The sequence below is a fragment of the Trichechus manatus genome, unplaced genomic scaffold (genome assembly GCF_000243295.1).
Source record: "Trichechus manatus latirostris isolate Lorelei unplaced genomic scaffold, TriManLat1.0 scaffold00039, whole genome shotgun sequence".
NCBI classification, from domain to species: Eukaryota; Metazoa; Chordata; class Mammalia; order Sirenia; family Trichechidae; genus Trichechus; species Trichechus manatus.
The window spans coordinates 12,880,281-13,024,459 of NW_004443975.1; the positions used below are offsets into that span (position 1 = coordinate 12,880,281).

The 144,179-nt window shown below is 39.6% G+C and overlaps 1 protein-coding gene across 3 annotated transcripts; it reads right to left on the bottom strand.

Annotated features, from left to right (window-relative positions):
* Window positions 1-18,107: 18,107 nt before the first annotated feature.
* Window positions 18,108-85,030, bottom strand: DISP1 (dispatched RND transporter family member 1). Of its 3 annotated transcripts, XM_023730950.1 has the most exons (9): window positions 84,798-85,030; window positions 77,131-77,290; window positions 75,274-75,799; window positions 44,711-44,740; window positions 36,202-36,325; window positions 35,265-35,392; window positions 34,821-34,918; window positions 31,361-31,458; window positions 18,108-22,843 (listed from the first exon to the last, which is right to left on the bottom strand). In XM_023730950.1, the coding sequence occupies exons 3-9, from the start codon at window positions 75,780-75,782 to the stop codon at window positions 19,229-19,231; spliced, it is 4,602 nt and encodes a 1,533-aa protein (XP_023586718.1). In that variant the 5' UTR covers window positions 75,783-75,799; window positions 77,131-77,290; window positions 84,798-85,030; the 3' UTR covers window positions 18,108-19,228. The 3 variants fall into 3 exon arrangements, with proteins under 3 accessions (XP_023586718.1, XP_004375964.1, XP_023586719.1); XM_004375907.2 differs by lacking the exon at window positions 77,131-77,290; XM_023730951.1 differs by lacking the exons at window positions 35,265-35,392; window positions 44,711-44,740; window positions 75,274-75,799; window positions 77,131-77,290; window positions 84,798-85,030 and having other exon boundaries at window positions 36,202-36,525.
* Window positions 85,031-144,179: the final 59,149 nt, after the last annotated feature.

Sequence of the window (144,179 nt, forward strand, 5' to 3'; positions counted from 1 at the left end):
TCAGAAATCAGAAAGGCACATCCTTCAGCTGAAACAGAAACCAGCTGAGGCCCTCGGAGCTTCCAAAGGAAGGCAGGCCCGGCTCAGATGGGAGCCAGGCCGGCCGGGAGCAGGAAGGTGAAGCCAAGGGAGGAAAGGGCAGGACCGAGGGCAGGCCCCGGGGGAGGAAAGTCTCTAATGACGGCCACATCTGATCTGCCTCTCCTTCCTGCTAATCCTAAATCACAACAGTGTGAAATCTGAGCGAGTGTGAACGCCTCGGGCTCCAGCTGTTTTTCCTATCAAGTCCCAATTCCAGCCTGTCACAGATGGAGCCCCTCCTCCCCCCAGGATGCAGAGGCAGTGTGGCTGTGGTCTCGTCCGTACAAGATGGCGGACAGACTCTCCCAGGCTCACAGTACCCGGCCCCTATAGCCCAGCTGCGCCCCTCTAGCCCCCTAGTTCTGCGTTTCTGCTCTTGTGCATCAAGGGCCTCTGGATGCAAACCAGGCGGGCGGGGAGTAGACAGGAGCAGCTACCTCCCTGGGAAGCGGGGCCTGGGGAGAAGAGCAGCCTGGCGGCCCAGCAGCTGTGAGCATCCCCAGCCAGGCCGGGCCGGGAGTCAGCTGAGAGCGGCTCTTTGGCTGGGGTTGGGTTAGCCAGAGGAGCTGACAAAGGCAGATTTAGGGGATTATCAGGCATGTTAGAGAGGCTGGGCCCGGAACCAGTGGAAATTCCTCTCCAGGAGGAAGGGCTTGGGGCTGGAGGCGTTTGGGGCAATGCCTGCTGGCACCTGATGCAGGCTGGCACTCCTGTTACCTTGAGGGGAATGAACTCCTTGAATAGGGGCCAGGGCGGGAGTAAGGGATCAACAGGCTGGGACAAGACACCTTCCTGCTTCACGAGAGGGGCTGAAACCACTACCCACTTCTTTGTTTTTTTCCTTCAAGTCCTGTCAAGGCCTAGCCCAGTGCGCTGACAGCTAGGCACTACCGTATATGGATTTTTCTCCACCACCTGCTGTCAGTCTGTCCTACTGTGGTGGCTTGTGTGTTGCTGTGATGCTGGAAGCTATGCCACCGGTATTTCAAATACCAGCAGGGTCACCCATGGTGGACAGGTTTCAGGGGAGCTTCCAGACTAAGAAAGACTAGGAAGAAAGGCCTGGTGATCTATGTATGAAAATTTGTCGGTGAAACCCCTATGGATCACAGCAGAGTATTGTCTGATACAGAGCCCCCACTCATCCATTCAATGAGGTTTATAGAGAAGAACGAAAATAAGATGATAGAAGAAAAGAGCGTAAAGAGATGACAGGATAAAGATCACGGAAGACAAAATAGGGACAATGCTAGGAGCCCTAGTACACAGCGTAAACAGAATACGAACCATAAGTAACAATGCACAACCACCAGAAGACAGACTAGATAACTGGGAGCTCCTAAAAATCAAATACCTATGCTCATCAAAAGACTTCACCAAAAGAGTCAAAAGACAACCTACTCAATGGGAAAAAATTTGGGGCTATGACAAATCTGATCAGCATCTAATCTCTAAAATCTACAAGATACTGCAAAACCTCAACAACAAAAAGACAAATAACTCAATTAAAATATGGGCAAAGGATATGAACAGGCACTTTGCCAAAGAAGACATTCAGGTGGCTAACAGACACATGAAGAAATGCTCATGATCATTAGTCATTAGAGAAATACAGATCAAAACTACAATGAGATACCATCTCACTCCAACAAGATTAGCATTAATCCAAAAAACACAAAATAATAAATGTTGGAGAGGTTGTGGAGAGACTGAAACATTTATACACTGTTGGTGGGAATGTAAAATGGTACAACCACTTTGGAAATCAATTTGGCACTTCCTTAAAAAGCTAGAAATAGAACTACCATACAATCAAGCAATCCTGCCCCCGGGAATATATCCTAGCGAAATAAGAACCATCACATGAATAGATATATGCACACCCATGTTCATTGCAGCACTGTTTACAATAGCAAAAAATGGAAACAACCTAGGTGCCCATCAACTGACAAATGGATAAACAAATTATGGTATATTCACACAATGGAATACTACTCAATGATAAAGAACAATGATGAATCCATGAAACATAACATGGAGGAATCTGGAAGGCATTATGCTGAATGAATTTAGTCAATCACAGAAGGACAAGTATTGTATAAGACCACTATTATAAGAACTCAAGAAAAGGTTTAAACACAGAAGAAAACATTCTTTGATGGTTACAAGGGTGGGGAGGGAGGGAGAGTGTTATTCACTAACGAGATAGTAGGCAAGAATTATCTTAGGTGAAAGGAAGGACAGCACGCATTACAGGGGAAGTCAACACAACTGGACTAAACCAAAGCTAAGAAGTTTCCTGAATACAACCAAACTCTTTGAGGGACAGAGTAGCAGGGGCAGAGGTCTGGGGACCATGGTTTCAGGGGACATCCAGGTCAATTGGCATAACAAAGTTTATTAAGAACATGCTCTGCATCCTACTTTGGTGAGTGGCATCTGTGGTTTTAAAAGCTAGTGAGCAGCCATCTAAGATGCATCAATTGGTCCCAACCCACCTAGAGTAAAGGAGAAAATGAAGAACACCAAAGTCACAAGGAAAGTATTAGCCCAAGTGACAGAAAGGGCCACATAGACCAGAGACTTCATCCTGAGACCAGAAGAACTAGATGGTGCCTGGCTACCACCAATGACCACCCTGACGGGGAACACAACAGAGAGTCCCTGATGGAGCAGGAGAAAAGTGGGGTGCAGAAGTCAAATTCTAGTAAAAAGACCAGCCTTAATGGTCTGACTGAGACTGCAGGAACCCCAGAAAGTATGGCCCCTGGACTCTCTGTCAACCCGGAACTAAAACCATTCCCGAGGCCAACTCTTCAGACAAAGACGTGACTGGACTGTGGGACATAAGATGATACTCGTGAAGAGTGTGCTTCTTAGCTCAAGTAGATGCATGAGGCTAAGTGGGCAGCTCCTGTCCGGAGGTGAGATGAGAAGGCAGAGAGGGTCAGGAGTTGGCTGAATGGACTTGGGAAATCATGAGTCCAAAGCAGAAATGTGCTGTCAGAGTTCAGGGAGAGCGATTAGGGTCACATAAAAATATATGTATAAATTTTTGTATGAGAGACTAACTTGAATTGTAAACTTTCACTTAAACTACAACAATTAAAAAAGAGAGAGAGATGGTGGGAGGCTGGGGAGAAAAATAGAAGAAAGGAGAACGGGACAGGGCTTAGATGCTTATTAAAACGCGATTCCAGGGCCTCTCCCCACCGGCTGAAACCGCATCCCTGAGGGTGGGGTCTGAGACTCTCCTCTTCAGCAGGCTCCCAGGTTAACCCCTGACTCATGAGAGTTGGGGAGCTGCCAAGCCTAGGCTGCACTGTACAATCCAGTAACCACATAAATGAATTAAAATTAAAAATTCAGTTCCTCAGTCACACAAGCTAAATTCAAGTGCTCAATAGCCACGTGGGGCCAGTGTGTATGGGATTGTTGTTGTTGTTAGCTGCTGCCAAGTGGATTCCAACACATGGTGGCTGTACGTGTAACGGGACGAAATGTTGCCTGGTCCTGCGCCATCCTCATGATCGTTGGGATGTTTGAGTTCACTGTTGCGGCCACTGTGGCAATCCATCCACGGACGGGTTCCCTCGTGCTTGCTGACCCTCTGCTTTACCAAACATGAAGTCCTTTTCTGGTTATCCGTCTTTCCTGATGATATTCCCAAGTAGGGGGCCCTGCTCTTCGCTTCTAAAGAGCATTCTGGTTGTATTTCTTCTAACACTGATTCGGTCACTCTTCTGGCAACCCATGGAATATTCAGTACTCTTTGCTAACACCACAATTCCAATGCATCTCTTCTGTCTTCCTTTTTCATTGGATAGTGGTGACTGAGGGTCAGGACCGGGCCCTCTGCCCATTGGAGATAATGCTTTCCAGGGCTGCCCTGTCGCCTAGACACAGGGAGAGATCATTGCTGTCATGGACTGAATTGTGTCCCCCCAAAAAACGGTGTATCAGTTCGGCTGGGCCATGATTCCCAGTATTGTGTGGTTGTCTTCCATTTTGTGATTGTAATTTTATGTTAAAGAGGATTAGGGTGGGATTGTAACACCACACTGACCCAGATCACCTCCCTGATCCAGTGTAAAGGGAGTTTCCCTGCGGTGTGGTCTGCACCAACTTTGTCCTACAAGAGATAAAAGGAAAGGGAAGCAAGCAGAGAGGGGGGACCTCTTACCACAAGAAAGAAGCACCGGGAGCAGGGAGCAGAGTGTGTCCTTTGGACTCAAGGTTCCTGCAGAGAGAAGTGCCTAGTCCGGGGGAAAACTGATGACAACGAGGATCTTCCTCCAGAGCCGACAGCGAAAGAAAGCCTTCCCCTGGAGCTGGCACCCTGAATTTGGTCTTCTAGCCTACTAGACTATGAGAAAATAAATTTCTCTTTGTTAAAGCCATCCACTTCTGGTATTTCTGTTAGAGCAGTACTAGATAACTAAGATTGTTGCTCTCTGTCCCAAGGGACTCCTGTGGGGCCCTGTGTCAGGCTCAGCTCTCCCTGCATCTTCAGGGGGTCCCTGCAGGCCTGGGTGGCTGCGGATTTGGCGGGAGTCTTACGTGTGTCTGAGTGGCCAGTGAGGTAGGTCAGACTCCCAGCTGGTGTTCCCAGATGCACCCAGGCTCCAACCCTGGCCCGTGGTCCCTGATCATCTCAGGGAAGGTGGGTCATCAAGCGGCCACTAGGTCTCCTCAGGCCCTGTCCTCCAGGTCTCTGCAGAAGAGGGGCCAGGGTCAAAAAGACACAGGTCACCTCCCCTCATCTTCCCACCCTCACAGCCTGGCCACAGCTTCTGGATGACCAGGGTACAACAGGCCTGTGCAGCCCAAGGAGACCGGCTTTACTGTCCCCGTTTACAGAAGAGACTCAGAAAGGTAAAGGAGGTGGCCTCGGTCACACTGGTAAGGGGGAAGTCTGGATTTGAATCCCGATTCAGCTGGCTCCTCCTTAATGGTGCCAACAGTTAACATGCTCAGCTGCTAACTGAAAGGCTGGCAGTTTAAGTTCACCCAGAGGCACCTTGGAAGAAAGGCCTGGCAAACTACTTCTGAAAAACCAGCCATTAAAAACCCTGCAGAGTACAGATCTACTCTGACACACACGGGGTCACCTCAGTAGCGACTGGTTATCTTGCCCCCGGGAGCCTGGGCAGGAGGGGGATTGGGCACCCGCTTGGGTCCTGAGAGAGTCCAGGCCATCCGTTCACAGGATAAAGGGCGTCCCAGCCCTTCCGCTTGTGGGTCTGGAAAGATTCCTAGCAGGGCCATCTCAGGATCAATGTCAGGATGTCCCTTCCTTCCAGTTAAAAAGAAATCTCTCACTCAGGAATTTCCAGTGCTGGGCAGCCTCCTGTTTGTGCCCCCACCCTGCGCCCACACCGCAGATAAGGAAGAGCAGACCCTCTCCCCTCACACTGCACGCGTTTCCTGCAGGGCTCCAGGCCGCTGCTTCCTCGTGGACTCTTTCCCAGGGGCTGGGGGTGGGCGCTCACAGGGCTTGTGAGAAAGGAGGGCAGAGGGAGCTCTGGAGAAATCCCAGCAGGCAGGAAGGTGGTAGAGGGGGCCCTGGGGAAATCCCAGCAGGCAGGAAGGTGGCAGAGGGGGCCCAGGCCTGCCTGCAAGGACACACAAGAGAGGCTGGACATCCCATGGGAGACAGCAGCTTCTCTCCCGCCATGGCCCCTGCACCTCTGCATTCGGTGGGAACTCTAGGGTCAGGTGGGACAAGAAGCTGAGCGCCCCACTGTCCACCCAGACAGCTGACATGGGTCAGGCTGGCTGGACAATGGGACCCAACCAAGAAGGCACCTCATGTATATGCAGAGGCAGGTGACTCCATGACCCTGGGACAGGCAATGAGGGGTCTGCCCAGGAATGGTGGCCTCCAGCCAGCCCAGGGCTTGTCCGCTTGGCAGGCCTCACGTCACCAGGCAAGCCTGAAACCACCAGCCAATCACAACACTCGGAGACTTTGCTTTCCTAACATAGCACCTAGATCAGTCAGATCTTTCAGCTTAAAAGCCTTACTCCATTTCTCTTCCCCAGCCTCAGCCCCCAGAGCCTAGACTCTGTGCTGGATCAAATTTCCTGCTTGATAGTAAAACGTTCCTACTAAGCATTCAGTCATTGGCCTCTTGGTTTTTATTTTTGCTTTAACAAAGCTTTGCTCATTACATAAGTAAAAATAATTCTGCCTTCAAATCCAAAGATGACAAATCTTGTTGCTAGTTGCCGTAGAGTCTGCTCCGACTCACGGCAACTCCAGGTACAACAGAACGAAAGGTTCACGATCGGTGATATGCTTGAGTCCACTGTGACCACTGTGTATTTTGAGTGTCTTCCAATCTAAGGGGCTCATCTTCCAGCACTAATGGACAATGTTCTGTTGTGATTCATAGAGTTTTCATTGGCTAATTTTCACAAGTAAATCACCAGGCCTTTCTTTCTAGTCTTAGTCTGCAAGCTCTACTGAAACCTGTCCACCATGGGTGACCCTGCTGGTATTTGAAATACTGGTGGCATAGCTTCCAGCATCATAGCAACAAGTCAGTCATCACAGTAAGACAGACAGGTAGTGGTGACGATATCTAGGGAAACATAAACCCACAAGAGTGGCCTCATGTGGCCTTGGTGGAGGTAATCCCCAGCCCACCCCAACCCTAACCTCCTAAATTGCCCTGGGCAGATGGGGATCCAGCTCAGGGTTTTCCCCTTGAGATACGACTCCCCTAGAGCACAGCAACCTGCACAACTAGAAGCTTTTTGTAGGTTAGGCCTCCAAATCCACCCCTACTGGCAATGTTAGTCAGCTTCCCTTTGCCTGGTTGCACCCTCGCTCAGTTGACCCGTGGCCCCCACATAACCCCACATCCACTCATGTGAAGCAAGGAGGGACCCACAATGACTTGCAACCCAGCAGTTCCATCTTGGGGCTGATTCCACAGAAACAGGGGTGGGTTTGGGAGAGGACGCTCAGCTTTGGGAAAGCATGGAGAGCATTGCTAAGCTTGGCCAGCTCCTAGGCAGACCCCTGGGCAGAAGAGATCTGCAGGGGCAGGGGGTGGTGGACAGGACCAGGAGCTGGTTTAAGGCCATCCTTTGGGAATCCTAAGATCAACCCACCCACCAACAAGCCCTTTAAAGTTCAAGGGGAGCTCTCTAAAGGATGATTTGGGCACTCAGTTGGCCTGATCCAGATTTGGGGCTGGTCTGGGGCTGGCCAGGAAATTCTTGGGCCTGTCCACTAAGGAGCCAGGAGGCCCATGGTAGGCTGGCCACTCTCTTTGGTCAGACTAACTCCAAGAGCCCTGGAATGGTTTGTCATGCTCTTCCCCACCCCCACCCCACCCATCGTCTTCCTAAAGTGACATCAAGGCACAGGTCTGTGTTGTTCCTATGTGGCCCTGGTTTCTTAAGCCCAAAGGTGTTTGCAGATATCTTGGTGGGGCAGGGGTGAAGGGGTGGGGTGGTTCACGATATAACAGCTCCAGGTACACAGCTGTGGCTTAATAAGCACCTGTTGCTTGGTTGCGTTTAGATAGTTCAATACCAGTGCCAGCTACCGCCCTACCCTTGGTGCCGCGTATTCAGAGAGAAGCTTGTCTCAAGTATTTCTCAGTCCTTTGGCACTTTGGTGATGAGAAACTTTAGATAACATTGTCTAGTGGACATGTTATCAGGAGGGATCAGTCCCTGAAGAAGGACATCTTGCTTGGTAAAGTAGAGGGTCAGCGAAAAAGAGGAAGACCCTCGATGAGATGGATTGACACAGTGGCTGCAACAATGGGCTCAAACATAACAAGGATTCTGAGGATGGCGCAGGACTGGGCAGCGTTTCGTTCTGTTGTACGTGAGGTCGCTATGAGTCAGAACCGACTCGATAGCACCTAACAACAAGTGACAATACTACAAAATGACTGGGGATAGAGAGGATGCTCAGGAGTCAGGAAAATGTGGTGAAGTATGAACTTGGGCAGCTCCCTTAACCTCTCTGTCTCAGCGTCTGCTTCTGTAAAATGAGACTAATGGTCATCGCTACCTCAATGGATGTATTGTGAGGGTTAAATGACTTGATATTTACAAAACACTTGGCCCAGTGCTTGGGTACCTAGTAAGTGATGGTCATGGATTGAATTGTGTCCCCGAAATATATGTCAACTTGGCTAGGCCATGATTCCCAGTATTGTGTGATTGTCCACCATTTTGTCATCTGATGTGATTTTCCCATGTGTTGTAACTCCTGCCCTAAGATGTAAATGAGGCAGGATTAGAGACAGTTATGTTAATGAGGCAGGACTCAAACTACAAGATTAGGTTTTGTTTTTGAGATATAAAACAGAAACAAGCAAAGAGACATGGGAACCTCATACCACAAAGACACAAGAGCCAGGAGAACAGTGCGTCCTTTGGACCCAGGGTCCCTGCGCTGAGAAGCTTCTCAACTGGCAAGATTGGTGACAAGGACCTTCCCCCAGAGTTGACAGAAAGCCTTCCCCTGGAGCTGGCATCCTGAATTCAGGCTTCTAGTCTCCTAGACTGTGAGAGAATAAATTTCTCTTTGTTAAAGCCATCCATCTGTGGTATTTCTGTTACAGCAGCCCTGGATAACTAAAGAGAGTGCTCAGTAGTTTGTAGCTGAGATTATTAATTATCAGTGTGGACAAAGAGCTAGCCCAGGTCAAGCCCAGCAGGCCATGTGAAATCCGACCGTACTTTTGTGTCAGAGATGTGCTTCACTGGCTTGCATTAACAGAGCATCTTTTCTTAAGAAAACCAAAATTCATCAACAAAGTCTTCTCCCCTCCCTTGGTTCACGTTCTTCTTTTTAGGATGGGCAGGTCTGGTAGGGGATTAGACATAGCCCCAGCCTATATAACAAAAATTAAGCCTGTTGGCGGAGCTGTTTCCACTGTTAGCTTTTGCTGGGAAGTAGTAATAATGACTGTAAGGTCATTATTACTAGCATATTTGGAATTCTTATTAATAGAAGATGCAATGGCTTTGGGGCAGAGTTGAAAACTCCAGGGAGAAGCCTGAACGTGGTTGGAGCTCACTGACCTTCGTGTTAGATGTTGGCAGAGGCCAGCACGCTTCCCTTCAGCTCATCTTTCTCCATTCCTCTGCTGGAGCAAGGAGAGCTGGATGGCAAGAGTCCTCCTGCGATATCCTTAGGGTCCCCATGTTACATCGGTCTCAGTTCTGAGTTGCAGATGGTTATCTATTCCAGCTGGTTTCAGCCGGAGAGGGTTTATTAGGGACATTAGAAATCTCACTGAATGGTTTTGCTTTTCAATTCCTGAGCATTGTGGGTTCCTCAAAATGAATATGAAACAAAGATTATGTAGAAGTGCACATATGTACAAATAGCAAGTAAAGAACCAGAGAAAAACACATATATGTATATAAAACCCCCAAACCCATCGCTGTTAAGTTGATTCTGATTCATAGTGTCCATACAGGACAAAGTAGAACTGTCCCATAGCGGGCAGATTGCCACATCTTTCTCCTGTGGAGAGGCTGGTGGGTTCAAATCATAGGCCTTTTGGCTAGCAGCTGAAAGCTTTAATCACTGTGCCACCAGGGCTCATATATATATAAAACCAAAAAAACTCCTTGCCATGGAGTCAATTCCAACGCCATAGGACAGAGCAGAACCGCCCCCATACGGTTTCCAAGGAGCAGCTGGTGGATTCGAACTGCCAGCCTTTTGGTTAGCAGCCTGAGCTCTTAACCCCTGCGCCATCAGGGCTCCATATATGTATACATGCACATGCTTTGAATAAGAACTAAATAAACAGAAATAGGCTAGTGAACAAAGACATCAAGAGGCTGGCCACCGGGACTGTTAACATGAAGCTAATGTCCAGGAATTATAAACCACATTTTAAACGATTTAATCACAGTTGGTTTGTATAATGGGCAAAACCCTAGACTCCTAGCTTGTCACTTGTCAGTTGAGTGATCAAGTTAAATTCCTTAACCTCAATTTCAACATCTGTAAAATGGGGGAAAATTTTCTGCCTGGACTACTTCAACCATTCTTCCATCCTTTCATCCATTTACTCATTCATTCATCCAAAACTTATTAGCAGAGTTTATACTGTGGGCTGATTGGATTTAAAGGCGACTTGTAAACTACACAAAACTGTTCTACAGCTATAAAGGGTAACGTTAAAAATATTTAGCTTATAAAGCTGGAGTAGAACGTATCTCTGGGATACCCAAGAATATGGTGGACATGGACACAACTGTTGAAATATATCTTATTGAAAACAGTGTTGGTCACAGTGAGGCAGACGGGAGTGTGATAAAATTTATATTATATTGAAGTATTTGCAGCAAATATGTACACTGCACATGTATATGTACACACACATTTATATACTATACAACATACACAATATTTGCAATATAAGCACATATATACATAGCACTTGCATGACACTGAATAAGAAAACAAAGGATGACCTGCTCCAGTTTTTGCAGGATGTGCTTTAACGAATAGGAAAACAATGACAGGGTTAGTGTAACCACCATTGGAATAGTAATATTTACAAAGTAGCCTTTTATAAAGCCCTGTAACAGGCCTATCTCCTTGACTCCTCGCACCCCTGTGAGGTAGTTATCATCTGCCTTAGTTGAGAGCTTAGGAAGTTGAGGTACTAGTATGTGGCAGGTCTTGTTTTTCCACCTAGGTTTTTGTTAAATTCCAACCCTTTTTTTTTTTTAAGGCCCTGCTGCTTCATACAGGGGTGATTCTAAAATGCTTGAGACTATTTGAATTCTAGTTCAATTTGTTCAATTCTACAACATTTTTCGTATCTACCATTACTCTTAAAAGAGCACTGTGTTCTTTTAAGATCTTTATATATGGGATCAAATTGACAACAGCAACTCGATAGGAAACTTAGGGGGCAGTGAGTTTATGTTCATGCGGAAGGAACAATCTGGAGAAGGAGGGTGAGAATGGTTGCCCAGCTGGAAGAATGTAATGAATGTCACTGAACTGCACATGCAGAAATTGTTGAACTGGTGTGTGTTCTGTTGTGTATATTCTCAACAACAAAATAAATTTTTAAAATAAATAAAAGTCTTGCTTACACAATTGCTTTCTTTGGGAGCCCTTTCTCCTGAGGGTGCATGGATTTTGCTTTTAAGGGCTGCAGCGCATGAAGGTGGGGCTCCATGTCACCAGAGGCCCTGCCTCAGTGCCCTGAACACAACGGGCTTCAGTGAAGTTTTGTTACTTAAACACAGTAAAGTGTGGCAAAAAAGTCCTCACTCTGGAGGAGTTAGTCTAGTGAGGGAGACGGATAAATCATCAGATAGTTATAATACAGGGTGACAGATGCTGTGGCAAGCCTTGATGTTGAGCAAAGGCACAGAGAGCTCGTCCACTCCCCACCCTAATGAGGTTGTGGAGTTTGAGCGAATGACGTTACCTATAGTCAGTCCCCCTCAGGTTAGCCCAGTCTGCTGAAAAAGGACAGACCAGCCCAATTCTCCCAAGACCCAAATCCGACATCAAAACACAGAGAATGTAAACCTTCCCTCCACCTCTGAAGGGCTCAAGATGAATCCTCCCAGTCATCAACCCCCAGAGGGGGCTGTTTGCAACAATCAACCCCCAGATAGGGAAAAATGACAGTTTTTGCTTCCAGAGCAGGATTTCTGCCTCAATTGGTTTTCTGAATCACAGTGATTTAGAGGAAAGATTGAGCTTTGTCTCAAAGCTAGCTTTTCTAACCTCTGTTTACTCTCTGATGGTAACGTGTAGATATTTACCAAAGTGCTGTGTAATTTGTCATGATTGGCTGAGAAGTCACTCACTACAGGAAATCTCCCCCACCTGCCAATCAGAGCCGAAGGTCTTTTTCAGGATTAAAAAAACTAGTTTCGTTGAGATGACTCCAACTCATGGCAACCCCATGTGTGTCAGAGTAGAACTATGCTCCACAGGGTTGTCAATAGCTAATTTTTTGGAAGTAGATGACCAGGCCTTTGTTCCAAGGCGGGTGTACTCAAACCTCCAACCTTTGGGTCAGCAGCCGAACACGTTAACTGTTTGCACCAACCAGGAACTTCTTTTTCAGGATATGACTGAAATTCAAGTTGGGACCTGTGCTGGAATTGTTCAGCAATTTTTATTCCTATCTGATATATACAACCAATAATACATACACTATTTAGGAGGCCAAAGGCAGAGACCAAGCTCTGGAAAAGAACCACTGTGGTGACCCTGGATCTGAGTGAGGATATTGTCAGAGATTCACTCGCTCCCCTAAAGCCTTACCTCTGCATGAAAAGAAATTTTGCTGGAGGGAGGCTAAAGTTTGTGGCTTTGCACGCTGCATCCTTTAAGGCTACATTGAGTCAAGCACTGGATTGCTGCCAGAATGCAGAGAAACAGGAGTCACCCTGCAGACCAGAGAGATTCCCAAGTGGGAGAATGGTGCTAGTGGGGGTTTGAAGTGCCAGAGAAAGACCACACTTAAGACTGTTTAAAAATAGACACTATTTTTTTTTATCATTTTCAAGTAGTACTTGACATATCTAGTAAAGTTTTGTCTAGAGATAATCCTACTGGACCTTTTTTCAATTAATGAGATTTGTAATGATCACATTATGTTGCAAAGGCAGTAACAAACTACAATAGTTTTTAAGCCCTAGAGGTTTGTTTTCTTAGGCAGGCTAAACAGGCTCTTTGTAATCTTACCTACATTATTGATTTACTTTGCAAACCCTTTCCCCTTTAAAGCTTGTAAAGCTGAAGTTCAGTCACTGATCAAGTGTCCAGTTAAAGCAGAGGTTAAGCAAGCTTTACTCCGATCATCACTTTGTCTCAAATTAAAACCAGCTCTTATGAGAACCTTACTGAGTTCCAAAGAGAAACATTTCTTGTTGAAAATCATCTGCCTTTCACTTTTGAGGAAGCTGTAGATTACATGACAGAACGCCATGAAAAAAAAAAAAAAAAAAACAAGATTAGAAAGGGTAAACGTCAAAGTTTAGCTCTGCTAGCTGATTTGAAAACACGAAGTCTGACTTCACTGTGATTTTCACAGGGCTGGGGATATCACAGGATCATTAAGAGAAGCACGAGAAAGTCAAGAAACAGCCTGTTCTAGGCATCAGGTGAGGACAGTGGAGGTGCTGACTGGGATGTCAAACATTGGCTCACATCCCGTAAGAAGAGGGCATGTGCAGTGGCGTCACGAGGGTTGCTGTCACCCCCCATGCTAATTACCACAGTATTGTAGCTAAAACACCAGAAAATTTTTGACAATATCATCGACTATAAAAACACCCACAGCCACAAAACAACAGTGTGTGGGTGTAGCACGTGCAGCCAAAACCAGTGATTTGAAGCGGCATTGTAATTGGGTAATAATGACTGCTATGACCTGAGCGCGTCCGCAGGTGCAAAAAGTAAGTTAGCATAGAGTTTTAGCCTGGTAGGTATATTGATACTTGGGAGCTGGGCTTACCAAAAATATTTTTGTTTTAAGTAACTACAGGGATATTTTTTATAAAAAAACAATAAATTTCTGTTGAAACACTAAAATTTTAAACATTTTGGTGTCACCCCCTCTGGTCTGCACCCCCCTAGTGACACCACTGGGCATGTGATTTAGAGCAACTCTTAACACATTGGGCCACTGACTTATCGTTTTACTCAAAAAGCATATGGTCCTCAAGGCTATTTAAAATGAAACCCTTGAAGAGCCTCCAGGCTAGGAAGAGCCCTCTCTTGGTCTATGACTTCTGAACACAGAACATCATCGCTTTGTTCCTTACCCCCTCCCTGAAGTGACTTATAACCAGCAATCACATCCCCAAATCTCAGGAAGTCGCACACGTGTACAACAAACGTCCATCGGGCTCCAGCGAGTTAGTAACCTGTGTCCTAGCTGGCACGGCTGTTGTTAACTTCATGCTTTAACTGACGGCTTAGGGAGCTGAGGGAAACTGTGTTGGTCCCGGTTAGTCAGTGAGTTGTTTGTGTGTGTGCTTTGATTTCCAAAGCTAAATGACATCTTTTTTCTCCCCACTAAAGATCCAAAATTAGGGCAATTAAACATTGTTAAGAACAAAAAGTCTAAGATTCTACTAATCTACCATGAATATTCATTACTTACATGTTTCCTCTATATATGTTATACAGAGATGTGAAAAAGTTAGTGTATAAAATAAAACATTAACAAAGGTGGCTGTTTTACAAAAAAAAAAGTATATATTAATATAATAACAAGTGGAGATAAATTACATGTCAGTAAAAAATTTGAGAAAGACCCACTACGGTATAAAGGGTATTTGAACATGATGTTCCTTCTGCATTTAAAAAAAACAAAAAAAAAATCCCTCACGATTACAATAAATTTCTGTTTTGTGGCTGCCTGAACGTTAAAGAAAAAAAAATTGAGTGTTCAGTTTTTTAGGTTTTTTTTTCTTCTAGAATGACTCTCCTCATTAAAGTGAAAAGATACAGCTGCTTTCAAAGTCATTGTTTCCTCATATTTCATTCAGAAACCATCCTAACTGCTGACAGAAAAATGGTTTACATGTGAGACACTGAGCCGGGAACATTTCCTAACGTTCCGAAAGGGCCACATTTGTCAAACTACTATTCCGACTGCACGTTGCGAAAGTTTTAAACTCTAGAACGATTGAGGCTGGGGCACAGTAGATGATTGTAATGAAATTTAATAGCAGCTTAGCATAACTTTCAAGAACATTGTTTTAGAAGGATGTGCATTCTACAGTAACAACACACAAGCTATGGAATACACACAGATGAAGCATTGTTTATTTCGAACAATACAGCTCGTCTCAGAAAAAAACATCTTGCTCTTGGCCTAAGTCCACTTTTTCAATCAAGCAGGCGTTTAAAAAGTGACCTTGCAGGGAAGAAGTCAGGAACAAATTTGGTAACATTGACTCAAACACCGAAGGAAAACCCATTTGGCTACAAGTAAACCCTCCACAAGGTTAAAATAAGACCCCATTCTAGCCATTCTCTGAAGACTGCCTGTTTATTCTACCATAGTAACAGGCAGTATGCAAATTCTTTCCATAATCAAATACCTTCCAAATTACAAATATCTCACAATGTGAGGTAAGGGCTCTTTTCCCTAAGTGTAACTTAACCTCTTCAGTATAATTTGCTTTACAAATTATCCAGGACAATGGATGAAATTTGTGAAACAGAACTGGAAAAAACAATCCTTTACTGCCCAATAATGAGGAATTAAAAAAAAAAAGAAAAAAAAAAGGCTTTCTACTCCCAGCAAATGAATTCTTAAAAAAAATCCCTGCATTAAGAAATGGAAATAGTAAATTCTAAGTTCCTAAATGAAATAAATGTGAAAAGGGGTCACTGCCACATTCAAGGTTCAAGGCAATTAAGCAGAACTGGGAAGAAAAACGCTCCTCTTGCCTCCTCCGGGAGCCCCTGGGTGGTACAAACGTTAATGCTCTCAGCTACTAACTGAATGGTTGGAGGTTCAAGTCTACCCAGAGGCATCTTGGAAGAAAGGGGATTTACTTCCAGAAAATCAGCCATGAAAACCCTATGGAGCACAGTGCTACTCTGAGACGCATGGTCGCCATGAGTCAGAATCAACTCAAGGGCAGCTGGTTTGGCCTTTGTTAGCCTCCGACAGCCGGAACAGGCCGAGTAGGTCAGCAACAGCAACAGCTTGACTGAGGCCCCAGGAAGACGACTTGGGACATTCCTCTCCTCCTACCAAGTCCCTTCCTTTCCAGTTTTTATTTTCTAAATCAAAGGACATTTAGCTCACATGAAAGTCTTCCAGGTTAGACTATTTGTAAAGAAGTTTGCGTCTCCCACCCTTACCCCATACCCTTTGCCGTCGAGTCTATTCCGACTCACAGTGACCCTAGAGAACAGAGTACAACTGCCCCACAGGGTTTCCAAGGACTGGCTGGTAGATTTGAACTGCCGACCTTTTGGTTAGCAGCCGTACCTCTTTAACCAGTGCACCACCAGGGCTCCTGGGTCTCCTATTGCTCTTAAATTCAATCTGCATTTGACCATTAAATTTTCACTAGCCAACTCTAAGGTTACAAATTTCAGAAGGGAAGAAAACAATCTAGTTTTGGGTATTGTGAGTCCTATTTTTAAGTGCTCCCTTCTCGTTTCCCCTCATTTATCTAACAGAATTAAGTGCAATGAGAATGAACATAAGGTTCTGAACTTCAGGGTAAAAAACTAACTGGTTTGAAGAGGTAGCTTAGCAGCAGTACACGTGACAGAACTGGTTGTTTTAGTCCCCTCTAAGCTGCATGAATCTGCTGCAAAAGACCTCTTTAAAGTGTTGAAAAGCAAAGATGTCACCTTGAAGACTAAGGTGTGCCTGACCCAAGCCTCAGTGTTTCCAATGGCCTCATATGCATGAGAAAGCTGGACAATGAATAAGGAAGATCGAAGAAGAACTGACGACTTTGAATTGTGGTGTTGGTGAAGAATACTGAATATCCCATGGACTGCCAAAAGAACCAACAAATCTGTCTTGGAAGAAGTACAGCCAGAACGCTCCTTCAAAGGAAGGATGGCGAGACTCCGTCTCACATGCTTTCGGCATGTGGTCAGGAGGGATCAGTCCCTGGAGAAGGCCATCATGCTTGGTAAAGTAGAGGGTCAGCGAAAAAGAGGAAGATCCTCAAAGAGATGCACTGACACAATGGCTCAACAATGGGCTCAAGCATAACAGTGACCGTGAGGATGGTGCAGGACCAAGCAGTGTTTTGTTCTGTTGGACACAGGGTTGCTATGGGTCCGAAACGACTTGACGGCACCTAACAACAACAAGCCGCATGAGGAGTCCTGGTGGAGCAGTGGTTAAGAGCTCGGCTGCTAACCAAAAAGGTTGAATCTACCAGCTGCTCCTTGGAAACCCTATGGGGCAGTTCTACTCTGTTGTATTGGTTTTTTTTTTTTTTTGGAAGCTGCACGAAGGTCCCTGGTGGCACAAACGATTTGCACTTGACTACTGACCTAAAGGTTGGCGGTTTGAACCCACCCAGCGGCGTCGTGGAAGAAAGGCCTGGTGATTTGCTTCCATAAAGATTACACCCAAAAAAACCCTTTGAAGCAGTTACTACTCCAAACACATGAGGTTGCCATGAGTGAGAATTGACTCAAGGGCAACTGGTTTGGCTTTCGTTAGCCTTCTCTGACAGCCAGAACAGGTACAGTAGGTCAACAACAGCAATAACTTCACTGAGGCCCCAGGAAGAAGTTATGACGTGTGTTACTACTCTGTATCACACAGGGTCACCGTGAGTCGGCATGGGCTCCACGGCAATGGGTTTGGTTTTTTGTTTTTTTGAAGCTGCACAAGAGTTGGCTGTAATTCTTTAGCCAAAGTTCATTCCTATTGCTAAGTGAATTCACAGGAGTGCCATCTATTCTCCTTGGGGTGAATCTGAGTGTTTTGGGGTACCACACCTGGAGAGGGAGTTCAACAAACAAATTCAGAGGAAATAGCAACTGCTCCATCCGGGTTTTAACTGCTTTTTAACTGGAAGAACAGTCTACTGAACTGGGGATATTAGTGCAAGGACATTACTGTGTTTTCCAAATATCTGAAGGGCTACCACGTGGAAGAAAGACCAGAGATGTTTGTTGACACTTCAGCAAACAGGCTGAGGGCCAAATGGTAGGAAAACTACAGGATGACAGATTTTCGTTCAACCAAGGTGGACATCCAGTGAGCTACGTGTCACAGAAGCATTGAAGCAGAAGCTGGAAACCCATTTTAACAGAAACGTGGTTTGGCGGAGGTGGACTGGATTCCATGACCCACACGATCCCTTCCAACTTTAGACAGCTTTGTTTAGGCCCTAGACTAATAAGAAGATCTGATTTGGAAAACAGTTAACGTAACACTCGTAAAGAACACTGCATTTAGGAATATTTCCACGAGTTTTCTTCAGAGGAGCAAATGCAAGGCAGAGTCACAAAAGGAAAGAGAAGGCAGTGGGGCTGTCCCTGCACTGGCTGTAATGCACTTAGTATCAGATGACATGCTGTTACAAGGACTGTTATCTGAAATATTACCCAGAAAGCGTGCTCCAACAGCTCGATTACTGCAGGCTGATCTAACACAAGATACACAAGTGTCATCTAAGATACTGCCTGAAGGCTCAGCATTTCCAGGTGTTAGCCGCACAATAAAATCATCCTTACGTGTCTGGAAACAGTGTTAGCTCACCAAAACAGGAGAAAGAAGCCGCCTGAACTTGTCCCCTTAGGGTTAGAGATGGAAGCAAAACTTGTCACAGAACCAGCTCCCTCCACTGAAAGCTTCCAGGGACTATGGATCCATCCGACCAGGATCCGTCTTCATCAACATGCAATTTGTCCTCAGTAGTGTAGCACTGTTTGGGGTAACAAATGTCTCTCCATCCACGCTTGTTCTTCTATGGCACTAACATAACTGTCGCCTGACACAAGACGACGCCCAGGATCCCTGGGTTAGTAGGTGAAATTACCGAACAAATGTGAATTTTGGCTAATTTGGAAAAAGACACCAATGTGGGTATCAATGCATCACTGGCTTCATGTAAAGTCTGCTCACGCAGACAGGTGGAATACACTATTACAATGCCTGGTAACTAGCGTTTAAATAAGTCCTCACCAAAAATATAAACTCTTAATGTTGTTTAGTTCTTGTAAGGCTGAATCTCAACTGAAGGGGCTCTATTAAAACTAGGGCAATTTTCTAGCAATTATGTTGAGCCATCAAAACTCCTGAATACTGCCAACCAAATGCACCAGAATGAGGATATTAGGTAAATATGAGTGACTGGGAGAACGGAAATGTCTAGGTAATTCAAACTTGAAATCTCTGATTCACTGCTTTGGGAGGGAAATGGGAATTATTTTTCAAACTGGCTACAAACATATAAAAGAACCATACTTAAAAAAAAAAATTCCATCATCAACCAACACTCCTCCTTAGATTTGTGAACTTGTTCATTCAAGTCTGCTCTATATTCTACAATTTTTAACAAAAATCATTTTGGGGGCCGTATTCGGGGGCTCACTTCCTAAAGTTCTGGATTTCACTTCCATTTCAAAAGACCGACTAAGGCACTGGTTCTGAGTTTAATGCTCTATTTATTAAAGTGTTTTGATTAACAAACTTTCACCAGAAAGTTCCGAGTGTGTTAATACAGCAGGCACATTGGCGTCTATGTTTGGCATTTGACAGTCCACAGAATTGCACTTCACTCTCACAATTCTGCCACAACTTTGTGGATTGTTTGGGCAGGACACATAACCAGCCTCCCCCACGAAATGGTTAAATATAAATTTTGGTTCACTCTGATTTCGATGTTCTGAGTTCACGATGGCATCAGTCTGTGACGAGCTCAGCTCCACCTTGCTTTCTGCCTTGTCGGTCTGATGCGCTGAACTAGAATCCGTCTTCTGGGTCCCTCCGCCGCCCTCCGTACTCCCCGTGTCTCTGTTTTCACAGAATCCCCTCTGGCTAGTCTCTGCATCACCACCAGCTTTCACTGAAGATCCAGTGCTCCTGCAGACAAGCGGCGATGGCTCGGCCATCTTTGGAAGATGCTCTTCTATGCTCTGAAGACCGTGTACACTGGTCTTCCCAATTTTTTCTGGGGTCTGAATGTGCTGCACTGGGTGAAGGAAAAAATCCCTCAGCAGAGAGTTCTGCAGCCCAGGCGGCTTCAGTCTTCCCTGCAGGCAGGGGCAGGCGTGGACGTGCGGGATGGGGTGCACGAAGCCATCGGGGGCCTGGTGTGCAGCCTTCAGCGGTGCCACGCCGTTCTGGATCTGGACAAAGCCGCTAGCGGAAGGGGCACACTGGTGGCACAAGCAGTCACCCAGCTGCTGGCAGGAGTGCGGGCCGTAGTTCAGATGTTTGTAGGCACTGGGGCAGCTACACCCCCGATTCAGAGAGAAGAACTGACACGCGGTGTGCTGTTCAAGAGGGGGCTGTAACAAGGCAGAGCTTGTTTCGTTTCTGGTGCTTTTGCTGAGCTCACTGCCGTAAGCTGCATGCATGGGCATCCTTAAATTCTTTGTGTGGCTGTTGAAGAGTTCGGAGCAGATGTGGGTCTCTTCATAAGTGGTCTTCTCAGAAGCAGTACAGCTGTGGGATGCCAGAGGTTCTAATTCATAAAACTCATGCTCCATTTCAGACTTTTGGCCCCTGGGATCTAAATGACATGTATTCACGGTATGTGTTTTGCTCTGTCCCTTGTCACCAGGACTCGCAGACAAGGCATGGGGAAAGGCACTGCACCGTAGTTTTTTAGGTAATGGAATCTGACCACAGGTCCCCTGCGGTCCAAGGCACCGGCACATACACTGGAAGAAGAAAGTGGCGAAAGCCCAGCTGACGCACATAATCAGCATCATGAAGGTGCCCAGCTGGGTGTAAGCCAGCACAGTGGACGGCATCATCATGGCCCCCGCCACGAAGGTGGTCACAGCAGCCATTGCAATCGCAGAGCCCATGCGACTCAGGGAGAAGACCACCTTCCCTTCACGGTCGGGATCCGGAGCCAAGCGGTAAGCAACCCCGTAGTGGACGGCAAAGTCTACGGACAAGCCAACTGCAACTGAAATGGTGACGGACTCCAACACGTTGAGCTCCCAGCCCAGCAGGACGAGAGAACCAACAGTCACAAAGATTGTTCCAGCTATAGAAATGATGGCATAAAGGCTTATTATGATGTTCCAAGTGGTAAGGAGCATCACACTGAATGCAACAGCAACTGAGAGCCCCATGGCAATGAGGGTGCCGTCGGACAGGCTATCCTGAAGGTCGTAGAACTCCAGATTGCTGACAAACCAACCATTGCTGAGGCCTTCGGGCGCGGAGCTCAGCTCTTTGGAAATCCATGAGTCCACCTCCTTATAAAACTGATGCATCTTTTCATAAGCCAGAGTGAAGAGGTAGGTACTTTGGAACTCTAGCACGACTGCCCTGATAGTGTCATTGATGTCGAACCGTGGCCCCGGGGTTTTGCTATCCAAATGGTAGCCGGTGCTCCTTTCCAGCTCCATGATGGCTCTCTTGATGCACAGTTCAAAAATCTCTTGCTTGTAGGGAAAGCTCCAGTGGCTGCAGCACGGGTACAGGGCAGGCTCGTCGCAGTCCTGGTTTTCCATCCACTGCTTGAACGTCTCAATGAAGCAGCTGGTGAAGTCTTGCTCATCAGTCTGGTAAAAGAAGGTCTGATTTCTCAGTTTCTGACAGAAGTGCAAAATCCAGGCCTGGGAAGCTGGGCTAGCAATGTTAAAGCTGCTGTCTAAAGTCAGCTTCCCTTTACTCTTGGGATTTAGTGGATTGCCATTGTCTTCGGGGGACACACCCCAGATTACTGTTATGGGCATGTGGAGGTCCTCTCCATGGTGAACACGTTCAAACATGAAAAGCTTTTTGTACTCGGCATCGTAACGTTCAAAAGGGTGAGACGACCTGAACACCTGGAACTCAGACAACTCCAACGAGGGGAGCTTCATCTTTGGGTTGATACACACAATGTAGGCCCCGCCTACAGTGAAGGCGAGGAACCAGACCAGCCAAAGGTAGCGAAACTTAATGACAATGCACGGCAACACTTTTTCAAAAAAAATTCGAGATGCTTCTGATATGGCAAAAACTACTTTATGGCATTTTTGGCAAGCCACTGTCCAGCAGCTCTTCTTATCATAGATCTGCTGCTGGGGCTTTTTGAAGCAACTGAACATATGAAGGAGGTATCGCTCATGTAGGACCACAACTGCTGGAAGCCAGGTGACCATCAAGACGTAATTCACCAAGATGGCTGTGCCCGCATAAACCCCGAAGCATCTGATTGCTGTGATGTTGCTGACATAGTTAGCATAAAAGGCCGCTGCAGTGGTGAAGCTGGTGACAAACATGGAGAGGGCGGCGTGTTGCAAGGTGATGCTCACTGTTTCCCAAGTTTCGGCATGAGGCTTGTCCAATTTGGTGTAGTTCCAAACATCACACAGGACAAAAGCATCATCTGCTCCAATTCCAACCAAAATAATGAGCGCAGTGAGGTTCATAAAAGGAAAAAACTCAAAGTTAAATACAACGCGATAGAGAAAATAGGAAACAATCAAGGAACTGATTATCGCAAACATTGTCATCAGAGTGATAAACATAGACTTGGTGTAGACGCACATGACTAACAGGACAATCAAAATGGCTATGGCAGGATACACAGTATCCATTAGAAGATAGTCTTGAAACAAGCTGTGTTTGATACCAAACTCAATCCCCGTAATGGTGGTTACGCCGTCAGAAGAGTTCCAGTTTTCGAAGTTGTCCAAGTAAACGTTCATCATACTCTCTCCTTTCTCTGTAGGAGAGAAAAGCATGCTGTACTTCAAAGCTGGCATGGGATAGTCAGTCGTCTTTGGGGCCATGAAGTCTTTGTCTACCAAGTAATGGAGGATCTGGTACACAGCATTGTACTTGGTACATTTTCGAGGCACACTGGTGCACTTGAGCTGATCCTTTCTTCTGGCCGCCATGTCCCAGCAGTCTGGCCCTAGAGTGCCATTTTGGTAGTGTTTGGCACAGGTCCGAAGCAGCTTCAAGGTATGAGAAACGTCCCGCTCGACAATTTTCTGGCAGGACGATCTGTTGTTCAGAATGGCGATGTAGTTCCCCAGCGTCCAGCTGGGGCAGCAGGACGCAGCAGTGGTCCTCTGGCAGAGATCGCCAAACTGGGGGTGGGATCTGATCTGCAGAGACAGAGACACCAGAAGGACTGCGGATGAAAATCGGTTCCCTGAAAGGTCTGACTTAGGTACAGGGAAAGTTACAAGAGTTAAATAATCATCCTCTTACACTAGGTCTCAGCTTGAATACAAGGTGAGATGTCCCCCTAGAACAAGCTCCTAATACAGGGTGCTCGCTCTCTGTTACAGGGTTCTACATTACAGGGTTATGCTCTCATATTACAGGGTTACTTTATTTTGAACAATAAGCTACTGTTTGGGGATGACATGGAAATGTGAAACAATCTCAACCAATGCTCCCTTCGTTTAAACAAAGAGACTAAATTAACACCTATTTAGTAGACAAGACTTTTAAAAAACACTTGAAAAAGCAATAAAGTGGACAGGTTGAGAAGCTCTTGTATCACCTATAGGATTAAGAACACTGTCCAACTGATACATGAGAAATTTGTGGCTTTGCCTAATGTTTCTGCTATTGGCATAAAAGTTTTGGTGACAAAAATATTGTATCTCAATCAACTTAGTTGGAAGCAAAAATGATATACCCTAGAAAACTGTCAGTAACTTAACAAGTAACTCTGGTAATATCAAAGGCACTGCTGTCAAAGGTGTGTGAAATACTTGGAATAACACTGTTTCCTGAAATGTAAGTGGAAGAGGGCAATATTTCTAAATGAAAATATTATTTATATGTGATTTTAAATAAATACATGCAATGAAGATAATACATTACTTAAGTAGAGACTTAGTTTTCTTTCATATTCTTAAAAGTGTACACAAGTTGATGAAAACTCTTTTTTGGGGAATCTTCTCCTTTGGTAAATGGAGGACTGCCGTATATTAGCAAATATGGTAATTCTGGGTTTAATGTGGGCAGTATTTCATTTAGAACACTATTCCTGGAGAAGACTTTTCTTCTTATGGCTATTTTTATTACAGAAGATTGCAAAATTGTGCCATTACTGGTATTACCAGATTATGGTGAAGCCTGTATAAATTTATCCCTGTAAAAATCTGTAAATTAGATAAATGGTCTCTCTTTCCTGAAAGTGAAAATAAGAAATATTCTCCTTCCTCTTGAGCCTATGCAGACAGTTCTCTTCATAAGTACCAGAGTTAAAGATGACTTTATCCCTCATCTCTACTGACTTTCCGTCGTCTCTACTTACCAAAGGCTGTTCCAGGGAAGAAACTACAAAGTTCAAGGAGGGTATGAACATTTGTTTCCTAGTAGGATTAAAGAACACCCTTTAACTTTATTAAACTAGGCTTTATCAATGGTGTGCTGGAGGAGAAGTCACCATAAATCATCTCTTTGGAATTTGGACTTATCCCAGAACCAACTGACTTATAATCCCTTGTTGCCGTTGTGTGCCGAGTCGATACTGATTCATAGCGATCCTGTAAGACACAGTAGAACTGCCCCATAGGGTTTCTTAGGCTGTAACCTTTAGGGGAGCACACTGCCAGGTTTTTTCTCCTGTGGAGTCACTGGTGGATTGGAACCACCAACCTTTCCGTTAGCAGCCAACTGCTTAACCACTGTGCCACCAGGGCTCCTCAACACCCTCAAGACTACTCCTGTGGGGCTGGCGAAGTAGATGAAACAAGATTGGCCACCTGCTGATAACTGTTGGAGTTGGGTGAGCTACACACGGAGATTCATTATACTATTCTCTCTACTTTGGCATATATTTGAAACTTTCCCCAGTAAAAAGTTCTGTTTCTTTTCTTTTTTTTAAAGATCATCTATTGGAGTTAAAGAAAAGTGAGCCAAAAGGATTATTATTCAAATGCACTAAAATAACATTTACTTTAACACAGGCTTAATTTTTAAGCTCCTTTCTGGAGAGCAACAATTACTTGGCATTCCAGAAAACAGGAGAATTCATATTTGATTGTTTCCAGGTAAAAACATTCACATATGCTAACTTGGGGAAGAGTGAGCCAACTAAGAAATAACAGGAAACCCTAGAATAGCATCTCTCTGGTTTCGTGGCAGATAACCAGTTTTACCCCACAAAGAAATAACATGTAAGCCCCTGGGGTCAGCCTGGTGAACTGAAAGAACGGTAACGCATCCCCAATGCCTGATAGTTTTCAGATGAAAGAAAATGAATTGTATCCATTATGAAACCCACTATCAGCTAGAAGGAATACAGTTGCTGAAATAACCAACTGCCAAAGATAAAGGAAATAGGGCTGCCGGCTAAAATTGGGAACGAAGGCATAGACTTCTGTCCTTGAATAACCTTTTCAAATAAGAGCAGAGTGTTTTAAATGGGTATAATCCAAAGATTAAAAAGCTGGACATGATAAACACAGACCAAATACTACTCTGATGGCTGCTATCACAAATAAACGCTAGTACTAAGTCACTGGGGAGCCAATCCTCAAATTCAAAGGTGGCGGCGGCTGATATACAAGCTTTAGAAAAAACAATTTTAAAGGACTCTGTGTTGCTGCTGTTGTTAGGTGCTACTGCGTCAATTTCTGACTCATAGCGACCCTGTGTGACAGAGTAAAACTGTCCCATAGCGGTTTCTAGGCTGTAATCTTTACAGGAGCAGACTGCCAGGTCCTTCTCCCACAGAGGTGCTGGGTAGGTTGGCTAGCAGCAAGTGCTTAACTGTTGCACCACCGGGTTCTTTAAAGGATTCTTACAGGGTAAGAAGTGAGCACAGAGAAATGCCATTGTGACTGGCCTCTTTAGCTAACCTGAGTTGGATACCAGCACCTGAAGCTAAAGGAATGGAACTCAAGGAATTGTCTAGGCTTTCAGGGAGGAAGGCCTGCGTTCCCATCCATCCATCCACCTGTCCATCCATTCATCTATCCAGAAGAAAAAAATATTTGTTGAGCACTTACACGAGATAAGGCACAGTGGTCCTTGCCCTCAAGGTGTTCAGTGTGGCAGGGAAATCAGACAATATAAATAATTATAACTCCGTAACTGAAGTATTGCTTTATGAGTAAAGGCCCATGTGAACCAAGGAGGGAGTGCCAACAACCGCAAGTGCAGTGGGAAAGTGGCGCCAAAGTCTTTCATGAGCAAGAAGCTAAATACAGAGGGAAATATCGTGGGGCTTAAAGAGACTGGCAAGCAGATATATCTTCATGTAGAAGGCAGCTATATATTTTTGCCATATTTTTGGAAAAGGGATTCAGGGGAATAATTTCAAAATCTTTGAAGTTTATAAAAATAAAATTTGGTTAGTGAGAGCAATTCCTTGTAATTCTCATGGGGAATACAGCCCTTCTGATTCTGGTTATTCACAGATTGCACGTTTAGGGGATCATTTTGCTCATGTGGTTATGTCTTTGCACCCACTTTCCTTGTTAGGCAGCAGCAAGGGTGGAGTTGACTTAAAACGGGGGTAAAGGAAGAGAAGAACGAATAAAAAAGAGAAACAAGCCAAGTTTTTAATGAAATCTTGACTTCTACAACTACTGGCTAAGTTGGAGAAACTTTAAAGGCCAAGAAAAGAACAAAGCCCCTAAAAATTAAGCTCTTGACACCAGGTTCACTTGATGCTGGACTCTCCCTTCTTTAACACTTAAGGGGAGCCTTGGGGGGAAAGAAAAAATGAGGGCTCTATGGCCCCCTTTAAAACCAGGATTCTGGGGTCCTGTAAGATTGGAGGGGATTCTATCTGTCCACAAAAGTTAAACCGCAGTCAACAGGGTCTCAGGCACCAAATTTCAAATTCATTTTACAAGCTGATTCCTGAAAACTCTAACTTCTACAATGTGCAAAAACTAAGAAATGGTAAACGGTCTCCAGCAGAGTCTAGTTAAGAAAACTCCACACTTCTGGTCACTGATGACTATCTGGCATCCTCAGGATGGCAAAAGGCAGGAAGAAGTAATCAAGATCAGGGGAATCAACTGCAGCTCCTTTTGAGAGAATCTAAGAAAATAGTACTTCTGTTAGGAGGTGGACAACATCATCAGAAACAGAAGCTACTCACTTTGGAAACCGATGCTTGTCTGAATTATAAGTGGCATGTAATTTAAATGGAATCTGGAGTTTGAACTAAATGTGCTGTAAACACAGGCAGGCGACAACTGAAACATCTGGTCTCACTGAGACATTACACTGATTACCAGACATTTTCTGGAGTCAACCCACCAGCAATTAAGTTCTTCTGCTCTATATCATTTTGAGTTGTCCCATTCAACTTGATAGTTGTTAACAATCAAGTGCTTAAGTACAATAACTAGGATTTGAAGGAGAAAATAAAGATTGCCAAATAGTCGAAGGACACAGTTTGCTCAAACCACCGTTAACAAATAAAAATCCTAAAAGGGTCTTGAGCTGAGAGACTTGAAAATGGTCCAGTGATCATTTGAAATCTGAACTGTCAACCATAGTTTTTACTTCAAGAGACCAGATGAATAAATTAACTCCATGAAAAAGTTTATTATCTGGGTTCATAGCAGAGTTTGAAATTAGAATACAAAGGTATTTGCAATTGGTAAAAAACAGTGCTCAATTTTCCGTGCTAAAATTATAACCATGCTCTCTTTGCGGAAGAACTCTGGGGTCTTGATTACCTTTTATTCGCTTGTCTATATCTGACTATTCTGACATATGTTTTGGTTGTTCTTCAAATTTTCACAAGAAGACCACAATTCTACCCCCTCTTCCCAATTACTAGCCAAAGCAAACAGTTATGCTCTCCATCGGTGACCTGGAAAATATGCTTGCCATGTGTCATGGACTGAATTGTGTCCCCCCAAAATATGTGTCAACTCAGGTAGACCATGATTCCCGGTATGGTGTGGTTGTCCTCCATTTTGTGATCTGATGTAATTTTCCTATGCTGTTAAATTCTAATCTCCGCCTGTGGTTAATGAGGCAAGATTAGGTTATGTTAAAGAGGATTGGGGTGGGATGCAACACCTTTACTCAGGTCACAGCCCTAATCTGATGGAAGGGGAGATTCCCTGGGGTAAGGCCTACATCACCTTTTATCTTACAGGAGATAAAAGGAGAAGAGAAGGAAGCAGAGAGATAAGGACCTCCTACCACCAAAAAGGAAATCCTCATGGTGTAGTGGTTAAGAGTTATGTCTGCTAACCACCAAGAAAGCAGAGCCAGGAGCAGAGCTTGTCCTTCGGGCCTGCGGTCTGTGTGTTGAGAAACTCCTAGACCAGGAGAAGACTGATGACAAAGACCTTCCCCCAGAGCTGACAGAGAGAGAAAGCCTTCCCCTGGAACTGATGTCCTGAATTTGGACTCTAACCTCCTAGACTGTGAGAGAATAAATTCCATTTTGTTAAAGCCATCCATTTGTGGTATTTCTATCACAGCAGCACTAGATAACTAAGACACCATGTTCTTGCCAGGTTTTACAAACTTGATCTCTTGACTGTCCAAACCTTATCATGAGCCCAGTAGGGGAAAATACTCAGGCAAGCAGGGTACATCTATTCCTTTAGATAGCCCAAATTTTACAAATGCATCAAGCCAAACCATTAGAAAGCCACATGCTTAGGTTTCACTGTTTAATCTCTTGTAGAAATGCTTTTGCTATAACACTGTCCTGCTATCAACCTACCTGAGATATGTTTTACAAATGAGCTGAGACTCAACACTGTACCTCTTGGAAGTGTGCTGCTAAGAACTTTGTAAACAGCATCACAGAGTACTCCTTTACGAAGGTTATGGGAAATGGTCCTGTTGCAGTATGAGGAAAAGCTGAATTTCTCCTAAAAACAGCTAATTTGTTGCCTTATTTCTATGACTTTTGTCACTGACTGTTAACTCTTTTTTCTTCTGGCTTCCAGAGAGGTTAGAGACAAGTTTGCAGCTCACCACCAGCAGATTACAGGACTGTGGGGTATGCATTTATGTATGCTAAGTATTACCCTTAGCTTTCTTATTTTCCTTTCATATAATTCATTCAACTTATTTATCTTTGGCATACGCCTTTTTGTAGGCTATCTCAATATGCTGACTTTTATAATCTGATACACACAGAGTGATGAAATAATACACTGCTTTTGTTTATAGAAGTTATAATGACACAGTACTGTTTATTGGCTCTTGAGTCTTTGAGTCCATTCAGAGTTTAACGTACTCAAAGAATAAATCGCTAGCTCTTTTAAAAAAACAAAAAAAGATACTTATTCCAGGCCATGATGGCTCTTAAGAGGTTTACTGAGTGGGAAATGGCGGGTATAGGAAAACACAACAAAACAAAACATGGCGGCAGTGGTGGTGGGCTCATCTTCTTCATTATGGAAGTGTAAAGCATGGTGGGTAAAAGCACAAACTTGAGTTAGACTGGGCTGGGTCCCAATTCTGGGCCTGCCACTTACCAACTGTGTGGACTTTTATCATCTATAAAATGGGCAAAATAGCAATATTTAACTCATAATACTGTCGTGAGGATTAAACAATTCATTAAGGTGTTTAGAACACTTTCTGGCATACAGTAATACTCAATAAACATCAGCTATTAATCATTTGCATGAATTCAGTCATGTCAGGGTTTTCAGGGGAGGGAAGGTCTGAAGATCAACTGCAAAGGTAGAATAATGAGGATTAACTAGCATAGGCGTCAATGAACTATTCTTATTCAAGCTGTGTTATAAAGTAATCAGACTGACTTATCGTCTCTAAACTTAAACTTCTCTAAGTTTAACTTCTCATTTGTTAAAAGGTGTTATAATTTCAAGGCCACAGGCTCATTATAAGAGATGTAAACCAAAAAAAACCAAACCAAACCCGTTGCTGTCAAGTCGATTCCGACTCATAGTGACCCTCCAGGACAGAGTAGAACTGCCCCATAGGGTTTTCAAGAAGCAGCTGGTGGATTCAAGCTGCTGACCTTTTGGTTAACAACTGTAGCTCTGAACCACTACGCCACCCGGGTTCTGAGAGAGATGTAAAGTACCTAGCATAAAGTCTTGCACATAGTACGTACTCTGCAGACATTTACTACTTTAGAGTTAATTTCTATACAAGAAGGGTTGAAACCCATGACAAGGAGAAATGCATTCTTAGCCTTGGAATAATGAACTGATAGCTGTAGAAGAAAATAAGGCAAACAAAAGTTAAGGAACTTCGGTATGTTTACAGATGGTTTGTGGCTTTGGTCTATTTGGAGTTGGACAGAGAAAAGATGACACTCACAGAAAGTCCTGATGTCCCAATCAATGGGAAAGCTATTTTCAAAATGTACAAAACAGTCTCTTGGAATGAAGAACGGAGTAAAGCCAGTGGATCTCGGACCAACTAACTAGGAGACCTGGGTAAGCCATTCAGTTCTCAGAAGTACTCGTGTATCAGCACAATGAGACTACTGGTAAGGTGACCTCTAACGGTCCTTTCTATCTACTATTCCACGAGACACCCTGTTGATAGACCAAAAGGAGCCCTGGTGGCACAGTGGTTAAGTGCTAGGCTGCTAACCGAAAGGCTAGTGGTTTGAACCCACCATCCGCTGCATGGGAGAAAGATGCGGTAGTCTGCTTCTGTAAAGATTACAGCCTTGGAAACCCTGTGGGGTAGTTCTACTCTGTCCTATAGGGTAGCTATGAGTCAGAATCAACTCGACGGCAGTGGGTGGGTTGATAGACCATGTGATTGTATCAGGTAGTCAGGACAGCTCTTAGCAGGGCTGGACTTTTAACTAAGCAGTGACTTTGCCTTTTAGAGTTGTGCTAGGAATACACTGACTTCCTTTTCTGCCTGGTTACTGTGCTTGGACAGGTCCATTAGTGACATTAGATAGCAGCTTCTACTTTGAGAAACTGCCCCTGGAGACATGAAATTGACAGCTCTTCCAAGCCCAGAGGTGAACTTCCTAATATCTGGTGCTGACATTCTTTGGGCTTTAGAGAAGACTCAGAGAGGAAGGGCCTGTCTCCTTGCATCCTACCGGCTTCTAAAGCAGCAAGGCATTTAGAGCTCAGGACAATCTGCGTTGGATTACTCCGGCCATTTACACAGATACTGTATTTGTGCCCTTTGATGTTCCCTTCCCCAGCCTGGGCCCTAAATTTTCCTTTGAGGTCACTGGCGCAAATGACCCACTGATTGCCAGAGAGGCCGGCTTAATTAAGATGCTAAGAACCACCTCAGGGGGAAATATAGGAACAATGCAGACTAGTTCTTCCTATTGGCTAAAGAGAAAGAGAGACAGAGAGACGGAAAGAAAGAAAGAAAATACAACAAAAGAATGAGAAAAAGCCTTAACCACCATCCTGAAAAGAAATATGATGTGAAATAAAAAAATAAAAAAGACCATTATGGAGAGAGAACACGACAGGGAAAGAAAGAGTTCTTTATTATAAGGAAGATGGTCTGTTTTAAGGGTGGGGAAGCACAGAGACACTTTGATCCTGGGATCTGAAAGAATGCAAAGTTGGCCTGCTGGTGTTGCCTCTTCAGTAGGTAAGCCACTTAAGTACTTTCATCTTCTGATAAGACAGCAGGGTCAGCAGTAAAGGAGTTTCAATAATAAACCCTTATTTGTGTTAAAGAGATTTCAGTTTTACTTTACATACCCTCGAATTATCTACATTGCACATTGATTTAATTGCAGGTAAATTCCATAGTGTCTCCCCTCCAGCTGAAGTAAATACCACTCTGGAATATCGATCACCTGGTGATATGAAAAGAGAAAAGAAAAAGATTTATAAATTATTCTTTTATTTTATAAGCCTCAGCATTCAGAAACAATTTGAACTGGAAAGCCATATGGACAATTCATTAGCAGCAGGGAATCCTTTCCTTCGATGAATTCCAGGAGAAAATGTTTAAAAATGTTAAAAAAAAAAAAAAAAAAAAAAAAGCAATGCTATAATATTACCTTCGCTCAAAGCCCTTCTCTACTTACTACATCTTAAAATTGCAGGAATTATATAACAAATCTATTTCTGATTCGTCTATAATTAGAAAGAATAATCCAGAAGAACTTTCAGCAGGAAACTAATTCAGTGCCTCACTCTCAATTTCAGAACACATTACCATAATGGTATATAAAATCAAAGGATGATGCACTAGGGAATATCAGGAACGGATTATAAAGATGTTCTCTTTGGCAGCTAACTAGAGAGGAAAGATGACAGGTGATGGATTTCAAAGCACCAAAAACATTCAACTGAGTACAGAATGCTGCCAGCATCATAGACACAATCCACATTTTGGTGGAGTACATGGTCCCTCTGGAACACTAGAAGTCTAGAAAACTTATTTCGGAAATCAGTTTAATACAAAACATGTTACTGAGTAAGGGAGTTATGTGACACACTGCAAAGAGCATGGTCTTTGGAGTCAAGCCTGGGTGCTAGCTGTGTGGCCCCAGGCACCTAAGAACTTCTTGGAGTCCTAGTTTCCTTCTTTGTAAAATAGAGACAGCAACATCTACTTGAGAATTAAATGACATAATGAAAAATAGGTGCTCAATAAATATTGTTCCTGTCTCCTCAGTCATTAAAAAAGACTTAATACTAACCAAGTAAAACAACACAGATTTATTTTACATTATCTAAAATGCCTAATTACAGTAACAAAGAAAATCCCATCTTCAAATTTATGATTCAAGTATTACATGAGGTTTTATTCATAACCAGGAAGTTTTCTTAAGTAAACTCTTGTGTCCCTCAGATGGCTATTATCTGATGTTCATTTATTTTGGAGAGCTACATGAGCCTTGTGAACACTGAGACATTTTCATTTACAAGGAGCCAGTAATGGCTTTAGTCAAGGCAGGACCTAGTACTTAGGCAACAAAAATTCAGTGTTGATGACTGAAATACAAACAAGACTTGATTTCATGAATTTGCTAATGTTCTTGCTGGTTAAGATATGAACTAACAGATGTTGGTTAAGCAATAACATATAGTAACACTTTGAGAGAAATCACTAGCCAGAACACGCAACTAACCAGAGTTCAAATTTTCTAACAGTAAAACCTGCGAAAGTCTGAACGTGAGCAAGGCAGATACTTATCAGAGAAGGAAAACTCAAAACACTTCCCACTACAGGTAGTCCCCGCCTTATGTTGTATTTGAGTTATGACGAACCACACTTATGACCGTCGCTGTTTTTTTGGTACATCTTATCGTTAGTAATATGTACTACATATGACGCTGCAGCGCACAATTTGCTCATGTTGTCATTCTCATGCCAGCCTCCAAAGGCAAATAAAGATCAGATTTACAAAGATACTGATAATAAAAAGCAATAATAATGAAAACTAAAAAAAAAAAAGTGAGGTATTTGACTTACATCAGAACTGACTTAAAACACAGTTGTTGGAAGGGAACCCCATGGTAAATCAGGGACTACCGGTAACAGAGTGATAGAAAAGCATTAAGACTGCACCCTGTCAATGGCAAACCCCTTCGAGAGCTGGAAGAACAAGGCATGCTTGTCAAGTTCTGGCTCTCACAGGTTTCACTGTATGCATTCTAAGAGAAGAGACAGAAAAAGAAACTTGTATTGCTTTCTGGGATCAGTGTGAGATTCTGGCCATCTTTTACTTTTTATCTATTGCTACAGTGACACAGTGTTCACAATGAAGACCTTGCGGCTTGGCAACATCTAGAAACACCAGAAGGTCCAATCAGGCCCTCTAGCAATCTAATAAAACACACATTCAAGAGGGATTTTCAGCAAAAGAGGGTGAAACAAAAAGAGCTTTAATGTTAATATTTGGATTATCAGAAATTATAATTATCCACAACTCCCGGCTCCTCATCACTAAGGCTAATCAATGACTGATATGTTGATATTGTTAGTTGCCAGAGAGTCCATTCCAACTCATGGAGACCCCATGTGTGCAGAGCAGAACTGCTCCACAGGGTTTTCAAAGCTGTGACCTTTTGGAAGACGATCACCAGGCATGACTTCCGAGGCACGCTGGGGCTAGTCCAGCACTTAACCATCGGCACTGCCCAGGGGCTCCTTATATACGCACGTACAGTGAAATCTGTTAGAGTCGGAACGCCACGGGACTGCCTTGTTTTTCCAGGTCTTGCAAGTTCTCCACCTTTGACAGGGTGCAGTCTCAGCACTTTTCTATCGCTCTCTATTAGTGGAAAATACTTGCGTTTTCCTTCTCTGACATGTTTCTGTCTCACACAGGTTCCAGCCTTCACAGGTTTTACTGTATTTCCTCTGGGCCATGAGCTCCTTCTTCCCTGGCAGCTGCAAAGTGCTCAGGCTGACTCTTCAAGCTACAACAAATTTTGTTTAGCCTGCACAGTGAATTTGTTGTCAACACTCAGAGGCCTGGGGAGTCCACGTTCAAATCTGGGTTCCTGGTCTCTGGGAATTTCCTGCAACACGGTGCCCTCATTTCTGCAAGACTACAGTCACCACCACTTCCTACTGTCTTATACCCAGCTAGCTTCATCATTCACGTTCTGTGCCAGGTCCCTAAGGCATTCAAGCTTTGGACCCCCGCACTTTATTTTCGTTCACCTCTTTATCTCTAATGCCTAGGGCTGAGGCAGGCACATAAAAAACCCATTGCCATCAAATCGATTCTGACTCATAGCAGCAGGCGCACAGAAGACTCTTAATACATACTTTTTGAATGAATCTAAACTTTAAAATAATATTTTTGATAATACAGATTACTTCAGGGTTCAGTAAAAAAAAAAATGGACTTATTACTTGATCTAGGATATCTTTTAAATAGTACAGGGAATTTTAAAAATAGTTTGAAATTTGGGGAAAGGTAAAGAATTTTATTAGATTTATATCTTCCTTAGAACTGAATATAACTCAAGTCATCTCTCTCTTATTGATTTTTATTACAAGTAAATAAATCCACATTAGTAGTTGACTGACTTCATGAAATAAAGAGTAATTAAGCTAAAATCCCTTAAAGCATGATAAAAACATGAAGCTGTGTGAATATCTGTCACATACTGCTATCAGACTAGATAATAACCATGTTCAATCTTGAAAGCTAAGCAACTGGAGAGGGATTTCTTCATCTACAATGCCACTCACTTGGAACGTCGCAGAAAAAGCTGTCTTTGTGGAAGTTCCAGTCAACTTCTCTTTTCTCTCTTTCATAATGATCATCTGACCATCTATCATCCCGATGACTGAAATGGAACAACAATTTGATCTTCAATAAAGCTCTAGCTATTTCAAGGCCAATAAGTATACTGGTAACAGTACATCCTCAAAGCCAGGACCTATTTAGCGCTTGATATTAAGCTGGAAGGATTATATATAAGCAACCAACACTAATTATCTCCCTTCCGAAAAAGAAAATCTCACCTTTTCATCCTCACACAACAAACTCTTAAAAGGCAATGCCAAGTTAAACGAATTCAGTGGCAAAAAATCTTGAGCCACACTTTTACATTTAACATTCTTGCTCAGGCAGTGCTTAAAAGTGGAATTCATTAAGCATTGCTTCGTCTAAAACTGCATGTAAAAAATTACCTTTTGGCTTGCTCATCTGCATATTTAAAAGGATAATTTGCTAATGTTGCTTTGTATCCCGTATTTTTCACCATGTTGTTCCACGTGACCAGTCTCTGGCCTATCGCGGTCCCTCTTGGTTCAAAACCCTAAGGCAAAATATTACAAATCCCCATTAGCATAATTCATTTCAGGCTAAGTGTAGTTGTAATAGCAGCTTGGGAAGGCAATGTCAAGGTGATGCATAGTTTTCAACAGAAAATACAGACGTTCCTCACAGCTACTCTGGAGGTGAGCTGCAGTAAAAAACAGGATGACATGATAATGATCACCTATTTACCGTGACGACAGTTTTGATTCTGTTACGGTACACGTCTCAGGAAAGAGGAGAAAGGTTTATCAAAGCTTATCTTTCTAATTTATACACCTAAACATTTAGTAAATACTTATTTTTATGTTATTAAAAAAATGGTCAAATTAAATTATGTTATGCATGTTAGAGAGTTTTACAAAGCGTATCATTATCCTTGATGCAAATACATTCTTTCCCTCATCATTCCACTTCAGGTGCTCGCAATTAGCTAAAAACGGATCCTGCTCTCTGCTAGGAATACTGAGTCTTTTAACTTTTTTGGGGGAAAAAAAGGTAGTCTTAAAGACTTTATGAAAATGTTGTTTATAGTACTCAGATTCTCCAACTTTTTAGCTTAAACATGGGGACCAACAAGCAAAATCTCCAGACTATGGATGGCAACCAAGTTCCTTCACTCGGACGAACCTGAGAATACAGGTAAAAGACGTGTCTTTAGTTTTCAGAAACAGTTATACGCTGACCGATGGCCGCGAGAGGCTTTAAAAGAAATGGGGTACATGCAACATGTATTGAAATACTTCATTTTTTGAGATGATTTTTGGACTAAAAGAGAGAAACAAACTCCTCTGGCTCAGTCCTCCTTACCAGCAATGGATCCGAGAAGTCAGGAAGCTCTGGCACTAACACTCCAACCAGGGCACAGACCACAGTGAACACGGTGCACGTGCCCAACACCACCACAGGCCAGTCGGCTATCAGGGCTGCGTAGCTACAGGAGCAGAGAGAATCACAAAGGCCTTTTAGAAGCAACACAAAGTGCTCTGATTCCTAAGACAGCAACTTTTTAAGTCATTATTTAGGACCTAGTACAGGTATTTGGAGTTCCTGGGTGGTGCAGAGGGCTACATGCTTGACTGCCAGCCAAAAGGTTGGTAGTTTGAGTCCACCCAGAGGCACCTCGGAAGAAAGCCCTGGTGATCCACTTACAAAAAATCAGCCATTGAAAATCCTATGGGGCACAGTTCAACTCTGACTCACATAGGGTCACCATGAGTCAGAAATGACTCGACAACTGGTTTTTGGGGGTTTTTTGGACAGGTATTTATCAATAAAAGATCTAATGTAATTTATGAGTATTTATATGTAACTGAGGTACAAACTTACAAGATCATTTTCCTCTCTCATTTTTGTGATAAAGTAGTAGTGGTCATATGCCACAGGCTACGTAAGAGTCAGAATAACTTCTATGTCTAACAAATAACATTTTATACCTCCATCTATACTGGGGAAAAGAATATGTAAAACTTCGTTAAGTGGAAAGAAAAGTGAACATACATTTTAACTGAGGACCAGCCTTCTTCCAATCTTTTCTAAAATTTTTGTTTTTTGAGTTATTCCTTTTCTTCACATTTTTGCTCTATCAGCTCTTGAAAAAGAACTCAGTCTATAAACAAGTTCACATAGTGTAAATCTTAAACAAACAAACAAAACAATCCAAACCAAAAACTTCCCATAAACCTATAACCTTCCTTCTAGTTACTGTCCTGCTGTCATTGCGTTCTCTGCTAAGATTCCTGCGGGAGGCATCTACTCCCTGCCTCCATTCCCTCACGTTCCATGTGCTCTTGGGAAAAAAAAAATCATATGTACATAGAAAATAACATAAAAACACAGAAACTACAAAAATATAATGGACATATCCATTAGACTGTGAGTTCCATGAGGGTAGAAATCTGTACGTTTTGTTTATTGCTGTATCAGTGCCTAGAAAAGTAATTTTTACAAAGTGTTCAATAAATATTTATTGAATAAAGGAACAAACACCCATGTACTTACCACTCTTTCACTCTCCAACCCACTACAGTTTTACTACTGGTAAAAACCAAGGGCCAATTAGTTGATTCTGACTCCTTGTGACCCCACGTGTGTCAGAGGAGAACTGTGCTCCATAGGCTGTTTGTTTGGAAGTAGACTGCCAGGTCTTTTTCCCGTGGTGCTTCTGACTGGACTCAAACTTTCAACCTTTAGGTTAACAGCGAGTGTGTTAACGATTTGCACCACCCAGGGACTCTAGTTATCTTCCTAAGCCTCTGAAGCTCGCCTCTGCATTTCTACATCCTACAGTCAAGACCTTTTCTTCCAGATGCCCTTCCACCCTCTCATTCACTACCTTCTACTGAACGATCTGTTTCTGTACCCCACTCCAGAAGGCCCTGGAGGGCCTGGACCATGTCGTATTATCTTGATACTTCCAGGTCTTGATATGAGCTGAGTAGCCAATAGAAATTGACTGAACTTTTTCTAAAATTCAAAATGTATTATGCCAACTTCAGGTTTCTTGAATCTTTATTAGAAGGGGGAGGAAAAAAACCATTTAATTTGTGGGCCATTACTCTCAAATTCACAACAACGTTAGCTGATTTGGCTGTTGTGATGTCAATTTCTGGCTCATCTGAAATTGGCTTCGTAATCATTTGTGCTATTTCTTCGAAATCATGCTCAAGGCTACAAATTAGGCTGGTGGCTCTGAATGTCATTCTGGAAAAAGTGAATATGTCTCTAGGAATAGACTGCTGATTTTTGTATTCTGGCCTCTTAACCTCACAGGTTTGGCTTTGTGGGGGAATTTACTTCAAATTACAACTGTAATCAGGAAATTTAAATACCACACGTTTATGCTTTAAAGGAGCACTTGCACAGACATTTTTTCCTTCTTGTTCCTTTAAAGTAATCTTACAAAAATAAATACATAATAATAGTTAACATTTACTGAAGGAGCCCTGGTGGTGCAGTGGTTAAAGCGCTTTGCTGCTAACTGAAAGGTCGGAGGTTTGAACCCACCAGTGCTCCTTGGGAAGAAGATGTGGCAGTCTGCTTCCGTAAAGTTTAGAGCCTTGGGAACCCTATGGAGCAGTCCTACTCTGTCCAGAAGGGTCGCTCGCTGAGTTGGAACTGACTCGAAGGCAGGAGTAGTGGGTAAACACTTAGGGAGTATACCAGTCGCTCCAGTGCTTTACACAGGTTATCCCCTCACTTAATTCTCACAACAACCTTATGAGATGAAACTGGGGCACAGACAGGTTAAGGAACGTGTTCAAAGTCACAAAGCTAGGAGCCCAGATATTCAGGTCTGGCGTCTTGGCCACTACGCTATCCATTCTCTCTTTAAACACAAGAGAGACTAAAGGCGTTCGGAATAACTAAACTTGCCTCAAATGCCTGCTTCCCCAGGTTCACGTTTAAAAATTAAATTCCTATGCCACACTAAGAGTTAATTTCTCTATGTAAAATTACATCAGTCCATAGGACTCCAAGTTTGAACGTTATTCACTAGGCTGCAAATTCTGGATTTAAAAACTCATTAAGGAAAAATTATGCTAGTTAAGATGGAATAACCTTTTAGGACTAATTTTAAATGCAATGAAAACACATAAATCATAGCATGCTGATTGTGGTTGTGCAAATGTAAACACCAGTGGTCAGAAGCTTCCACATTTCTAGCACACGCCCAGTGCAAAAAATATTCCCCACACATTACTTCCTCCTCCACCAAATGCAAACTAAGATGAAAGCCACCGGTTTTGAAGCAACAAGGTCCTTTGTCTCATTGCATGTTTTAGACTCTCTATTCATTGCTTCAGACTTAAAAAGAGTCCTTTACATTTTATAGCTTTAAAATATCAGCCCTCTGAAATGAAAATGCCCCAGGCTTACAAAATTACTCATTATACTTTATTTTACATGAATCGATGTTCTTTAAAATGAGCCAGAAGTTAGGCATTTTTTACCTATAAACACGTTATCAATAGAGAGCAGCGGGTTGCAAATTGCATGGTTTTCTTTCAGACTGTGGTTTAATTTCCCCACATAATGACTTTCTGTTTTGTGTTCCTGAAAAATCTGCACACATGTGCACTGTACAGCAACCTTACAAATTCATTCAGTAATTGCTTTTCTTCTCTTTGAAAACATTTGGTTTTGATTTTATAGTGCTGCTATACACCATCTATGTGCACTTATTACATATGGAAAGTTTATGGCATGAGAGATTTCAGCACATTTCTTCCAAACACTTTTAACCTGATTATATTACAATTCCACCTCCTCACCCAGCAGATGTTCTGCACGCTAACCTTTCCTAGGAACAACTGTTCACACGTAAGGAATGGGACTGCCATCCTGAGTCCATGAAGCACCATGGTGGGAAGCCCCAGCTATTCTGAGTACACTTTACTCATGTGTTTCTCCTAAATACCACACAACTGCTAAGGATATTTCTGCCCCTCCCGCCGACTCTGCTATCACGTAGCTGTGGGCACCACACAGGAAACAAAAGTTCATGTACAACAAGAGATCCAGACAATGGCTGTAATATCAAGATAAAATCTAATAAGGCAAGAAAACCAGAGAAGTAAAGGAAATTAAAAATGGCCTGTAAATCTCATGGCCATATCTCTTTTAAGCATGCTATTTCCACTCCTGGAGACTCTGGCTTCAAGGTATATATTCCACCTAAGTTTCAAAGAATCAAGTACTTGCACATTATTTGAAAAGTGACCCACACGTGCATTACAAGAATTTTTAAAAGACCATTTCCTTTCCTATAACATGCTCTTCCCGCTGCACTAATTTTGGGAATCTTTAGACACCACCACTACATCACTGTAATGCAGTCCCCCTGAGTCAACACCTGGGGTGCAGCAGGCAATCATCTGTCAGTGAATGACCAGGTGAGAGTTTTCCCCAAGGCCCTACTGCTGTCCCAGTTGCCTAGGGTAGGGCCTGCAGCTCTGTCCACTATAAATGTTCCCATCATCTCAAAAGGCAAAGTCTCCAGCAGTACACATATCTGGAGGGCTCATCCTCCTTTCTGACTGCGAGATGAAACAGAAGGAGCAGGGTGAATGAGTGTGTTCGTGGGTAAGCGGCAGCACTGAGCTAGCGTGCAGCCCTGAGCTAGTGTGCGGCCCGCCTGACGGCCTGGTCAGGTGTTACTGCCACGCTAGGGTTGTCATGCTTATACCATGGGAAGTCCCTCAAATATACTCATGGACTCTCAGTCACCTTACTATGGGTTTACTCTGGAATAGATCAGAAATAACTGTTAAAGAACCTCAAATTCCTAAACAAACAACTGCCTTGAGAAACTCTTCAAACCCTGAATTGACACTAACCCCTGAAGTCACCTTGTAGCTAAATAACAGATTGGCTCACAAAATAATGAATATCACCCATAAGTACTCGCTCCTTAAAAAAATCAACTATATGAGCCCAAACGGTCAACAGCTACTTTAAAACAAAAATGAGAATGTAAGAGGGCAGGGAAACTAGATTAAGGGAAACAGAACGATCAGAATGGAAATAATTGAGAATGCTCACATATTCTGAAGAATGCAACCAATGTCACTGAACAATCTGTGTAGAAATTGTTGAATGGGAACCTAAACTTCTATGTAAACCTTCACCAAAAACACAATAAAATATTAAAAAACAGAGAGAGAAATAACTGTTAAAGCAAGTACACCAAGTGTCTTACTGACCCAATTTATGTTAAATTGACATTAAATGGGGGCCTTGTTCTAAAAGGGCCATTTGTATTACAGTACCTTCTACTCCTCAATATATTTTTCAAATAGTGATACCATTCCTATATCTTTCTTAGTTCTGGCTGTTATGGTGCTTTCACTGTAAAAATTACCTTTTACTTTTTATTACTTCTGAATTTCTCAAATGTGAAATGTTGTTGCTGTTATGGGCCACCAAGTCGATTCCAACTCATACTGACCTCATGTGACACAGTAGATACTGCCACACAGGGTTTTCCAGGATGTAATCTTTGCAGGAGCAGATCACCAGGTCTTTTCTTCCACAGAGCCTTTGGGTGGGTTTGAACCGCCAACCTTTCAGTTAGCAGCCGAGTGCTTAACCGTTATGCCACTAGGGCTCCTTCAAATTTAGAATAGCCTTGTTACTGTTGTTGACGTCAGGTGCTGTCGAGTCAATTCTGACTCATAGCGACCCTATGTACAACAGAATGAAACACTGCCCAGTCCTACACCATCCTCACAATCATTGCTATGTTTGAGTCCATTGTTGCAGCCACTGTGTCAATCCACCTTGTTGAGCGCCTTCCTCTTTTTCGCTGACCCTCTGCCTTACCAAGCATGATGTCCTTCTCCAGGACTGGTCCTTCCTGATAACATGTCCAAAGAACGTGAGATGAAGTCTTGCCATCCTTGCCTCCAACGAGCATTCTGGCTGTACTTCTTCCAAGACAGATTTGTTTGTTCTTCTCGCAGTCCATGGTATATTCAATATTCTTCGCCAACACCATAATTCAAAGGCGTCAATTCTTCTTCAGTCTTCCTTATTCACTGTCCAGTAGCCTAGCCTCTTTAATTCTTCACGTTAGGATCTAGACCTAACATGAACACTGCACTTGGTCAGCATGAAATAAAAAACGTGTACATTTCCTTTTCTCTGTGGATTCATACAGAGGACGCCAAGATAACTTCTCGAAAAACTTTGCTTTAATAAGTACACTTAAGTTCAATCTACCTTAGAATATTATTTGATTAAGGAATACCCTGATTTCAAAAATGTGTTCTCTGGTTTGGAGTCTCAAAGAAGAGTCAGGTTTTCATGAAATCTATTTCTAGATCAGTCTCTGACTCATTCCCTAGTCAGCCCATCCCACCTCCCTGAGCATCAGCATTCCCACCTAACCATGGAAATCTGTGTGTAAGCCATGCTTCAGAGAACGCTTTAAGCCTCTTTTATCAGATCCTTAAAAGCTGGGTAATCTAGTACTTCCTACTGCTTAAAACTCCACATTCATAACTTGACTGATTTATACCTCGGTTTTACCAAATCTGTAACACTGGCCAAATAATCCCAGTCATCAGTATCTTAAATGACTATGAGAGTCAAAGATAAACTGATATGAATGCTGGGATTTAAAAATCAAGGTTTTCTTCATAAATTTCAAAGATCTTCTCCTGAAATTTAGTTTCTGTACCACACTTAGGAAGTTTCCTGTTTTTATTTATTTTAGTCTTTATGTATTTCTCATTCTCTCTTTCTGTACTAGTCTCTGGAGAAGCAGCTCCTCTACTGTGCTCTTGACTCTTCTCTGGGGTGCCGCTCATCCATTCATTCACTTCTCTACCATTTACCGAGTGCCCACTTTCTAGCTCTAGTTTTTTCACTTTCTTTTCTGATGGTTCCTTCCTTTGGTCTACAGGCTCTTGGACACCAAGGTCTCAGCTTACAAAGTTTTTTTTTTCCCTTGCCCTTTGCTGCCTTTCTCAAACCATCCTTCCCTTCTGAGCCCAAAGCCATGCTTCTGAGAGCATAAGGTGCTCGAGACTTGCTGCCTCCCATTTCCAGACCAACCACTCAATTCTCAACCCTCTGTAGCCTGGCTTCTGCTCTCATGATTCTTCTGAAACCGTCAAAATCAACTAAGTATTCTTGGTTTGGAGCCCTTGTAGTGCAGTGGTTAAGAGTCTGGCTGCTAACCAAAAGTCTGGCAGCTGGAATCCACCAGCTGCTCCTTGGAAACCCTATGGGGCAGATCTACTCTGTCCTACAGGGTCGCTGTGAGTCGGAATTGACTTGATGACAAGGGTTTGGGTTGAGTTTTTCATTCTTGGTTCCCATCTTCCCTGACCTGAGCTCTATATAACACTATTAACTACTCCTTTCTTTCTAAAAATCTCTTCTCCCTCAGTTTCTTCCTTTCTGTTTTCTTAATGACTGTTCCTTACTCCTCTTGCCCCTGAAGAGCAGGCATTTCAAAATGTTACTAATCACGACTCTTCCAGTGGCATCAACTCTTGACTTAGTAGAGAGGAACAACTGAAGCTTGAAAATTTTCACAAAAGAAAACAAAAATGGCAGACATGGATCTTGCCCCATAGCTTAATAAGGAAAACCAGACAGGTATATAAATACCTACAAAACTAGGTAAAAAGAGATACGTGTCCAATTCACCAAAAAAATGTTCTGTGAATTCAATGCATAGATTACCTAAAGCTGGGGTGGGAAGAAGCCGTATTTCTATGTGTATATATTAAAAAGAAGTGATTTTAACACTTTTTTAGAAATACCAGTCTAATAGAGAAAAAAATATATGAATCTTCTCAAAATGCAAAATTTTCAGTGATTTGAGAAGGCCCTATTATTTCTAAAAAAAATGGAAATTCATTTTCTTAATATGTCATATTTACTTGCATAACCTCTTCTCCATATATCTCTCTCTCATATATATATATATATATGAGAGAGAGAGAGCGCACAGTGATTAAGCCCTTGGCTGTTAACCAACTGGTTAATGGTTTGAATCCACCAGCTGCTCCGTGGGAGAAAGATATGGCAGTCTGCTTCTGTAAAGATTACAGCCTAAGAAATCCTATGGGGCAGTTCTACTTTATAGGGTCACTATGAGTCAGAATTGATTCAATGGCAATGAGTATGTATATAAATATGAATACGTGTGTGTTTGTGTGTGTGTGTATTTGTAAAATGACAGGGGAGTTTATTAATTAAGACTTATGTAGTAACTTTACTTCAAAAAGATGCTTCAGAGTTAAGAGCATCTGAGTTTCCTTGGCAACTGAATTTCTGTAATGATAGTATATCTGGAACCACTAAGTAAAAGGACATCTGATGAGACTGTATTTTTTCTGAAACTCTTATCCATTTAAAACTTGCTTCTCTACTGAAAAGACAAAAATATTTTCACATAAAAGAATATCTCCAGTCTTAACACAGTATCAAAATATGAAAAAGAAACACAGATAAACCACTGAAAATAAACTGACATGAATTCAAATCATGGCAGTTGGCAGAACAGTACCTCTAAGACACTGAGAAGTCAATCTACTACAAGAAGGAATGTAAACTAATTAGCCACATATAAATGATTAAACACAAATAAAATTTAAAAGCTAAAAATCTACCTTGAGATTAAAACCACTTTTAGAGACACAGCATTCCTTAAGCAGCCAACTCCAAGGAACTTTTTTTTTTCCTTCACAAAAAATAAGAATGGGGAAGCTGGAAACAGTAGCAAAACGTGGGGAAAACACTAGAAGGGGAAAAAGCATGCAGGTAAGTTTATTAGTTAATAAGATGACCCAGATCACTTTACCTTTTTGGTAACTTGAAAGGTCTGGATGGTCTGGAAAAAAAAAGGAAAAACGATAAAAAATAAAGCACTATAACATAAACACAGGCTTTATATATGTATTTGACATTTTTTATTATCTTACCTTATGAAAGAATCCTGGAAGGTTAAAAAAAAAAGAAAACTAATGGAGAGATTTTAAATACACACGGATTTAACAGTGTATGTTGGCCATCTTGTAGACCAGGTAGATGAATCAGGAAGCAGCATCTCCCCAGACTCCATATCATACTGTCCTAACGGAATCATAATCTTACTGGGCAACATCCTCTGAGACCTATAGCTACCAGATTCACTCATCAATCTCACAACAGTAATCCACGCCCCTAAGCCTCTCATCTCAGCTGCTTCTTCACTTATCAAGGATTTCCCTATATACATACGTATATGTTTTAAATAGGACATCAATACCTTCTTGTATAAGAAATATTCCATTTCCTCTTCAAGATACCAGTTGCTCTTCCACCTTTCAGTTTTTTAACATCTAATTTCACAATCCATTTGAACAACTATTGGCTCATACATCCAATCACCTCTTCCCCATACCTTGTGCATTCTAGAATGCATTTTATATTAATGTGAAAGATGTAATATGTGCTACATCTCACACTTTATTCACATGTCCTCATTAGGAAATTAAGTCCATTAAAAATGTTAAAATCAAGGAGATGGAACACCCTTACAGACTGCAAGGACTGGAAAGAACCCAGAAGAATGTATTCCACTCCAGCCCCAATTTTAGATGGGCCTCAGCCTGCCTTTGGGCAAGTGGGGTCTTAGCAGCAGAGCTGTCATGAGAACTCAAGTCTCTGGATGCCTAATCTGCTGCTCCCTGCCTTGTGTATGTGTCTATCTGTAAAACCAAGGGGGACAAAAATAGGCACAATCCTCAAGTATCAATCTCTCATACAAGAAAAGCTGTATCTTTTCTTTGTGGAGCTGTGGAATATAAAGTCAGAGTTTCCAGTAAGAACACCATAAGAGAATTCCTTGATTTAAGAAGAAGCATGAGGTCGAACATTCATAGTATTACTAAAGAATACCAAATAATATGCATTTTTAAAAAGATATATGTACAGTAAAGATAATTCATTTTTAAAAGCTAAAAAAAAAGACATTAAAGGCATAACACAGGATCTATCTCTCTTTTTTTATGTCTTCATATTCCCATAGCTCAGCACAAGGTATGGTTCTCTGTGAATGTCCGATTAGCATTTGTTGGATTAATGAATGAGCATCTTTTATTTCTCTTCTCAGGCTCAACAGCTTTGAAGTCAGTAGTCAATGAATAAAAGAGAGAACTGATGATCTGCTCCCCAAAAGATCTAGAAAACCCTACTCTGTCAGAGGGGGTCGGTATGAATGGAAATTGACTTGACGGCACCCAACAACAACAACAACAACAACCTCTATTACAGAGAAACAGTCTTTTTCCAGGATTTATTCACCTTTTAATACCATATGGTCAAGGCACATGCGCCTCCCTGCCTTGCTTAAAAAAAAATAACAAAAACCTTAGGTGGGGACTTTGGCCTGCGTTTTAGTTAAAGTTTTGACCTTTTTCTCTGCTGAGAAAAAACCCCACGAGGCCAATGACATGTGCAGGCTCCACACACTCCCACAGCTCTGTGGATAAGCTTGGATGTACAATTCCACGACTAGCTGGGCTGTTACTCTTTCTCTCCCACTCAGGAAAGCATTTCTGCATCCAAGTGGGTGACAGGACATTATTACACAGCTAAGCTCAAGTCTACTTTAAAAAAATAGCGAGCTTACAACCTGGGTACTCATAATTAGTAATAAATCACCCTGACACTTCACTCCAGAAGTGCACTGGCAGATGAGAACCTTGGCTCCAGCGAACTGTGTATGTGTGCTCATATAGGTCAAGGAACAACTAAGAAGACTGGAGTTCTCAGGAGGGAGGGTAAGAGGGACTGAGTGCGGTAGTCAACACAGTGGGGGTTGTAGTAGATACAGACACAGGGAAAATTTTAAAAATAGAAAAAAAAAAAAAGAAGAGGAGGAGGGAAAAAATTTACAAGAAACAGAAAAAAATGTAGAAAAGCTACAAATGGTCTCCACGTGTGTTTGCCTCTGTTTCTCTCATCTTTTCTCTCTCCTTTAATAATTTTTGGGGAGAGAGATGGAGATTGTAGGGCGAGGGAAATGGGAATACTAAAACATGAAAACTTCCCATAGGTCTAGAGAACTCTATTCTGCACATAGCTGCAGGATTAATATCACTGTTTGCAAAGGGACAGTACTGGATTTCACAAATTTCTACTGTATTTTTATGCAAATAACAAGCATCTTCTATGTTTATTTGCCAACTGCTCCCTCTCCCCAGAGATAGTTTTGTAAGCGCCACTATGCCAATTTTCTTTACATGTTGCTGTAAAAACAATTAGCAGAGTGTGCTCACAAAAATACATCGAGGGGGCAGTCGGCAAACAAACGCAGAAGGTGCATGTATCTGCATAAAAATACAATAATAGCTCTTTCTTTTATTCAAGAAAATCGATGCAATGAAAAAAAAGTGTTGTATATTTCTGAACAATTAAAGTGCTATAAAGGAGATATACTTTGTTTTACAGGTAGTAGACAAACTTAAGCAAGAAAGTGCTTAAAGCAGCACACTGTAGCCTCAATGGTCGCACTGAATTGGGCCCTATTACCTTTTGGTAAAAGGGTATTCTGTAAGTAATAACTTCAGTTCAGTGCTTGTATGTAAGGAAGAAAGCATCTGAAAGTAAAGAATCCACACTTTGATGAGCATTCTTTCAAAGATTTCCAACAAAAACAAAGCCATTCTTCATCATTAAATATTCCCATGAATCATCACTGGCACTCTTGGGTTCTGTCGCGAAGATGAAACAGATAGCCTGTGGACAAGCTAAGCTTGGCCTCTAATCCATCTTTCATGCACCAGAGCTGAATGTTTATGGTCTGTGTCAAGTGATTTGAAGGGTAGCAATAACCACAACTACTTATGTAACACATTTCCTGAACCTCAAGAGATATCGACTCAAAAGCGTTGGTCATCTTGATGTCTAGGATTGATATAACTCAACAGAGCCACAACTACCACCCTTTAAGATGACACAAAATGTAAAATAAACTAGGAGGGAGGAAAAGGTTAGCAGTGGGAAACTAACATTTAAAGAGCACCTAATAAATACTAATCACTGTATAAACGGAAGAAATTTAGTGTATATTAAATGAGTATTTTGAAGATGAGGATATTTTATCTTTAAGAGAATAGTGAATTTAGCACTCAAAAGATGTGAGGCACAGTCTGGGCTCTAAAACTCATCAGTTGAATGATCTTGACAAAATCTTTTAATTTCTAAGGATTTGTGAGACAAGGATAATAATACTTAAAAACGAGCTAGTATTGGTGACAGTTCTCTGTAAACTGTCAAGCACTGTCCAAAAGAAAAAGGGTATTATTCTTATTACTGTTATTGTTACTACTACTACTATTACTACTACAACATCTGGACATGGCATTCATACATCAGTTAAGAAAGCAGAAGACTCATGCAGAGTAAAGTATAATGCCCTTTATTCATAAAATCACTGTGTACATTTATGATTTGCTTTACAAGATTCAAAGGGTACTTGCTACTAGCTAAATATTACACAAAAATTATTGGCATCACAAGCCTAATTAGATTAAGAGATTACTCGAACTGTAAGGAATCCTAAAAGCTATCCCATCTAACTTCTTCACATAGCAAAGGGGAAAAAGGTCCAACATAACAGAGCAACTCAACAGCTGAGCTGGGTCAAGAATCCAGACTTCTGACTTCATTCTGTGATTTTCTGGCCACACCAAAGTGAAAACAAAAAAGAGAAGATGTACACAGACTATCCAATATTGTCTGTGAACCTGAACTGGAAAGGAGAGCAAAGCAGAACAGCTCCTTATTTAAGAACAACTGGCACACAGGCACAAGGGGGCACGTGCAAGGACGTTCACTCAGTGGTCGTCTACAATAAGGAAAAAAAAGAGAGAGCAACCTAAATGTCCATCTATTAATAGTAGGATACTTAAATAAACGGTGGCACATGTGTACTACAGGACTCTATGCAGAATGAATATGCATGCACACACACGCACACACACACATATACCTACACACACACACACACACACACACACCCCCCAAGATAAATAAGGTGGAAAGTTTCGAAACAATTTATACTGTATTTATATGAAAAAAGAAAATTAAATTAAAAATATGTAAATGCATTTAAGAAGTTCAGAAGAGGAAAACAGCAAATCGACAGCTATGTTTACCTCTGGGTTGGGGGGGGTGGAGAATCGGGGAAGGAATTAAGAGTGAGTTTTACCTTGTATTGCTGAAATTTTTCATGAAAACTTGTTCACAAATTAGTTGTATAATTAAAAAAGAAGTGAAAAAGAATTTTTTTAACGAGAAAATGTATATGAATTCCTTTACGTACAAATGAATGATGTATTTTATCTGAAAACTTCTCTCACTGATACAGAATTCTGCTTGACTACTAACCTGAAGATTGGTAAACCCACCCAGTGGCGCCATGAAAGAGAGGCCTGGGGAACTGCTTCTGTAAAGATTACAGCCAAGAAAACTCTATGAAGCAGTTCTATTCTGAGACACACGGGGTCACCAAGAACTGGACTTGACACAAGGGGTTTGGGTTTTTTTTAAATACAGAATTTGGGGAGAACTGAACATCCTGACTAACTATAAGCTGGATTAAAAAAAAAAAAGTGTACACAGATCACAAATTTACAAGAAACCTAAAACAAAATGCACTTAACACAAATCTATAGTTAATTCTGTTTAATTCAAATATTTATTGCAATTTGATCATCACTGGAATCACCTGGGTAACTTACTAAAAATGAAGATTTCTCAGCCCCTCTCCAGGGATCTGGTTCAAAAGGTCTTGGAGTAGTCTACACAGTCAGAGCTGGAACCACTGCCTTTGACAATTTTGTCAGGGAAATAGGACCGCGGGACAAGAAACAATTACAGAACAATACAATAAAGCAATTAGAACTTGAAAGTGTAGTACTAACATGATGTGAATGGGGAAAAGGGAGATCATATTAGATGGGAGTAGTCTAAACAGCAGATCACAGAAACTTGACAGAAGGAGAATCTGAGCTTGGTCTGGAAGAACAGGTAGGTTTCAGACAGACCATCAGGAGGCAGAGGGAAAGGAGGCAAGCGCTGTGCCAACACCTATGCCAGACATCTTCACGTGGCAGCATGAGCAACGTCAGTAAGGACTTAACATGAGGCAATAGTTAAAGCAGCTTACTGGAGTAGGGTTGTCTGTTGGGAAGCCAGAGAGCCATTAAAAGTGGCTAACAAACAGGAAGTTGCTGAAGTTTCTTGATCAAGAACTGATATTGATCAAAGCACTATTTTGGGAAGATTGATTTGGTGGCAATGTGCAGAATGAACTAGAAAGGGGAAACACTAACGGTAAGACAACCAGAGTGGAGGTTACTGCAGTGAGCTAGGGATAGAATATGGTGAGACAAAAAAAAGTGGAAAAAACTTTACTCCTCCTTTAAGGATTCAGAAAGCCTCTAATAATCTTATAAACATGCTGAATCAAAATTATGAGCATCTATGTGGTGCAGTGGTTAAGAGTTCAGCTGCTAACAGAAAGGTTGGCGGCAGTTTGAATCCACCAGCCCCTCCTTGGAAACCCTATGGGGCAGTGCTACTTTGTCCTTTAGGGTCACTATGGGGTCGCTAAGAGTCGGAATCAACTCGACAGCAACAGGTTTGCTATTGTCTAAATACATATGGTATTATAAGAAAAACTCCAAAGGATAAACAGAAGTTTATATGTCCTATGCACTTTATAACATATATTCCCATGCTCACTGTTGTTTAATATATCTACGTGATGATATTATGCTTTAAGTACCATTAGAAAGAAATTACCCGCTGCTGTCAAGTCAATTCCAACTCATAGCGACCCTACAGGACAGAGCAGAACTGCCCCATAGGGCTTCCAAAGAGTGGCTGGTGGATTCCAACTGCCGACCTTTTGGTTAGCAGCCAAGGTCTTAACTACTGTGCCACCAGGGCTCCAGAAAAACATTAGGTGTGCCTAAAACTGTGTTTAACTCATCAAGGCTCTATATAAAAAATTTTAAATAGCAGCAGTGCCTACTGGGTGAAGTTAGTGATAATTTAGATTATAACACAAAGATGCTGTACAAAAAATTAGTCTGGAAGTTGAAAGCACAGCTTTATAAGTACTTTGTAAGCACTTTGGGGGCTTACATTAAGTCTAATTCAACAAGTATATTTCATTGCTTATTTAACATAAGAAAGACATACAAGCATTTCTCACTTTCAAAATTTTATGGATCTTGTCCATAAAAAAGTAAAAATGTTTTGCATTTTTTATTATAAACTCTTGCTTTGGGAGCCTTACATATTCTAATAGAAACAATATATATTAAAAAGAAAAAGACCATGAGTTATGCTTATGTTTCTCTTCCTGATACGAGCTAATTATACAAATATGAATTTGTGGGCTAATTATAACATCAGTGAATGTATATTTGCATTCTGAAAGTAAAATTTCTATTTTACATCTGAGACCCAATATCAAAATTACTTATTAACAGGAAAAGACCTTAACCAATTAGAGATCCAAAGTACAAACAAAATTGCTGTTGTTAGGTGCTGTGGAGTCAGTTCCGACTCATAGTGACCCTGTGTACAACAGAACAAAACACTGCCCAGTCCTGCGCCATCCTCACAATTCATTGCCATGCCTGAGCCCACTGTTGCAGCCACTGTATCAATCCATCTCATTGAGAATCTTCCTCTTTTTTGCTGACCCTCTACTTCACCAAGCATGATGTCCTTCTCCAGGGACTGATCCCTCCTGATAACATGTCCAAAGTATGTGAGACAAAGTCTTGCCATCCTTGCTTCTAAGGATGCTTCTGTACAGCCACAGGGCTCCAAACAAAATTATAACGCAAAAACTTATCAATGTCTTCACTTTTGACGTTTTTAGTATAATGTGTCTAGATTTTGTTCAATGTAACAAGTATATTCGTGCCCCCAATTACAAGACAGATTCCTCAATCTTCTTAAATTCATTTCCCATACATTCTGGATTATTTTGTCCCTACAAAATTACTCAGTATTGTACAAGTTTGAGTTTGGAAGGTTAAAAGTCACACCTGCTATCACCAAAAAAAAAAGAAAAAAAAAAAAAAAAAAAAAAATTGAGACAAGGGAAGTTAAAAAAAAAAAACTCAATAAAAATCCACTGTATCAAAATGAATTCCAACAGCGTAACCAATACCTTGCAGCTGTTGTGATATCTTCATTTTTCTGGCCAGGATAGGCTATTCCCTTAAACTTCTACAAAAATTCTTTAGTTATGCTTTTAAGAACAAAAATACTTAGTGAAATTGATTTCTCTTCCCTGAACTTTCTCATGACTACCTTTAGCTTAAAAACTATAGTTTATGTAATTCAACTGTCAAAAACTTTAATAAAGGTCAAAGCAAAATCCTAACCCGCTCAGTGTCTGTAAAAATAATACTGATTATGAAAAAGGATTTTCTTCTCAGTTAAATGTCTGATTAAAGTAAAATCAACTAAGCTTCAAAGAATTAGACTGAGGACAAGAGAATTTTCTGAAGAAAAATGAGGAAAACCTCCTGTGCGAGGAGCTGCAGTGATGTCTTTGTTAGGTTCCAGCACTGTGGCAGCTAGGCTAAAGCTTTAATTTTACTATATTCAGTTTACAATGCTGTAGATTCTGTTTGCAACTCCAAAACCTATCCTATATGCCAATGATATCCAAATACTGAGTGAAAAAGTTTGAGGACTTTATCCTAAGCATAATGTATTTAAAAGCCCACAAGAAAAATTCAGAAGATCTATTACTAACTGGGTGTTAACCTTGGTTTTTAACCTTCCTAGCCTCAATTTCCTCATGTGTGAAATAAAGAGAGTTGGATTAAATTATTTCTTGCTGTGAAATTATCTGTGGAACTTCAGATAATTCAAACCACCACACAGTTTAGTCTCTTGGGAAGTATTTCAACACTCTGCCATGGCAAAAGTTGGTAAACCAGGCTCCTTTAATCAAAATTCTATGTTCAAATACTTCATGTGAATAGTCAATAAAAATGATACCTTCATAAGTTAGGTAAGAACTAGTGTTTTTCAATAGTTTTTAAAATAATGCTGGACCTTTACTTGAATAGCTCATAGGCTTTTAAAATGGCTAACATTTTTTTCGCAAATAACGCACCCACGTAAATAATGCACCCACACACGTAACGTGTGGAAATGATGTAATCAAGTAAAACATTTCTGGCATAGTGCACAGATGCATATACCACACGTCTCGTGACATTTCCAGAAGTGAATTTTGGCCTCATTCACCTGTCCTCCCATATTACAGGTAAATCACAGTGTTCTGTTTAATTTCTTTAATCTCCTGCTTATGTGTATAAAAATAGTCCAAAAGTGTTACTTTTGATCATAACTAACTATACAATAAAGGTATAAGCCATGGTCAAGAAGTCATAGATCGAGTTAGGTAGTCCCCTGGTAAATGGAAAATAACCACCTATGAATCATCACCTTTGTGGCAAATATTTTTTCCCATTTGTGGTATGTTTTTTAACATGATTTTTTTGGGGGGAACATGATTTTAAGGTTTTCAATAGTTGCAATTTCCCTCTGTAACTTCTATTACTACTTATACAGATTACAGATCAAAAGTCATCCTTGATCCATGTATCAGTTAAATATATATATGTATATATAAAGCTTATCTAAGTTTTATTTTCATATTTAGTATTTTAATCCATTAGAATTTATTTTGCTGTTTGGTACGAGGAGAGGATTGATCTTAGTTTTTTTTTCTCTAACCGTTAGGCCACTTTCTCCGATAACACTCACTGAATAATCTAGGCCTGCCCTATTACTCTGCGATGTTTCAATCATTATCTTCTATAAAGCCCTGCTTTAAGGGGAAAAGTGAAGTCCAAACTCACTTGCATAAAATATATGGCACCCTGATATTGTGCTGATCATGGTGTACCTGTGCAGCTAGGGCCTGGCTTTGAAGGGTCCAGGTGAACCATCCAAATGAGTTCTGGCACAGGATGTGTGGTTTGGCGCTCTCTACTAACAGTTTTTCACTGGGGCTTAACTCTCAATGGGGATGAAGGATGCAGATTCTGAGACTGACTTGTCCTGGCAGGATTACGACAGTGCTAACGGAAGCTCCCAGTTAATTGGTGCCCATTTTATTAGCCAGATTTGGGGAAAATGGGCTGGGAGAATATAGGTGTTCCCATTATGACGTATTCAAGTTACAACGAACCGTACTTACGACCATCCTTTTTTTTTTGGTACACCTTATCATTAGTACATCTTCTCGGGAGGAAGTTATGAGAAAATGCATGTAAGGGATATGGAAAAAACTTTTGAGTGATGTGAACACGCTCTAAGCATTTGATCAGGATAATATGATGGAAGACTTCAGTGGAAAAATTGTCCACATGGCAAAAATGCTGATTTTAGAACCTGATATCACCGATGTGGAACAGCTCATAGATCATGAAGAAAGGGAACTGACAGATCAGGACTTAATAAATTTTGAAGAGGAAAGAAATGCTGAAGAAGAAATAATGAGGGAAAGGAAAGAAAGAAGTTATCAAAAAATTTTACAGTGAAAGGATTAGCTGGAGTTTTTTTCTAAACTAAATCAGGGGCATCAGTTGCTTGAAAACATGGACCTAAATGCTAATCACTTTGCTAAAGTTGACAGACAAATTCGGGAGGCAGTGAGATGTTACCACGGAATATATGAAGAAAAAAAGAAAAGGGCCATACAGACAACTCTCACTAATTTTCTGACTAGAAACGCCATCCCCATTCCCAGGGATAATCCAGATGATCCAGAACCTTCCATAAGTGGAGTTATTACTGTAACTGACAAAATGCCAACATCATCCAACTTCTCTTCACCTTCAGAGTAAATTTTTATGATTTGTGTATTTTTTATGTATGTATGCATGTATTAAAATGTATCTTTAAGTTTATATGTAATGTTTCCAACATCCAAAGACAAATAAAGATTGGATTTATAAAGATACTGATAATAAAAGGCAATAATAACGAAAACAAAACAACAAAAAAAGAATGAGGTATTCTACTTCCATCAGAACCTACTTACAACAGACTCGTCAGAACGGAACCCCACTGAAAGTCTGGGACTACCTATAATGGGAAGACGGGGATCCACTTTCCATCTACCTAGTTTCTGAAAGGGGGTTGCCTATAATTCCCTGGCTTGTGAGAAGAATTTTAGTCTGTCCCTATTTGAAAACAGGAGCTAGGTGGAAGTAAGAGGCCCAATGAGCTACATCAGGCAGCCTTATTAAGGTGTGTACTTCATTAAGGTTTTATACATACTAGGGTCAGTTTCATCTGTGATAATGTAGCCAATGATCTGTCTACCACTTCTTTTCACAGAATCACTTGGCTTCAAAATAGGCAAGTCCCAGGATGGGCGTATACTTAGGAAATCTTAAATCCCTTCAGAGAACTAACGGATTTACGGTGTAGTTCTAACTTACATCTGTAACTTGAAAACAATTCTAGCTAGGGGAAGACCGGAAAAGATTATTAAACGGGCCCCGATCCAAACATGAGGACTTTAATTCTTTGTTGGCATGCAATGGTAAATTATACTCTAGAACAAAGGTCCTAAAGGAACTTTCAAGTCTTTTAACTCATTCAGAACAATGTCATAACAGACAACTGCATGAACCCCAAGGGCATATTACAGCAAGACTCCAATATGCTTTCCTTGCGGATAGATGTTTCTTACAAAGTAAATCCACATTCAATTCCAAGTCAACTGAAAACAGTTAAGTTTTCCTAGAACCTGACTTACATCATAGGTTAAGGAAGTATTTCGGAGGAAAGAAGCTTACACATGTAGAATCCAAGTGCTCTCCCTCTTGTCATAAATGTTCAAAACACCCTTTCTAACCCTTCTTTCTGGCCTTAAATCTGGCTCTTCCATATGGAAAACTTAAATCTTTCTAGAATCTTGGCTTACTTCTATCATATCATCTTTGGCAGTGAGAAGGAAAAGATGTGTTACTACCTTCCCTATTGGCAGTCATTTATTTTCTCAGCATTATTAAATCATTCCTTTTGTCATCTCTTCCCCAGAGTCCCTAAAAATTCCAACTCACCAAGTACTCGTTGAGCAGTAAAAGTAAGAGAGAGAGTTCCTACTCTCAAGTACAAAGACAGGAAGATGAGAGACTGACAGAAGATGCAGTGGGAAAGCAAATAAGGCAAATATGTATAAGAATGCGATCATGTCCCCAAACACTCTATTTCTTAGATTCTGAAATCAAAACACAACTTTGCTGTTTATTAACAGTAATAGTATTTGGCACTGTCTTCAAATCAAGGAAAAACCATATACACATGAACAGCAAGGTGGCAGCTCAGAATGGAATTGTGCTTATTAAGAAACCCCTAGGAGGAGGTGACTATTGAGCCAGCCCTTCATGGAAACCTTTCTTCCCTCTCATTCCACACCAGGAATATAAAAATTAATAGAATATTGTCCCTGCCTTCCAACTGAAGATGGACTGGTCAAGAAGGTGAAAGAAAGTTTCAGGATTTTTGAAGGGTTCTTAAATCCCTATGTCATTCTTCTCTTAAACCATTCCTATCTCACCCAACTCTTCAGCGACAGGCACCAAGTTGAAGGGTAGAGCGTGAAAACGTTTTACATGTGTATACATTCACGTATCCACCACTCAGATCAAGACAGAGAACATTTTCCAACACCCCTAAAAGGCCTCCTCATCCCTCTTCCCAATCAATGATCATATCCCACCCCCAGAGGTACAGTCATTTAGGCTTTTATCACCATTGATTAGTTCTACCTAAAGGATCAAAGATAAAAGTTTAAGTAGAACCTTAGATAAAATTTAGGTTAACACAGGTTTTGGAAAATACATAAGAATGAAGTCCCAGTAGCACTTTGGATGGGTGACTCCTAGATACTCAGTCAGTCTTGGGACTTAATTGAACTTTTCTCTTGAAGTTTTGGAAGTATCTATACTAACGACTTACAGGGTGGAGATCTTAGATTACCTATAAAAGACCTTTGATGAGCAACAGAACTTCACTGATACATGGCAAAACTACTCTTGGTACTGTCTCTGTCATTATGTTGCTTTTAGATTATTTTAAAAACCCTCACTGTTCAGCTTCCCTACCTTTTAGCTTCTTCCAAAGTTCAAGATCTTGCCTGAGTCCACAGTATCTAGTTACAGTAAATGGCTATGCTTAACTTACTATGTAATTAACAAAGATGTGCTTCAGTTTAAGGATTACAAAATGCTTAATTCTGATACCTTGCTTGGCAGGATATTTTAAATGAAGGTGTTCTACAGGCTACTGGGAATGTAGAGATATCCAGAATAGAGAAAAACAGAGACAAGAAATGGTAATCTGAAATTTCTAAAGTTGAGGGGGCTTTAAAGAAAACTGAGCAAGGTATTATAGAAATGAGTCATGTAAAAGGGTCAAAGAGGCTCTATCAATAGCAAGAGAGGGCAGAAATGATCACAGTGTGTAGGGTAAGAATAAGGAAGAGCACAGGGTCATGGTGGCGCAGTGGTTAAGAGCTTGGTTGTTAACCAAAAAGTCGGTAGTTTGAATCCACCAATTGCTCCTTGGAAACCCTATGGGGCAGCTCTACTCTGTCCTATAGGGCTGCTATGAGTTGGAAATGACTCAAGGACAATGGGATTGGGTTTTTTTTTCTTTTTTTTTAAATAGTGTCATGGAATGCAATAAAGAAAACAATCTGAGAAGGCAGTGGTAAATAGGGAGTATATATAGAACTAAGAAGGAGAAGAAATGAGGTGGGTTTGTCAAAGAGGTCTGCAGTGTGATGGATCGCTTTTCTGTGGCCTTTCCTGTCATGGTCTTGTAATTCCATCCAGGTGATTTGGCAGGACTGTGCAGACATGGTAACTGTGACCCACCAAAGGGACTGGTCAGTTTTATCATTCTGCTGGGCTTGAAACGAGCCACCCGAGAGGTGGGAGAAGAGAGAATCCCACTACCACCAAGGAAGGAGAGACTGGCAGGACAGACGTACAGGAGACGGCACAGGAGGCTTCCCAGCCCACGGAGCAAGAAAGCTGAGTGCCTCTGGACAGAGACTGGGGGCCAGGGAGAGTCTGTCCTGATGGAAGAACTATATCCTTGATTGTTCTTGAGCCTGAATTGTAACCTGTTACTTCCCTAATAAACTCCATAATTGTGAGCATTGTCTGTGAGTTGTGTGTGGCCACTGCAATGAATTATTGAACCCAGCAGAGAAGCAGAGAGTGCCGTGGGAGGGATGGTTGGTGTCAGAAGTGGTGAAGATGGTGGAGAGAGGAGGCATGTGTGATTCCTGCCTCATAGGAATCAGCCTTGGGCTACTGATCTGGAGTCTTATTCCCTCTTATGAAGTTAGAGGAGGTCAGATACTGCCCCCAAGTCATTTTTACAAGGTCCTGACTTAGGCATTGCCAAGAAAGTAGTGATACTAGGCTGCAGGGCATTAAAAAAGAAGATCATACAAAGTGAAGGCACTAAGTATAATAACATATTAAAAGTAATCTTATTCAACATTTACCAAACTCTATGTGCCAAGCATCCTGATGATCATGAAGATGGCGCCAGACCAGGCAACGTTTTGTTCTGTTGTACGTAAGGTGGCTGTGAGTCAGAGCTAACTCAGCGGCCACTGACGCCAACATGTGCCCAACACTGTCCTAAGCACTTCATATTAAAATATTTTTAAATTCTTAAAACAACCCTATAAGGTTAGTAGATTTTATAGATGAGGAACCGAGGACAGCGAGATTACACAAGTTGCCCAAACTCGCAGAGCTAATAAGTATGGAGACAGGATTCAAACCCAGGTAGTCTACTCCAGAGTCCACACTCTTAACTGCTATGCTATACTCTAGCGAACCGTCTCAGTTGTTCATGTAAAGTAGTAGGTGATGCTGACCATGTACTGAGAGGTTTGAGAAAACTAAAGATAGAGAAGCAGGTTAAAAAGCTACTGCAGGAAATGTGCTTGGGAGTCAGGCTCCATGAAATCATAACGGGTAAGGTTTGCAGTTTTCCGTTTTCTTATAGCAAGCAGTGTTTGGCAGTTTGGGAGGTGGAGCAAAGACATCAAAGATCCTGGAGATGACAGCACGAAGTGTAACATTTAAACTGGAGACTTCAGGGTAGACAACATCTCCAAAAAGATACGTTACGCTTAAAATGTGGAAAACCGATTTATTACTACTAGCATTTCTAAGAGTCCACTGTGTGTACATGCACCATGGGAGGTGTCCAACATGGAAATGATACAAACAGGCTGGAGGAATCAGGCGGGATTTGTCCTCCGGGACCAGGAGCAGTGGTGGCACTGTGAACACACTGTTTCCATTACCCAGAAATGACCAGGGAAACCTAAGGCAAATCATCATTACCCAGCTCTGTGATCTCATTATCAGTTTGCCCAGTGTCTGCTACATAGTAAGCACTCAATAAATGTTTTCTGAATTACTGCTGAAATAAAAAAAAAGAATCATTATATTTGAGCAGCACAGAGACGCAATTAAGAGCAAGGCTTCAAAATTTGACAAACCTGGACTCAATTTCAGGCTCTACCACTTACAATAACTATTTAAATAATCTTCCAAAAACAATTTAATTTTTCAAACGTTAGTTTTCTTCACCTATTAAAAGGAGATGATAATAATAGCTCTGAATTGCTTGGGTTGCTTTCAGGATTAAATCAGCGTGCTTGTAAAATGTAGCACAACGCCTGGCATATAGTAAGGGTTCAATAAAATTGTTAGTGCTGTTATAAAATTTAATTGAAATTTTACGCCATTAAAGTTCATTTTCTTCACCAAGGACACAAGCATAGTACATGACCAAGTTTAATGTCATAATTTTTACATTTCTTTACATTCAGAGACTATTATTCATAATTTTGGAACACTTTAGAATATTTGTACTAATGATAAAAACTTACTTAGAAGTCACAAATTACATAAAGCAGATATTCATGTAATACCAGAAAAAGAAATAAGTTAAAAATTATGCAATCTAAATTATAATATTGATGAAAAATGGAATACTCTTAATTGCTCATATGGCCAGCTTCTTAACATAAAAGTCATGTATAGCTGATAGTTTCATGTAAACCCTACACGCATAGATGAGAGGAGAGGAAATATACTTCGAAATGTTCTTCATTTCTTTCCATTTTGAAACCTTGATGGGAAACATAACATTCCACTTAAGCATATTCTATAATTTAAATTTTACAGACTTAATTCACAACTACGAAGAGTTGTTTTTCTTTTAAATCACGTTTTTTAAAATTTATTTTTGTCACTTAAGTGATGCAAGATTTAAGTGGTACAAAAGGGAATATAGTAAAAATTTCTGCCCACAGACACCCAGCTCTCCCTAGAGGAAAGATGGAACCAAAGCCTATGCATCTTTTCGAGTCTATGTATTAACAAGCATCTATGTGTGGATATTCATTACATTTTTTTAAAAAAAATTTTTTTTCATTGTGCTTTAGGTGAAAGTTTACAGAGCAAATTAATTTCTCATTAGACAGTTAATACACAAACTGTTTCGTGACATCGGTTGCTAACCCCGTGACGTGTAAACACTTTCCTCTTCTCTGCCCCGGGTTCCCTGTTTCCATTTGTCCAGTCGTCCTGTCCCTTCCTGCCTTCTCATCTTTGCTTTTGGGCTGGTGTGCCTGTTAGTCTCCTATGCATGAATTGAACTATGAAGCACATTCCTCACATGTGTTATTTTTGGCCCTATTAAGCCAAAAAAACCAAACCTATTACCATAGAGTTAATTCTGACTCATCATAGCGACCCTATATAGACCTGTCTAACCTCAGGAGTGACTTCAGTACTGAGTTAAAAGCCTGTCCGGGGGCTATACTCTCAGGGTTTCTCCAGCCTCTGACAGAAGAAGCCTGGTATTCTTTTTTTGCGTGCATGTGTGAATCTGAATTTTGTTCTACATTTTTCTCCAGCTGTCTGGGGCTCCTCTATTGTGATCCCTGCCAGAGCAGTCCGTGGTGATAACCAGGCACCATCTAGTTGTTCTGGGCTCAGTCTGATGGAGGTTATGGTAGTTGAGGTCCATTAGTCTTTTGGACTAATCCTTCCCTTGTGTCTTTGGTCTTTTTCATTCGCATTTGTTCTAGCCAGGATGGGACCAGTAGATAGATGTATCTTAGATGGCTGCTCGCAGGCTTTTAAGACCCCAGACGCTACTCACCACAGTCACACGTAGAACGATTTCTTTACAGACTATGTCATGTCAATTGAACTAGATGTCCCCGAGACAATGGTCCCCCTCTCAGCCCAGTAGCTAAATCATGATCTTTAAACGGAATCTTAGTTTAGTTTATTTTCACTAAGGAAAAGAAAAATTTTAATTGCTGTTATGTGATACTAAAATCATATTAAAACTCATGATGAAATCTACCTCTCTTATGATATATCTAGACCCCTGATTATGACCATTTCTACCTTCAGTAATGAATTTCTACACTTTACACATACAAATTTATGTTCTCTTTATGACTGACAGGGATATGCTAGTCCAATAATTCTTTTTTAAAAAATTTTTCAAACAAAAATTTATACACATTTTGTTATGTGACACTAGTTGCAATCCCTAAAATGTGACAGCACACTCCCCCTTTCCACCCCAGGTTTCCCATGTCCATCCAACCAGCTCCTGTCCCCTTCTGCCCTCTCAGCCTGCCTCCAGACAGGAGCCACCCACTTAACCTGGTGTATCTGCTTAAACTAAGAAGCACACTCTTCACAAGTATTATTTTATGTTTTATAGTCCAGTCTAATCTTTGTCTGAAGAGTTGGCTTTGGGAATGGTTTTAGCCCTGGGTTAACAGAGAGTCCGGGGGCCATGTCTTTGAGGGTTCCTCTAGTCTCAGTCAGACCATTAAGTCTGGTCTTTTCATGTGGATTTGAGTTCTGCACCACACTTTTCTCCTGCTCTGTCAGAGACTCTCTGTTGTGTTCCCTGTCAGGACAGTCATTGGTGGTAGCTGGGCACCATCTAGTTCTTCAGGTCTCAGGCTGATGGCCAGTCAAATAATTCTTAAGGGGAGAAAATAAAGCATTTGTTTCAAAGTGACTAAAGCAACTGCTGACATGTCTGTGGATCGTGGGCAGCCGTACCACTGAATTTCCTTGCTGTCTCTCACGTCTGTCTACTTTAAAGCCCACTGGAGCATTCAGTGTCTACTGAGTAGCTGAGAAAAACTCATCTGCAATTTAGCTGTTAAATAATTATGCAATTTCTCCCCAGAGACATGAAGAATACCAAAGAGAAGATGAGATAGAAGGCTGCAGCGAACGATGATAGACACGTGCAGTTTGCACATAATTATCAATCCCCATGCCAACTCAACCCAAAATTGCTGGCAAAAGAAAAATACCTGACACTGAAGGACGTCTACCATGGAAATGCCGAAGACCAAAACTGTATACTCGTGGCATCTGCTTAATTATCTTGACCAGCAGCCAAGCCTTGGAACCCACGCGAGTACTTTCATGTGATGCTCCCAGAAACACCCCTGTGCAAAATACACAAGACCTCTGCCTGTCACCCACAGATTCAAAACCCCGTAAAGTCAGAACAAACTGGACTCTCATATATCAGATTCAGTTCTCATTTAGGTTAAAGGAGAAATTTCTCTCTTATTAGTAGAGCCTGCTCCTAAGAAGAAAGCAAGGAACGATGCTATTCTCCCAGTAATTACAATAAACAAGAAGGAATTGTGTTCTACAAAATGGGGTGGCAAGGTGGGGAGCGGGGTCACTTTCTCTCATCTTATTAATTATTTATTCGCAAGTCTACAGAGTTCCGAGGCCTAGCTGACCACCAGTTAAAGGGCAGCTAGTCTGCCGTTCACTGAAAGGTGAGGGAAGCCGGGCATGGAAAATTCATTTTCAAATGCATTTTGTCTCTGCCACTTAGGAGGGGGAGGTGGGGGGTACTAAAGGTCACAACACCACACGGCTCTGGACCTGTGCAGTCACACCCCAAAGCTTGAATCTAAGAACGCCCTTTTTTTTTTTTTTTTTTTTGCAACAGTAAAGGAAACTATTTAAAGTGAAAAGGACCACTGGTTAATCAGAAATATTTTCAAAATTGTTGAAAAGTAGTGTTGGTTAAAAGAACACATTCTTTCTCAGCACATGTAGTGAAATTTGCACAGTGAAGCTGGAGGTTATAGAGGTGATGGTCCCATGTGTTACATTTTAAAGTTACACCAAATTATAAAGCCCTTACCCTTAAACTCAAGCCTTTCCATGCCAGACTGCTGCTGTGAGCCCCATACAAAACTCATGCAATGAAAGTATAGTCTAGAGTTGTCTTAATAAGATGTGAATAATAATCACTAATAAGAGATCCAAGAAAAGCTCATAAGAAAGCCAGAAAAATCTTATTAAACTTAACTAACTTAAGAGCATGGAATGCTGGACTGAAACCCAAAATCCTCAAGCCAAAACACTCACCAGACACTAATGATGTTCACTTAGAATCTGAAGCTTGGGGACCAGGAGGTTAGGGGCAAGGAGGTAAAAAAATAAGTAAATAAAAAATAATCAATACAACGTGGAGTTCAATGTAGGATTTAACTCTACGTGTTAGAGGGTGAAACTTTAACAATCAAATAATAAATTTAAATGAATTTTCCCTAGGGATTGCTTTCCAATGAAGTCGTTTTTTTTCTGGTAGCCTATATGGCAGGCCACAGCTGACAACTAAAAAACAAAGTCCCAGACTATTATTTTAAAAACCCAGAATATTTAGTGTTGGCTGGAACCAAAAACAATTATCTGACTCTAGCTCCACATTATAAACCAAACCAAACCCACTACTGTTGAGTTGATTCCAACTCATAGTGACCCCATAGGGTTTCTGGGGCTGCAAATCTCTACAGAAGCAGCCTGCCACATCTGTCTCCCGCGGAGCCGCTGGGAGATGACATTTTGGTTAGCAGTTGATGGCTTTAACCACTGCGCCACAAGGGCTCCTTGCTCCCCATTATAGATAAGTGGAAACAAAGACCTAGAGTCATCAACCAGGTTTCTGTTTAAACTCCTAAAGTGCTGAGGAAAAATCTGCTCCAGTAGTCTTATTCACTGAGCTCAGTCGCCCTGTTCCAGTCCAGGTCTCTGAACTCTCCCTCCCCTCCACACAGAGCACACTCCTTTCCTTAAAGGGACTTCCAGTGCCAGCTCAGGGAGTCTGGGGAGACCGTGGAAGATTTCTGTGCAGAGGAGTGACATAATGAAAGTAGTGTTTTTAGAAGGGGGAGGTGGGCAGGCCCAAGTGACCACAGACGCAAACAGGGTCGGAAGGAATGAATGTGCCAACTGTCCATTCTTGCTTCTTGCTAGACACAACAAAACAGTGCTTAGAAACAGTCAATCGCTGACATTCCTGCAGAAAGCATCACGCTTGAATCTCAAACTATTTGGTAGCTATCAGAGCCTTATAAATTCAAACGGGGGGAAAGAAACTGACTTAAGCAACTTAACTCAGCAAATTCGCAGAGAATACGGCATCAGATCTGGTCTTGGTACCTTCCTGCTTTATTCTGCTTTCTAAGTTCATAAAATACATATGAGCAAAGAAAAGCCCAGACTCTTACTCAGGAATTTATGGTGCATCCACAAGTTTCCTAATCTACTGAATGCTTATAAAAATCACTTAAACTAGATTTGTATATATCCTGGAGGTGGCCAGGGCTGCTCAGAAAGAAAGGCTATCCCCAGGTTGCCTCCCCCATCCCCAGCCTCCTGGCCCCTCCCTGTCTTTCTCAAAGGAGTTGTGGAAATCAGATATAAAAGCAGCTCAGGACTCAGGAACTGTGGCAGTGGGCTGGCCCTCTTTTTCTTCCCTTCTTCACCAATGAGGTTATAATTTTTTTAAAAGTCTGAAATGAATGCATCTGGGGCAATGAAATTTAAAGGACAGGAGCAGGTATCCCCAAAGATAGACTCAAAGAACAATAATAAAACAGCACTTTAAAAGAAACAACCCCTTTTAAACCTTCTCCCCGTTTGGGAAATATCCTACTACATTAGGCCAGTGGTGCCTGATTTTCGTTATCAAATTATGACTCTATCACAAAATAGAATTCTGCATGCAAAGGACTTGACTGGTGTCCAACCATTTATTCAATTCATTTAACAATTAACTTCTGAGTGTCTACTAAATGCTAGGCACCTTACTAGGCACTGGAGAGACACAGCAAGACAAAAAATGGTCTAAAAGTCTCGGGAAATGTCAATGAATCAATATGTTAGAACTATGTAATTACTGCGTATAAAGTAGTTAGACACAATACATTCTTTATGATGACTACACAACATTAAGAATCCAGTGCTTCAGGGGAGAAACCTTCTCTAACTAACCACAGCTTACTGTTCTTCAAAGATCTAATGAGATGAACCCAAGAGACCCAATGCCCTGCGACCCCTCCACTGGTCCCTTCTCCAGACAAAGGAGACTACTCAGCATGCCCTCCTCACACCTGATGCCACTTCCTGTCTCCTGTCCCCGAAGTCAGATATGTGGACTCCTGGTCATTTTCTAAGGACCCTTCTCATCTCCACACCGCTTGCCCTAAGCTCTTTTCTGGCTGTGGCTCTCTCTTTGGGACTTACGCAACCCTCTGAACGCTGACAGTGGTACTCTGAAGTGTGGTGACTTTTGCCCCGATCATCCCTCTCCTACTAGACACTATTTGATGGCTGTGACCAATCTAATGTCATGAAGATTTAAAAACGTTCCTGCTTTGCGAATGTTTCGCAAAAGAAGATGTGTCCTGAGAATTATTTTTTGTAATCATTCATTCATTCAACAAATATTTATCAAGCTCTGAATACGCCCCAGTCACTAGGCTATATTTCAAACTACAAAATACTAAGCATTCAGCATTCAGTTGAATATCTGGTTTGTGTTTAAAAAAAAAAAAAAAAAAGACATAATTTTGTAGCGTCAATTGGTTGAAACACACACACACACACATAAGGTATGGCAATTACAATTCTCCTATAAATGTTAAGTTCTACAAATTCTTTTAAATTACACCTAACGGTCCACTTTAAAAAGTTTGGAAAGAAGACGAACTAGATAATAATAGCCTTTTTCCTGGAATAAGAGAAGCAACTGATCCATAACAATGTTTTTTAACCAAAAAGAAAGGAGAAAATTGAATCATTTCTTTTTTATTTTTTCACTCTCAAGTATCTGTTAAACGACTAGCAACAATATGGAAAAGAGGTAATTATAGAATATACTTGCTTCATTCCAAAAATGTTATATTAATTAATTTTATAAAATAAAGAAGGTATTGTTTGCTGACATTTATTTCTAAGGTAGAAGATGACCGAAGGTCATATTCTCAAATGTATCATAGGCTGTGCAGTGCAGCATACCATGAGGCCCAGCACACTCTAAAATCTGGTCATTTATAATATAAAGGTGAGGTCTCTAAGAAAAGTACTACTAATAAAATAAGGCTTCATCAATCTGACTGCCAAACTGACTTACTTGGCAAGCAAGCTTGGAACATTGTAAATTTTACAAACATTATCCCTTTTAAAAAGCTAATTTTGACTACTTTAAGGAATGTAAAAACAAACTTTGGCTCCAGTGAAATCAAGATTAAACCTTACCAGGCTTCTTCTAAAATTAACTATCATAATCAGATTATCTAATTAGTATAAAGTATAAAGTTTCTAAGGCTTTAGAGAGGCCCACTTATTCTTAACAACCTTTTTTTCTCTTCCAGAAGACAAATTAGTGACTGTCTTTTCTACCTGTTCTTGCTACAGGTCAGTGGGGTGAAGTATGGCAACTTATAAACAATGAAAAGCAATGTACTACGTATTTATTTAAACCAGGACTCAGTAATAACTTCATTTGTGAAACAACACCAAGATCAAGCACAAGTAACAAAGACAAAAAAAAAAAAAAGAATTTACGAGAAGAAAATGAAAGAAACAAAAATAGAAAGAGAAGAGAGGGGAGACTAATATTTGATGCCAGGCACTGTGATAGATGAAAGGCAGCTATTATTACTCCCATTTTTACACAGAAGGAAACTAAGGCTGAGAGAGATTAAATAATTTACCAAAGATCATGAAGCTAGAAAATGGCAGAAAACCAAAAAACCCATCACTGTTGATTCGATTCTGACTCACAGGGACTAAAAGACAGAGTAGAACTGCCCCACAGGGTTTCCAATGCTGTAAATCTTAACTGAAGCAGACTGCCACATCTTTCTCCTGTGGAGTGGCTGGTGGATTTGAACTACTGACCTTTCGGTTAGCAGCTGAGTGCTTAATCACTGTGCCACCTGAACCCAAAAAACCAAACTCGTTGTCCTCGAATTGATTCTGACTCATTGTGACCCCACAGGTTCTTTAAATGGCAGAACCAGGATTCAGATACAGTGTATCTCTCCCAAAGTCCTGTTCTTACTATTTAATGTTGCGCAGTGGGAAAGAAGAGGGGATTGAGAAAAGAAAAATGAAAGTTGTAACATAGCACATTGCTGCTACAGGTTAGCTTCTAGAGGCTCCTGTACTTACCACCCTTGATTGAGGCCATTCACCTCAACATAAAGAAAACAAAAATCCTCACACCTAAGCAACATCATGACAAATGGAGAAAACACTGAAGTTGTCACGGATTTCATTGTACTTGGATCAATAATCAGTGCCCATGAAAGTAGCAGTCAAGAAATCAAAGGACATATCACATTGGGCAAATCTGCTGCAGAAGACCTCTTTAAGGTGTTAAAAAGCAAAGATGTCACTTTGAGGACTAAGATGCACCTGACCCAAGCCACGGTCTATCCATCGCCTCATGTCACGTGAAAGCTGAACAATGAAAAAGGAACATCTAAAGAGAATCGACACGTTTTGATTATGGTGTTGGTGAAGAATATTGAGTATAAACAGACTACCAGAAGACCAAACAAACCTGTCTTGGAACAAGTACAGTCAGAATGCTCCTCAGAAGTGAGGATGGCGAGACTTCGTCTAGCTTCCTTTGGACATGTTATCAGGAGGGACCAATCCCTGGAGAAGGACATCAAGCTTGGTAAAGTAGAGGGTCAACGAAAAACAGGAAGACTCTCCATGAACTGACACAGTAGCTGCAACAATGGACTCAAACATATCTACTATTTATTGTGAGGATGGCGCAGGACCAGGCAATGTCTCATTTTGTCGTACACAGGGTCACTATGAGTTGGAGCCAACTATATGGCACCTAACAACATTTTTTTTTTTACATCTATATGTTAGATCTACTTACGAAAAGCTGAGGCCACTACAAATTACATAAGCTGATACTTTTGCCTCCAGATTGATTTAAATAATGATGTAGCAGTGGCCTTTTGGGGGATGTGATTGTGGCTTCTAGAAGATGCTGGAGAGTACTGACTACCTGCTACACAATTTTTTCTAATATGAGGCTTTAGACCTTCAGATTTTTGAAGAAAAATAATTCATCTCTCATCATTTCTTTGTTATATATTAAACAAAATGCAAGCAATCAAACTCCAATTAACTAGAATTATGTTGTCAAAAATAGGTATTCACTGTCAAATATTACTGTTCTTCTATATAAGTTCCATTTGCTGCCATGGAGGGTGAAAGGGATCTTAGGTGCTTTAACAGAGCCAAGAAAAGAAAAAACAGAGCCCTGCCCAATACAACTTTGGGCCATGATGGAAATGCTGTGTATCTATGCTGTCCAAAATGGTAGCCACTAGCCATATGCGGCAATTAAGCACTTGAAATGTGGCTAGTGTGACTGAAGAACTGAATTTTTAATTGTAATGAACTTTCCTGAACAACGCAGGACTAAAGAATGTAGTTTAATCTTTGCTTCTTGCAAAAAACACCTAATCAGCATTTCTAGACAGGTAATGATTTACATCAAGAAATAAAGATGACTGATTACTTAGGTATTAGACACTTTTCAATAATAAGAGAGGAAAATTGGGGGAAATGAACTTGCAAAACTGCATGGTCTGGTTCCTTTCTGTATTAATGTATAAACCTGGCATATGCCTCGGCCAGAGCACTGGCATTTAACTTCCGTGAGCCTGAGAACATTGCAGTTGTTTAGTAAATATCTATCGATTAAAGAAGACAATCTACTTGTGGTCAGTCCCTGAGTCCACCTTACTTCCACATCTTTGAAATCAGGGACCATGCTTGCAGTGTTCACCTCAATCTCCAGCACCTAACACTTAGTAAGTACTCATTAAATAAGTGAATAACTAATCTTGACTTTCTCCATCCATTGCTCTACCATCTTAGGAAAGCACTGGGGTTGAGTCTGTTGATTTGAGCAAACCAGAGACTCTGGGATCTGTGCCAATGCCCAGCTTCATGCCATGATGCTGATGAAGTGCTCAGAGTGATTTTTGGTATGAATCTCTTGGCTGAATAAAGTAATACAACTGCCAAGTCTAAGCAAAGGTGAAAGGGTGGCTCATCGTTGGCCAGGTGCAGCAAAGCAAGGCACTTTGGGAAATGATGCTGAAAACTACAATTTTACTGCTGGATGTTATGATTCAACATTTGCACAAGAACAAGACTTCAAATTCTTTTAACATAAGACAAGAATTCTAATTTCTAACTTTTTAAGAAAGAAAGGCCTCTTCACAGAAAATAACTAATGTCCTAAGGGGAAACAAAAAGAAAACCTCTGAGAAAAGTGAGTCAGAAATTGGAAAACTAATAAAGAACTAATAAAGAAGGAGAAAGGAAATACGGGTTACAAAAATTATACAGTCACCATGTATGGGGAAGGCACGGGCCATGTTTGGTTAACCTTTAAGGGGCTGAGCTAATGCTGGGGTTCTATGGTCCTCTCTGTGCCAACCCTTCTTAACTCTGTATAGCTCTGATTTCTCCAGTGTGCCACAGGAAACATTCAAAGTGACCATCTCTCTATGAAATCACCTTCAGAGAAATAAAAATGCATTTGGCAGGTACCCAACAATATCACGGGTTCTCTGCCACGATAATGAGCGTATGGCACTGACAAGTATCGTTTACGGTGCTCTCTGGTACAATCGAGAATACTGCTTTGCAACACCAAATTAAAAGGCAAGTAGAGTTTGGATTAGAAATCTTGCATGCTATTTTTGGATTCAGAACTCCTTATTAATTCTGCAATAATACCATTACGCTTTCACTTTAATAGGCAATAAGAAGATCCCAAATGAATTCAAAACTTGCTTCAACCAGCACACACGGAACATGACTGCCTCCTGAGAGGACAGGGCAGATGACTGTCATGCAGGCTTTTAGACAACTGGACTGGGTTTAGGATGGAGAATTAGGAAAAGCTATCTGTTATGACCACCCTAAAGGAACCCCTCCACCCCTGCAATCCTGTTCTCTTTAACCTTTCCTTAAACATGCTTTTATTTTTGCATACCTTCCCCTTATGACCCTCCCCGCTCTCATCACCTTCCATGTTCTGCCTCCTCCAGCTCCTTTATTAATTCCTAGACATCCTTCAAGGGCCTCTCAAGCTCTATATTTTCTCAGTCAGACTATTCCTAACCGTGTAAACCTAGAGGGATTCTTTCTGCCTCTGAACTCCTGGAGTTCTCAACTGTTTCTGAACTTCCAGTATGGAATCTAGTCAAAAAATAAAAATTTTAAATACATTATAAAGATTTATAAACACACACACACACACGTACATCGCATTTTTTTTTAACTCCCCAGGTGATTCTGATGGTCAGCTAGGTTTAGAACTCACCTGTATAGGCCTTGTCTCATAGTAGGGAGAGACTACTTCCTGCTTTTTTTGAATTCCTTCATGTTCTTAATTAATCATGTTAATTTATGGCTCAACACTGGGTATGAGGATAGGAATCTACAAATGAAAAAGCCTGAGGCTTTAAAATAAAATCTACTTAAGCTACTTAATATTTGGTGATAAGTGGAATTAAAACAGGGTGTATTAAATGTGATCCTTGCAATGATCTTAATTTTATCAATCAGGAGATTAAAATGAAAGCTTTAAAAATATAACAAAATACCAACCGTCTGTGGTAGAGGTGCAAACAGCAATAACAACTGGAAACACTTAGGGTCTTCCATCTGTACACAATTTTACTGTAAGGTCGTCAACCTTTAAAATATCCTTTAAAGCAATGTGAACATCACACACCTGTGCCAAATTATGAACACATCTTAAACATTAACTGAATAATAATTAAGTACTTGAGGTTATCAGTAAAAAAACTCCAAAAAAAAAAAAAAGCAGCATATTATAAATCACAAAAAACCCATTGCCATCGAGTCAATTCCGACTCATAGCGACCCTACAGGACAGAGTAGAACTGCCCCATAGGGTTTCCAACCAGTGGCTGGTGGATTCAAATTGCCGACCTTTTGGTTAGCAGCTGTAGCTCTTAACCACTGTTCCACCAGGGCTCCATAAATCACAAAAGGAAACTAAAAGGTTTAGAGAGTTAACCTTCCTGGTAGAGATCAGCCTCTAGAACCTTTGTTACAATAAGTTTCTTCAAAGAGTTGGGTAGAGTTAACTACTGCCTTTTGGCAGTAAAGCACATATAACATCCTCATTTTCAGTTTCTTAATGAGGACATGCTGCCTAGCCTATCCCACACTGCCCTATTTTTCCTTACACTGTAGCTATGGCTAAGTCCACAGTTGCTTCTGTGGACATCTTATTGGTGGGGAGAGGTACAGTACCTGGTTGTGTACCTTGCCCATTGCGTAATTCTGCATATAAATACAGGCTGGGCTGAATATAAATGGTTCAGTATTCATTCTATGATAACACCTGCCGGTATTACTGTTCTCAAAGCAATTGTCACGTATTACTCAGCATCCTCATTCTTTCAAGAAAGCTCAAGGGACTTCACTGCTGCTCCCGGGAAGCTCAGTGGGCTCACCTCTGTCTACTTAGTGCCCCTTCCTGTCTTCCCTGTCTTAGTGAATGGCACCACCCTCTACCCACCCAGAAGCTCAAGCCAGGAAACTGAAAATCAGTCATGATTTTTCCTCCCTTTCCCCCACATCCAATTATTAGCCAAATCCAAAAGATTCTACCTCCTAAATCTCTCTAGAATGAAATTATTTCTAAATCCTGGCTCAAGTCACCATCATCTCTCATCTGAGTTGAGCACTAAGCCTTCTAACGGTCTTCCTATCTGCAACAGTCCTGACCAGTTCAATCTATTCTCCACAATGCAGATGACAGATCTTTCTAAGATACAAGTCTGATTGTGTTTCTTCTCTGCTTAAAAATCTACCATGGCTCCCCACTGCCCTAGAGATCTCTGGTTTATAATGCCCCTCAGGATCTGGTACCTCTCCTCTGCTACTATTCTCTCCTCCTGGGTCTAGTCATCTAAACTATGCTGGGACTGGGCTCACACTACCTTCTAAGCCCTTGCACAAATTGTTCCCATTATCTGCAAGATAGCCCCTCCTCCAGTCTCTCTCCATTTGTACCTTCGATTCATCATCAGCCCTGCCTGTTCCTTCCTGGTACCACTACCACGACATCATAGCTGCCCGCTGGCTTTCAGAGCTCCCTTCCTGTTAGCTTACATGAAGACACGGAAAGGCGCTTATCTTGCTTAGAATTAAATCTTCAGTGCCTGGCACGTACAGGTATTCAGTAGATACTGTTGATTAAATAAATAAATGTAGAAAATTGGAAAGTAATTCTTGAGATGCACATTTCATAATAAAGTATGTAGTATACACAACTGACCACATTCCATTCCTTAGGAGGCATTTCTGAAAGATATTATTCTTGAGATAAGATTCCACAATATGAAAAATTTCTCTTAACAGTGTTTCACTTTTTTCTACAATTTTTCTTTATGGACAAATACAGCATTTGTATTAGTTTGTCTTTTACTGCCATTCTATTTAAAGTCATACATAGGGCTCATTCCTTTAAACGGAAGTCATTGAGAAATGCCAAGTCAAAGCCCTGAGAAATTTTACACAACCTGCCATGTTGACAGAACTGGTTCCACGTCCACAGTTTTAATATTTTGTGAAGTTTTTTTAAAGGAGATACTAGTTTCAAAACGTGAAAACTAACCATTTGTCTCCACTCTGCAATCACATAATTTATGATTCGAAAATATCTATCTTTATGATCATTTAATCTTAAAATCAACCTTCTAATTCAAAATGGAAAGAGTCTAAAGCTGACCAAACTGCTAAGAAATGGTTTTGGTGAAGGTTCTTATCGTAATTCTGTAACTAAAAGCCTCTCAAATCCTACGTGGAAAATGCATTCAAACACTGTAGAAATATGCTGCAGAGCAGTTCATATTCTCTCTCTCTCTCTGAAAGAATAAACCAGATCATCTCAATCTCAACAACATCTAAAACCTGATAAAGGTGAAAACTATTTATCAATTACTTTCTGGATCTGACTCTTTGATTAAAAGTGAATTTGCTAACTTGTACACCAATGTACACTGTAGCATTTTTCACAATAGCCAAAAGATGGGAACAACCAAAATGTCCACCAACAGAAAAATGGATAAACAAAATGTGGTATATCCATACAATGAAATATTACTCAGCCATAAAGAGAAATGTAGTCCTGATACCCACTACAACATGGATGAATCTTGAAAACATTATGCTGAGTGAAATAAGTTGGTCACAAAAGGACAAATATTGTATAATCCCACTCACACAAAATAAGTATACCAAAAAAAAAAAAAACCCCAAACTCACTGCTGTCAAGTCAATTCTGACTCATAGCGACCCTAAAGGACAGAGTTGAACTGCCCCGTAGGGTTTCCAAGGAGCGGCTGGTGGATTTGAACTGCCGACCTTTTGGTTAGCACCACTGAGCCACCAGGGCTCCAAATGACCACTAGAGACCAAAATTTATTAATGGTTACCAAAGGTGGATGGGAGGGGGAAAGGAGGAGCCATTGCTTAGGGTGTACTGGGTTTCTGTTAAGGGTAGTGGACTAATTTGGAAACAGATAATGGTGAGAGTTGCACATGATGGACATAACCCAGGTCAGTGAATTGTCAATGTAAACAATGCTGAATTGTGAAATGTTTTGTTACAGATACTTTTACCACAATAATACAATTTTTAAAAAAGTTAATCTACTACATGCATACAATGGAATACTACTCAGCAACAAAAAGGAAAATACAACAATTAGATGAATCTCAGAAACGTTACACTGGGTAAGAACTGTCAGATGCAGAGTACATACTGTCTCATGTATATGACGTTCCAGAGCAGACGAAACAAATCTATGATGACGGCACTCAGAACACGACTGCTTCTGGAGGAGCGAGGGAATAACTGAGAAGGGGCATGAAAGAACTTCCTGGGGTGAAGACAGGGGTATGGATTACACCAGTATATGCATTTGTCAAAACTGATCAAACTGTACACTTAAGATCTGTGCATTTCCCTGTATGTAAATCATACCCAATTTAAAAAAGAGAACGTGTTCTTCCAGCTCATTTAAAAAATTTTATTACCTAAAAAAGTGAAATAATACTTGGTCTCTACAAATTACTTAGTATTTTGTAAAATATATTATCACTGCTTATCTGTGGTGCGTGCCACTTAACTTACCCAGGGGAAAAATACCTGAATATCACATAGAGGCACTAGGGGCTCAAGTAGGAGTGAGGATTGACAATGATGTGGATTTCTTTCTAGTAGTTTTCCATCTACCACATCTGAAAATGTTTTACAAAAAAAAAATTTTAAGTCCTTTGCTACCGATTTACAGGTTTCATCAGTTATGAAAGGAATAGTTGCTTATGTTTGATCTCAACATATGACACAGTCAGCCAAACCACGTGAATAGAAATTGTGAGAAAAGCATAAGGAAGCATAAAGAAGCGACTGATTTTCTATTTCTTTGTCCTAAAGGCTGATCCCCAGGAATAGCAAATAAAGGACTCCTGTTTAGCAGCCTCATCACAAATATATCTCCCATGAAAGATAACATAAATTGCTAACAACAAAACCTTTTAATGAATTTTACAACTCAAGTTCTAGGAGGGACCCCTAACCAGCTTGTAGACAGGGAAAGGAAAATTACGGACATAACTGACTAAGAAGTCAGTGGATAAAACAGATAAAATATTATTTCATGTGCATTTTAACTGGCTTCTCACAATTGCTCAAGTTATGCATCTGCATTAGTTTTCTTTCCCTGGCACACTGTTCTCTCCTCCTCTTGGGGAAATGAACACAGTCACGTTCATGTGGCATGAGCTGAATCCCAAAGGCCAGAGAAACCTGCAGACCACTCACCTTCTGTTGCCTATGTGCTGTTGCACAGGCTGATGCTGAAAATGGTCAGGCCACGGATGATGCAGGCAGAAGGATGGAGAGGGCTGAAGACAGCACGCAGTCTGATAAACGGGGGAATGGTGTGGACAAAGAGATGCAGAGTACTCTGAGTGTGGCTGCATGCAACACGAGGCCAAAGCAGAGGGTGCTGTGGGGCCAGCCTCGGGATGGCACTCTTGGTGACTGTTATGGCTGGTCAGAGGGTGATGGTATGGGCAAGGATGGCAGCACTGGGGTAACATCTGAGCTGTTCTTTGGTTGTCTAGAGGCAGAAAGGATGATTTAACTGTGCCATTAATTTGCAGGCATCCATTTGGACTCACTTTTGTTCTCGGTGCTTCTTTGGGTGTGAGCTGCTGGGCTGCAAGGTCTCCATCACAGGAGGTGAGGGGACTAGGGTTGGTAGCACTGGTTGCAATGTTGCCATTGCTCAGAACCACAAAATCCTTGTTTCCACTGCTCACAGCCATGCTCCAGTGGTTTGGCCCTAAGAAAGGAAATGATGCAAAATCATCTGGTTATGGTCAGGCAGGCAAATATGTAGAAAACACAGGTAAGATATTTTAAAACAACTCTTGGAGGGTTCTTGGAGGGGCTGTGAGAGAGTGGTGGAAACCCAGCAGTATCTGCAACAAGCAGCCAACACACAAACTCTCCTGCTGTTTACTCTCAGGCCCCCTGAGGGCCCTCTCTTGTCCCCATTGATCACTTCTCCCTCCTCCACCTCTGCCTTCAGGGCCTCTCTTCTCTCCCTATCCTAGATGCGCACGTGTTGTGGTTGGGTGCCACTGAGCTGAGCTGACTCATAGCGACTCCACATCACAGAGTCAAACTGCCCCCTAGGATTTTCTTGGTCGTAATCTTTATGAAAGCAGCTCACCAGGTCTTTCTCCTGTGAAGCCACTGGGTGGGTTCAAACCGCCAACCTTTTGGTTAGCAGTTGAGCACTTAACTGATGCACGCCACCAGGGCTCCTTAGATGTGCAAGTATCAGTTACAAATTAGAACATTTTGGAATGGGGGGATAGAGGAAGAGAGAGGATACTAATACTATTGTTCGACTTTTCAAAATCATCAGGCTTGGGTTGTCGCGATTTAGGAGTAAAGGGCAAAATGAAGACTCACTCTGAGGGCAATCAGGCGTATGAATTAAAATAATTTGAATAATCTTAATAATGTCTTGTGTCTTAGAAAAGCCATGTTCTGTTGGAGCCTCAGCTCCTACTCTCAGGTGGCAACACCACAAGGGAAGGTGGGTGAGCACTATCTCAAGAAAATATGATTCTCCTCTAAGTCACTCAAGTCCTAGAATAAGAATAACCAAAAGAAAATAAAAACTAATCAGTTAAGCTAAGAATCCTGGCGACTAAAATATCAGATGTAAACCAATGACTATGATGCTAAGGAAAATGATGAATAAACACACCACCTATGTTGACCACGAACTTAGTGTTTTCCATGTTATGTACCACAGGTAGCATTTCTTGTACATGAAGAAAAAAATACTAAGGGTGGGATTTGCTTCAAATGAGAATTTTTTTCTTAAGTTTTTTTTTCCTTTCACCCAAGAGTCCAAGCCTTCAATGTAAAGGAAAACCCTTACATGCTCAAATGACCAGTGGCATGTTCTGTCCAGCCAGACAAAAGCAAAAACAGGCCATCTCCTTCTTCTTCCCTCACCCACCACCCTCTGGGGAACCTACACACAAAATCCAGTAATTTACAATAAGAAAAACAGCCCATCAAATGCCACCGGTCTATTTAACCTATACATGAATTCCAACAAGAAAAAATAAAACCATAATTTGGCTCACTAACCCTTCTAGCACGGCATTCTGGAGATAGCTTCTGGAGAATCTCTCGCTAGTCTCTGCCCACCTCTGGGAGAGGCGCAAGGAGCCAGAAGAAGTCATCTCCTTTCAATCTGGGTACACGGTAATCCAACGTGATAAATCTGGATCGCCCATGAGGAAGAGACCTGTGCACATTTTCACCCTATATATGAATTACTCAACAGGGGCACTTCTGAGCACAACACGCCAGTACAGTGCATAAAGTTTCAATCTAAATACTCGCACCCAGAAGATACTCACTGTATTAGGTGTAAAATTTAGCATTATTAATTTATTTACCTTACAGATAAAATTCCTCACACACATACACAAATTCAGTTATACAGACATCAACACTATAAAAAATGGAGGAATTAATGTGGACATTAAAATTTCTTTACAAATGATTTAAGAGGAAAGACAAAGCATTCAAAAGCATAAAACATAAATAAAATCAAGTACACATGTTGCTTTTTTCATCAATCTTAGCACGGCTTTTGAAAGTGGCCCACCAATCCCAATCTTCTTTTTATAATGACCGTGGAGAAGGCTTTTGAATCGTTGTAATAAATACAGTTGTTCTCTCCTTCATTAAATCACTCCTGGATATAAACACCCAGTACAAAGCATTCAGATAATATACCCAACACAAAGCAATAGTAGTTACGTGTATTATCTAACTAGAGGGAAGGCAGGGCAGGTATGATGGAAAGAGCCCTAATCTGACCCAGAAGGCACAAACTCTAATCCTTCTTCCACCGCTTTCTTACTGTACCATGTCAACAAGATCTCACTTAAGCCTCTGTTTACTGAAGAATATATTCTCCCTTTTGTTGTAATCAAAAGAGAAATTTGTATGCAAATGCTTTATGTATACACATATACATATATGTGTGTATATTATGTATTTGTGTGTATTATAGATATGTGTGTTTATTTATTAAAGGACACTTAAAGAAACCCTAAACTTTTTTAAAGTTAACTGAAATTTGAGATGCTTATTTGTAGGCTTAAGGGCAAGACAGTCTAGATAATGTAGGAAGAAATCACCAGATGAGATAAAGGCAGTCATTTTCCAGAATTAGAAACTCTCCTTGTACAAATACTCCATACACACAAGTCACTGGGTGCTCACGCTTTCTCCAGCCTCTGTCTGCAACCCATGCTCCCACCCCTTCTCTCCAGACCCCAGCTAGGCAATCCCAGCTGATGGGATCTGTTGGGCTGAATGGGAAAATCAACATCTGCCCCTGACCCCCTCCTCCCTTTCCATCAGGAGGATGGAAGTAAGGAATACTTCTTCTGTTTTGTTGGCTTGTTTTTACCATTCCAGGCTGGTTAACATCATCTAAAATAATTTATTTTCTGTAACTATTTAATCCAATCAATCCTACCGGCTCTAATCACAGCTGTAGAGGGAGTTATGCTAGTGAGAAGTACCTGACAACAACAACAAAATCCTCCAAGTTTTAAAGTGAAAGCGAACTTCAAACAGCTTTCAGTCTCTAACATCCTTGAAAATGCCCTGAAATCCCCCCTTAGACTCGCCACAATTTTCACTTTCCCTGTCTTCTGATTAAATCTGCTTTTCCTCAGGAGAAATAATTTTTCTTTTTTCTTCTTTGTAACCAGAATAACAACTATCATTGCATTTTATTTTTGATGCAAGTGCATTTCTTAGTTACATAAGAGTTAAATAGGAGGGGCCTAATCACCCTTTATAACATTTTTTTTTTAAATTATTTCCACTGTGGTAAAATGCAGTTCAAGTGCCAAATAACTGACTTACAAATGAATTTTTGGAACACATCTGTTTGTAACTTAGGGACTTCTTGTAATGAAGTAGAAACTAGAGGACAGTAAAGAATAATCTGAACTCTGACTTTCACATGAGATTTCTATAATTTGGTTTCTTTTATCATAAAATGGGAACAATCAAATGGACTTGATAAGCAAGTAAAATTTACAAAAAGCAAATACGGAAAACTTGTTTTAAGAAATGTTTACAGATATTGTTCAGTGGATGTATTTCTGTAGGGGTTCAGGTGATTAGGAGAATAGCAAAATTCTGATCCGAAGTAAAGAGCTGATCCTAGCACCCATACAGAGAAAGATCTTATTTCTTCAGAACTGAGGTAAAAGAGAAAAAAACTCAGTCTGAGCCTAGGTTGAGGAGAACTAACAGGAAAAAGGGAAGCGACAGAGGAAGAACTGACACACTCAAGCGGAATAAGGAGCTTCTGAAAGAAAATATTAATAGCATTCAGTAGTGCCAAGCTGTTGTGATAAATAGAATGCTGTGCAATTAGAAATACAATGATGACAGTATTTATGGTAGAAGTTTAAAATAAGTTTTGGGTCAAATAAAATGAGTAGCTTTAAAAGACAGTGATGTTGAACTCACCTGATTTCTCCGGGGCCATAACACACAGGGGCTGACAAAAGAAAACTATTCTTGAGGTGCTGGCTTGAGGTGACAGGGCCCCATTCCAACTATTTTAGTGTATTTCGTGCTGTTCATCAATATACTATGCCCATATCAACCCATGTATGAATCAGGATAATAACTACTTCGCATCTCATGATTACCATGAGAACGTAAGCATGTTCTGAAAGCCAGAAAGGGCTATATATCTGTAATGCGAAGAATTACCATTAGTGCTTGGTTGAATGATAAGCATATAGACAAGATATGGAATGATATTTCTTTGTTTTAAAGCTAAAATTATGCTTTAAAATGGCAGCTGAGACATCTGTAGGTTAGACAAAATGGCAGTGGGTGAGTTTGGGAGCTGACTCTACCAAGTCACTTATACTCTTCCTCTAAGCCTTGGTTTCCTCTTAGAGTTAATTTTGTTTAAATGCAAATTGGAGCAAGCTTCCAAGACAGGAACACGGCATTACTTAACAGAATTTAAGAAGCCTTTATCCTTCGACCCACAATTCTACTTCTAGAAATTCACCCTTTAGATATCCTTGAAAAATATGTGAAGATATACGCGTATGCATAAGAATGTTGACCGCAGCACTGGTTGTAACAGTGCCAAGAAGAACCAATCTCAATTATTATCAATAAGAGACTTAAATTCTGTCTTATCGATACATTGGGTATTCTGCTCAATAAAAAAGGCTGAGTTAGATCTGGATGTACTGCTATGGAAAGAGCTAGTACCTCGATACGTGCAAACAAAACCTAGCTGCACAACAGCTTATATGAAATGAATATTTGATTTAAAAGGGGGGCGGGGGGCAGGTATCCACACATGGTTAGGTAGATATCCAGATAACTTCTAGAAGGATATAAGAAAATGCTAACATTGCTTCCTGCTGGAGAGTTGGGCCATCTGGGAGGGTGGAGAAGAATACTTTCATATTTTATTTTCTGTTACTGCTTGTAACTTTTACTATAAATGTGTCTTTTTATAGTAATAAAAATATTAATAAAATAACAAAGTCCCTGGCACAGTGACTAACAATGAACAATGGAATGGTTATTAAAATGCAAAAACAGAAACAAAATTATTCTACCTTAAAGGGTAACTAGGCTTTCACTGGATACATTTCAAATTGTTAATCTTTTAATATATAACTAGTCTCTTAAAATGGCACCCTACATAATCATATTAAATATTGGATGAAGCAGGAAATGAAAACAGAGCTAAGCAAAAAGAATGGATGAATACACTCTATTCAGACAAAGTGTTTCCTTGTGGCTTATCTCAGAGCTTTCAAAATTTTTAGAAACATAAATGATTTATTTGTTACCACAGCTAACTGAACCAAAAGCGCCATGACTAGTTCCATAATCAGTAAGACAGATGCTACAGGGAAGAAATGCACAGATATTTCAATCATGTTGAAATGCAGAGTGAAAGAAGTAATCAGCATTCATGTGATTAGAAGGCGCAAAAACAATTACACACTACTCTGGTTTGGGACTCAAGAACTTAAATCTATAAAATATAAGGAAAATATCCATGCTTCAAAGACCAAAAAATAGTATCTCACTAAAAATGCTATCATACAATCATAACAGGGACTATCTGAATTATGGAAACTTTATTCATCAACATATTATACACAAAAATTTAATGGCACACAATTTTCCAAAGGACTCAACCAAACTATTTAGGTGGCTCCCAGGGTACAAATATACGCATGGAGCATTAGGAAAACTTCATGGCAGCTATCTCGGAATTAGGAGCCATGGTGGCACAGTGGTTGGGTGCTCAGCTGCTAACCAAAAGGTCAGCCGTTCAAAGGCACCAGCAGCTCCAAGGAAGGAAGATGTGGCAGTCTGTTTCCATAACGATTACAGCCTTAGAAACCCTATGGGGCAGTTCTACTCTGTCCTATAGCGTCGCCATGAGTTGGAATCAACTTGATGGCAATGGGTTTTTGTTTTTTTTAATCTTGGAACTGGAACCTAGACTGCTAGAGCTAGCCAGAAAATTGTCAAGTAAAAATCTGAATGTAAATGTTGAAAAGGATACACAGACTTGTTCCAATTACCACAGTAACCACTTAGCAAAGCCATCACTATCCTTAACAAACACAGGGGCCTGTATAGCCTGAGGGAACATCATCATCATCCCCACAAACAGCTGCAATAGTACACCTCCTTGGTATTTCCAAACCATTTCCAAACACATGATCTCAGCTGAACGGATCCTCCTAATAGCTCTCAGAAAAAAAGATGTGGCAAGTATTACCGCCCCATCTGGCAAAAGAAAACTTGAGACCCAGGGTAAGTAACTTACCCAAAGTCACATACTGGTGACAAACGGTGAGGCTAGGAAGTCTGATCCCAAGGTTTGGGGGGCTTTCTGCTCAATTGTATTTTCTAAATCCAGATGTTGTATGCTAGAACAACCCTTTGCTTTACCAGACTCTTAACACCAAACTTAACAATAAACAATAAATGACAAGACTGGATCACTAAAAAAATGCAATGTTGCAGCCAATCATCTTTTTAGGAGGAGTGATGATGCTCCCTGTAGCAGAGTTTACCAAATAAAATACAAACCACTTTAAACCAGTGCTGATCAAACATAAAGACCATGTAGGATTCTTGTTAAGATGCGGATTCTGATACAGTCAGTCTGGTTAGGGCACAAGCTCCCAACAACACGTCTATGCTGCTGGAGCCTGGAACGCATTTTGCTTAGCAAGGCAAAATCACAAATCGAGGTGGACAGGCTACAAAAGAATTAGGCTGAAGTAATGGCAAAATGATACACGACTGAAGCAGAAATAGGTAAAACAGTAGAGAAATGATATAAGAGTTGACAAAGGCAAGAAGTCTTTTTTCTGATTTGGGCAGAGAAAAGTAACATATTTTAACAACAGAGGTTCTTCTCACTGAAAACCAAGCTTAATTATTGCTTATCTCATGACTCCCAAATCTTTTTATGCATGGAAGTAACAGCTGATTGGGTTTTAATCTTTTCCAGCAAAGTCACAAATACAGAATGAAGCACCCTGCCCAGTTAACTGGTGAGGCACTTTGTTTCTCCCAAGTGGTATTAGATAGAGGAGCCCTGGTGGCACAGTGGTTAAGCGCTTGGCTACTAACCAAAAGGTCGACGGTTCGAACCCACCAGCCGCTCTGTTGAAGAAAGATTTGGCAGTCTGCTTCTGTAAAGATCTTGAGCCTTGGAAACTCTATGGGGGTGGTTCTACTCTCTGTACAGGGCCGATATGAGTCAGAATTGACACGATGGTAGTAGGTTTTTTGGATATTAGATATTAAGAAATGGGTGCGTAAAGATACCTGAAGGGTTTCTTTTCCCCCCACACCAAGTGTAAAGGTAGTCAGTCTCGGGAGCACTTGTATCCGTTATTTACAAAACCTGTTTTAATATGAAATGGTTCCCCTAAAATTTTGTAATGCTTATCCTAAAATGATGGTTCATTTCTGATCACCGATACCAGCCGGCTTATTAATATTCAGTGCTAAGGTCACAGAAACAGCTTCTCTGAATGCACAAGTGGAGCCTTGCTGACACAGAGGTTAAAAGCTCAGGCTACTAACTAAAAGGTTGGCAGTTTGAATCCCCCAGCCACTCCCTGGAACCCAGTTCTACCCTGTCCTGTAGGCTCGCTCTGAGTCGGAATTGACTCGACGGCACAGAACAACAACAACAACAAAATGCAGAGGAGTAACTGATGAAGAATTGCTCTGTAGGCATCTTCTGTAGCAGGGCTACTGAAGTTAGAGGTGGAAGGAGATCCGCCAGGTTTGTCTCTAGGAATATTTTTCCCCTCGAAGGCTGATTAAAAATGCATTCAGCAATATCACTGTGTCAAGCACTTTCCTCACAATACCCCACGAAGACATTATTAAACCTATTATAGAGAAAACTGAGGGTCAAAAATCCAGATCACATGATTGGGATTTAATTCCATACCTGTATGACTCAAGATTCCTCTAGGGCAATGCCAAGTTCAACTAGCTTTTATAGCATCATGAGGGGCTGCTGATATAAAATTCTGTCTGAAGGCCCACATAAAAAATAGCTTCTGAATTCAGTATTTCCCAAGAAAGTTTTAAAAAGTACAGCTCAGCATTCAAGGAAGTCAATATTTCACTGAATTAAAGAGAGGTGTTATCCATCCATGTATCATATTATGCAAACTTGAAGAAGCAAGGCAGTAGATTTACCTCTGGTGTCATGTATTATTTGGACTATTTCAAAATAATATAATTGTGACCTGAAAGCAAAATATGTATCTTACATCAAAGAACCCGGCACCTTTAAGGAAATGAAAAAGATAGTCTTAAATAAAGAAATATAATCTCCTCCCCCTCTGAGACAAATTAAACTTTCTTATTTTTCTTTGAGTTCATGAACTTTCTAACAATAAACTCTCCTTCGATAAGAACACTTATAAATTATCTTCACCTAGTCACCTATAAAGTACCCCTGGTGATGCAGTGGTTAAGCGCTCGGCTGCTAACAGAAAGATCGGTGGTTTGAACTCACCAGCTGCTCCATGGGAGAAAGATGAGGCAGTCGGCTTCCCTAAAGATTACAGTCTTGGAAACCTAATGGGGCAGTTCTACTCTGTCCTATAGGGTCGCTATGAGTTAGAACTCATAGATACTATTCTCCTTAAGCATAACCTACAATAAGATGGAAGCCATTCTCCCAAAGAAACAATGTTATAAATCTGAAAGTCTATTCAACTGAACGTACATTTCATAAGAGCCCACGAGGTATTAGGATACTGGCCACCACACCATGAAAATGCAAACTGGGTTTTAGGAAATCTGAAAGTGAAGTATTAGTATTCTTTTACAATAAAGCTTATTGTTTTCCTATTACATTTACATTACTAAGTAGGTAGTTTCAACTTACGATAATAAATACCATATCTGAAAATGAAATATACCTAAAATTTTTATATCGCCTCTTTTAATATGATTATATACACAGGCACCGATAAGCAAGGATAAACTGTGTACTTCACTTAAAAATTTTTCATGGTTTACAAATAGCTTAATGATACAGAAGAAAAATAAAATTTGCCAGATAAAAGTTTTTTCCGCATAGTTACAAGAAAAAAAATTAAGTGAAACAATCTTGAAGGATGTTACAGTGCATGCACCATAGCATATCTGAAAGCCCTGAGTCTGGAAAGCAGTCTTACCCTTGGAGATGAAATAGGTGGTCAGTGCAGAGATTTATACATGGACGGGTGAGTGGCAGGAATTTCAGAGCTGCAGAAATACCAATCTCATTTTCTTCATTTTATTTTGTGTCCAATGCCCTTTGGTAGCAGGTCTGAGTGGAAAGGGAAACATGGGTGTAAAATGAGGTTTCCCTTTTACAATCTGGGATAAATGACAGTCAACAACATACTCTTATTAGCATAAACACTATCTTCCTATATATATATTTCAAGAGCACTATGAGTCAGAAATTGACTTGATGGCAATGGGTAATGGGTATCATCGTAAAGGGGAGCCCTGGTGGCACAGTCGTTAAGCACTCAGCTGCTAACCAAAAGGTTGGCGGTTTGAACCTACCAGTCGCTCAGCAGGAGAAAGATGTGGCAGTCTGCTTCTGTAGAGATTACAGCCTTGGAAACCCTATGGGGCAGCTCTACTCTGTCTGTCCTACAGGGTCGCTATGAGTCAGAATCGACTCGACAGCAGTGGGTTTGTTTTTTTTTTTTAATCATTGTATGGCAATCATTAAGGCAGTTTTCAGAGATTTCTTTTCCAAATTCATTCACAAAAATTATCTCTCCACACAATATTCACAACTTCTCCCCCCGATCACATTCAAGTTGGAAGGGTGGGGGAAAGGGTGCAGTGAGGAGAAAGCCTTAACAAGACATTAGCTCAAGAGAGACAACAGTGCAGACTTCCTGGGACCAATGCTGTGGAAATGAGAAGGAAGCTGTCACAGAGCCTCCTCAATTATTTACAGATCTTTTGAAGAAAGTTCAGGAAATAGCTGATTTGAGGATTAAGTTTACTTAATCCACATGAAAAAGTATATTCCCAACCTTTGGTCAGCCTTCAAAAGGAAGTCCCAAGCCCCTTTAATAAAAGAGCGTGTTCCCTAAAATTTCATGCCGGGGAGGAGGGGAAAGATTTCGGATTGCATGTTAAGCATCTTACACTTGGTAACTGTAGGGTCAGACAGCCTCCAGACACCAGACTTGCGCATATGCCCATGCTCACATCTCCTCACATCCCCGCCAAAGACAAATTACTAGACGCTCTGGGAATAAACAAGACTCTAGAGAAGTGACAGCTTTATCTTTAGGCCATAAGAGTTCATCTGAAACTATTTTGCCTCAACTAAAATTGCAAAATGGGCAACTCTGCAATTGAGCAATCTATCTGTATCATTTACAGCTATTCCCCAGGAGAAACAGTATCATATTACTGAGCTTAACTAATATTATTGCTGAACAGATCACAAGCATGACCAAAGACACCATGGATGTTTAATACTTCACACATTTCAAAAGCTCAACAATTAGCAGCTCAAAGGGGAAAAAAAACTCACCGAGGATAAATCAAACTAAGAAAATTCTACTCCCACATTTGTGAGGCAATAAAAAGAATGTGAGAAAATTTTTTCAATGTCTTCCATAAGGCCCAAAACTGAGATCAATCACTGTAAAGTACTTAAAAGTTGCTTGATTTAAATGGTAGTGTGTTGTTTTTTAATACCACACTTAGAATTATCTAAGCTTTTCCCACAAATGCTAAGCATCTGATACCAGGCCCCACTCCCTGCTGCTCTGTGAACTTTGAGAAGTAGCAAATCAAGCTTCCTCGAGCAGCTCCTCAAATGGGTTCTTCCCTGCAGAGCTCAGCAAATAATGTCTCAAGGGTATCCTTTCCTTCAGTCTATTGAGGAACCTGGGAAATACCTCTCAAGGTATTTGTATGAAATATAACAAAAGACATCCTTTTATTGAAAGGACTCTGAGGTTTACTTTAAGCTTAGAAAAACATCAAATTTATAAAGACTTTTTTCTTACTTGAATTGTACATTAACTGTTAATAGAGCCTGGTTACAAATGTCATAAATCTGTCTTTGTCTTACTCATATTATCACTATAAATGCTTGTGAATTGTGCTATTTGTTTTCTTATAGGCATTAGATGAACTGAACTTTAACTGTTGATGTGGAATTGTTGTTCGCTCACAAAGGTAATTAAATCATGTTTTTCAGTTAAATGGGTGAATGCCCTCATTCAGCAAGCATATAATAAGCCCCTACTGTGTTCTCTGTGGAAGGAGCCCTGATGGCACAGTGGTTAGAGCGCTCGAAGTCTGGCAGTTGGAACCCACCAGCTGCTCCACAGGAGAAAGGTGTGGTAGTCTGCTTCTGTAAAAATCATAGCCTTGGAACACTATGGGCAGTTCTACTCTGTCCTATAGGGTCAATAGGAGTCGGAATCGACTCCACGGCAATGGGCTTGGTTTGGTGTTCCCTGTGAACAGTTTTCTGGGAATATAAATATGTGGGCTGGTTTAACAGTAATTAAAATAATAAAGGAATAGAAACTAAGATGGGCAGAACCAAGGAGCACTCTCTTCCCAAGCTGCCCTCTCTAATTTACTTGAGTTGTTTTGTTTTATATTTTCCCAAAATACTGACAGGCTAACCAGTGGATTTGCCTTGATCCTGAACACTTCGGTTCTGCTTCCTGCGTTAGAATGTGATCAGGAATAGACCAGCAATTTTTCAAAATAAGAAATGTCAGCACTATCTGTATGTTAAGCTGTCTGTCATCCACACTGAGTTATGAGAACCACGCAGTGAAAGGGCTCTGAGTGGGACCCAGTGCAATCCCAGGACTCGGCAGTCAGAAGGAAGGTAAAGAATTGGTGAAGAGCAAACACTGAAAAACAAATTTCCCAACAGCTGCCAAAAAAGGTTAACTGGTTCCATACAAACTACGAAGGCAACTGGGATTAGATTACAGAACTGGATGAATCAATTTTATACTACATATCATTCCCCACTGTGAGGCAAGGTTAGCATGCATTTTCTAAATGATTTGTAGGTCAATCATTTCAGACACTTATATATTACTCTTTTTTTCCCCCATAATCAATGTAAATAGCTCATGCTCACAATTCTAAAATCCAGGTCTAAAATGTAAGCTATATCAAGCACAGAACATACATAAAAAAGACTCTGCCTTATTTTTCTGTCCTAAAACAGTTACATATCAAAGAGTATAATCCAATACAATATCCTAATAGGCAAGATTTGGGCAATGAAAGCATCCTAAGATAGTCCACTGCAAGGCTAAAAAATAAATTACATGACGCAAAAAGGCTATTTTAACATTTTAAAAAGCAGAAATGCCTCAGCAGATATTAAAACCATGGGAAGCAGTAAACCTACTGCCTAAAAGTGAGACACTCATTAGCTTAGCACTTATTTACATAGTTTAGTGACTTCCCCCCCATCAAAGCGCACCAGAGTTTTCTCAATTATAAATACTATGATCTAAAATAACCCTCTTGTGGTAAAAAGGGCATACTTTATTCTTTTTATTTCAATAGGTATACCTGCTTGTTAAATTTTCAGTGAATTGTAAAATGTGATCTATATTTCTTACATTTATGGTCCGTCAATGATTTTTATGAAATATTTCAGTTTTTACTAAATTTTGATGTTTCATTTTTTAAAAAAATTCACATTTTACTACCAGACATAAAAATATTCCACAAATTAAAATAGTCTTCATTTTTCTACCGACTGTGTATAGATTATCCACTCTCATTTTAAACAAAAGTAAACAGGGCAAATATATTCTGACTTCTACTTTAAGTTGTAAATCTAATCATAATGTAGTACTATCGCTACACTTAAAATGCATAAAATGTTTTATCAGTTTTACAATGCATAAAACGTTGTATCAATTCAACAACAACTTGAGGACATGCACAAGGCTGTGTATTTGAAAAGAACTCTGGTATGAATTAAACTTGCTGTTGAAACTTATTTTTCAAGTGGGTAACTTCACCAAACTTCTGTCTTTATAGGTGGGGATATGCTTATAATCTACTACTTTTCTTACAATATTTAGTTTACAAAAGTGATTAAAGTGACTCCTATGACGCCACATCTATTTCTCTACCAACTGGTAATGACAGAACCACATATTTTTAAAATTCTCTGATTTAGATAGTGGTCAGACAACAATCTCAAAGTATGAAACAACAAACTATCAGGTTTAAAGTACAACAAACTAGAGTACTTTAAATCTTGTTTCCTTCTAAATAAAGCACCATTGAATAAACCTAAGAATTAGCTTACCTTACTTTTACTATGCTAGACTGCAATTCAAATAAACTTCTTGAGATTTTAATGCATTAAAATGTCATTCAAAGTTTGTACTGAAAAAATTATAAGCTGGAATTTTAAACACAATCCTAGAAGCACAATTTCTAAATAATTCTACCAAAACAATCGGTTCGCACATACAAAAGTGAGAGTGAACGCATTACCTTTCTTCTGGAAGAAGAAACTTCCCTGGCTCAGCTAGATCTGCAAATGATTGCAGTAGCAAGCCCCGTAAGCTGTAACACAGCACAACAGAAAGCAACAAGTTGGCAGGAGCAGCTCCACAGAGCAGCGGGCCAGGCTGAATGACAAGCACATGCAGATTGCTTTGAATTAGGCATGTTAGGGGCTGGAACTTCAGTGTTTGCTCTCCTATAGGACAGGAGAGTTTTTCTCCTACTTAACCCCTAGGGGCAAGGTCTTAATAATGGTAACAGCTGGCATACAGAGGGGCTTGATCTGAGCACAAGGTCAGCAAGCCAGGATATGAAGGTGACATGTAATTTCTAGTCTTTTCCTGCTTCTACAGTGAAATTGCACGAAGGACTGTTTTTAGTTATAACTTCCTTTGATCTTTTGGATTTAAAGTTACTTAGTAGATTAAAGCCATGTTAGCTGATATTATTTGCTTGCTTAGACTAACTAAAGCGTTACAGATCCAGTTTTCTGACACATAGGGCTACTACTTTTAAACTAACACAAATAAACACCAGTCCGTGTTTATCTCCAAGTTCCGGGGATTCTTGTGTTCCTTCACAAATGCCTCTTGAGACCCTGCTTTTAGAGCAGAAAGTTCATAGTTTTTAAAAGAGACAGAGTCGTCTCTTTTAAAGAGGAAAATATTATTCACAGCAGTTATACGTGTTTTATTTTCAATTTTCCTAAAGAAAAACAGTTTGTTAAATTATTTTAACACTGCTTTTTAAAAATTTATGGCCCTGATGATGCCAGTATTTAAATTCCACAACCACAATATAAAAATCTTGTAAATACCTGCAAACAAATGCTTTGAATTTACAAATGACATCCCTTAGCAAATAAGCGATAATTTACTGAAACCATGAAATCTAACTCTTCGTGACTTCTGTAATAAAAATGTGTAAACAACTCTTTTAGCTGGCTGAATTGATTAATTACAGGAAGATGGTACCTTCAAAAAATAAAGAAGGTAACAACAAAAGCACAAGTAATCAAAGAAAAAACAGACAAACTGAACTTCATCAAAATCAAACTTTTGTACATCAAGGGACATTATCAAGTAAATGAGAAGCCAACTCACAGAATGAAAGAAAATATTTCTGAATCTTACATCTAAGGGTCTAATATCCAGAATATATACATATGCATATATATATTCTTACAACTGAACAATAAAAAGACAAACAACCCAATTAAAAAATGAGCAGTTTTTGAATAGGCATTTCTCTCAAGAAGCTATACAAATTGTCAATACATGCATGAAAAGATGCTCAGCATCATTAGTCATTAAACACACTACCGTCGAGTTGATTCCGACTCATAGCAACCCTATAGGGCAGAGTAGAACTGCCTCATAGTGTTTCCAAGGCTATAATCTTTACGGAAGCAGACTGCCACATCCTTCTCCTGTGGAGTGGCTGGTGGGTTCGAACCGCTGACCTTTTGGTTAGCAGCTGAGCACTTAACCACTGCGCCACCAGAGCACCTCATTAGCCATTAAAACCAAAAAAACTCGTCACCACTGAGTTGATTCCGACCCATAGCGACCCTACAGGATAGAGCAGAACTGCCCCGTAGAGTTTCCAAGGAGTGCCTGGTGGATTCGAATTGCCGACCTTTTGGTTAGCAGCCGTAGCACTTAACCACTACGCCACCAGGATTTCCTCTCATAGTCGTTAGGGAAATGCAAATCAAAACCACAATGAGATACCACTTCACTCCCACTACCAGTACTAGTTGCCATTGAGTTGATTCTGACTCTTGGGGACCCCATGTTTTTCAGAGAATTGCGCTCCACAGGCTTTTCAATGGCTGATTTTTCAGAAGTATATTGCCAGGCCTTTCTTCCGAGGCACCTCTGGGTAGATCAGAACTGCCACCATTTCGGGTTACGAGCCAAGCACTTACCATCTGGGCTACCCAGGGCTCCTTACCTCCATTAGGATGGCTATAAAAAATGGAAAATAACAAAAGTTGGCAAAAGCTTGGAAAAAAATGGAACCTTCGTACACTGCTGGTTGGAATGTGAAATGGTGCAGCTGCTGTGGAAAACAATTTGGCAGTTCCTTAAGTTAACCACAGAATTACCACGTGACCCTTAGCAATACCATTCCTAGGTATACACCCAAGAGAACTGAAAACATATGTTCATACCAAAACTTGTACATGAATGCTAACAGCACCATTATTCACAGGAGCCAAAAAAGTGGAAACAACCCTAATGGCCATCAACATATGAATGGATCAATAAAATGGAATACTATTCAGCCATAAAAAGTAATGACGTACTGACACATGCTACAGTGTAAATGAATGCTTTGAAAACATCCTGCTAAATAAAAGAAGCCAGTCACAAAATACTACATATTATATGGTTTCATTTATACGAAATGTCCAGAAAACGCAAATCCACAGAAACAAAATGTTCATTAGTTGTTACCAGGAGATGAAGAAAAAGGGAACTGGGAGTGACTGCTATTAGGTATGGATTTCTTTTTGGAGTGATGAAAATGTTCTAGAATTGGATAATGAGGCAGGCACATTATCCAACACAACCTTGTGAATATACTAAAAACCACTGAATTGCACACTTTAAAATGGTGAATTTTATGGTATGTGTATTATATAAAATAAATAAAGAAGGTATAAAGTTCTAGCCCTTAGTCCAGTGGTTCTCAAACTTGAGCGTGCGTCGGAGTTCCCTGGAAGGCCTGTTAAAACACAGATTGCTGGCCCCCATCCCTGAAGGTTCTGATTCTGCAGGTCTAGGGCAGGGCCTGAGAATGTGCTTTTCTAACAAGTCCCCACGTGATACTGCCGCTGCTGTCTCAGACTCACATTTTGAGAATCACCGTACTGAAGACTACGTATGAGCTCCTAGAAGGCAGGAAAGGTACCTTCATCTCTGTATTTCCTACATTCACCTAAACAGAGCCAATCTTGGGGAAGAAAGAGACAGGAGAAGGAGAGCGGGAAAAGAAGTATTTCCTCAAGTAAATATAGTAAGTGACCCTCGGACTCTGTGTCAGCCCAAAACTAAAACCATTCCCAAGGCCAATTCTTCAGACAAAGATACTTGTAAAGAGTGTGCTTCTTAGCTCAAGCAGATACATCAGACTAAATGGGCAGCTTCTGTCCAGAGGCAAAATGAGAAGGAAGAGAGGGTCAGGAGTTGGTTGAATGGACACGGGAAATCCAGGGTGGAGGGGAGGAGTATGCTGTCACAGTACAGGGAGAGCAACTAAGGTCACATAACAATATATGTATAAATTTTTGTATGAGACTAATTTGAATTGTAAACTTTCACTTAAACTATAAAAATAATATATATATATATATTAAATGATACAACCTTTGGAATCTTAGGGTACGCTGTTTTTATGTCATACCTATGCCAAGTGCTATTATTCCTAAAAATCCTCATGATAAAAAAGAATTAAAGAATTAAAATGAAAATGAAGGTATTGTAACATGCTTTGATCATTTTCACAGTGCTTCAGTTTAGTTTATTAAAGCAGCTAATCCCGTTTCATTGTGGTTATTGCTGCAAGAAATGCAAAGGTTCTGGAGTGTTGATCCCATAAATTACTTCAAGAAGCCCCTTAAATTAGTTAAGTGTCACAGAAACCAAAGACCTGAACTCTCCAACTCATAAACATGTAAATTCTATTTTACAATTTTAGCAAAGTTACTGATTTGTAGGGCCAAATAAACACTTTAAAAATTTGGGATTCATGTAAAATGAGAACATTTAAAGTATGCTTCTGGTATTGTCGGAGTCCTGGTGGCGCAGTGGTTAAGAGCTTGGCTGCTAACCAAAAGGTCGGCAGTTCGAATTCACCAGCTGCTCCCTGGAAACCCTACGGGGCAGTTCTACTCTGTCCTGCAGAGTTGCACTGAGTCGGAATTGACTCGACAGCAATGGGTTTGGTTTGGTATTGACACATTGAACACATTTTATAACTAATAAACAGGATTATATCCAATCACTCCAGTATGTTTCTCAGTATTTTACTTAGAGTGAAAAGGAAAGTGCTAGCGACCTTACGGAGTTCTCTGAACAGCGTCCTTTCTCTTTCTCAGATTATGCTATGTAAGTATCTTTTCTTCTTCGATATTAGGAAGACAGAAGGGTACGGAGGAGGGACACACAGACGGGATGAGAGGAGACGTATTATATTTGGTATTTCTTAAAAGTGAAAAAAAACAGCTGCTGATTAACAAATTCTTTGACAGCTGAACACAGTCCAAACTGTAATTCCAGATTTTGTTACATTTATTAACATTTACAAACCCCATCTATTAATCTTGTGTGTGTGTGAATGAATGAGTTTCAAACGAGTAAACTGTGGTGTGTGTAAATGAATGAATTATGAATGAATAAACCGTGGTCTAAAGTAGATGGCAGGATACTGCTTTAGCAGGATTTTTCTTTCAGTATGGTCAAGTCAATAGTTTATTAATTTGGAAGTAAAAGTTCAGAAAAGTAATCACAGGCAAGTTCTGCAGATATCATTCCATATTGTATTTTAACGTTTTGGAGTACACACTGAAGACCTCAGCCCAGAACATTATGCTGCTCAAGTGATAGCCCAGAACTGGGAATCCGTGGAGACTTGAAGTTCAGTCTCGGCTCCACCTCTCACTAGCTATGTAACCTCTAACTAGTCACTAAATCCAGAGGCTGTAGTCTCCTATCTACAAAATCCAAACATTAGATGAGATGATCTCACAGGCCCCTCCTGGCTCTGTATTCAGTTTTTATGAATTTGGATATGACTGTGAATAGATAAAACAAATCCTAGTTTTACTATTCAAATTTGGATTACTTAAGATTATACATTCAATGTTGAGTTAGAGTTTGGAACAAAGACAATATTAAAATAATTATGGAATGTAGAAATTTCTTTCCATAAATGTAGAAATATGTGCTCCAGTCTTACATATTCCCTGTACCTGCCAACTTAGAAACATTTCTTCATCTTAAGGTTTCTTTCTTATCCCATTTCCTGTTGAAAACTCTACCTCCAAAATCTACAGTCCTTATAAATCAACATTTTATGATCTTCCTTATCTTCCTTCCACAGCCTGATATCTAAGGAATCTGCTCTTTACCCTCATCAGGGTCTCTACACTTGGGTTCCTTATCTTACAGTCCACATCCTTTCCTACTTTCACTTGCTTTGTATTTAATGCAGATTTCGTGGTCAGCATTTATTTACCTCACTAGCATCCCACTGTGGCACAGTGGTTAAGAACTCGGCTGCTAACCAAAGAGTAGGCAGTTCGAATCCAACAGCCGCTCTTTGGAAACCCTACGGGGCAGTTCTACTCTGTTTTGTAGGGCTGCTATAAGTCGGAATCGACTAGACGGCAACAAGTTTGGTTTTTATCGGGTAGCACCCGATTGTGCCTGCCTTCGGCTTCCCCTAAACTTGCTCTCCCCTCCTGCGCTTCGTTTGTTGGTTGGTTTGTTCCTGTGGGTTTATTTTTATTTTTTTGCTCCCAGGTTCAGGAATGCTATGAAGAAAGTCACCAGACAAGGAAGCACAGGCCTAAAGCAAATGCACACACACCTTAGGAGGGCTCTCTATGTTGTCAAGATTCCTCTACTCTATCGTGGATTACATTGGAAATCCCCACAGGGATTGCTCAGCATCTTTCCCATGCTCCATACCTTAATCCTCTCAGCAAACAATGCTGCTTACTTTATGAAAAAGAATGAGACTATTTGGCCATGAGTTCCTTTAAATACTATCGTTTCTACCTCAAACTTTTTATGGAGCTCATTCCTTATCTTTCACAATGTCACTCTCTCTTCCCTAAATTAACACTCAATAAGGAAGTCACCTGTACATAGATCAAGAGGCAATCGTTCAAACAGAACAAGGGGATACTGTGTGGTTTGAAGTCAGGAAAGGTGTGCATCAGGGCTGTATCCTTTCACCATACTTATTCCATCTGTATGCTGAGCAAATAATCTGAGAAGCTGGACTAGATGAAGAAAACAGGGCATCAAGATATGAAGAAGACTCATTAACAGCCTGCAAAATACAGATGATATAACCTTGCTTGCTGAAAGTGAAGAAGACTTTAAGTACTTACGGATGAAGATCAAAGACTACAGCCTTCAGTATGGATTACACCTCAACATAAAGAAAACAAAAATCCTCACATCTGGACCGATACGCAACATCATGATAAACCGAGAAAAGACTGAAGTTATCAAGGATTTCATTTTACTGGGATCCACAACCAACACCCATGGAAGCAGCAGTCAAGAAATCAAATGACATATTGCACTGGGCAAATCTGCTGCAAAAGACCTCTTTAAAGTGTTGAAAAGCAAAGATGTCACATTGAGAACTAAGGTGCGCCTGGCCCAAGCCATGATGTTTTCAATCACCTCATATACGTGGGAAAGCTGGACAATGAATAAGAAAGACCAAAGAAGAATTGATGCCTTTGAACTACGGTGTTGGTGAGGATACTGAATATATCATGGACTGCAAGAAGAATGAAGAAATCTGCCTTGGAAGAAGTACAGCCAGAATGCTCCTTATAAGCAAGGATGGTGAGACTTCGTCTCACATACTTTGGACATGTTCTCAGGAGGGACTAGTCCCTGGAGAAAGACATTATGTTTGATAAAGTAGAGGGTCAGTGTAAAAGAGGAAGACCCTCAACGAGATGGATTGACACAGTGACTGCAACAATGGGCTCAGATATAGCAACAATTGTGAGGATGGTGCAAGACCGGACAGTGTTTCATTCTATTGTACATGAGGTCACTACGCTTCAGAACCGACTTGATGGCACCTAACCACAACAACAAGGTAGTCACTAGCCACATGTGGCTATTTAAGTTTAATTAAAATTAAATAAAATAAAAATTTAGTGCCCCAGTCACACTAGCCACATTTCAGTTGCTCAACAGCCACATGTGGCTAGTGGCTACTGAATGGGACAATGCAGATGAAGACCATTTCCACCATCACAGAAAATGTTATTGGACAGTGCTACTCTAGATCTTTACTACCACATTTCTTTACTCTGTCTTGCTCTTTCCTCCTACCTCCCTTTCTCTCTCCCCTCCAGGGCCATCTTCATCTTTCCCTCTTTGCCAGCTCCTTCTCTATTTACTTACAAAAAATATTTATTGTTTCCCCAGCCTAAAAAAAAAAAATCCTTCTCTTGTCCTGCAAATCTGCAGGCTACTAGTCTACCTATCCCTTTCCTTTCACTACCAGACAACACACAAGCCTTACCCCATCTCATTCCTTAGCTTTTTATAATCCTACCCATCATCTAATGAAACTGTTCCTTCAAAATCAAATTCAACAGTCCTTTCTCCATACTCATTTTCTTTACATTTCTTCTTTTCCAACTCTGCTGGCAATACTCTTCTCTTCGTACTCTGTCTCCATTATTACTCTAACATTCTCTACCTCTCTAAACTTTATTCCATGTTCTTGGCAGATCCTCTTAATTCTCATTATTCTATGTCTTGGGCAATATCCAAGACTCTGTTCTTTGTCCTTTCTGTTCTGTTTCCTGCCTATATCGTCACATTCAACTTCTTTCCTAAGTTCCATTTCTGCAGCTTCTGCTGTCTATGGACATTTCAATCTATATGTCCTGCCAGCAGCTCAAACTCAATCATCTAAAATATAAATTATCTTATCATCTACAGCTTCTTGATTTTTTCTATTTCTATCACTCTCTCGGTCATTTAAGCTCAAAATTTTCACTGAAATATTTACTTACTGAACACCTGCTCTGTGTGGCATGCGCCTGAGCTAGGATGAGGAATCATCTTCCAGCTTTACACCGTCCACCCTTGTTCGTTCATTACCAAGTCCTACTCACTGTCACATATACTTGTCCTTTCTTTTCCCTCTGCCGCTTTCTTAAACTACTTATTACTTTTCCCCTGGACTACTGCCACAACCTAATAGTAGCCCTACCTATTGCTTCCCACCTCTCCAATCTAAGCAACACAGAACTTACAGATTCATCATCGTAAGTGATAGATTTGATCAAGCTGCTCCTCAGTCCAGAAAATGCTAATGGCACCTCTATACCTACCGTGAAAAGTTTAAACACCTCAGCTGATATGCAAGACCCTCGATTATTTGGGCACTTTCCCTTCCTACTCAGTGTCCTTATCAAATAGAAATTTGCTTTTCTCCAAACAAGCTTGTACACAGTACTTATGCTATTCCTTCTATCTGTAATAGCCTTTGCTCTCATCTCCAGCTGCCACAATCCCACCCATTCTTTACAACACACTTCACGTGTCCTCCATGAAGCCCTTCCCTGATTATCTAAGCCAGAAATTCTCTCATTCTACTATAAGTTATATTACCCCCCTCAGATCTCTCCTATCACACTTAGCACAAATTGATTTTTCTTTACCACGGTCATTTGAATACCTCTTTACTCTCTGAATCTATACTAAAGGCACAGGCACTATTATTATCGTCTTTATATCCCTTAGGAAGGCCTAGTCCATGGTAGGCACTTGACAGCTATTCACTGACTAAAGAACGTTTTTCAGTGTGTTACTATTACATGTATCCTTTATTAATAGAATAAATGTAGTATTGAAATGTAGTCTACAAAATAAAATTCTGCGTACAAAATCATATTTTCCACCGCTTTTATATGGGTCCCAAGAACCACTTCCACTGTGGTCCTGGGAAAGAAACAACAGACAAGAATCAACATATTTAAGTATGACTGCAGTACGTTGCATTATTCTCTGCTTTTAAATTCTGAATACTAAACTGCTGCTGAACAATAGGGCGTGTTAGTAATTGGCTTTACACCCTTTCTTCAAACCAGCAGTGGTCACTGAAGAAAGTCTATACGCAAGCTTTGTTTTGGTGGGGGGGGGGGGGTTAAAATTTTGATTTTGTTTGTTTCTAAGATCAGATTTTCCTTGGCATTAACAGAAATATGTTTAAGCAATGAAAATGAACAAAGAGGAGTTCTTCCCCACAGTGAGCATTAAATGCAGTAGTCTATGAACTTTCTGCTTAATTGCCAATTAATATCATTGCAGCAAATATGAATTCGGGGACAAAATAAAGTATCTTGGAAACACACGAATCTAGAAAATCTCAGTTTCTATTCATTACATCCTTTGATTGATTTAATTACAAACTAGGAACCCATATAGATGTTATTAACAACCCAGAAAGCGTTTTGGTCATCCACCGTGAAATGTACTTGATATCAGTCTATGTACTATCGAAAATTTTACTAAGCTTCAGAAACGGGGCGTATATTTTAAAGAAAAAAATAATGGGGATTTATTTCAGAGAAAATAAAAGGTAGTCTTTTATTTTCCTGTGAAGGAAAAAAAAAACCTGACTATGCAATGCTAAAAAATAGACAAATTCCGGAGTCCTTCTTAACCTAACCCAAAAATTACCGTTAAAAAAAAAAATAAAACCTTTTTAAATGTAAAAACTGACTCAAACAGGTTAGTTTCTGACAGATTTAACGTGGGAATCCTGGTGAGCTCTCTGTCTTCACGCGAGCAGCACACGCAGCAGCCTCCCACAGAAAGCACAAAGAATGTGTTATGTTTTAGAGGCGGGGAGGAGATAGTTTTATATCAAAAACAAGCAGAATCACTTCAGCCATAACAAAAAAACTAGACTGTAGCCCATCTAAGAATATAATCTTGTGATGCCTGATGGTTTAAAAGTAAAGCATACTGCACCCGTGGGCTCTGGAGAGTTTCCAAAATATTTCTGGTTTGCAACATAGGATTTCAAAATATATTTTACTTTCACCATAGAAGCTCCTGGCACAGGAAATACTCCTAGAATGAAGACCACTAAGCCTTGACTCTCCTGTAATTAGAACACTATTTTAACAGTGTCAGTTGCATTTTGTCGCCGCACCCAGGGAATCTGAACGAATATGGTACATATGTATTAAGAGAGGTGATGACTAATTAATTTAAACTTCCTGTAAGTCACATATAAATATTTATGGGAAAAATTACACTTACTTTCCTATGTCAGAAAATAAAGATACATTGCAAGTTCATTTTCCAAAAGTGAGACTTTAATAGGAAAATAAGCACATCATTTCAAACACCCTCCTGTCATCAACACTAAAGGCTTAGATTAAGCAACACTGGGCCACATCACATTCTCTGATATAAAATGAAGTTGTACAGAAGAAAGTAAATGATTCTAATCCCATTTTATTTATTTATACTTTTTTATAACGTGTAGTAATATTATTTTTGGCAAGGAAAGAACTTCAAACTACCCAAACTTTCTTTAAGATAGAAGACACTAGGGTTAGGTATTTCACAAATGCAGCAGGAGTTGTTTTATATGTTGATAACACACTCATTTTAGTTACTCAGAAATTCCAAACAGTCCAAAATTATGAAACTCATGTTATGTCTGGCTTCGGAATTTATTTATACAAAATAAAATTCTGTGAGATGGCTGTAAAAAAAGTAAGAAATAAAGGTAATAACAATGGGAAAGGAGTACTTATATCACAGTTTATGAATGTGAGAAATATGCTAGAATACGTAGGTCTCTTAAAGACCCTTTAAAATACCCTAGCATAGCAGTGTTGTAGGCTCGAAATGTAGGCCTGGCTGAAAGAGTGTATTTATAAATTGGATATGTTAGAAACTAGGATTAGGTCATGAAGGTAAAAGGCTATCTTAACATATTTAAAGGCAGCATGTCACTAAGCTCAGCAAAAGCTACTTCAAAAACACTGAAACAAAGTCATCACAATGACTGGTGTGCTCCATGATCAGGCTCCTCCAAAACAGGGCACCTCTGGCACATTCATCACAAACCCCAATGCTGGCAAACTCAAGTTGACCGTTACCAACTCTGAATGGTAGAATTTTGGGGCTGTCAGCCAGAATGGACCTGGGGGAGTGCGTCTGCCTTCTGGAAAGATAAATGATCCAGCTCCAGTGTTGTGAAATGTGGATGTGACAAGGCCCCTACACCATGTGTGTGCCGTGATGTATGCTAGTCTCTTTTGGTATTCCCAAAAGACTCAGAATGTTATGTCTGGGGCTAGATAAAACTTGTAACGGTCGTTCAAGGCATCCTTAGCCATAACCATCACTAGGCGAAGAAAAATCCACAGGTTTTTTGTTAACTTGGTCCAAAATGACCACTGAGCACAAAACCTGTGACAAAACGTAGGGGGAAATATTTAACATAAGTTTAAATATTCCCATTTCTCTGTAACAAAACTCACAATCTAATCCTATAATGAAAATTACCCTGCCAGATAAGTAGCAAATATTGGTTCAAACACTGAATTTCCACAGAAGATGGGCATTCGGTTACTTTGATTACAAACAGCAGTAACGATAAAACAAGCTCACACAATTATTGGCAATAGCCAAGTACTGTATTTATTATGAAGGTCACTGTATCAGAGTCCCAACTTACATTAATAACAGGATAATACCAAGATGACCTCTGCTTTAAAAAGAAACAGAAGATAGGTATTTTTCAAAATACCATGAGCAATATCCAGTATTTAGACTTTGCAACTGTCTGTTACTGAAACTACTTTATCTTACAAAACAAAGAAAGAAGGGAAAAAATTGAGGTGCTGGAGAAAGGAAACTAGTAAGGTCTTTGTGTTGTTCCTAAATTAAGGTGTCTGTTTTGTTTAGTCATCCAACCATCTTTGCTTTCCTGGACATCCTCAGTCAATGCCCAAGAATTCCGAAGTATGTACTCTATTTAATATCCTCAAGTCACATTCCTTAGCCATCACACAGTCAGGACGAGCCCTCATCCACAGCAAAAGAACATTATGCACTCCCCCTTCCCATCCCTACGGGATATTAGGCAATGCCTTCCCATCCCTACGGGATATTAGGCAATGCAGTGTTCATTCCTTCCTCGGCCAAGTGCAATGCCTTAGTAATACACGTCCCCACCCTGTTGGCTTTGCAAGGAGTCAAATCCAGCATTAAGGATCAGGCTCAGGTCCCCTCTACAGAAACAAGCGGGACTGTCATAAATCTCTGAAATAATCCCTAATCTTGTATAAAGCTAAAATGTACCTTTACCTAGATCAAAGGAACATAACTTTTGGAAACTACTGCTTTTCCCAATCTCTGAGCGTGTGCAACCATGTTTACTGTTGATGCTGAAACACTGATGTCGGCACTCAAAGACAGTGCCCAGGACAAGGAAAACGTAGCAGCTGTGAATCAAGAACAACTACAGATGAGCTCAGATTTTAGAAAGCCAGGAGCGTATGACAGATGCTTAGGCTTTGCTACCATGACCTCAACTTCCTTACGTCACCTGACACTCCCAAAGACTACACATTACAAGACCTCTTGCCAAATCTCTTAAGGGGAACAGCTTGCTACTTATGATTAACATTATTTGCAAAACTTATTCCTACGCTGATAAATGACTCTGTATCCTTTTCAAGAGGGCAAGTGAAAAATAAAGGGGGTGGGGGGGCAGGCTTGTGAGAAGATTGGAAAAGGAGGTAAGGTCCTGGTGCTCATGTCATCTTGTCTCTGCAGGCAAAGTCCCGTGAACTGATCCAGGGAAAACTTGCAATCTAAATTAATAATGTATAGACCTCACCAAATTGCAAGGAAAAAAATTTTTTTTTGGTTCCCAACTTCAAAGCATAAAACCAATATCATTTTGGTGTAGTATATTTTGGATGGCAATTTAATTTGTATAAAGTAATATACATTTATTTCTGGATTCCAGTGCTATATTTGAAAAGGTCAACTGTGCAACTGTACAAGTCTTTCTAGAAGGGGTTTTATTTTTTTATAAAAAGTTCCTTTTAAAACTTACATCCCAACCCCTTTGATCTAAACCGACTTCAAATAGAGGAGCAAGAAATTTTGTAACAACCCAAAGATTTTAATGATTTCCTTTGGATCTGCTGGCATCAAAATAAGCCTATACCAGCTTGGGTAAGAGAAACATATAATGGGTTTAGTTATACATGCTGACCTCATACATTTTTTTTTGTTTTGTTTAGAATGTGTTTGAAAAAAAATAAACTATTCCCACTTTTAAGTACAAATTTGGGGATAAAACAAGTTATCCCCACTTGGATCTGGAGTATGCCACTTATACAGAAACAAAGTGTGTTTGAATATAAAATTTTATAAAAGTTATCCCAAAGATGGATGCTAATTAGAGATTCTTATTTTTCATTTATTCTTTTACTAAATGTTTAATGCTAATATCTTGTGACTTTTTTTTTTAGACAAAAGGTTAAGTAGTAAAAGTAAAGACAGGAAAAGGAAGTCCATCAAGGTTAAAATCTTAGTGCTAAGCAAATAATAATTTAAAGAGATATATGGTTTGAGTCACTTTAATATTTTATGAACTAACTTCTTTTCAAATAAACTCCTTAACTTGCAAGTTCAGATTTTGGATAATTTGGGGCTAACAGTAATAGCTCTACTCTATATTGATATATACAAGCTAATTTGATATCTTACATATAAAAACTAATTACCTTAATCATCTATAAAAAATAATTCATTAATTTGCTTAACTTTTTCTGATTTTATAAAATAATTCAGTCCTGATTTATACTCATTTCTCACTATTTCATAGGTAAACCTTTGAAGAGAACACAGACGATTACCTAGTACCAAGAAGGTGGTGTGTGTTGGGGTGGGGGGGGAAGCCACACTTCTCACATCAGGATAAATCTTTTTAACGTACTAAGTTGAAATCACTATTTTTTACTATATTACAAAACTTTAAAGTACCATTAGAAGTTTTTTAAGCACAGTTTTTTGTTTGTTTGGTTGGTTGTTTGGTTTGTTTGGTTTTTGCACTCAAAATCTAGCCACGCAGGTTGAGAGTCACGTAAATTGTCTCATATTCTAAGAGCACATCACTGCACATGGCAGCTCTGCTCCCTGTCTTCATTCTGGTGCCCATTACATCATATGTCAGTACTCAAACATGAAAGCACCTCCCTATCACTCTGCTATGTTTTAGCGCACATTCTTTAGCGAAACCTCCAATAACCAAATAACTTCAAATAATTGCCATTAGAAGACCCTAAGTTCAAAAAAAGTTTACTGGCACTTGAGGATATACCATACTGTGTTTGGCAGTATTTTTTTTTTTGGTTGTTTGTTTTTTTTCTAATAAGCTCTGAGAATAAAATAAAGTTAAAAGGAGCAGTTTGATGAATCCATGAATCAAACCCCCATTATTAAACCAGTCCCCTTTAAGCAAAAGAGTTCAACATATGAGGAAACTAAGGCAAACAGAACAGAGAAGGAAAGAATAATGAGAAAAGGAAGTTGCAGGAGGCAAATGCTAAAGGCCGTATGGGAAAGCAGTCGTAAGTACCCAGGAGGATATATTTAAGAGGGCATAAAACAAAAAAACCAAACCCACTGCCGTCAAGTCGATTCTGGCTCATAGCGACCCTACAGGACACAGTAGAACTGCCCATAGGGTTTCCAAGGCTGTAAATCTCTACAGAAGCTGACTGCCACATCTTTCTCCCGTGGAGCCACTTGTGGTTTCGAATTGCCGACCTTTCAGTTAGCAGTCAAGTGCTTTAACCACTGTGCCAGCAGGGCTCCTTTAAGAGGGCATACACAGCAAATAATGGGGAAGAAAAAAAGCAAGGCAGAAACCAAGGCAATTTGAGAGAAAAGTAGGAAATTGAAGGGAGAGGACAAAAGACAACTCTGAGCGTATATAGGGCAGACGACAAATTAGGTAAGTAATCTGGCTTCCAAAACAATTTACTGGGAGAAAAAAACCAAAAAGGAGAAAACTGCAGGCCTTCAAGCACCTACAGAGATACTGCAAAAGGTATGACTAAGCACTCCTGCAAACTAAGGTTCCTGAAGGTCCAACTTATTTTCATTCTTATAGAGAGATATCCCAGTGCCTACCGGAAGGGTTTCAAAAGTATCTACAGAAACTGCCCAATCATTCTCATACCTAAACCCTCAAGCCTGGCCAAACTACTCTCAAAATGAGCCTTGAGCTTCATTACCTACATGCAATGTGCTCACATTTCTCCTTTCCACTGTTCAGTCTCCTACTAGGCTGGCAAAGCTGAATCCGACCTCTTTCTTCGAGGTACAGCTAAATTTCCTTTTCTCTTTTTAGACTACTTTGGCTCACAGAGACCACTCTCTTCTGAATACATAACAGCTAGTTTCTATACTATCTATTGGATAATTTCAGTGTCTTAAGAGCTTATATTTTTGTATTTGGAGTAATCAAATTAATGCTATTGTTTAACCTATCATGTTCACACATTCTCAAAAACAAGAAAAGACTCCTGTAACTCTCTGACATACTTAATAAACTTTCTTTATTATTTGCTAATTTTGTCCACATCTTCCCTCTACAATAACTTTTCTTCTTCTTGAAGTACATCTTACAGTATTTCTTTTGGGTAAGTTAAAACCGAATTGCAAATGAGCTTAGATTTTACATGCTTGAAAATATCTTAATTTGGCTCTCATCCTTGAATAATAGTAGTTCAACAGCATACAAAATTCTAGACAGACTGTTATTTTTCCTTAGCACTTTGAAGATATTACTCCACCGTCTTCTGGCATCTATGTTGCCAATGAGAAGCCTATTATAAGTCTGTTATTACTTTACATAAAGTCATTTCCCATGACGTTTTCATAGTTTATCTTTGATGTAGTTCTATTACAGTGTTTCTAGGTGTAGATTTATTTACCCTGATTAGTGCCTGGAGTGTGCACTTTGATTTGAGGATTCATGTCTTACATCAATTATGGAAAATTCTTGAGTATTACCTCTTCTGCTCTTTCAGTATCCTAAACAACCTTATTTTACAATTCCGGTCAGAGAGTTGCACATGATTAATTTTCTGTTTAGTGAACGCATGCTCCAATTATTTATTTCTGTTGTTGTTGCTGTCCTTTTTAACATGTGCTTTGGAATTGAGGTTTATAGATTCATTTTTAAGGAGCCCTTGTGGTGCAAAGGTTAAGCACTTGGCTGCTAATCAAAAGGTTGGCGGTTTGAACTCACCCAGCTGCTCTGTGGGAGAAAGACCTGATGATCTGCTCTTGTAAAGATTACAGCCTAGAAAACCCTATGGGGCAGTTCTACTCTGTCACACGGGGTTGCTATGTGTTGAAAATGGACTCAACAGAACATAACAACAAGGCTCACTTTTAGTGGGGAGGATTTTTTGTTTTGACTTTGCTTTTCTTTCTTCCCCTCTCCTGACAATTGTTTTTGTGGTTGCCTACACTTGCTCCCTCTGCCAGTCTGATTTTTTACATCTGTTAGCTCTCTACCAGCCCAGAACCAGTTCTTGTAATAGCATTATAAAACTTTAAAACCTATGGTGATATTAAAGATATTACAGAGCCAGCAGAGGACAAGACTCAGTTTATAGTCACAAAGCTGCATTTTTATCTTACTTTCTCCCCTTGGTTCACAGCTTCCAATAACACTATGGCCCCAGAAAGAGCTGGTAACTAACTTTCTAGCCTTCTTTCATAAGGCTGATAGTCAGGCTCAGGCAAGTATTCTCTTTACTTCCACTCCTTGCTTGAAACAATGAGCCTGACTCCATCCAGTATCTACTGTGAAGTAGCTGAGCAACTTTCTTTTTCTGGCCAGGAGCTTGGCAGGCTCTCACTTACCACTTTCTATTTCTGATCATTTTCTGGACATTTGAGATGTTTATCCTGATTTTGAGGTTGGCTATGTCATTTTAGCTTTCTCTTTTATCCTCTTTCATTGCTATGTGGATGGTGTTGAAACAAGACCTTATGCAGCCATCTTGACTAGAGCTCTCCTATACCTCTTTGTCTGTACCTCAGTACCCAGCATGGTGCCTAATACAGAATGGGCTCTTGATAAATAACTTTTACATGATGTGGTTATTGGTGTGTGTCATTGAGTTGATTCTCACAGCGACCCTATATGAGAGTAGCACTGCCCCACAGGGTTTCCAAGGAGTGGCTGGTGGATTTGAACTGCCAACCTTTTGGTTAGCAGCCTGAGCTCTTAACCACTATGCCACCAGGGCTCCTGATAAGTGTAAGTAAATGTGCATACATGAAAACTGATGCATGTTAACACAACCCTAAATAACAACTGTGGAAGAGAAGTGACATATGAATGAACTAGTCCAGTATTCTTTTATCTAGTTTTACGTTCTTTGATTAAGAACAATCACACTAAGGAAACCACATGAATGTGATAATTTCCTGCGTTACTCATACTGAGACTGAAGCAGTAATAATTTTAAGAAAACTGGTGAGCTAATAGGTCTATAAGACATTAAACACAGCACCTGGCTCATCTCTCTTCCTGACTTCCTTTGTTCTTTGTATACAATGCATTATTGGTGAAATAATTCTATAAAGGGCTTATCTTGAATCAAAACTAATACAAATCAACTCAAAATAGATGGGTTTAACCCACCTGTTGTTGTCGTTGTTAGTTGCAGCTGAGTCGATTCCAATTCATGGCGACCCCATGTGTACAGAGTAAAGCTGTTCCATAGGGTTTTCAAGACTGTGCCTTTCTGGAGCAGATCATCAGGCCTGTCTTCTGAGGCACCTCTGAGTGGACTGGAAACACCAATCTTCTGAGAGCTTAAATGCCTGTGCCACCCAGGAACTGTTTAACCCATCTAGCCCATCATTCTCAGAAGTAACCCATCCCACAAGAATTTTTTTGTTGGAGAATGGAATGTTTCCCAGATCACACCAGGAAGCCACCAAGACAAAGAAATCTTCAAAGTGTAGTATATTAATATCACAAAGAGAAGATTAATAATCCTCAGAAATCTTTAAAAAAATCAAAGAATAAAAATGCATTAGGGTATCTTTAGCATTCACTGGGAAAAAATGGCTTCTGATTTTAGAAAAGGCTTCCATTTATTTAACACTGAATATTCATGGTATGGAGAGAGTAAATTCATTAGGTTATTGATTTCAACAGAAATACTGCTTAAGAATATCCAACTGTCTGATTTAACTCTATGCTCATCACACCACCTCTTTGATTTATAATTTTATTTTCTATGAGAATCAACACACCAAATGGAGGTGCATTTTTCTGGTTTGAGCTAGTTTTGTTCCCATTATAACATAATAAATTGACATTCTACTTCACAATTAAGTCTCCAGTCACTTCTCATAAACTGATAAACCTGAGTCCTTCCACCTGCAAAGCTGAAAGCGTGACATAACTTCACCAAAGTACAAACATCTCTGTTTCTTTTAAAACTCTGTACACCAATGATTAACAATTCCCGCACAGTTGTACTACATCATCAGATCTTTAAATAATTCACTTTATAGTTGGAAATGACCTTAGTGGTCATCTCCAACCTTACTGCTGGATTACCTCTTGATTTTCCTTCCTCTAGGAAGTGTTTCTCAAGCATGACCTTGCTGACATCAGAATTACCTAGAGGATTTATTAAAACATAGGTTTCTGGGTCGCACCACCAGGAGATTTGGGTTGGGGCCCTGGAACTTGCTTTTCTGCCAAGCTCCTAGATGATGCTGAAGCTGCTAATCAGGGGACCACACTCTGAGAATCTCTGCTCTAGCATCTTTCCCCTTTTAGTGCATTCTGTAGAGTTAATCAAACTAATTCTCCTCCGACTAGATATTCATGTAATAATCTAGTACTCTCATTCTAAGCTAAAACCACACAGTTTAATATGTAAGCCCCTCTGCTAACTAGATTACTTATTTATTCTGAACGCATCTCTTGTCACTGTTCAGCGCAGCTGTATGTAACTTTTACCCCAGCCTCGCAAATTCTTCCGCAATTCTTGGCTCCATGACAATTCCATTTCGGTTCTCTCTCTGCTAGAAGGTTCGCCTCCCTTATCTGCCAATCAATTGTCACTGTTGCCTTTATCAATCCTTATTTATTCATTTATTAATTCAATAAAATTTTTAAGAACCTGCTATGTGTTAGTCGGAGCCCTGGTGGTGCAGTGGTTGAGAGCTCAGGCTGCTAACCAAAAAGTTAGCAGTTCGAAACCACCAGCCACTCCTTGGAAACCCTATGGGGCAGTTCTGCTCTGTCCTATAGGGTCACTATGAGTCAGAATCGACTCAATGGCAATGTTTTTTTATGTGTTAGTCACTGTGCTAAGTGCTGTGAAAAAGACTGAAGTCAAAATCTTCCATAATTAATCTTAAATCAACTGCAAACACCTCATGACTCTATGTCCATCTTAGAAGGTAAATTGTTTAAGCAAGCAAAAACTATTGACCCCAAAGCACTTGAAATTGTTTTATTCCAGGAATGGGAATGGATATATAGTGAATTTATTATATTCTCTTTCCTGCCCCGTTTATAACCTAGCACCCACTTTAGAGAGTCTAAAAAGAATTAAGGGAAAGATACCACTATTTACATGTTGACTAGATTTGCAATAATTTCCTCTTATGTGGTAGTTTTTTTTAAAAAAGTAATTGCTGGCAATTACAAATTGATACTTGGCATTCTCTCCAGGTAGAAAGAAACTAAAATATTTGAGGACAGGAAATAAGCCTTCCATCTTGATATTTTTAGAGCCTAAAAAGGTGCCTTGTACATAACAGGTGCTCAAAAGTTAGGCAAAAGGATGAAACCACCCACTGCCTATCAAATTTTTCAGATAAAACATTTTTACAGATAACACTACAGCAATACATATTTAATGGTAACATTTTACTCACTCTTCTAAATCAAATGTTTTTAAACTTCAAAGTTCTATGACTGTATTTTAAGATTTGCTTTTACTTATGTTTAGTTAATTTTTAAATAATATTTATTCATATTCTAGAACAAGTCTGAATGAAGTCATGTAACTTATCCAAAACTAATAACCTCATGGAATAAGTGGAATTTATTAATGATAAAGGAAGCTTTCACATAGACCCAATTAAGTTCAATTTTATAATTTTATTAAAGCATGACAGAAGATTCCATGTAAACCCAATAAAGTTTAATGGAAACTCAGTCCAGTGCTAAAAGAGTAGACATTATATGCAGTGAAAGCATAAATTATAAATAGGAAATAGTCTTACAAAAAGACTGTATCACCTCAGAAATAAGCCAACACATACTTATGATCAAATTTATGCATTTAGAGTTAAGTGGGTATCTACAGTGATGTTATAATATTGTTTATACAGTCTGTATTTCAAAAATGAGGTTATTCTTTAATTAGCCATTTCTAAGCCAAAGTTAATGGCTGTTTGAAATTGAGGCTCATTACATGATTCTATAAATGTACTCTGTAATAAGAAACATTACCACACAGCTGTATAAACATATTTACCACGCACATATTCTTTTACCGCAGGTGTATACTTTCCATTCTAAGCATTACTAATATGCATCTCAAGTTAGCCTGATTTAGAATTAATATTTAAGGGAAGAAGGAGTTCTTACATTATTTAGGTATTCCTAATATTAAATGTTAGCCCAACACAACATTTAGTATGTCACATTCTATCTTATATTTGTGTTTCTATGCTCTAACTTGTTCCTAAAAGGATTTATGGTGGCTACTTACTTCCTTTTTTAATTTTAGATGTATTAATAATAGAATCCTCATCTAAAAAGGCAATAAGATCAGTCTTGAAATAAATTATCTAATTTGCATTTACCAGCAAACATCACTTCCAGCATGAGTAGATCTTGTTTTTTTAGTAAACATAGTAAAATACAGTTAAAAAAAAAAGTAGAATATTCCAATATTATAATGGAATGACTAGAAATCACTTTGCTAACCCCTACTCCCTAAATAAGCTAAAGATTAGTTACCGTTTCTAAATTTAATATAAAGTATTAAGAGTAAAGGCTTCAGAAATTAACATTTAGCCTATTTTGAATATCATGAATGCTAATGTGTTAGCAAGCAAACACTTAACTACTGGGCCACTTAGGGCTCCAATGTGTCAAATGGTATTAAAAAGGGCTACAGATATGTTAGTACATGAATAATATCTTTGGTATAGTTCAGAAAAAAAAAAAGCTTCGTAATGGCTTACCATGATGTAATAGACTGAATGCTGAATGATCATAAAAGTAAAGGCTTAGGAAGCTCACACAAACATATTTTCTGTCTACCAAATAATGCAGACTTCAACTTTGGAGATTACTTTTTAGTTTATGAAAAACACCTCACATTAGCAGTTACTCGAAAACCTATTTTTTGTGGAATTTCTAAAGGTGTCCAAGTCTTCACGTAAGGGCCATGAGAATATTTTCAGCTTGTGTCCAATGCCTATAGCTTTGATTAGGGAAATGAATAAGCAGACTACTGTTGTTTTCCACGAAGGAGATCTGAACGGTAGGAGTACAAAGACCATATGCAAAGTGTTACTTGATTTGACCACAGCTGACATGCAAACATTGAAGCAGACAAGGAAAATAAAAATGTATTTAAGCACAAATTTAATGTGTATTCACTCTCCTGTTTCCTTTTGAGGCACTGCCCAAACACAAGTCTCCTAACGCACAGGAGTAGATCTCTTCCCCAGCCCCTGAGCAAACATCTCAGAGCCTGGGAATGTCTTTGGTATCTGATAAATCAAGGATTGAGAGTCCTAATCTTTAGTATACTTGGAAGGCAATGTCAAATATCTCTGGTACCTTCTACTTTCACACAGTACAGATTAAGGTCACACTGCACCTCAAGTTTGGAAACAGTGATCACAAAGGCAGCTTAAACAATAGGGACTCTTTAAAATCAGCTTGCAGAGTTCTTTTTGTTTTCTCACTCATCCCAAAGTGGGGGAGGGAACCCCCAATAACTTAAGCAATTTGTTGTATTAGAACGTATGTTCCAAATTCTTCACATGATTACTTTGATGGATATATTTAAATATATAACTTTAAATCTTAACGTTTCCTTTTTACAATTACTACTTATTTAGAGTCACCAAAATATTTTACCCTTTTCTTTGCTCACATTGATTCTTACATCTCCCACTCTCCATCTGGGTTCGATTTTCTTTCTGTTGAAGTATATGCTTTTGTAGCTCTTTCAGCAAAAGTCTACGAGTACTACACATCTTCTGTTTCTGCAGTTCCTGAAAATGTCTTTGTTTCACTCTCGTGCTTAACTCATTTCCCTCGGCACTTTGCAGGTATATTCCACAGCCTTCCAGCATTTATTAGGAGTCTGCTGTCAGTCAGAATTTTCCTTCTTGATAAGAAACCTGTTTTTGTCTCTGGTGGCCGTTAGAATTTTCTTTTCCTTTCAGACGACTATTTCATACCTTTTCCTGGCTCCTCCAACCCCTGACAAATCCGTCTCCATCTTCAGCTGATGATCTAGGTTTCTATCTCACTGACAATATGCAAGCAACCAGGCGAGAACATCCACAACTTGGCACCACCAGAGCCACTCACCCACCAGCACCTGTACACAGACTCTGCTCTCTCTCCCGTTCCTAAGCTGTCCTCACTTCTAAGGCTGACTCCACCAGCCGCCCCCAACTTGCGCACTAGACTCTGTTCCCTCTCACCTTTTCAAGACCATGGTCACACGCTTCTCATTTTTCTCACGTCTCTAATAAATGTTTCCCTCTCTAATAGATCATTCCCATCAGCTTACGAATATGCTATTTCTCCCATTTAAAAAATAACAACGAAACAAACAAAAAACCTCTCATGCTCAACACAATGAATGTAATCAATGTTACTGAATTGTGTATGTAAAAAATGTTGAAATGGTATATGTTTTGGTGTATATATGTATATGGAGCCCTGGTGGCACAGTGGTTAAGAGCTCAGCTGCTAACCAAAAGGTTGGCAGTTCAAATCCACCAGCTGCTCCTTGGAAACCATATGGGGCCGTTCTACTCTGTCCTATAGGGTCGCTATGAGTTGGAATCGACTTGATGGCAACAGGTTATATATGTGTAATATAGATGTACGTGTATTTTTTTCTTTTAACCACAATAAAACAAAACAATAGGAGTATTTTGTACACAGCAGCAAGACATTCTGGTATAAACGATGGTAAAGTTACTTTGAAAGATGGAATATAATATCCTCCATGATAGAATGTGGAATTAAGTGTGGAAATACTTAGTTTCTGACTCTGTAAACAAAGAAACAAAAAGAATGTCTCTTGGTCCTACAACTCCCTTGAGCTACTGCTCAGATATCCAGACAAAGCACCCAACTTCAGCTCCTACTCATTACTCTGTTTATATAATGTTAGTTGAGATCATAGTAACAGGGGGATCATAGTTAACTTAATTGGGATCACACTGAGATCATAGTCAACTTCACTACTTTCATCTTGATCTCCTACCTCTAATTTTTCAGACAAGTTCTTACCGTGCCTTTAAAATATATTCTGGGTTATTTTGGTTGTTGCTGTTTTAATTTAAAGCACAATTACAGCCAAGTTTCAGTCTTTCAGATTGTCCAGGTATATATCATACAGTTTTATTTGTTGAGGGTCACTACATTTCCATATTATGATTAACTCACTACTCAGTAGGATCGCCAACAGAAACACTGAAAATCAACAAATCAAGCATGCAGCGAAGTCAAAGCCACTCACCAACTAGGTTTTGGTTTTCATGTAGCTCATTTACTGACAAAGAGACGATCCAAATCAACTACGTCATGTGAGTATGTATGTATGACAAACGTGACTCATATATATTATCTCACTTAATCCTTGTTAGCACCTGAAGAGGAGTTCCTGGATGGTGCAAAGGGTGAAGCACTGGACTACTGGCTGAAAGGTTTACGGTTCAAACCCACCCTGAGATGCCTCAGAAGACAGGCCTGGCGATCTGTTTCTAAAAGGGCAAAGCCTTGAAAACCCTACAGAGTCGTTCTACTCTGCACCCATGGGGTTGCCATGAGTCAGAATTGATTGAAAGGCAACTAACAATAACAAAGTACCTGTCTTAGGTATCTAGTGCTCTATAACAGAAATGTCATAAGTGGGTGGCTTTAACAAACAGAAATTTATTTTCTCACAGTTTAGAAGGCTAGAAGTCCAAATTCAGGGTGCCCGCTCTAGGGGAAGGCTTTCTCTCTCTGTCAGCTCTGGAGGAAGATCTTTGTCTCTTTGAGCTCCTGCTCCTGGGCGATCTTCATGTGGCCTGGCATCTCTCTTCCCCCATCTCTGCTTCTCTCCTTTGCTTGTTTAATCTCTTTTACATCTAAAAAGAGAGTGACTTAAGACACACTATACACTAATCCTGTCTCATTAACATAACAAAGACAGCCAATTCCCAAATGGAATTATAACCACAGGTATTTCTGTCGAGTCAATTCCGACTCACAGTGACCTTACAGAACACAGTAGAACTGCTTCATAGGGTTTCCAAGGAGGGGCTGGTGGATTTGAACTGCCGACCTTTTGGTTAGCAGCCAAGTTCTTAACCACTGCACCACCAGGGCTCCAACCACAGGCATACTTCTTCAGATACCATTATGGATTGAATTGTGTCACCTGTAAAATACGTGTTGTAAATTCTAATCACTATCTCAACCACAGGCATAGAGGTTAGGATTTACAACACATATTTTGGAGAGGACATAATTCAATCCATAACAGTACCTGAAGAGGCAAGCACTAACATCATTTTACCAATGCATAAACTAAGCCTTGCAAAAGTTGTCCCGTACAACCAGAAAGTGCCAGAATTGTCATTGAAATCTAAGCAGTCTAAATCCAAAGCCTAAACTCTTAACCACTGTACTATATTCGATCCTAATTCTAAGGATTAATGTTAACAAGGAGACATACAACACCCAACACATAAACCGTGTTAGGATTTTCAGAACTAACTAAATTTTACTTACTTGGCTGCTAATCAAAAGACGGGCAGTTCAAATCCACCAGCGTCTCCTTAGAAACCCTATGGGGCAGTTCTACTTTGTCCTATAGGGTAGCTATGCATCAGAATTGACTTGACAGCAATGGGTTGGGTTTTTTTTTTGTTTTGTTTTTAGTTAATCTTATGCTAACTTAATTACATGGCATATTTTACATCTTTTATTAAACTTTATAGTAAAATTATTTGAAGTCAGAAATCTGCAGGTGTTAAAAACAAGACCATTATTTTTCAAAAAATTTCATTAAGGCATCAGACAGCTCTATATAGTACTTAACATTAAATTTCCTCTCGCTCTTGTTAAATAATCTCACTCCTTTAAGCCAGACAATATAGAAATAAGACCCTTACGCTTTGCAGTGAGGACATAATTAAAAGAGAGGTTTTATTTTGAATACTTGATCCACATAAACATTAGGAATCAATGTCCATAATTAAACTCAAGCATTTATTTAAATAGAGCTCTCACTAACTTGGAAACCGCCCATGATAATTCGTCCACTGAGCAGACATGTTCTAATTCTTTCTCGGGAAGATACTGAAAGCAAGCAACTTTTAAAACTGTTTTAAACATACTCCTAGCATTAGATTCTGAAAGTCTATTTTCTTGATATTCTCCCCTGTAAAATCAACAAGTTGAAATTTTTAGAGGCAGCACAATGACATGGAAAAGCTATATTAAACATAATTTCTCTGAACCTAGTTTTCTCATGGCCTTGTTGGAGGAATCAACTGAAAAATAAAGGACTACACTCATATAAAGGATTATTTCAAATAGGAACTCCTTAATAAGGCATTTATAATTTATTATCTAAATGGACGTTTAATTCTTTTCTCTAGAAGATGCAAGATTAAATGTTGTAAGAATTAAACTTAACTCAATGTAGGTTTATGCTTAGATAAACCTGAGCACACCAACTACATACGTCAGTATCTACACCAACTAGATGATTTAAACTAGCGAAAAAGCTGAGCTCAGGTGTACAGGTAATGTAACTAATATAATGTAACCGAGCCCCGAATGTAACCTCAAACATTATCTATTGAAAGTGGAAATAGCATCTTCCCCGCTATCAAAGTGAGCTGTCGTGTGGGTCACAGGAGATGACAGATTTGAAAATGTTTTAAACCATTAGGCATTTTTTAACTGAAAAAAATTATTCTTATTAAACTAAAAATTTGGCAGGAAAGGTTTCAAGAGTTATAAATTATCTAAGAATTTTCTATTTGTTTTCCAATAGAATCACTTTTACTCTTTAAAAAACACTATGCCACATAAAAACAAAGTTGACACTCAAATAATTGTGTTCTCTCCATTAACAGCCTGCTGTATGACCTCAGTCTTCAAAAAAATAATTCTCCCCACCACTTTCGAAAAAGCCATTCTGATACGGGCTTAAATTTTTACTAACACATCAGCTAGCGCAGGCTTTTTCCATTCAAAACAATGTTTATATTCCTGCAGTTAAATTTCTTCCATATACTATAAGCTGTAATCCTGAGAAAGTGACCAGAACTTTACAGATAAGAGGATTTAATAAGAGAGCTTATGTTTCTTCTCAGAGAACATGGCTACTGAATATCAGATGTCAACAATTTATCTGCCAGACATTAAGACACAGAAAACGAAAAAAAACAAATAGACAGTAAAAATGCACTACTGTGAAGATTAGCCTGTTTACAACATAGATGGAAGAAGATACATATTCTTATGACTCATACTAAATAGGGACTAGTTTTGAAAGTAAATGCAAAATGGACATATTCATGTTTTTATTGTGCTCTAAAAAAATCAAGTACTCTAGCTGCTGAAAATACAGGAAAGTAAATATAATAAAACTGGTAAGTATTCTAAATTATAAAACACTCAAATCAAAGTGAAAGCTAGAGATGTTAAGAAATGCTTCCCTGTACTACTAGGTGCCAACTGAAATTATTCATGACAGGTTCACTGAATTACCTCCTAGAGAGTTTAATAAAGCATCCTAGAAATATAGAACAACTCCCCATAAATTTAAATGACAAAAGCTGTTTTCAATATACAAAACTATAAGTTAACAATATTTTAAATTACTTGTAAAAACAATTTGATTATGTTCTTATTTTTAAATAACTTTATTGAGGTATGATTTACATACAATAAAATACACAGATTTTAAGTATACAATTTGATGAGCTTTGAAAAACGGATACATTCAAGTAATTACTACCCCAATCAAGCTATAGGGTTATTTCCATCACCTGAGAAAGTTCTCTTCTACCCCTTTGTAGCCAGTCTCCCCACTGTACCCCACCCCAGGCAATCAGTGATCTGATCGTTATCATTATAGATGAGTTTTGCCTTTTCTAGAACTTCATAAATGGAAAAATATAATATGAACTCCTTTGTGCCAAGTCTCTTTGATCTCACATGGTGTCTGTGAGATGCATCCACACAGTTGCATGTTATCAGTATTTCATTCATTTTTATTGCTGAGGAGTATTCCATTGAATGACTATTCCACAAACTTGTTTATCCATTCCTCTATTGATGTCCCCTTGGACTGTTTCCAGTTTTGGGATATTATGAATAAAGCTGATATGAACATTTATGTCTAAGTCTTTCTGTAGGCATGTTTTAATTTCTCTTCATTAAATATGTAAGTATGGAACTGCTGGGTCATACAACATGTGTTTGTTCAACTTTATGAAGAAACCACCAAACTGTTTTCCAATTGGTTATAGCATTTTGTACTCCCAGCAGCGACGTATGTGAGTTCCAGTTGTTTGGCATTCTCTCCAACACTTGGTATTCTCAGTATTTTTAACTGTAGCCTTTGTGGTAGTTCTAAGCGGTATCGCATTGTGATTTTAAATAAGTTCCTTGATGACTAATGATGATGAACGTCTTTTCATGTGCTTAATAGCCATTTGTTATCTTCCTTGGTGGAGTGTCTCTGCAAGTCTTTTGCCCATTTTTTTTAGTTGTCTTCTTATTATTGTGTTGTAAGTTCTTTAAATATTCTAGATATAAGCTCTTTGTCAGACACTGTATTACAAATATTTTCTCCTACTTTGAGACTTGCCTTTTCATTTGGCTTACTTTTTATTCAAATAGTATCTTTTAAAAAGTAGAAATTTTTAATTATAATGAAGTAAAACCATTTTTTTTAATCTTATGAATAGTACTTTTTTGTCCTAAAAAAACCTTTGCCTACCCTAAGGTCACAAAGATTTTCCATGTTTTCTCCAAAAGGTTTTTATAGTTCTAGGTTTTATATTTAGGTCTATAATCTATTTTTAGATAATTTTTGTATTTGGTGTGAGATAAACATCAAGTTCTTTTTGTTTTCTCTTTAAGATATCTGGTTGACCCAGCATCATATATTAATTTAAAAGACTAATCTTTCTCCATTAAATTACCTTGGCACCTCTGTAACTGACGATATGTGTGGGCCTATTTTTGGACTCTATTTTGTTTCACTGATCTATATATCTATCAGTCATGTTCTTTTAAAGAGATGAACTGTGCATTATGTCATCCATCTTGAAATAAGGAATCAGAACAAGGACAACTGCTGATATATTCCAGTATCCCTTCACAAAGGAATAGTAACTCATAGATAGAGGAAAATGCTAAAAGTATGTATTTCTGTATTCTTTTAAAATGATCCATTCTTCTAAAACAATAGATATAGGCCTCAGCAATACTGAAATGTGTTGAATTAATTTTCTAAATTGATTGTTATTCAGTTAACTACTTGGAATGAGTACACTGGCAAAAATATTCACAAGGGGGCCAGCTCTACAATACATCAGACAGACTTTCAGAATTTCCCCAATCCACTTTAACCACAGCAGAATGAGTCTTCAACTGGATACTGCCTCCTCAGGCTCTTCCCTGGTCATAACCATCTAGCCCCAGCATGTTAGCTCAGCTTATTGCCCCATCACAATCAAGAGGTACGATATTCTTCCTTTAGAGAGAAAACTGAGACCACTCTCTATATTTTGCAATTCATCTATATTTCCACCTATCCTTACAGCTCCTTCTCAGAAAGGAGGAAAAAAAGGAAAAGGTGTCCCTACTTGGATGCTTATTTTACCACCTGTGTCCTTAATCCTAGCATTTGGGTCAAAGTCTTGCTCTATTTACTATCTATCTCTTAGGTGGTATTTCTGAATATTTAGGATTCAGAGAAAAGAAACTGCAATCTCCAGGAATTCTCAATATCATAAGTTATTCTGTATTTCTCATAGGTTAATTTATGTGCTTTTAAATAATAATGTGTGGCAGTAATATACAGTATATATTCAGTGATATATACAGTAATATACAGTGAATAATTTTTCCATGATAAGGTTACACTAAAGAGCCCTGGTGGTACAATGGTTAAGCGCTCAGCTGCTAACTGAAAGGTCAGCTGTTTGAACCCACCAGCCTCTCCACAGGAGACAAGACCTAGTGATCTGCTCCCATAAAGATTATAGCCTAGGAAACCCTATGGGGCAGTTCTACTCTGCCATATAGGGTCGCTACGAGTTGGAAATAATGGCACACACACAACAGGGTTATCCTAAAAGTTTCAGAGGTTTTCTGTAACACAAAAGATTTAATAAAAAGGCATGGTTTTTTATTATTATCAACCAATACATTATGACAAGATTATGTATTTGAAAAACATTTAAAAATGATCTCTACCTAATACAAATATCTCATAATAGGAAACATTAAACGGAGTGAACATTAACACAAAATGTCAAATAGAAATCATTTAAAAATGGAAATACCACAAATATTTGATATTTACAAGTTACCATTTTTAGAATGAAATGTTAAAACACACAAAACAATAATTGTTCTGATAGCCTTGATCTTTGTGTTATGACAAATACTCCAGACAGAAAATTGTCTTTCATTTTGCACTGGTGTGATCTGCAAGTTGGGCATTAGGGTACATGTTGCTTTATTTAAGCTCATTTCCTTTTTTAACAATGAAAATATTTTGTCTGCTTGACCTGATTTTGGTTTTACCATTGAAGTCCATGTTGCTTTGCTAATTCAAATTTTAGACTAGTTTCTAATTTCATGTCAGAGTATTCCACAGCCACATTCACAACTCTTTGCATTTGTCCTGTTAAAGTATTTACAAATAATTGTAGATTACAGCAAATAATTAAACACCAGAAACCCTCAGAGAACATCAGGTGGTATTCGAATAATATAACATTTGGATCTCCCAGCAAGGTTAACAGCATAACACAGAATTATATGTCCAAGCTGCCAGTGGCCCAGTGTTTAAAAGCTCGACTGCTAACTAAAAGGTTGGTAGTTCAAATCCACCAGCTGCTCCTTGAAAACCCTATGGGGCAGCTCTACCCTCTCCTACAGGGTAGCTATGAGTCGGAATGGACTTGGTGGCAAAGGGTTTGGTTTTGTTGTCAAAGCTTATTTCTTGGAACATCACTCACTGGAACCGCGTAAGGTATGCTATGTGGATAAACCTATTAATACTTACTTTATTTGCAAGAATGACTCACCATTAGTAGTCGACAGGGCCAGGAATACACACAATACACAGCAAAAGCTAAAAGCAAGATTAATCGTGACTGCTTCCACCTATGTGTTCTTCTCCAGGTTCCCAGAAACGTCAACCTTAACCTTCGACTCCCATGTCCATGTTTCCTGGCCCTGCTTTGAACTTGATGTTAATGGATTCCCTTGAATCAGTAATATCTGCGTGGATGGTTAAACCTTAATTTTCACAGGAGAATTAATATACTTTCCCTGTGTTTTCTGTTTTCCTCATAGATTCTTCTCAGAATTTGAAATTCAGAAAAAAATATAAAATTCCTGGAAAATGCCAGGAAGCAATTCCAACATGGGAATGATGGAACTGGGCAGAGCTGGTTCAAAGCTCGGGAGGAAACATCAATTTATTTAATACTAGCTTGCGTAGATTTTGAGCGTTTTTTCCTACACATATTCTTAACTTAAAACTTCCTGACTTTAAAAAGAATCTTAACACCTTTCCCAAAACATACCATAACCAGAAATGCAAAACATACTCTATTAAAAGTATAAAATATATTTTAAAGAGCTGGAATCTCAGAAAAAAAGGTGTTTATCTTAAATATCTCAAGGTTGTAAACAACTAAATAAACTCACTAGGAGGTCTCTAAAAGTCTGTCAAATAGAAAAATAAACACAAAAAGCTAGATATAACCAATTATTCAAATAAGATTTTCACTAAAATGAAGCCTTAAAATTTTCACAGTTCTGAGAAATGTTAACATCGTTGATGTTTAAAAAGATCCAGGTACTCTCTCCCAGTCTGTGGGAAAAAATAAGGATTATCAAACACTTTCTGGTTTGTCTGTTATCGTCAATATGCAGCAGCATTAACTTCTAAATATCCTGATAAAAACAATAAAAAAACTCAAAATTTAAAACAGCCTCTCCCAGTATTATGGATGTTCTAATTTCATCATTTCTACTTTGCCCCATCCTCAGCATTCCCTTGTTCCTGAAAAAATTTACTAAAAAGAAGATTTTTAGATTCTTTTCACCCAATGAAAACACCAAAGAAAATTTTACTTTTCTTTAAAAAAAAAAAAAACCTTTCTTTTTTTGGTCCAACTTATGTAATATCTTGAAATTTTTACTTTTTACAAGATGGTTTGTTCAATATGATGTATGCAGGGATTTGCTCCATCTAATTCTAGTGACGTAGCACCCAGCCAATATCTTACACGTGGTGCTCATTATGACTGGCCGTTGCTGTTAGCTGCCACTGAGTTGGCTCTGACCCTTGGTGACCTTATGGACAACGGAACCAAACATTGCCCAGCTCTGTGTCATCCTCACAACCGCCAGCATATTCAAGTTCATTGTTACGGTTATTGTGCCAATCCATATCACCGAGGGTCTCCCGTGCCCTCGCTGGCCCTCTACTTCACAAAACATGATGTCCTCCTCTAGCAATTGATCCTTCCTGACATGTCCAAAGCAAGCAAGTCAGACAATGTTCTGTTGTGATCCATAAGGTTTTCACTGGCTAATTTTCAGAGGTAGATCAACAGGCCTTTCTTCCTAGTCTGGAAGTTGTGCTGAAATCTATCCACCATAGGTGACCCTGCTGGTATCTGAAATACTAGCGGCATAGCTTCTAGTATCACAGCCACATGCAAGCCACCACACCGTGACAAACTAACAGGTGGGTGGTGGACGATCGGCTAGTACATTTAAAATTGAAAATTACTAGTGGGCTTCAGGAAACCCTGGTGGCATAGTGATTAAGAGGTTGGCTGCTAATCAAAAGGTCCGCAGTTCGAGTCCACCAGGCGCTCCTTGGAAACCCTATGGGGCAGTTCTATTCTGTCCTATAGGGTCACTATGAGTCGGAATCGACTCAACGGCAATGGCTTTTTTGGGTTTAGTGGGCTATAATCTCTACTACACATTCATCACTTAGAAGTAAATGAGGGGAAACCCCAAGAGTATGGCCCTCGGACATCCTTTCAGCTCAGTAATGAAGTCACTCCTGAGGTTCATACTTCATTCAAAGATTAGACAGGCCCATAAACAAAATGAGACTAAAGGGGCACACCAGCCCAGGGGCAAGGACTAGACATCAGGAGGGGACAGGAAAGCTGATAATAGGGAACCCAAGGTCAAGGGAAGGGAGAGTGTTGACATGTCATGGGGTTGTTAACCAATGTCATCAAATAATATGTGTACTAACTGTTTAATGAGAAGCTAGTTTGTTCTGTAAACCTTCATCTGAAGTACAATTCAAAAAAAAAAAAACAGAAGTAAATGGGGAAACCAAGAAGGCCCATGTTGTGACTATTTCAGGCAATTCCACGAAGCCAAACTGTCTCCTACAAATGGTCTTAAATGAAACAAGTATAAAGTGGCAGCTTGCTCCTAACACTCAGGCAAATCCATTTTTCAAATTCACCCAAAACTATGAACTCCTTAAAGTTCTACAGTCAATACTGCAGGCATATACAGTCAAGGTCCCAGTAGAGTCTCAACCTAACCCAGGTTCAATACCAGTGACTGAAATAATGAAGTGATAACAAATGGTTCACTAGTGTCACTGCTCCGCTATTATGACCTCCAAACCCTGCTCCAACCTGCCAAATTAGGACAAAATTACCATTCTCAAAGACATCATTATTTTGAAAATGAAAATATTAAAAATGAAACATTTATACACAATTACCTAGTTGAGAAAACTATTATACCTGAAACTAGCATTGAGTATTTTGAACTATGAACTTAAGAGTAATGGAAGAAAATATGTTGGCAAGTTTCTTTTAGTCTCAATTGCATGAAAAACGTCCAGATGCTCTGGCTATGATCAGAAGAATAGCCGATCAGAAGGATGACAAGCAGGCAGGAAAATAAGGGCTTGTACTGCAGGTATTTAAACAAGTATTTCAAAAATGTGTCTGTATTAACAGGCAACGTTATAAGGAATAAAAGCGTAACACACACCAGCTTTCAGTTTCCAATTTCCCATTAACCTGACATCAGGGAAGAAACCTGATAACTTGGTATCTCTGAAACCGAACTTTCAGCTTCTGTGATTATTTTTTCCCCACTTAAAATCCTTTCTAGCTGCCTTTTTAAAATATCTCACCCACACAATCTGTGTTTATGTAAAGTTGTGCATTTATCAATAAATTGATCCTCCACAGAAATCCATGCAGTTAAACATGGAGGGGCCCAGAGAACACTAAGAGTCACATTACTTCAAACTGTGAATTCCCATAAGGAACCATTTTGGACAACTAATCCTCTCCCTCTAGGTAAACCAGATTAACTCCAAATGATCTCTCTTGAAACTCTTTAAGTAAACATGATGTTTCAAATCACTTGCAGCTATCTTCAACTCTCTTTTGGCAAAGGATTTTTCTTTCTGGGCTTTCTAGGTCAAATGATTGGCCTATGTAAGCAAAGATTGCCTTGAATCACTCTTCTTCAAAGGGAACACAACATAAGATGCTCTCTCAAAACAGCGCTGACATCAAAGTACACTCCAGCTTCCTATACCTTTGGAATTGAGAGGGTTAGTCTATGCATATTAAGGAACTTCAAAGAGCTGGCTCTCAGCCAGCCACATTTGTGCTCAGTTGCCTCCAATACTGAGTTAATCCTCCTTAAGGAAGAAATTCAGGTATTATTTACCAGGGAGAACTCAACTTTGTCTTTATACAGTCGGTGGAGCTTTGTCTGAAAACAGAGTTTTGGGCTTTGCTGACTTTTTCACTGTGATTTTAAAGCACATAGTAGGTGCTCAAAAAACATTTCTTGAATGCATGAATGCTTGATTGAATCTGATAGCATATGAAATAAGTGCACACAAACAGGTGCGGTAGCTGATCTTATCGGGAGTGTACCTAACAATCCTCAAAACGATGCTCCCTTTCCTGTCTCTGGTGCTCTCTCAGCACTAACCATTCAGGTTTCCCACCTCCCAGCTCTCTCAGCATCAGAAAAACAATATGCACATAGAGTAAGAGCAATCATTAACAACAGGCACGTATGTAACAAGGGGCAAAACTGGGATTCAAAGCTAGCAAGTGTGATTTCAAAGTCAGTGCAACAAACCTTTGCTACTTAAAGTGTGGTCCATACCAGCCGATCTGCTGGAAGCTTGCTAGAAATGCAGATTCTCAGGCCCCACCCAAGATTTACTAACTCAGAATCTGTTTTAGCAAGATTCTCAGATGATTCATATGCAGACTAAATATGAGAAGCATTTTTCTAAAATATTTACATGTTTTAAAAAATCACCCGGACGTCTAGTATCTAAGAACACTGAACACCTGTCTAGAGGCCCTCACCAGAGAATTCAGCTTCAAACGGCCTCATATCCAGACACTTTCAAAAGCCTGAAACCACTTACATGTCAGAGAGTTAGAGATACCCAGCTGTTTCTCTAGATTATTTATCACGATAATTCACCAGAGAAATACATACACAGACTGCATTAGTTAAGCTTCCTATAGAATAACTTCCATAAAACAATGATTTAATATTCTCTACGTCTCTTACATTGAACATCATCATAAGAAATGGCCATGGCATTTTCTGTGAGACTACTAGGCGTCCCCTAAATGTGAACTACTGAAAGGAATCCATGTCTTGGCTATCTTGTATCATCAGGAAACGGTACAGTGCCTCAGCACATAGTATCAACGCAATTAATATTTGCAACATGAACATATGAAAAAATGGATACAACTAGCTTTTGGTTCCCACTATGTGCAGATACTGTGATAATTGTTTCATATATATTTTCTCTCATCTTCCCAACAATCCTTAGAAGTAAAAAGGAAACCTCAGAGATGGGATGTAACTTGCCCAAAATTACGCACTTGGTAGAGACTGGATTTAAATTCAGATCTGTCTGACTCCAAGGCTCATGCTCTACACCAAAAACCAAAAACACAAACCCATTGCCATTGAGTTGATTCCAACTCATAGCAACCCTACAGGGCACAGTAGAACTGTCCTCTTGGTTTTCCAAGAAGCAGCTGGAGGATTCGAACTGACAACCTTTAGGTTAGCAGCCAGTTAGCAGCCAAGCTCTTAACCACTGCACCACCAGGGTTCCCAAAACTGGCAGATACCAGAATCAACTGGAAGGCTCTAAAAAAAAAAAAAAAGATTCCCACTTGTCTGAGTACACCTTTTTGTACTGCTCTGATGCTGGGAACCACTATGTTTCACATACCTGCAAAATAATAATTAAAATCAACCAGGATGAACCCCAAACTGAATACAAACAGTAACAATTGATTCCAACCATAGTGAAAGGGTGGGGGAGGAAAGAACCCTGATTAACTTTGGATAACACTATTTTGACTGCATACTGTAAGGCTAAAAAAAGAACTCCATACGAATATACTCTTTAATTAATTTTTTTAAATTGTGCTTTAGATGAAGGTTTACAGAGCAAATTAGTTTCTCACTAAACAATTAATACACATATTGTTTTGTGACATTAGTTGCCAACCCCACGACATGTCAACACTCTCCCCTTCTCGACCTTGGATTCTCCATTACCAGCTTTCCTGTCCCCTCCTGCCTTCTCGTCCTTGCCCCTGGGCTGGTGTGCCCATTTTGTCTCGTTTTGTTTTATGGGCCTGTCTAATCTTTGGCTGAAGGGTGAACCTCAGGAGTGAGCTGCGAACTGAGTTAAAAGGGTGCGCAGGGACCATACTCTCGGGGTTTCTCCAGTCTCTGTCAGACCAGTAAGTCTGGTCTTTTTTTGTCCACACAAATATATTCTAGTTAGTAAATTTACTTCTTATAAGGGTATAGGCTAGCAATTCTGAAACGACTACATCAGGGTATTCAACCTTGGCACTAGTGACATTTTGGACTGGAGGATTCTTTGTTGTGGGGGCTGTCCTGTGCTTGCAGAATGTTTAGGAACATTCCTGGCCTCTACCCACTAGATGCCATTAGCCCCCTCCCAGTTGGACAGCCAAAAGTATCTGAAAAGGAATAAGGTCAGAAAGAACCCTATGGTGTTGGATTGGAACCAGAGGTAGGAACTCAGGGTGTTTGATACGTATATAGATGGGTAGTAAAACAAATATTAATGTGTGTGCATGTGTTACTATACATACATATGTCTCCTAGCTCTGTCCACTGAAAGGGCCTAGAAGCAATGGCACCCAGGTAGCACAAAGCACATCTAGCAACCAGATCTTGGTTTCTAAGTATGATTCTCCAATGAAAGTAACAGGGCTCCTTGTAACTCTAGGTTGTTGGGGAAGGAAAAATATAAAATGAGCCTAGAACATCTTGTGGTGCCACAAAGTACAGATGTGCTCAAAAAATATCAAAAGGACACAAAAGCCAACTTGGAGGAACTCCCAGTGGACAAGGATGGAACACTTTGAGCAACAAAATAAATTAATGATAGCACTGGACTATAACCCATAGAAGAAAACAAATATCCATGAGACCATACCGATATAAATAAATAAATGAGAGGAAGGGACAGTTCTTCCTTACAATGTAGGAGGAATGATGGAAATTGTAAAAAAAAAATCACTATTAGGCAAATACCACAGTAATAACTTTGTAGGCAAAAACCATCCATGGATGTTAAAATCACTGAGCAAGAATTTGATGAGAAAGGGGATAGTTGCATAGCTTCAAAGTATCTCCCCAAAAGATACTTATCAATTACAAAGAGAAAAATAGTAACTTGTAATAAAAAACCAGGCAGACACTTTAACCAAATGATCACAGTTAACATCACCAGTAACAAGACATACGGACATAACGTACACCGAATACGCAGCACTGAGACCTGTACAGCATCCTCTCAGTAGTATTTCTGCCAAAAATGAATAACCTCAATTAATCATGAGGGAGCATCACACACATAGCCGAACTGAGGCACAATCTACAAAATAACTGACAGATAGTCTTGAAAACTGTCAAGGGCATAGAAGATAAACTCTAAGGAACTATCACAGAATGAAAGAGACTAAGGAGATACGACAACTTCGTGCAGTTGGGACCCTGGATTAGATTCTAGATCAGAAAAAGGATATAAGGGAGAAAACTTTTTTCAAATAAGGTTTATAGATCAGTTCATGGTATTTTATCGATGTTAATTTATAGGTTTTAATAATTGTGGAGCCCTGGTGGTACAGTGGTTAAGAGCTCAGGCTGCTAACCAAAAGGTGGACAGTTCAAATCCACCAGCTGCCCCTTGGAAGCCCTGTGGGATGGTTCTACTCTGTCCTATAGGGTCCCTATGAGTTGTACTATGGTTATGTAAGATGTAAACATGAGGAAAAGCTGGGTGAAGGGTCTATGGGAACTCTGCTTTTTTTTCTGAAGGTCTAAAATTATTTCAAAATAAAAAGTTAAAAAGAATTCCTGATCCCAGCTGAATGAATACAAATTCTAGGGGAGAGAGACCCAGGGATTTGTATTTTTAAATAGACCAAGTAATTCCGATGTAGTCATCCGGAAGGAGTTTGGGAACTCCAATCAGCAGCCAGAGTTTAGAGAAACGCTTAACAGACCCAAACAACAATCATCTACCGACTGCCAACTACAGATTACCAAGATGAGTAAGACAGATGGCTCCCTGCCTTCAAAGAGCTCTCACAGTTTAGTAGATTTCCTTACAATCAGGGTTCCTCTGACCTTATAAGTGTGAAATGTCCTCCATTTTGTAAAGAATATGAACTGTAATTTGCATTTTACTTACTTGGAAGCGAATATAACATACTGTCAATTTTCCTTGTTGAAGTACAGAATTGTAACCCTACACTATGCACATTTCCAGAGCCTTGTGTATATTTTCAATGAATCTTTTGAAAGCACACTTATAACCATATGTGTATAATTAACAAACCTGTATATGTTTATGCCTGGGCAACTCTTTTTCTTGTCACTCCCGTATGGTTTGTTATAAACAATGTATGATCTTTACTTTGAAAATTACAAAACTGTGGACTCTGAAAAAGTAACGTTTCTATCAGCATCCTTGCACATATTGCACATCCTTTTATTAGGATAAATTTTCATGCTCAGAATTACTAGGTCAATAGTCTTGTGGGACAACTTAGTTTATAAAGATAATGTCTACCTCCTAGTACGGTAGTAGTGTCTGGGGTCTTAAAAGCTTACAAGCAGCCATCTAAGATACAACTATTGGTCTCTACTCATCTGGAGCAAAAGAGAATGAAGGAAACCAGACTCAAAGAAGAAACTGGCCCACAGGACTAATAGCCCACACAAACTACGGCCTCTTCTAACCTAAGACCAGAAGAACTAGATGGTGCCCAGCTACCACTACCAACCATTCTGACCAGGCACACAATAGAAGGTCCTGGATGGAATGGGAGAAAAATATAGAACAAAAATCAAATTCCTAAAAAAGGCCAGACCTATTGGACCAATAGAGACTAGAGGAATCCCCGAGACTATCGCCCTAAGATACTCTTTGAACTTGAAACTGAAGTTATTTCTGGAGGTCACCTTCAGCCAAATAACAGATTGGCTTATAAAATAAACAATATCGCCCATGAATGACATGTTCCCTTAAACAATCAACTATATGAGAGCAAACAGTCAACATTTACCCAAAAGCAAAGATGAGAAGGCAAGGAGGGGCAGGGAAGCTACATCAATGGAAACAGAACAAACAGAATGGAAATCATGAGAAAGCTGACACATTGTAAAAATTGTAACCAATGTCGCAGAACAATTTGTATAAAAATTGGTAAATGGAACCTAATTTGTTGTGTAAACTTTCACCTGAAACACAATATTTAGGAAAAAAAAAGAATTACTGGGTCAGAGAGTAGAATATTTTTACAGCGCTTAACCTGCCTTGCCAAATAGCCCTCTAAACACTACTTCCTGACAAATATGGAGCTTTATCATCTTCTTTATTAAAAAAACAAGGTTAGTTTAAGAGACATGCAGGTATTCTCCTACTTTGTTTTAATATATTACTGGTATTTTCCCATAAATTTCTTTGTCATATGGATGGATACACACACATACACATATTTTCTGAGGCTGGTCTAATCATAATCTTACGTATTTCACTAAAGTTTTAACCTGTTACAGAACTCAACCTTCTCTCTAAGAAAATATTTTTGTAAAAATTTCCCTTTCTATTGTTTAGCTTCTCTATTTTTTAATTTTTCACTGTATGTTAATTTCTAAATATTTATACAGACACAATATGCTGATGTTCAATGTATTCATCATTCAAAGGTATTCATCATCACCTTCTCCAGTAGGGTCTGCCTGTCATAAGAAGATAAGCGATTTATATAATTCCACCATAAAATCTTTTGTCTGTCAAATTCCATGGAAAACCAAATTCCCACAGAAATGGGAAATGGCCTAAAAGTAAAACATAAAACATAGGAAGTTCTAAAACTGGAACAAAAGAAACACAGAGAATAATTTTTTTTACTCATTCATAAAGTTACAAAGAGAAAAATTTATTCTCTATATTAACTTGTAAATTTGCAGACAAGAGGAGATCCCACCAAACTTTAATTTCCTTCTCCTTCTTCCATTGTACTGGAGTTCTTCTAAATATCTGCCCTTCCTAGATTACTAAAATAGGATAAGAAACCACTCCTTTGCAGTGTAGATGACTGGAATAGCAGTCTAGTAGTAAAGAAAAATTCTCATGCCTTCAGATAAGAGTTAAATTTAGATGCTGAATCTTAAAAAATGAAACAAAATCACTGAAAAATATAATTATTATTTACATAGTACAATTATTTTATCCTTGATTATCTCACAACATGAATACATATGGTAGACAATAATTTAAAAAGTTAAGAAAACCTACTACTTCTCCATGTCCCTTTCAGATACAAATCAGATCATTTCTAGTATATGCATGTAGAGTTTTCCTTTAAAGATCTGTCAAAATTCTAATTCTATAGAATACAAAATACCTATTTTTCTAACGTTAAATAATCATTAAAATTAAAATTCATTCCCATACACCTCAAAATTTCCCTTTAGTTTGCCCAGTTTTGTTAACTGCCTTCTTAAATGTTTTAATTCAATACAAAAATTTTATGTTATGTGTACATATTGGATACACAAACACACACACAAATATACACATACATATCTAAAGGTACTCAGTTATTTGTCCCAGCCCATTCTTTTTAAAATAGGAATATATTTGTGCCCCTTCTAAAATCCAAAATTAAAGATTGTCAATGTAATATTTTCCCTTAAAACCAAAGCTAGAGGAATAAATGACCTGAAAAACCTTTGAGCATAACAACTAAAAATATTACATAGCTAATTTTATAACATCAAACTATGCACTAATGCCAATAAGCCTTTGCCAATAAATCCATTATGGCGCTGCAGCTGTGACTCTTATCTCGACATTGTAGAGAGAACTGCAGGAAAGAAGAAAAAACAAAAAGCACTTGTCTGAACATCTTGCTTCTTTATTAAAATCCATTACGAATTAGAGCAAGTGAAATGCTTCTTTATCAACAACTCTAAAGGATACTGACGGGTTCTGCTCTAGTGGTATACGGTAGGCCTGGCAGTTTTCTCAAAGTAAAAAAGGTTAAAATCAATTTTCCTATATATAACACTTTCCTAGAACTCTCCTAGACATTATATTTTAGGGTGACAATCCACCACAAGTTACATGTTGTCTTCTCTCTCCACACTTAGGAAGGTCACCCTTCCACAGAAAATCATCTTTATTCTAAAGTGGTTCAATCAAAGAGGAAAATGTTGCGTTCTCATTTTAAAAAAAAAAACAAAAAAAACTCAATTTTCCCTGTGATGAACAGCCACGGAAAAGGAATCTGTCCAAAGGCCTGGGCAGACTGCACCCCCTAGCATGAAAAGGTCATCGTCGAAGTGATTTTGTTCTAAGTAAATACTGTTCACTTTCTTTCTGATGACAAAAGCAGGCCGTACAGACTGAAGAAAGATTGGACCACACAGAAAAGCATCAATACTGAAATAACAATCACCCACAATCCCAAGACCCGGCTACCCTCTTCACTTCTTGGAGCATGTATTTCCCGTCTGTTTTGAATGCCTGTATCTGTTTCTCCTTTAAAGCTATAACGGAGATTATGTTTCCTGCTTGTTTTCCACTTAATATTACAATAATTACTTTCTCAAGTTAAATTTCATAAATATAAATTGAATAGTTGTATAATATTCTACTATGTGGATACCTCATAATTTATTCAAACATTCCCCCATGACTAAACATTTAGAATGCTTCTGATTTTTGTTATTGTTAAAAAAAAAAAAAAAAAAGGCACCTTAATGAATAACTTTGCAGGATTTTTTTTCGTTCACATTTATTATTATTTCCTTAAGACTTCTAGAAGTGGAATTACTAGGTCTAAGGGTAGAAACTCTTGATACATACTGAAAAGTTACTTTCTTGAATGATATGCCTATCTATACTCTACAAGCAATATATAAATGTTTATTTCAACAAATCTTCAACAACATGGAAGTCTTAAAATCTATTTTGTTCATCTTAATAGGTGAAAACAGTATCTTATTTTAAATTTGTATTTCTTTGCTTACTAGGGAAACTAAATCTTTTTTGTATGTACTAGTAATGTGTAGGCAGCCCTGGTGGTACAGTGGTTACACTCTTAACTGTTAACTGAAAGGTTGGCAGTTCAAACCCACCAGCTGCTCTCCAGGAGAAAGATGTGGCAGTCTGCTTCCATAAAGATTACAACCTTGGAAACCCTATGGGGCAGCTCTAATTTGTCCTATAGGGTCGCTAATGAGTCAGAATCAACTCTTCGATAATGGGAGTAATTTGTATGCCCTCTTTTGTAAACTGCCTTTCTGTCTATTAAGTTTTTGGCCTTTTTCTTATCGATTCACGTATTTAACAATTTATATTTTAAGGATATTAATCATGTAATTTTTGATGCAACTACGGTATCCCTAGCTTGCCTTTCGTCTTCTCCTTTTGCTTGTCTTATGTCCTAAGAAATGATTTTAAGTTTAAAATATATTCCTCATATTCTACAGAGATACATGTAAACAATTATATTTTATAGAAATAGAAAATTCTACAATATATGGATATTCCTTATATAATTTCCAAATTTTCTTTACTAGTCCTTCATCCCATCATGTGGTCTAACCATGGAGTTACTAAAAAACTAACAGACATACTTCATTGATTTCATCATTACCACCTCTTTCATCACCACAGTACTCTTCGCTTTTTAACAACCAAGGCTAAGCAGACTCAATTGTGATAAATAGGCATCAAATGTGCTTGTCTGGATTTCAAGCCCTCAACATATTTTATATGGCAAAGGAAATGGAAAAGGGAAAATATTTCACTGAAGACGTAAACTAAGCCAGGTGTCTTATTGCTAAAGAATGGACTGTCACTTAAGATATTAAATAACTCTTTCTGTAACAAATGCTACACTAACAAGCACAATTTTAAAACGAATAAGCCTTCAAAAGTCCTTCGCTCAGAGGACCAGTTTCAGTATGAGGTTAAAACTGTTAGAGCCCCTAATCTTTCATAGGTTAAGACTCTTTAACTGCCGAAAGGCAAATGGAGAGAAGAAAAAAACAAAAATCTAAGCGGCCAAATAACATATATTAAAGTGCTGCCTTTATTTATACCCCCAAAAGCAAGTCTTTATACTTAATCTCCTTACACAGAAAATCATAATGCTATAAATAATAAAGACCTTGGTTTTCCAGAAATTAATCTTTTACAAAATACAGAAACTCCTTTAACAATCTTAAGAATTAAAAAGAACATCTAAAGTTTTTATATACTACTTTCTAGTTTACAAAAACGCTTTAGCTGTAAAGTGCTCTAGCTGATCATTATGATCCTTGTCTTTTACGTAAGGCACCTCTGCTCAAAACATTATATGATTCATCGTAAAGCTGGACAGAGCAGAGCTCCTCGCTTAGAGACCAAGCACACCACTGTCTCTCTCTCTTACTGTGCTTTAGGTGAAAGTTTACGGGGCAAATTAGTTCCTCATTCAAAAATTTATATGCAAATTTTTGTGACAATGGTTGCAATCCCTGCAATGTGTCAGCACTCTCTCCCTTTCCACCCTGGGTTCCCCGTGTCCACGCGTCTAGTCTTCCTGTCCCTTCTGCCTTCTCATCTTTGGGCAGCTGTTTGTTGCCCATTTGGTCTCGTATACTTGATTGATCTAAGCAGCACGTTCCTCACGTGTGTTATTGTTTGTTGCACGGGACTGTTTAATCTTTGGCTGAAAGGTGGACTTTGGAAGTGGCTTCAGTTCTGAGTTAGCAGGGTGTCCTGGGCCATAGTCTAGAGGGTTCCTCCAGTCTCTGTCAGGCCAATAAGCCGGGTCTTTTTCATGAATTTGAATTTTGTTCTACATTTCTCTCCCGCTCTGTCCAGGACCCTCTACTGTGATCCCAGTCAGCACGGTCAGTGCACCCACTGGCCCTTTATAAAGCCGAATGTCTGAGAGGGCTGAGCTGAGTTTCAGCATAATGGAAACTACTGAGCACCTTGGAGTCAGCATAAAGATTAAGCCAAAGGACTCGATTAGTAATGAATAAAAAGCACCAACCAAGTAATGTGAACAATTTACATACATACATATACCATACACCAGTTGCCGTGGAGTCGATTTTGACATATATACATAAAATTAATTCAGTCATATCCAAATTATACTCAAATCAAAATGCTGAGATACTAGTTTTACTTATCACATAGGCTGAATTTATGGCACAATGGTTAACAGCTCAGCTGCTAACGAAGAGGTTGGCAGTTTGAATCCACCAACTGCTCCGTGCAAACCCTGTGGGGCAGTTCTACTCTGTCCTATAGGGTCACTGTGACTTGGAATCGACTCGACGGTAGTGGGTATACACCTGTAGGAGGGAGTATAAACCAATGCACTTTTCTGGAGGATAGTTAATATGTTTTTAAAATACCTCTAAAAATATCCTTTAACCCAGAAATTCCATTGCCATAGGAATTTACCCTATGATTATACCTATGAGTTCTCCGACATAATACGTACAAGGATACCTATCGCAGCATTCTTTATTAGGAGGAGGAGGGGAAGGAGGAGGAGAAGGAGGAGGAGAAGGAAAGGGAGGGGCAGAGGGAGGAGAAATAAAAACAATCCCTAGCTCCCTCATCAACAGGGAGCTAGTTAAATTAAAAGGTCCATTCATATAGCAGAATTCTATACAGCCATGAAAAATGTTTGTCCTTTTACTTCTCCATTTTCTAACCGATTCTTTCCATTAGCCAGTTTCCAGAATAAAGAATTGGTTCAGTAGCATCCTCTAAATGTGACCAGTGAGGTTAAAATATATATATATATATATTTTGAAGCCCAGTCCACATCCTCTCTCTTCCAGTTTCTGGCTGCCCCTTTAATCCTGGAGCAGACGCATGAAATACCTCAGAAACCAAGGGGAGCAGCACCACAGCAGGGAGGCAGAGGACAGAGTGGTCCTGCTGAGTGAGAATCATGCAGTCAACAAACTCCAACTGTCAATATAAACTTACTGAGCCCCTGCAGGGTAACACAGGACATGATGCCTTGGCCAGAGCAAGCCCTAAACGTGTATTTGTTTAATTCATTAATGTACGCAAAACACTTAAAACACCAAAGTACTAGGCACTCGAATGGGGGTGGGCGTAGGAATATCATGGGTCAACTTAGTAACTGGTTGTACACAATGCAGTCTATACAGAATACCGTTAAATTTCTTGTTACTGGTTTCACTATATATTTTAACTGTGAGTTTGTATAATGGAGTGCATACTTAGAATCTGTATTACAACAAGATTCTATTCTATTTTTTAAAAATTGATCATTAAGTTGAACAGATACTAGCAAAAAGGTTCAGTGGGTGGCAACACTCTTTTCCAATTGCATAGAAGGTAAAACAAACTATGCACTGGTTTGTGGCTGCAGCTTATACTAGGTTTCTGCTTCTTCGCTCTTGGGTTCTCTTAAAAAGCCATTGACACTAGCTCTGATTACTTTGGGCCAGTTCAGCATGTCATTTTCTAGGAATCCACAACAATGCTACATTGTTTAAAGTCCTGTCCTTCAAGCAATTCTTCTGTACACCCTGATTTTAAGGAACTCTAGTTGGAGTCCCTGGGTGGTGCAAACAGTTAACACTCAAGTCTGTGCAGAGGCACCTTGGAAGAAAGGCCTGGAGATCTACTTCTGAAAAATCAGCAATTGAAAACCCTATGGAGCACAGATCTACTCTGACACACATAGGGTTACCATGAGTAGCAATCTACTTAATGGCAGCTGGTGGCAGCTTACTAGTCAGTGGCTTCCAATTGCTAATCTGGCCTTCAGAGTTCTCAGGATCTGGTTCCTACCTACTTCTGCAGCCTATCTTGTCCCACCGCTCTCCCCTACCCCCAGATCTCTCCACTCCATCCCACTGGCCTCCTTTCAGCTCCTTCTATTGCTGTGCTCTCCTCCCACATCCCAGGGATGTTCCCTTGACCTGGGCCACTCTACCCTCCCTTCTTCACTGAGTTCCTGCTCTTTTCCTTTAAAGCCCAGCTCTAAGTCATTTCTCACAGAAGCCTTTCATGACCTTCCCAACCAGGTCAAATCCCCCTATTCCAGGGTCTCATAGAACCTTGCACTTCTCCTTCATGACACTGATCACAGGTGCCATTTTACATTTGTTGCGACGATTAATTGATCATCTGTCCCTCCCAGTAGACTCTACAGTTCCGGAAGGGCAGGGACCATGTCTGTTTTTGCTCACATTTTATTTCCAGTGCTTGGCATTTCTATATCCTAAGCACAGTAAAAGGCATTTTAGGTATACTATTTATTCCTCACAACAGAAATGGAGATAATATCATCCCCACTTTATAGATGAGCTAACAAATGTGCCCAAGACCACAAAGTCAGAAAGAAACAGAGAAGGGACAAACCCATGCCTCTCGGGCTCCAGAAACCATATTCATTATCTCCTTCCTTGCTGCTTCTACAACATATTCACGTAAGTTGTGTGCACATGAAATATTTCAAACATAAGAAAGCCGAAGAGATGTACCTGCCTCCTGTCTTCATAAAATCTTAACGTTTTGCCTTATTTGCTCTTTTTTTTTTAACATAAGACATTACAGGAGCCCTGGTGGCATAGTGGTTAAGACCTCCGGCTGCTAACTAAAAGGTCAGCAGTTTGAATCCACCAGCCACTCCTTGGAAACTCTATGTCCTATAGGGTCGCTATGAGTTAGAATCGACTTGATGGAAATGGGTTTGGTTTTTTTTTTTTTAAAGACATTACAAGTAAAATAAAGTTCCTTGTAGAACTTTCTGGGAACCTATTCCTTTTCTTCCCTCCTGAATTTGGGGTCTTTCATTTCCATACATGTCTTATACTATTTCTACATATGTATCCATAAACAATACATGTACTGTTTTGAATGTTTTCAAACATTGCATAAATGCTATTCATACCATATTTATCATTCTCCAACTTGCTTATTTGCTCAATGCTGTTTTACGACTTATGTTCATACAGCTATATGTCATTCTTTTAATTACTGAATTTTATTTCAGAGTATGAAGACATTACAATTTATTTACCCACTCTTTTTTTAATGAACATTTAGGTAGTTTTGATATTTCACAATTGTAGACAATGCTGTAATGAACCTTTTTATATATGTCTCCTTGTACCTATGTAGGAGTTTCTCCAGTGAAGTGAAACTGCCAAGAGGAAGGGTATGTGCATCTGTCTTAGGCTGCGTTCTCTAGAGAAGCAAAACCAGTGAAGCGTGTATGTGTGTGTGTGTATATATATATATATATATATATATATATACACACACAGAGAGAGAGAGATTTATCTTAAGGAAATGGCTTATGTGGTTGTAGAGGTTAGCAAGTCCCAACTCAGTGGGTAAGGCGTCAGGCTGGAGGCTTCTCCTGACTCACATAGCTGCAGGTGCTGACAAACCCAGGATCGGCAGGTCGGACAGCAGGCTGTTGGCTCACAGGCTGCAGAGGCCAACGAATTCTAAGATCAGCAGGTAAGCTGCTAGCTCAAGTTCCCAAAACAGAAGGTCAGATGATGACGAGCCAGATGCAGGATCAAGAGCAAGAGCCTTGCTGGAACTTCCATTTATATACTGGAGGCAGGGCACACCCCCTAGGAAACTCCCTTTCAACTGATGGCTGCTCATAGCAGGTCTCATTATGGAGTTGATCGCATCATTACATAACTGCCAAATTACATCATAACTGCCAAACCAAAGAATCATGGCCCATCTAAGTTGATACACAACCTTAACCATCACAGCATCTTCAACCTCACTAGAAATACAAAATTGGTAATTAAAGTCTGGTATTCTAGCTTCATTTTTAATCTATTTATTAAAAATAAAAGAGATAACAATTATATACTCTAGAAGTTGAACCTTACTCTCCTCTTCGCCACCATATGACTGTGCATGGCTGTATTTTTCCACACAGCACAGAACAAGCAATTAATTATGAAATAAAATGAATATCAGGGAGAATATAAAACATTACTAACAATGCACAAACACCAGAAGAAAAACTAGATAACTGGGAGCTCCTAAAAATCAAACACTTATGCTCATTGAAGACTTCACCAAAAGAGTAAAAAGACAACCTATAGACTGGGAAAAAATTATTGGCTACGACCAATCTGATCAGTGTCTAATGTCTAAAATCTACAAGATACTGCAAAACCTCAACAAAAAAAGACAAATAACTCAATTAAAAAATGGGCAAAGGATATGAAAAGGCACTTCACCAAAGAAGACATTCAAGCGGCTACCAGATACATGAGGAAATGCTCACGATCATTAGCCATTAGAGAAATGCAAATCAAAACTACAATGAGATACCATCTCACCCCAACAAGGCTAGCACTAATCCAAAAAACACAAAATAAGAAATGTTGGAGAGATTGTGGAAAGACTGGAACACTTATACGATGCTGGTGGGAATATAAAACGGTACAACCACTTTGGAAATCGATTTTGAACTTCCTTAAAAAGCTAGAAATAGAAGTACCATATGATCCAGCAATCCCACTCCTTGGAATATATCCTAGAGAAATAAGAGCCATCACACGAATAGATATATGCACACCCATGTTCATTGCAGCACTGTTCACAATAGCAAAAACATGGAAACAACCTAGGTGCCCATCAATGGACGAATGAGTAAACAAATTATGGTATATTCTACAATGGAATACTACACAATGACAAAGAACAACGATGAATCTATACGATACATCTCATAAAACTGATGAATCTGGAAGGCATTGTGCTGAATGAGATTAGCCAGTCACAAAAGGGCAAATATTGTATGAGACCATTAATATAAGAACTCAAGAAATGGTTTAAACACAGAAGAAAGCATTCTTTGATGGTTACAAGGGTAGGGAGGGAGGGAGATGGGTATTCACTAACTAGACGGTATATAAGAATTATCTTAGGCGAAGGGAAGGACAACATACAATACAGGGGAAGTCAGCACAACTGGACTAAACCAAAAGTTAAGAAGTTTCCTGAATACAACCAAACACTTCAAGGGACAGAGTAGCAGGGGTCTGGGGACCATGGTTTCAGGGGACATCTAGGTCAATTGGCATAACAAAGTTTATTAAGAAAATGTTCCGCATCCCACTTTGCTGAGTGGTGTCTGGGGTCTTAAAAGCTAGCGAGCAGCCATCTAAGATGCAATCAATTGGTCCCAACCCATCAGGAGCAAAGGAGAATGAAGACCACCAAAGACATAGGGAAAATATTAGGCCAACAGACAGAAAAGGCCACATAAACCAGAGACTCCATCAGCCTAAGACCAGAAGAACTAAATGATGCCTGGCTACCACCAATGACCACCCTGACAGGGAACACAACAGAGACTCCCTGACGGAGCAGGAGAAAAATGGGTGGAGAACTCAAATTCTAGTAAAAAAGACCAGACTTAATGGTCTGAGACTGGAGGGACTCTGGAAGACATAGCTCCCGGACTCTCTGCTAGCCCAGAACGGAAACCATTCCTAAAGCCAACTCTCAGACAAAGATTAGACTGGACTATGGGATATAAAATGATACTTGTGAAGAGAGTGCTTCTTAGCTCAAGTAGATACATGAGACTAAATGGGCAGCTCCTGTCCGGAAGCGAGATGAGAAGACAGAAAGGGATAGCAGCTGGATGAATGGACACGGGAAATCAGGGGTGGAAAGGAGGAGTGTGCTGTCAAATTACAGGGGAGCAACTAGGGTCACATGGCAATGTGTGTATAAATTTTTGTATGAGAAATTGACTTAACTGTAAACTTTCACTTAAAGCACAATTTAAAAAAATCAGGGAAATACGAATAGCAGCTAAAAATTTATTAAACATTTTCTGTGTCAGACATTATTCTAGAAATTTTAAATAAATAATACCTTTTGATTTTCACAACCCTAAGAGATTAGCATAGTTATCACCCCATGTCACTATCTGATAGATCAAGTTAACCTTATGTTTTCCTGTACTTATTCCTTTCTTTCGGGTAAACTTTAGAATCACACACATATCTTAAAATTCAATAATAATTTTCATTAAAATCTTTTAGTTTTAATTCACAGTAGCAGCCATTAATAAATGTTTTCTGATGCTATTTCCTGCCTAAAATATTCTTTGCACCTCTCAGGGCTCAAGAAAGTCTTTGCTTTGGATACTTTCACTCTTTTAAGGCTCCTAGTACATTGGCGGGGGCGGGGAGGGGAAGCCATAACAGAATTTAAATGATTTATAGTATATTTTATCATTAAATGTTTTTAATACACATACAGAAAACATACAACCTCGTATACAACCTTAACTGGGAATAATAAAAAAAAATCTAAATTTAAGGCCTTCCACGAATGTAAGGTACAAGCTGAGTGATCTACCAGTCTTACCCCCATGAGAAGCTCAGAATTCTCTCTCATTATCTATCTTCTTACGCCCTGGACAAAATTCAGTAAACTCAAGTAATGGTTTTCTTTGACCCGATAATGATTTAACTTTCACTCAGAGTTGTAATAATAGTAGGTGTAAGAGGTTAAATGCTGGTGCCCAGAATTCTTGATGAAGGGTTAACTTTAATAGTTCCATTAAAAAAGCTACTATGTGAATTTAATTGCCTATAAGTTACATCTCTCAAAATGCAGAAAAGATAAAGGAGAAGGTAAGATCACTCTATTTTTGTCCTCGTAATTGCTTCATCGTGTACAATTTATTTTGTTCTCTTGTAACCTGAGTCAACTAACTCTTCAAGTTACCATGAGCTTTTAGATCATGGTTTCTGCAAGCTTTACTAACTCATCAGAGAGAAAGAATTCCCTTGTTAAAAATGTCGTGTTTGAATCAGATCTTGGTTATAAACTCATGATCTTCTAAAGATATTAATTTGGTACAACTTTAATGAAAAAGCAAAAGCTGGCAAACTTTAATGAAAAGGTAAAAGCTGGCAACAAGAGCAGCTAATGATAACATACAGATCTTAACCTAGGAGAGGGTTAACATTCGGTTTTCTCCATCCTAAATATGCTTAAATTGTTACTTGTATTTACTTACAGTTTTTAAACTGACTCCTATTTAAATTTTATGTGAAGAACTGCTTTGTTAGTGCTATGACTAACAGACTCCTAGTAAATATTTACATTAAAAATATGTTTCTTTTATTAGTACCTGTGATTTAAAACAAACAAACAACCTCTTAGGACCTGAGGCATCCTAATGTTGGAAAGTTACAAGAGCATTTACACTTAATTTGGAGTTACTGAAGGCTCCCGAGCCTTAGAACTTCTGAAAAGTCACAAAATGTAAAAGTTTAGTTCGCTTTTTTCATCCTTTTAAGTTAAAACTATTTAACTACACTAAGAAATTCATTTCTTGGCAAAAGGAAGGCTAGAGTCTTAATTGAATCAAGGGGTTATAAGAATTTATTAGTCTTGTTTTAGCATGAAAACAATATTCATCTTTCACTGGTAAATACCCTAATTTTAAGCAGCTTACTTTACAAGAGATTTCTGAAATAAAATACAATGAAAAATGCTTACTATTATATGAATTAAGAATCTGAGCATTTGAAAACTTTGATCCAAAAATTAGCTTCAAGATGTTCTTTTCTGTATATTTGTTATTACTGTAAACATTCAGTTATAAGAAGCTGTCAGAGTGAAGGGAATCAGTAGCTAGTTAATCTATTCTTCTTCTGTGGGAAATTCTGTATTAACTAACTTCACTGTCAGAAAGTCATTAAAAAATATAGAAAGCTACACATTTATTGATAATTTTTATTTATTTGATATGTTTAATAACAAAAGTAATACTTGCTTCTTGTAACAAATTAATCAATATAAAGAAAAATGATGTTGGAGAAGCTGCAGGGAGATTGGAACTCTTATGCACTGCTGGTGTGAATGCAAAATGGTACAACCATTTTGGAAAACGATACGGCGCTACCTTGGAAAGCTAGAAATAGAAATACTGTATGATCCAGCAATCCTACTTCTAGGAATATATCCCAGAGAAATAAGAGCAGTCACACGAAGAGACATATGCACACCGACGTTCACTGCAGCATTGTTCACAGCAGCAAAAAGATGGAAACAACCCAGATGCCCATCAACAAATAAATGAATAAACAAACTATGGTACATACACACAATGGAGTACTATGCAACCATAAAGAACAATGATGAATCTGCAAAGCATCTCACAACATGGATGAATCTGGAAGGCATTATGCTGAGTGAAATAAGTCAATCACAAAAAGACAAATATTGTATGAGGTCACTACTATAAAAACTCATGAAAAGGTTTACACACAAAAAGAAATGATCTTTGATGGTTATGAGGGAGGGGAGGGGTGGGGGTGGAAAAACAATAAATAGACAATAGATAAGTGGTAACTTTGGTGAAAGGTAAGACAGTACACAATACTGGGGAAGCCAGCACAACTTGTCCAAGGCAAGGTCATGGAAGCTCCACAGACGCATCCAAACTCCCTGAAGGACCAAATTACTGCACTGAGGGCTACGGGGACCATGGTCTTGGCGAACATCTAGCTCAACTGGCATAACATAGTTAATAAAGAAAATGTCCTACATTCTACTTCGCTGAGTAGTGTCTGGGGTCTTAAAAGCTTGTGACTAGCCATCTAAGATACTCTACTGGTCTCAGCCCATTGGGAGCAAGGGAGAATGAAGAAAACCAAAGACACAAGGGAAAGATTAGTCCAAAGGACTAATGGACCATAACTACCACAGCCTCTACCAGACTGAGTCCAGCACAACCAGATGGTGCCCAGCTACCACCACTGACTACTCTGACAGGGACCACAACAGAGGGTCTTAGACAGAGCTGGAGAAAAAATGTAGAACAAAATTCTAAGTCACAAAACAAGACCAGACTTACTGGCCTGACAGACACCGGAGAAACCCCGAGAGTATGGCCCTCGGACACCCTTTTAGCTCAGTAATGAAGTCATTCCTGGGTTCACCCTTCAGCCAAAGATTAGACAGGCCCATAAAACAAAACGAGACTAAAGGGGCACACCAGCTCAGGGGCAAGGACTAGAGGCAGGAAGGGACAGGAAAGCTGGTAACAGGGAACTCAAGGTCGAGAAGGGAGAGTGTTAACATATCGTGGGGTTGTTAACCAATGTCACACAAAACAATATGTGTACTAATTGTTTAATGAGAAGCTAGTTTGTTCTGTAAACCTTCATCTAAAGTACAATAATTTAAAAAAATGTGTATATATATATATAAAGAAAAATGAAAAATTTAATAATTCCTCCCCCAAATCCCACTCCATAATTAATGTGAATAGCCTGGTTATACTGCCATGCTCATACAGATATATACGAACATCTCATGTATAAACATGTATGTTTATATCGGTGTTTGCTTTAGATTTGTTTTCGAAAATAGGATAATACATATTACTCTGCAACTTGCCTTTTTCACTTTTATCACAGCTATGCCTTAAATCAGTAGATACAAAGTCAACCTAGTCTTTTTAATAGTTGCAAAAACATTACACAGCATGGATACACCATAAGTTATTCAATCATTCTCATCTTGATACACACTCCAGCCCTTTTTGAGTGTTTGCTCAACCCTGACACAGAAGATTCACCTTTCCCTTTAGCTCTCCTCTCACTAACTCCCTCTGCATGTTGGCCTGAGGGCCAGGGAAGAGACGAAAGCTTCTCTTTACCAGTTTCACATGTAAGGCTGCCTCTCGTTGGTGGTGGTGTTAGATGCCATGGAGTTGGTTCCGACTCACAGTGACCGTATGTACAACAGAACGAAACACTGCCCAGTCCTGCGCCACCCTCACAATCATTGCTATGTTTGAGCTCACTGTTGCAGCCACTTAATGTATATATATCACTGCCTAGATAAATATGAACCAAAGACATTAACTTCTCACACTATATGGCAGTTCGAAGTCAGTTATTTACAACAAAGATACACAGGACAGGGAACCATAAAACCTGGGCTCTAATTCGAGATTTGCCACTAACCACTGATGAGACTTTGACAAGTTACTTAACTGCTCTGGAGGTCCATTTCCTCCTATCAATAATGAATTGCTTAAACAAGATAATTTCTGAAGTATCTTTAAACTAAAGTCAATCATACTTGACTAACGCAGACTTTAAGGTAGCCCAGAGCAGGGAGATTACTAAAAGAACTGTTCTATAACTCACACAAAGGGTTTACTAACAAATCAACAGTACAAACAACAATAAAAGAAAAAATATTTTAACTAGTCAAGAAAGTAAACTGTTAAACTTCCTCCACAGAACATTATAAGTACGTATTTACAGACAAATAACTATGCTACTCACAACTATAATGGTCAATTCATTGAAGCACTATGCCCAAGAATCTCATTATATTATATGTTTGCCTTAGTTCCAATTATTACAATTTATTTTTTTTAATGTAGTAAATATTGAATGGCTATAGAATTACACTAACCAAGCAATGGGAATCTGAACTCTGCTTCTGCTTCAGTCATTCACTTTCTAGATTCAGATTCTTTATCTATAAAATTAAAAAGTAAACCAAAATCTTTTAAGATTCATTCATTTAACAGATCTTCACTGAGCATCGACAAAGTGCTAAGCAGAACTGTGCTTTGTACTGGGGACACAACTGTGAGAAAACCCATGACCACCCTAAGCTATTCCCATTGCTTGCAAGACAGACAGACAGACAGATGCTGTGGAGTCAACTCCAGTTCATGACCAACTTCTGTACAACAGAACAAACAGTCTTTAAACAGGAAAAGCTTTCACGACTGAAGTGCGTGAAATATCTTGATTTTCCTATTCATTTTAAAAGCCTTAGACTTGGGTCCTCCCACGGAGAAGCATGGGGGAAAAAATGTTTTTCTATGGCATTAAAGAAGTTATGTTGGAGAAAAACTTCCTTAAAACAAAAAATAATCAATTCCCAGCTAATTTTGTAGAAAGTCTTAATGAATGTTAAATTAACTCACTTGTTTCCTTTCCTGCTTTTCTGGTAGTATGACTTGTGAGAAATAGCTAAG

Bases quoted from the DNA above. Each gene is read 5' to 3' on its own strand.
- DISP1 (XM_004375907.2), bottom strand. From the start codon at position 75,782: ATGGCTGTGAGCAGTGGAAACAAGGATTTTGTGGTTCTGAGCAATGGC. The intron at 44,741-75,273 runs GTGAGTGGTCTG...TTTTTTTTCCAG, and splicing joins CAGCACATAGGCAACAGAAG to ACCATCCAGACCTTTCAAGT. The intron at 36,326-44,710 runs GTAAAGTGATCT...CTGCTCCTGTAG, and splicing joins CCTTTCAAGTTACCAAAAAG to CTACGCAGCCCTGATAGCCG.